A 144,179-nucleotide genomic window follows, 5' to 3' on the forward strand; every position below is an offset into this window, starting at 1 on the left:
ACTCTCTCTCCACACACTCCAGTACGCACTCTCTCTCCACATGCTCCAGTGTGCACTCTTTCTCCACACACTCCAGTACGCACTCTCTCTCACACTCCGTACCACTACCAGTCGCACACCTCACAATGGGCCCTTCTCGAACGCCCGGGTCTCGCCCAACCCCCAAGCTCGCCGAGCACCCGTTCGCACCAAACACATTCCCGCCATTGCAACTCAACTCGGGGCTCTCCTTCCCCCACTTCTCCTCCAGCACCTGCAAACTTTTTATTTGGTTAGCAAGCATGTCATCACGGTGTGAACACGAACTTTGTACATACTACATAACCTCCTCCCTTAATTCACTCCCTGTCTCTCCTTCCGTCTTTTCAATTCCAATCATTTCTTCTTTTTCCAAAGTTACCTCCTCTATTTCCCGGTGCGCCCCTACTATTTCCTGCTGAGCCCCCAAAATTTCCTCTTCTAACTCGACCTTCGTCGGTCTCTCTACCTTCCGCGTCACTACTCCCATAGCCCCAGTCAGTTTGGCCGTACTCCGCTTCAACCCTTTCTCCACGCGCTCCTCGTACCACTTCACCCCATCGCGTACCACTGCTACCTCCTTGCTCATCCTACGCCCAATTTCCTCCCCAATGGTGTCCATCCGATTAGCCATCTTGCTGTTTGTTTCCTCACTCTTCGTATCTATCTGTTCAGCCATCTGTTTCATTTGCACCTCAAAGGATGCATTCATTTGGGTTAAGAACAACTCGATGCTAAACCCGGCTCGCACAGCGGGCTCGGCTTCCGCCGCCACGTGCGAGGCGCCGCCATTTTCTCCTCCTCCTGCCGCACCCTCATCAACTTCCCCTTCTAATAATTGTTCCTGCTGGTCCTGGGTCATTAATTCGTCCATATTTTCTACTCCCACCGGCACCTGGTCGTCTTGGCCAGCCATTGCACGAACTCAAAAAAAAAATTGTTTTTAAACTAAATTTTGTAGGCTCGTAATTTTGAGTATGTGAAGCGCACTCCAGGTCCAAATATCCCACTCCCGGGCACCAATTTTGTTGGTGTCGGGTTAAAATCCCACTCCTGACTACCAATTTTGTTGCGGATCTTGGGTTCGTCGACGTACTGAGGGGGGGGGGGGGGGTGGAGGTTAAGCCCTGCTCCCCCTCAAACTCTGAGTCCACGAGGCCGCCACCCACACTATACTCGTGGTGGACGGATTGCTGGGCAATTCCAGGCGCCGAGCCCGCAGCTACGCGTGGAAGGGTTAACGGTCACGACCCGAGTACCTTCGACACACGCAGCCGTGAGAACGGGGACTGAACCTCGCACGAGTCACGCTGGTACTGAACGCCTGAGCGGTTGTGCGTCGCGTAACTCATGCCGTTAACAATATCGAACCCGATCGAGCGGTTTTAATTCGGGCAATGCTACGCCAATGTTGAAAGGACGATGACGGCCAGGTTGGAAACAAACCACCGGATTTATTACAATGTACAGTTTCACAGAAAAGGGACACAGCGAAGAATCTTAACGGCCTTACCTAGTGCCCAGACAAGGGCCCTCAGATTCGTTCGGGGAAGGGAAGGAAGAGGGGAATGCGCCCAAAGCGCGGCCGCTCGTGCAGTTTGCCTGGACGGGCTCGTTTGGCAGATACCCCCAAGGATCACTCCAACCCCAGGACACTACAGCCGGGATGTTCACGGCAGGGGCGTTGATCACGGATGTGCACGTAGCAGTCGTAGCAGGAATCCGAGGAGCGTATCTCAGGGTCAGCGAGGCAGAGCGCGCGTGGCAGAGAGAGTGTCTATATGCAGGGATTCCAGGCTGAGAGAGAGCGGAGCGCCTGCAAGAGAGAGAGCGGGGGTTCGGCCGGGTTTTATGCCCCCCCCCCCCCGACACCCCACTCAAACGTTACCACGGGCCTCCATTGGCCTGGGGGTCACGTGTCGTGACAGCCCCTTGTTGGTCACCCTCGGCCACTCCCTTCAGCTCCCATTGGCTACAACTTATTGGCCACTCCCTCGAGCTCCCATTGGCCGTTCGCTGCTCACCGGCCACACCCTCCAGGTCCCACCTCGGACCTGCAAGGCCTGGCCTAGGCCCATGACAAGGCACTTCAGGCTGCAATGAGGCCTACCATTACCCTGCCTGCCTCAACGCATACTAACACTGGGAAGGAGACTATACTTCACATTTAATAAGAAATAACTAACTAAGCGAGGCTACATGTTGTGGTGTAACTAACTATGGGGGGTTGCCTTTATTCCCAAAACCGCAACAGTATATTTATGTCGATAATTGCCTTTGGAAAATAACTCATTAGAGGGAATAAGTAGGTAATTGTGCCACCGTGGCAGAAGCCAGAAATGCTAATGGAGAAAAATACGAAGGAAAGCATTTCTTTTCTTTTGTTTAGCTGACGTAAACTGCTTGCTGACTCTGGCTTTTGAACTAATGTTACTGCTCATAATAAAACAAGGTAACGTCATGGGAAGCTCAGCATGGAAAGCTTTCTTTAATTGAACATCCTGGAATACTTTAAATGTTGTAGTTGGGGTGTTTTGTGATCGTTTTAATCTTGCACACTGACTTGAAAACTTAGGAGAAGAATGAAATCTGGAATATTATCTGAATCCACCACAAAAGACTTGACGTGATTTCTCTTTTCTCATGCTGGTGGATTTATAAAGGGGTGTGAGTATCGTCCTGCTTCCTGGTATAGCATTGCCCTCAACTGAATGGTCTAGCATGTGTTTGCACATTAACCTTGAAACAATGTCCAATTACAAACTGTCCTTCCAGCCTTAGCAGTTAGGAGGTTCCAGTAGACAATGTGCTATTTGGTGATAACCATTATTGTCGATGTCCTATTTAACAGCATTGTTTTTATACTTTGGCTAAGGCTCGTAATGGAGCTCACACACACACACCTACACATACACATACACATACACATATACACACACACACACACACACACACACACACACACACACACACACACACACACACACACACACACACACAAATACACATACACATAACACACACACATAACACACACACATAACACACACATAACACACGCACATAACACACGCACATAACACACGCACATAACACACGCACATAACACACGCACATAACACACGCACATAACACACACACATAACACACACACACATAACACACACACATAACAAACACATACATACACACACATACATACACACATAACACTCACACATACACACACTCATACACACGGACATACTGACGAGACAAACACTTAAAACAGCCACTGAGCTTGGGGGAAGTGCCGTCACTTACGTCACTTCCCGGGATACTCTGGGTACCAGCGACGTCATAACAATGGCGCCGCTTTTTTCACCTTATTCAGCGGGGCATTTCCTCAAGAGGAATCTCTTCCTCCCCATGGATGCCAACCGATGGGGATTGTCCGTCTTCTATCCTTTTCAAGAAAGGAAGCAGCACATGTAACTTTTTAAGCCTTTGGTATGTCTTGAACCGGTCCAAACCGGATGGATGTTTTTTAGGAGGTACCTTCTCCTTACTGGATGGCCGTTGGCTCCCTACAGGAGCTCATCTGCCCTTGGCAAGATGTTGTTTTTGGTCCTCGCAGGGTGTCACAGTAACCCTCCGCACTAGCAAAGCCAGCGAGTGGTGTTGGTTTAATCGCCCACAACCGGGCCGGGCGGCAGGTAGCACTGGACTACAGTCATGTGAAAAAGTAAGTACACCCCATGTAAAGTTTTGACTTTTTCAACATACAGATATTTGATCTTCATTTCAACAATATTGATAGATAAAGGTGATATAACATAACTACTATCATGAAACATTTACATTTTGTATCCATTGTATAATTTAAATAAACATAAATGCAAATTTCGCATGTGGAAAAAGTAAGTACACCCCGACATTTATCACAACTTCAAATACCTAAAATTAGAATCAGGTGCACCAGGACAGATGCAAATGATTAGAACATCGTTAGAGAGGATCTTGGAGGAACCTGTCTTATTTAAACCTCAGACATTTAGTTTGGTTTGCTCTTTGTCATTGAAGTGTGCGGCGTCACCATGCCAAGATCAAAAGAGCTCTCTGAGGCGTTCAGAAAGAAGGTTATCGATGCCTACGAGTCTGGGAAGAGATTTAAAAAGATCTCCAAACAATTTGAAATCGATCATTCGACTGTCCGGAAGATCATCTTCAAGTGGAGAAGATTCCAAACAACTGCCAACTTGTTCAGGCCAGGCCGCCCTAGCAAGTTCAGCACGAGAGCAGACCGCAAGATGCTGAAAGAAGTCTAAGAACCCCAGAATGTCATCACGGGACCTACAGGTAGCTCTTGCCACTGTTGATGTCAAAGTGCACGAGTCTACCATTAGAAAGAGGCTGCACAAATTTGATCTACATGGGAGGTGTGCCAGGAGGAAACCTTTGCCGTCCAGAAAGAACATCAGGGCAAGACTAAAGTTTGCCAATGAACACCTAGGCAAAGACCAGCACTTCTGGAACAATGTGCTCTGGACAGATGAGTCAAAGGTAGAGCTATTTGGCCGCAGTACCAGAAGAGATGTTTGGCGAAAACCATAGACAGCATTTGACCACAAGAACCTGATACCAACTGTAAAGCATGGTGGTGGAAATATTATGGTTTGGGGCAGCTTTGCTGCATCAGGGCCTGGGCAGCTCACCATCATAGAATCCACTATGAATTCTTCATTGTACCAGAGGTTGCTTGAGGATAATGTGAGTCGAGTCAACCCTCGACTCTGATTCTGCAACTGGACCCGACGGCATCAGCCCACGAATCCTAAAATCCTGCTCTGCCGCTCTATCTCACCCTCTCTCTGTTCTCTTCACCCTCTCTTTTGCTCAAGGTCAACTGCCATCTGCTTGGAAATCAGCCAACATCACCGCTTTGCACAAAAAAGGTGCAAAAACAGATCCTAGCAACTACAGACCAATCAGCCTGCTCCCAATTATCATCAAAGTCATGGAATCCATCATTGCTTCGGATATGAAATCTTTCCTCTTCTCCAATGGCTTGATCTCTGATCATCAATTTGGTTTCAGACCAGGTCACTCTACTCTGGACATGCTGCTTCTGCTGTCTCAACAATGGATGGAGGTCCTCAATGCCAAAGAGGAAATTAGAGCTGTCTCCCTCGACATATCGCGTGCCTTCGATACGGTCTGGCACCCCGCTCTGCTCACCAAACGCTCCTCCTTTGGTATCCATGGAAATCTCCACGCATGGCTGGCAGACCTCCTCTCTCGTCGTCGTCAACGTGTGGCCCTGAATGGGTTTCTCTCATCTCCTCTTCCTGTTCAGGCTGGAGTTCCCCAAGGCAGTGTTCTGGGCCCTGTGCTTTTTCTGGTCTTCATCAATGATCTCTCTGACTCTCTTGAAAATCCTCTCTATCTCTTTGCTGATGACTCCACTCTCTGCCGCTCCATTCCTCTTCCCTCAGATCGGCAGTCTGCAGCCTCCTCACTCTCTGAAGACTTGGACAAAATCACAGACTGGTCAAACAAGTGGAACATGTCTTTCAATCCTGACAAATCTCACACTCTTACTATGTCTCTCCGAAAAGATCGGCTGGACAACCCTCCCATCTACTTCTTCAACAATCCTCTCCAAGAAGTTCTGTTGCTCAAGCTTTTGGGTCTCACTATCTGCCATGAACTTTCTTGGGAAAACTACATTTCCAAGCTGGCCTCCAAAGCCAGTCGCCGACTGGGCATCCTCCGTCGTGCGAAGTCCTTCCTCGGCACACCTGAGCTCCTCACCACATGCAAGGCTTTCATCCGCAGCTCAATGGAATACTGTTCTCCCCTATGGGCCGGTGCTCCTGCCTCACACCTAGCTCGGCTTCACGCTGTTGAAACCAAAGCTTTCAGAATTGTTGGAATCTCCCGCGATGAAGCTGTCTCTGAGGGCCTTTCACTCACTCACCGCAGGCAGGTAGGTGGTCTTTCTGTCTTCTACCGACTCCTCTCCGGCCTTGCACCCCCCAGCTCTCTCTGTGCTCTGTCCCCCAAATATTCCGACAGGTCGCACAATATCTGCCAGCAACCCTCTGATGGTTAAACTGCCGAAATCTCGGCTCTCTGCTCACCTTCATTCTTTCATTCCTCTTTTCTCCCGCCTCTGGAACAAACTCCCTCACTCCCTTCAATCCCACTCCTCCCTCCAGGTCTTTAAAACAGCTGATCACCACCATCTCTTATCTTTCCCCATCCAAAACCTTGATCTTTTCTACCCCCGCTAATTCACCCCAGATCCACTTTTTTGAAATTCCAACTTCTTTCCTGGAAGTCCTGGCAGTGTCCGTATGTGTTATACCTCTCCCACCCACCCCCCTTCCCATGCCCCCCCCCCAAAGCCCTCGCCCTCTCTCAGATCTCTCGATGTCTCCATGTCTCTCGGTCCCTGCTCTCAAATGTTGTGTTTGTGTCCTTCCCCCTCTCTCCCCATCTTGTCCACCGCTCCCGATGTTATATGTTTTATGTGTCGGTTTGTCTTTCTGTGTGATTAATGTTCCCTCTTTCATGAGCCTCGATCTTGTATACAAAAAAAAGAAAAAAAAGACCATCTGTCAGAAAGTTGAAGCTCTAGCGACAGGGGACCTTGCAACATGACAATGACCCTAAACATACAGGTAAATCCACCAAGGAATGGCTGAAAAGAAAGAAATGGAGGGTTCTGGAATGGCCAAGTCAAAGCCCGGATCTAAATCCCATCGAGATGTTGTGGGGGGATTTGAAACGAGCTGTGCATGCAAGAAACCCCTCAAACATCGCACAGCTGAAAGAATTCTGCATGGAGGAGTGGGCAAAAATTTCTCCCAGTTGATGTCAGAGACTGATAGACAGTTATAAGAAACGCCTACTTGAGGTTGTTTCTGCCAAAGGGGACAATACCACCTATTAGAGCCAAGGGTGTACTTACTTTTTCCACATGCGAAATTTGCATTTATATTTATTAATATTATACAATGGACTACAAAATGTAAATGTTTCATGATATTTGTTATATTAAATCACCTTTATCTATCAATATTGTTGAAATGAAGATCAAATAGCTGTATGTTGAAAAAGTCAAAACTTTACATGGGGTGTACGTACTTACTTTTTCACGTGACTGCACGTGTTACCAATGGCAGTCCCAAAAGACTGACCTGACCTAAAATTTGCAAGGTAATATTAAAGAGGCCACAGTACAAGTAGCAAGGATGTCTTATTGGGGCTGCAACCGCTGGACCATAAACTTCACCTCTTGCCCCCTCTTCCACAGCATTACTTGAGCAAGTTAATATCTACCTTTGAATTTCTTGTTTTTATTTTTCAGGGATGAAACACTCATGCAGAACCTTGTCGGTAAATCACACGCGAGACAATGAAGACATGACGATGTATCAATGTACTTTTTCAAGAATAACAAAGACTTTATTGGACAATGCACAACACATTATAGTAAGGTAAAGGTAATATAAGATGTCGACTGAAGCCGAAGGCAACCCAAGGCTCCGACTTTACTGGCACATACAACTTCACTTCGGTATGGGATGCGCTACTGCTGACCCCAGATTAAATGCTAGTGATATCTTAGCCCCAACAATCTGGTATTTATTATGTCTATCTCAAAAGGATAACAGGCGGAGTTGACCCATTTCGTGTTATTTTGGGTAGCAGAACAGCTTTTCAACTACCGTATTTTCCGGTGTATTAACCGTGACAGTGTATTCACCGCACCACAGTTTTTCACCTAACCCTCAAAATAACAATCATGCTCCCGGTGAAGCTTGATCATGTATGACTGGAAGAGCGTAGTCTTATCAGCTGTGTCACCGGGTACATATTGGGAGATGTGTGTGTGATATTGAACCGACAGATCATGGTGTGCCATGAAACTGTGTAGGCCCACTGTGCAACGTTTTTCAGTTTTTCCAAGATGGCACCTGTACCATGTGACCTATGAAATCATAATTATCATTAAAATATTCTACAGGAGGCAATCCTATGGTGAAAATTTTGTGTCCATCAGACCAACAATTGCAGAGAAAACTAGAACGCCACTCAGTAGAGCGCATACTCCCGCCGTGGTTGGCCGCTGCTGAGCCCTATCTTCCAATGGTAAAAAAATCCTTCAAAAAATTCCTGGATCTGGAATAATATCCTGAGCTTCACCAAAAACGAAACAATTCTTCCTTATCCCAAGGGAAATCATCCCACCAACTTTCATCCAAATCCGTTCAGAACTTTTCCAGATATCTTGTTCATGAACACACGAACATACAAACACACATACGCACACACACACACACACACACGGACGGACACGATCGAATGCATTACTCCCTGGTGGGAGTTATAAAAATATTCATACTGATCAGATGAAGTGTTATACTTGCCTAATTATGACATCATAACGAAGGTACTGGTGACATCGTCATTAACATCTCTTATTCCCCATGGGGAGTACTTGACAATGAGCCATGTTTAAATTTTTTCCATGGAGCAGTTTTAGAGATGTAGAGGTGTGAAGTTTTTCCAAGATGATGCCCATACCATGTGACCGATGACATCATAATTATCACAAATTCTACAGGAGGCGCTCCTTTGGTGAACATTTTGTGTCAATCAGACCAACAATTGCAGAGAAAAAAATTCATACTGATCGGATCAAACTTTGTACCTGTCAAATCAGGACGTCATAATTAAGGTACTGATGACATCATCATTAACATCTTATTCTCTGTGGGGAGTACTTGTAGTATGGCAGATAGGTGCAGGAATTGTGCCTTTGATCATACAAGCATGGCATTTGGCACACAGAGTATGTCCTAAGAAATATTTGACTTTAGGGCCATCGCAGATTTGTCCTTTTTTGAAAAATGGCCGCCATTGTTGTTCCAGGACAAATCTGTGATGCCCCTATAGCCAAATATCTTCCTTCGGGCAAACTCTAACTGTGTGCCAACTCTCATGCTTGTATCATCAAAGTCACAATTCTCCCAAATATTTCACTTATCTGCCATACTACTTGACAACGAACCATGTTTCAATTTTTTCCATGGAGCCGTTTCAGAGATATGGAGGCGCAATGTTTTTAGATTTTTCCAAGATAGCGCCTGTACCACATGAACTATGACATCATAATTATCATTTAAAATCTTACAGGAGGAGGTGCTCCTATGGTTAAAATTTCATGTGCATCAGACTAACAGTTGCAGAAAAAAAAAATTTTTGTCCATTCTGCTCAGATCAAGCATTGCACTTGTCGAATTATGATGTAATAATGAAGGCACCGATGACATCAGCATGAACATATCTTATGCCCCAAGGTGAGTACTTGACAATGAGCTGTGTTTCATTTTTTCCATGGAGCAGTTTCGGAGCTGGAGAGGTATTACGTTTTTCCAAGATGGCCTCCGTACCACATGGCATAGACGTCATAAGTATGAACAACAAAAAAATTCTACAATCGGAGGCGATTGTAAAATATGGTAAAAATTTGTGTCAATCGGACCAATGGTTGCCGAGAAAATGAATTTTAAAAAGGCAGACATGCACACGTTCGCAAACCGATCGCCAACCCTGCTTTTCACTTCATGAGCACAGGGTGACAATGGGATGGGTACCAACTTTTTTTTCGGAAACTTTTTTTCGCTGAAAACTGATAACCATACTGATTTGTTGATATTTGGGTTGAAACTGTTCTCTTGTTTTTTTTAAAAGCAACTTATAGTCCCTATTAACCCCATATATGGGTTAAATAGTGTTACGTGCTCCTCCCCAAACCCCGGTCACGGTGTACCTCCGAGCCCCGAGAGGAGTCACGGCAGAAATATGTGTTATTCTGTATGTCAAAGTTCAATGGTGAAGCCACACCAATTGTTACCAACAAACAAGTATTGTATTATGATCACACAAGAATAACAGTACAACAACAATAGTAATAAATTGTACAGCCAAAATATATTTCCTATGATGGTACCATCAGGTTCGTACAATATAACTCACTGTGCTCCAAGTGAGCGAAAAGAAGAACATTCCCCAATGTCTCTATTCCGGCATCAAGCGAAAGTCGATCCGCTCCAGCGATCGTCTAAACGATGTCCATTCGAGACCAGAATCCCGTTCGGATGACAGTCACAGTCCCGCTGCCAAAGCTGCGCAAAGGTGCCGTCAAGGCGACTGGGAAATCACACCCTCGGGTATGGACGTTCCACGGCTCCAAATCGGCGAACTGCAGATTTCCCACTCAAACGCCACGTTACACACGCACACCAGATTAACGTCTGAATGTGGTGAAAATGGTTGAAGCGAAGTGAAAAACCTTGAGCGATGCGCAAAGCGCGTGAGGCAAAATGGCCGACGGCCCATTCTCGAGGCGTAACGGCACTACGATGATTCTCTTCGGAATCAACCGCAAAACCTGACACGCAGGTTGATCTGTCACAGCGATAACAACTCTGTCGCAGAAATCCCTTTCCTGGGAAACCCAAAGTTCACTCGTGACTCTCGTTCGCCAATCGTTCGCTCCAGACCTCGAAGCAGCTAGGCTTCTTGTCCGACTCACTCGCTCCGCCTTCTCTTCCTCTTCTTCCTCTTCGTCGTCGTCCGATTCCGGTTTCATTTAAAACATTAACTTTTTTACCTTTTGAAAATAGTAATCTGTCTCCCTCAAACGACAACAATAATAGTACATGGAATCAAAAATGTTTACAGTGGATGAAAACCACAACAACGGAAGTGACGAATCCGTAACAATAGGAATAAATAGGATTTTTATGGCTGTCCCTATTCACCCCATTTTATGGGTGAATAGGGACAGTCACTAATACAAAAAAATAATAATCAAGAAACAATCCTGAGTTTCCAACTTATTGCTAAAGTGATAGCTCAGATGGATGCACATAATATGCACCCATAATATAAACCACGGTGCCAATGAAAAAAAATATGGGATAAAAAGTTTCTCCAAACTGTCCCTATTTCTTGATTATTATTTTTTTGTATTAGTGACTGTCCCTATTCACCCGTAAAACGGGGTGAATAGGGACAGCCATAAAAATCCTATTTATTCCTATTTAACCCATATGTGGGGTTAATAGGGACTATAAGTTGCTTTTTAAAAAAACAAGAGAACACTTTCAACCCAAATATCAACAAATCAGTATGGTTATCAATTTTCAACGAAAACAGTTTCCGAACTTTTTTTCAGTTTGTGTCCCTATTCACCTTGCTGTCCCTATTCACCCCACTTCACGGTACATCGAACTTCAGTATCTTCATTTGACAAAGGTATTCAAAACCTATTTGAGTGTCCTCATGGGGATAGGTGTTTCGTCAGAAGACATTTGCACAAAATAGACCAAAGTATACCTGTGGAGTGTCCATGGCAGGTACCAACAAGATTACCTACCTGCGGAGTTGGCTGAAGTACATTGCACACCTAAACCATTTGGTATGAAGTTTTAGTTGTTCTGTCGAGAGGATTAACCATATATTCGACTCAACCCGGAGTTTGACATGGCAGATTAACAAGCTATTGACATTTTCAAGCCCTTTGAATAGGGAAATGCTGACGAGACTGAAGCGACATTATGCAAATACCAGCATTACCTGCGTATAAATGCACCTGGAACTGCCATTCTATGACCTGTGCATGAAGGGGCAGCCAGGACCAGGACACCCTCAAACAGCTAAAGGTGACTATTCTTTGTTATTTATCAATCCTGTGTTACGAAAAAAAAGAGCCTGGAATAAAGGAAAGTGTATTTGTTTGATAAATGTCAACGGGACAGGTGTAAGATGTGGGTAAGATGTAGGACGGAGGCCAAACAGTTCAATCTTGGTTTCATCAGACAACAGGATCTTGTTTCTCACACTGTGAGTCCTTTAGATGCTTTTTTGCAAACTCCAAACGGGCTTTCATGTGTCTTTCACTGAGGAGAGGCTTCCGTCTGGCCACTCTGCCATAAAGCCCAGATCGGTGGAGTGTTGCAGTGATGGTTGTCCTTCTGGAAGTTTCTCCCATCTCCACACAGGATCTCTGGAGCTCAGCCAGAGTGACCATCGGGTTCTTGGTCACTTCTCGTACCAAGGCCCTTCTCCCCTGATTGCTCAGTTTGGCCGGGCGGCCAGCTTTAGGAAGAGTCCTGGTTGTTCCAAACTTCTTCCATTTAAGAATTATGGAGGCCACTGTGCTCTTGGGAACCCTCCATGCAGCAGACATTTTTTTGTAGGCTTCCCCAGATCTGTGTCTCAACACAATCCTGTCTCTGAGCTCTGCAGGCAGTTCCTTCAACCTCATGACTTGGTTTTTGCTCTGATATGCATTGTCAGCTGTGAGACCTTAAATAGACAGGTGTGTGCCTTTCCAAATCATGTCCAATCAATTGAATTTACCACAGGTGGACTCCAATCAAGGTGTAGAAACATCTCAAAGATGATCAAGAGAAATGGGAGGCACCTGAGCTAAATTTCAAGTGTCATAGCAAAGGGTATGAATACTTATGTCAATGTGATGTTTCAGTTTTTTCTTTTTAATAAATTTGCAAAACTTTCTAAAATCCTGTTTTCTCTTTGTCATTTTGGGGTATTGAGTGTAGATTGATGAGGGAAAAATGAATTTTAACGATTTCAGCATAAGGCTGCAACATAACAAAATGTGAAAAAAGTGAAGGGGTCTGAATACTTTCTGAATGCATTGTATGTGCAGAACATAATATATGTATGCATTGTATGTGCAGATCATAATATATGTATGCATTGTATGTGCAGATCATAATATATGTATGCATTGTATGTGCAGATCATAATATATGTATGCATTGTATGTGCAGATCATAATATATGTATGCATTGTATGTGCAGATCATAATATATGAATGCATTGTATGTGCAGATCATAATGTATGTATGCAATGTATGTGCAGAACATAATATTTAGACACACAACAAAACAGAGGCAGTTACAAAAATTGTTCTGAGTGCTGCCCATTCTCATCAACGCATTTATAAATTCTTTTTCACCACAGAGTAGCATAATCTTCCAACATAAATCCACAATCATTTTGTGTGCAAGTATCAACAATTTTCTGTTTAAGTTGCTCAATTGGCTGGGGTTTCTGAGTGTAAATCGCATTCTTTGGAGTGCCCCAGAGGAAAGAATCCGGTGGAGTAAGATCTGGTGATCGGGCAGGTACTCAACTTGTCCATGGCAGGTACTCAACTTGTCCATGGCAGGTACTCAACTTGTCCATGGCAGGTACTTAACCTGTCCATCGCACAGTACTCAACTTGTCCATGGCAGGAACTCAACTTGTCCATGGCAGGTACTCAACTTGTCCATGGCAGGTACTCAACTTGTCCATGGCAGGAACTCAACTTGTCCATGGCAGGTACTCAACTTGTCCATGGCAGGTACTCAACTTGTCCATGGCAGGTACTCAACTTGTCCATGGCAGGTACTTAACCTGTCCATCGCACAGTACTCAACTTGTCCATGGCAGGAACTCAACTTGTCCATGGCAGGTACTCAACTTGTCCATGGCAGGTACTCAACTTGTCCATGGCAGGTACTCAACTTGTCCATGGCAGGTACTTAACCTGTCCATCGCACAGTACTCAACTTGTCCATGGCAGGAACTCAACTTGTCCATGGCAGGTACTCAACTTGTCCATGGCAGGTACTCAACTTGTCCATGGCAGGAACTCAACTTGTCCATGGCAGGTACTCAACTTGTCCATGGCAGGTACTCAACTTGTCCATGGCAGGTACTCAACTTGTCCATGGCAGGTACTTAACCTGTCCATCGCACAGTACTCAACTTGTCCATGGCAGGAACTCAACTTGTCCATGGCAGGTACTCAACTTGTCCATGGCAGGTACTCAACTTGTCCATGGCAGGTACTCAACTTGTCCATGACAGGTACTCAACTTGTCCATGGCAGGTACTCAACTTGTCCATGGCAGGTACTCAACTTGTCCATGGCAGGTACTTAACCTGTGCATCGCACAGTACTCAAATTGTCCATCGCACAGTACTCAACTTGTCCATGGCAGGTACTCAACTTGTCCATGGCAGGTACTCAACTTGTCCATAGCAGGTACTCAACTTGTCTATGGCAGGTACTCAACTTGTCCATGGCAGGTACTCAACTTGTCCATGGCAGGTACTCAACTTGTCCATAGCAGGTACTCAACTTGTCTATGGCAGGTACTCAACTTGTCCATGGCAGGTACACAACTTGTCCATGGCAGGTACTCAACTTGTCCATGGCAGGTACGCAACTTGTCCATGGCAGGTACTCAACTTTTCCATGGCAGGTACTCAACTTGTCCATGGCAGGTACTCAACTTGTCCATGGCAGGTACTCAACTTGTCCATGGCGACCAATCCACCGCTGAGGAAAATATTCACCCAACCAAATGCGCGCAACGATACTGTAAAGGGCTGGTGCCCCATCATGCTGGAACCACATTTCATCAATATTCGGCGAGCAAGCTCCAGCTGTATGAAATTCGTTTTTCAGCATGGCCATATAACTCTCACCTGTCACTGTTTGGTCAAAAAAGAACGGGCCCACGAGACCAGAAGCACACATCCCAACCCAAACGGTGACACCTGGGGTGTTGACATCCTTTTCAATTTCAACGTGCGGATTTTCACTTGCCCAATAAACGTTGTGCCGATTGTTTTTTCAGGAAAGGTGTCTTCCTCTACACATTTTTGTCTAAATTTTTTGCAAAACTGGTTTTAAGTGATCTGGTTTTAAGTTGAGCTGGTGAAGCATCTTTTGAATGGATGTTCGTGAAATGTCAATTTCTTGTTTAGCTCACCTGGTAGACTTTTTTGGACTTAGGCTAAAAGCAGCTTCAACAACATGTTTGTTTTCTTCGGTGCAGATAGACCTTGGTCTTCCAGGTCTTACCAAGTCTTTAACTGAACCAGTGGTTTCAAAGCGCTCGACAAGGTTGGCCACTGTGTCTCGTTTTATTAACCGGTGAAAGTGCTCTTCGAAAATGCGGCACGTCTCACCCTTATTCTCCATTTTGTAAAATGTCTTCACAATAAAGACACACTGTTCACCTGTGTAACGTTGGTAATTACTGTCCTCCATGGTTCAAATCCTCCACTTTTGGGATTCTGAAATCAAAATAATTATCAATTAATAACATCAAACAAAAATCAATTAATAATCAAAATAATAATAATAAATTATAAAATAATAATGAAGTTGTAGTGACTATTGTTCCGGCAACTGCCCTATTACTTCTGGCAACTGCCCTATTACTTCTGGGCAACTTCTTGCAACTGCCCTATTACTTCTGGGCAACTTCTGGCAACTGCCCTATTACTTCTGGGCAACTTCTGGCAACTGCCCTATTACTTCTGGGCAACTTCTGGCAACTGCCCTATTACTTCTGGGCAACTTCTGGCAACTGCCCTATTACTTCTGGGCAACTTCTGGCAACTGCCCTATTACTTCTGGGCAACTTCTGGCAACTGCCCTATTACTTCTGGGCAACTTCTGGCAACTGCCCTCTTACTTCTGGGCCACCGTGCATAATAAATTGTGGTTATGTACCTGGTATCATTCCAATTGCACTGGGCCATGGACGAACACCCAAGCCTAAGGTCTGAGGCCTGCCGATCTGTGCTGCTTCATTTCGGGTGGAGTCATATAAAGCAATGCGGTGGAGTTAGGGCAGCTGTCCAGCCAACGGGTATAAAGCAATGCGGTGGAGTTAGGGCAGCTGTCCAGCCAATGGGTACAAAGCAATGCGGTGGAGTTAGGGCAGCTGAAAACTGACTCATGTATAATATGCGATGATTTGTATGTTCAAAAAGGGCACCCTTTCCTCGGCAGCATCCCTCATTGGTGTCTTTCACCACCACGGCAACGCAAAAATGCAGGAATAACAGAAAATTATTGTTTATTTAGATGTTTTTGGATAATTGTTGTTGTATTTTGTATTCCTTTTGTATTTTGATGATTTTCGTTTGTACCACCTTGTACCTGCGTTCAATTTGCCTTAACAAAGCGATATTTATTTATTTCCAGATTAATGTCCAGATGCAGTATGTGGGTGCTCGTGAAAACAGGGAGATTTTGCATTGACGAAAACATATTCTGAATGTTTGTTATAAGTTATAACCAGGGAGCCTCATAGGTCTGACTACAAATGTAAACCTGCAATACTTCAAATTTGCACTGTAAACAGTTACTGGTGGATACCGTCTATAAACGAAAATGTGTACGAGTTGCAACCACTGCAAATTGTCTGTAAGGCCCCCTTTACACAGCACGGAGATCGTTGGGTGACCATTGAGCGATCATAAATTGGCCCGATCTCTCAACGATCTCCAAAGCCTCGAAAAAGCCGTTTCTGTGTAAATGTTTGGGAGATCCTTGTGCGCTCGTTGTGCGATCAAAAATTCAATTTTCGGCAACTTTCATGGCGATCTATAGAGATCTTTGAGCGACCTTGGCGATCATTGAGCGCCCATTGAAACATCCTTGAGATATCAATGGAGACTAAGCCTCCTGCAGCGACCATTGAGAGTTTGCTGAGCGCTCGTTGTGTGACCAAGAGAGATCACTGAGAGATATACGGAGATCGCTGAGAGATCAGGTGCGACCAAGAGAGATCACTGAGATACCAGGAGAGATCACTGAGGGATCATGGAGAGTTCCTTGGGCGACCAAGGAGGTTGCTGAGCGTTTCTTGGGCGACAGGGAGCCTCTGGGTATATATATATATGAGAGGTCTCCCGTGCTCTTCCATCAGTCTCTGACAAAGTGTTGAAGAAGAAAAATTTCCAGAAGGTCAAGAGTCCAAGATGAACAACGAAGCTTTGATACATGGTGCCATCCTACTCGGTCACCAGCAGCTTCCTCCTCTGGAACTTCGGGACCACCTCGACCACCTTGACCAGCACCTTGACCTTCAGAGGATCTCGGTCTTGGCTTCTTGGTCTTCTTCCTGATGCCTTTCATTCAGTTCTTGTTCAGTTCTTGTTCTTGTTCTTGTGTTCTTCAGCAAGTCTACAGAGAGAATGAAAAATAGGGGGTTTAGCACCCGTATTCATAGCCCCCAATGCCGCACTTCTCATCACCGCGGCAATCTCTCCCCAATCTCTCAACGAACGCTCAACAATCTCTCAAGCGGAAATTGCTCGCCCAATGATCTCTCAGCAATCTCCGCCCCGATCTTTCAATGAACTCTATTGGTCTTTCATCGAACGCTCAGCGATCCCTCAGTGATCACTCAGCCATCTCTACCTTCGGGGTGGAAAAATTTGGCGTTCATTGAAAGATTGCTGAGAGATCATTGGGAGATCGTTGAGCGCTCCTTGAGCGTTCGTTGAGCGTTCGTTGAGAGATCGCTTCCTTTGGCGATCGTTGAGAGATTGTTTTGGACCAAGTCAAAACTTTGAGGAGACCGTGGCGACCGTGGAGATCACTGGAGATCACTGGAAGATCATTGAGAGATCATTGAGAGATCTTGGTGATCGCTGGGCGCTCATTGAGATTTTTTCATCGCTCAACGATCTCTCAACGATCGCCACCCCTGTGTAAAGGGGGTATAAACAACACAAATCCACAGAGACTTCACGAATCATATCACCATAAGACCAAGAAACCACAGCTCCAGTTGGGAGCAATCGTGCCTGTGCAAGATCACGTGATGTCCCATTGTCTTCATTCACGTGACCCATTACAAGGATGAGAGTGAGGCAACATTAGCGACTTTTGATTCTGGATATTTTAATTTGCGGATATTTTCTGCCGGTTTTGTTATTTTTATGCCTCCGCCCCCGAAGGTGGTCAGAGGCATTATGTTTTCGGGTTGTCCGTCCGGGCTAATCCTCGATTTTCTCAGCAACCATATGTCCGATTGAGACAAAATATTCAGGGTAGGAGTGACACCCATGCAGAATGTTTTTTAGCTGTGACGAGAAGCTCTATGAGAGGACCGCGTTGTTGTTGTGGTGCCTTTTTGAATAGCGCTTGCGCATACACTCGGACGTGCGTTGGTATGAGGTAAGAACATCTAGGACTAAAATCGTGATTTGTTTGAAGAAACCAGAATATATTTAGCTGAAAGACAAAAAGACGCTAGTGCATGCATATCATTTAATGACTGGTCGAATTTGGCAGCGCATATTGCAACGGATATCCTCACGGTTCTACACGTCGCAGCTGGTGACCATACTGTGGTCATTTTTCTCTTGTTTCATCATAATTGTGACGTCATAGGTCATGTGGTATGGCAGCCATCTTGGAATAAACGCAAATAATACTAAAATGATTTCTCGGAAACCGCTGAATGGAAAATTTTTAAACTTGGCACATTGTCAAGTATTCCCAATGCGGAACAAAAGCATGATAATGATGACATCGGTGAAATGGAACACAAGCCAAAAATGTTTTAATCAAATTCCTTATCCTAAGAATCTGAAATTGCATGCACATGATCTCTGACCCATTTGTATTGAAATATTAAATTTATGACCGGGCACATGGTTTGGCAGCCATATTGGATTTAACCTAAAACCTTTTAAAAAAACACCTCCCAAACCACCAAATCGATTGACTCAAACCTTTACGTGTGTCATTGACTAGGCATGGTGATTAATAGATGATCACGAAAACATCATTGGTCACATCGTGTGGCAGCCATATTGGATTGAAGGAAAATATTAAATAATTATATCTCTGAAACCGCTTTCCCTATTGATGCAAAATAGTTACAAATATCACCTAACACCATCGTTGTATATAGTTTGAAAATGATGACATCGTAGGTCATGTGGTTTGGCAGCCATCTTGGATACAAAAACTAACCTTATCCAATTAGCACAAAACTTCAGAAGCGTGATCCCCTGCCCATACATATGTAGAGTGTACATTTTTTAAGGTCATATGTCACGTGGTGTGGCAGCCGTATTAGCTGGAAAGCCGATATTTAAATAAATCCCTTCTCTGAAACCGCTTCACCGATTGATGTGAAACCTGTCATGGCTGGTGAAAATGTGATACTTGAAAATATACCGGAGGATAACAGCTGAAGGGATTTAAATCAAACTTGTTTATTTGTAGGACAGTGAATGAGGGCATCTACCCATTGTGGGCCTATGCGGAGGCATATTGGCGACACTGTCGAGCATTGCTCTAGTTTTTCCTGTGATAGTGGCTTTGAGTTACATCAGCATGCGAAATTTCAGCTTTATGGCCACTTAGTGCAGTGCAGCGTATGTACGGTGCAGTCGTTAAGTTGTATACAACCCAGATGTGTGGAACGGGATGATCACAGAACTAAACCTACTTTTCCTTACACCTTGATGTGATGTGATGTGATGAAAGTAGTAAACATTTATTTCAGTGAATTCGTGATTAGAAAGAGCTTTATATATACAGAATGACAATGTGTACACATTACCAACATCAATGATCCCACATTGAATCAACATCATCAAACTGACATTAGATTGCTGGTGGATATCCCAATATTATTTCAAGCCAGCTGCAATGTTGAAACAATGTGAAGCGCCCGCTAGGCATTTTATGCATGTACATACATACATTTTGGTTATGTTTTGGCCATACAAGAGACATTTTGGTTATGTTTCCTTTCCCCCAGACAAAATGATCTACACAATAACAATCAAAACAAGCGATCATGACGATGCAGGCACATATGATTACATGTATGCAACCCTGATTGGTGAGCATGGTGAGAGCGAGAAAACAGAGCTCGACAATTTTGGAAAAGACTTCGAACGTGGATCTGTGAGTTTCACCCTTTTACTGATTATTATTATACTCATCTCCAACATGGCCGGACTTGAATGAAAGATAGTTGTTTAAAAATCCCTTGCTGGATAAGATAAACCTTAGCTTGTGTTAACAGTGTCATATGACACCCCTCCCAATGCAATATGTGATTGAGGTTGATAAAATAAGCCAACCACAGATAAAAGCAATCATTCATTGCATACAGGCTGAGTCGACCAGCCTGGTGTTTATTAAATGGCTCGACAGGGGCTTGAACTCAGGACTCATGGATCTTAAACCAGCCACTTTAACTGTTAAATCAACACCAGGCTTACACAAGGGGTTAGATTGCTGGAACACAAAAATGCTCGTTCAACAATTATTACCAAGCCTGATAATAAGCTGTTGTTCCCCGTTAATCCAACACCAAACAAAATATTTAGTTCTAAGAGAGTAGTATAATAAAGCAAAAATGGTAAACAAACCTCATAAAACTCACATGCTGCAAAAAGACTAGATATGCTAAACCAGAACAGCACTCGGTAGAGCGCATGGTCTCGCCTCGCATGCTCATTTGAAAATATCATCTTTAACAGTGAATATGTGAATATGTTACTATTATAGCTCACATCCATTATGGCTCATATACCCGTATCATCTATACACCTGATGATGTCACATACATTGCCATTATCCATAGCTTTATTAATTATTCATTGATTATTTGGATATTTAACGACCACTTTTGTGCACATTAAGACTAAATTCTGTTGATGAAGATAAATATCCCCAAAAAAATAAATTCAAACTATATTCCCCATGGTTCATCGATCTTATGCATGAAATTTTGCATCAATCTGTTTAGTGGTTCTGGAGAAGAAGATTTTTTTACGTTTTTATTTTCTACCCAATATAGCTGCCAGACCACATGACCGATGAATGAATGAATGAATGATCGTTTTAAGGCAATTTTTCCCCGCTAGGGCGGGGGTTAGCCTTGCGGGCCCCATGACAATCATGGTTCCCTGTTTGAGGCAATGTTTTTATGGCCAGATGCCCTTCCTGACGCCAACCCTTGGTCGCCTCTTACGATGCACCAGGGATACGGTGTACCTATTCTAAATCGGGGTACACACCGTGATAATTCATCCCAGCAAAGCTGGTACTCAATTTGCCTACCTCGGAAGGATGACAGGCTGAGTCAACCCCCCTGGCATTAATTCAGTGATCGACCAGGATTCGAACCCAGGATCCTAGGATCCCAAGCTGGCACCCTAACCACTAAGCCAACACCAGACCACATGACCGATGACGTCATAAATTTAATTCTTCACTCACATCGGGTCGTAGATCAAATATGAAGTTTCAGATTTTTTCAGATAATGATTTTGATTCAACCAATTATGGCTGGAATACCACTTTACCAATGACGTCATTTTTATCACCCTATACACCCATGGGAAGTTGATGACATGCCAATTTTCCTTTTTATTCGTTGGGCGGTTTCGGAAATGTCAATTTTTTTCCTTTAATCCAACATAGCTGCGAAACCATGTGACCCATGACATCAGAGGTATCACTAAAATAGTTTTGCATTGATGACACATGCGGTTGCAGAGAAAAAAATTTTAAGTGAAAATATATGGACGAAGACAGACAGGGATATTGCAATGGTCCGCAACGACTTTGTGGTGAGATTAACAATCAAAATGAAAAATCATTCATAGAGCGACACTTGGCAAATGAGAACAAAGCAGAATGGCACTCAGGAGAGCATCCCTTTGACCTCACAAATAATTGATGGTTGAATTCTCTGACCTGATATGCAAATCGTCTTCAAATTTTAAGTTAATCGGATGAAAATTGACAATTTTAGAAATCTGGCCTATTGACCTTTTGACAGATGTTGATCTCAAAAATAGTTGATGGTTGAATTCAGTTGGCTGGGATGAAAATCCTATTCAAATTTCAATTGTCAATCGGATGAAAATTGAATATTTTAGAAATTTGGAAAAAGTGGTTGACCTTTTGCCTTTGTTGACCTTTTGACCTTTTGACCTCAAATATATAGGATTTTGTCGGACCACAAACTCTACTATTTGGTGAAGTTTCGTGAAGATTGGTTTAAAATTGTGACCTGTAGGCAAGTATAAGTGAGCGGACAGACAAACACACACAAAATCACTCGTAGAGCGACACTTGGCAAAACAGAACAAAGTAGAATGGCACTCAGTGGAGCATCCTCTTGATCTCAAAAATAATTAGTGTTGAATTCAGTGACCTGATGTGCAAATCGTCTTCAAAGTTTAAGTTAATCTGATGAAAATTAACAATTTTAGAAATTCGGCCTATGTTGACCTTTTGGCCGATGTTGATCTCAAAAATAGTTGGTGGTTGGTTTCCGTAAGCTGATATGAAAATCCTATTGAAATTTCAAGTCATTCAGATGAAAATTGAGGATTTTCGAAATTTGAAAAAAAGTGGTTTACCTTTGGCCTATGTTGACCTTTTGACCTCAAATACATATACGATTTTGTTGGACCACGAACTCTACCATTTGGTGAAGTTTCGTGAGTATCGGTTTAAAAATGCGACCTGTAGGCAAGTATAAGTGAGCGGAAAGACAAACACACAAACACACACGCAAACCGGAATGATCAACATACTTGTCAAAAATATAGTTTTTTTGCCAAGTAATAACAGGATTTGAGGAGCACTGGGCGATTTGTCACCAACAAAATCACAACAATTGTGATTCAGAACAGTTGTTCATCTCATGTTGAATGGGATGGTGTTACAGATGTCAGGAATCGTATCGTATGTCAAATATTTTCTTATTTTTGAGCAACATCCAAGGCCTAGTGCCTGATTGCCTTGTAATCTAACTCCTTAGTCTCAAAAAGGAAGGCAGGGCCACCCCCCTGTACACATCTCCGGCATTAAACGGTCTTACTTCCGAGTCTGCTTGCCAAACCTGCTGCATGCAGCATAACAGAGTGCCTTCATACCTGCCTTTGTGATTTCCTCCACTCTGGCAGTCAACTTGCTCCCAATGGCACCAAATCTTATCCTCTCTGTAGTGTGTTGGGCTCACTGAAAGTACTCATCTACATAAAAGACCGATCTTCCAATCCTCTCAAAATGGTCTTGGCCTGGAATTGATTAGAGGTACTGGTCTGACAAATGGAAAATGCCATTATTTCCTAAACTAATGTCACTGTGTCACACTGTTTCCCCACAAAGGAAGTTGTTCACATATCTCACAAAATAAGAATCAGGAAATGATCCCATCTATTTCCATGGTCAGCTACTGGATGATATTCATTCATAAAAACATTTATGGCTCGACATCAGCCATGACTACTGTACTTCTGAGCTAATCGTCGTACTAAAATACGCAATTTGGCGTCTGTCTGATGATTTTTTGACCGCGATACACTCCGGCGTTACTTATCCAATCTCAACCAAACTTGACAGGATGACGAAGGGTTACACAATGAAGGTTGTAGCGTATTCATTTGCCCCCCTCCCCAAGGGGGGGTTTCTCCCCCGAGCGGGTTTTCCCAGCCATTGCCGTCAATGGAATTGCGTGTTGAGGTGTATATCCATTTTAAGTTAGCTTTATCGTGGCGTTTTTCCAAGGCCGCTTCGAATAACAAAACCAACGATATAGCAAAATATGAAGTGTTATTAAGAAAACCCTTGAATCCACATTGGTGTCTCTCAGTCCATCCATGCAAAATAAGCTTCATATCTGATGCCTAACGAAGGTTTATTGACCGCATCAAATTCAGAACTCATTAGGGAAGTTCACGGGGTGGGGGGAGAGGTGCTGACCCCCCAAATAGATATTTGCTCTCTTCACTGAAACTACACACATGATTTGTATGAAACTTGCCCACAACCTTAATCACCAGTGATGTACCAATGATTACTTACGGCATAAAAAATAATCAAGGTCTAAGGTGGTCTGTGCAGAGTTTGAAGAACCACCTTTCGAGGCCATTTTTCCCCGCAGAGTAGGGGTTGGCCTTTTTCGGGCACCATGGTCCCCTTTTTGAAGCAATGTTTTACGGCCGGATGCCCTTTCTGCAGCCAACCCTGTTAGTCGCCTCTTGCGACACGCGGGAAATTACCAGTGAACTGGTACTCAATTCGCCGACCTCGGAAGGATGACGGGCTGAGTCAACCCCCCTGGCGTTAATTCAGCGATCGACCGGGATTCAAACCCAGGATCCTAGTATCCCAAGCCGGCACCCTAACCGCTAAGCCAACACCAGGCTTATTTTGTTAACATCATCAAACATCATCATTATGTTAACATGTCCCAAAAGTGGTTGTGAAGTGTTTTTAATAATGTGGTGGTGGAATTGAATCACGTGGTGGTGATGTATTTTGAATTATGTGGTGGTGAGGTGTTTTTAAATGATGTGGTGGTGAGGTGTTTTTAATTATGTGGTGGTGAGGTGTTTTTAATTATGTGGTGGTGAGGTGTTTTGAAGTATGTGGTGGTGAGGTGTTTTTAAATGATGTGGTGGTGAGGTGTTTCTAAATCACGTGGTGGTGAGGTATTTATAATTACGTGGTGGCGAGGTGTTTTAAATTATGTGGTGGTGAGGTGTTTTGAATTATGTCGTGGTGAGGTGTTTTTAAATGATGTGGTGGTGAGGTGTTTTAAATTACTTGGTGGTGAGGTGTTTTGAATTATGTGGTGGTGAGGTGTTTTTAAATGATGTGTTGGTGAGGTGTTTTTAAATGATGTGTTGGTGAGGTGTTTCTAAATCACGTGGTGGTGAGGTATTTATAATTACGTGGTGGTGAGGTGTTTTAAATTACTGGGTGGTGAGGTGTTTAAATTATGTGTGGTGAGGTGTTTAAATGATGTGTTGGTGAGGTGTTTCTAAATCACGTGGCGGGGAAGGTATTTATAATTACGTGGTGGTGAGGTGTTTTAAATTACTTGGTGGTGAGGTGTTTAAATTATGTGTGGTGAGGTGTAATCGTATTATCATGTTTGTCAATTATCGTATTATCAATCAATATCACAAACACAACAAATACATTTGTGCAAAATAATTGTTTGTATTATGATTGGTGAAAATCATGACAACACAGCAACTCAGGTACAGTCATTATCCTCAGCTAAAATAAGCCCGTGCCTCAGTAACGACGCGTGGTGAGGCGAGCGCAGCGAGCCGAGCCAAGCTAGTATATATATATATACGGAAGGCGGAAGCCAAACAGTCAATCTTGGTTTCATCAGACCACAGGATCTTGTTTCTCACAGTCGGAGAGTCCTTTAGGTGCTTTTTTGCAAACTCCAAGCGGGCTTTCATGTGTCTTTCACCGAGGAGAGGCTTCCGTCTGGCCACTCTGCCATAAAGCCCAGATCGGTGGAGTGTTGCAGTGATGGTTGTCCTTCTGGAAGTTTCTCCCATCTTCACACAGGATCTCTGGAGCTCAGCCAGAGTGACCATCAGGTTCTTGGTCACCTCTCGTACCAAGGCCCTTCTTCCCCGATTGCTCAGTTTGGCCGGGCAGCCAGCTCTAGGAATAGGCCTGGTTGTTCCAAACATCTTCCATTTAAGAATTATGGAGGCCACTGTGCTCTTGGGGAACCTTCAATGCCGCAGAATTTTTTTTGTAGGCTTCCCCAGGTCTGTGCCTCGACACAATCCTGTCTTTGAGCTCTGCAGGCAGTTCCTTCGACCTCATGGCTTGGTTTTTGCTCTGATATGCATTGTCAGCTGTGAGACCTTATATAGACAGGTGTGTGCCTTTCCAAATCATGTCCAATCAATTGAATTTACCACAGGTGGACTCCAATCAAGGTGTAGAAACATCTCAAAGATGATCAAGAGAAATGGGAGGCACCTGAGCTAAATTTCAAGTGTCATAGCAAAGGGTATGAATACTTATGTCAATGTGATGTTTCAGTTTTTTCTTTTTAATAAATTTGCAAAACTTTCTAAAATCCTGTTTTCTCTTTGTCATTTTGGGGTATTGAGTGGAGATTGAGGAGGGAAAAATGAATTTACACGATTTCAGCATAAGGCAGCAACATAACAAAATGTGAAAACAGTGAAGGGGTCTGAATGCACTGTAGATGTGTGTGTGTGTGTGTGTGTGTGTGTGTGTGTGTGTGTGTGTGGTGTGTGGTGTGTGGTGTGTGTGCGCGCGCATCCCATCCACCCCTCATCCCAATCCCCACATACTCAGATTTGCCTGAGCGTAGAACAGGTATCTCATGTATTTTCTCGATATTTATATTCTGATCGATGTGATGTTTTCCTCCCTTTCCTCTGCAGGTGGATGATTACACGGTGGAGAGTGATGATGAACTAGGTGAAATTTTACTGGTGAGATTTGAAAAGGTAAAATTCTTGCGGTTAGATGATTGGCACTGTGAGTTTGTGCAAGTGAAAGATCCTGAGGGGAAGATCACATACTTCCCAGGATTCTCCTGGATTCTGGGGGACAATCCAGTGTTGGAGCTTCGCTCTGCTGCAGGTACACCTTTCACAAGCATTTGATGCTGATATTGAAGCTTTCAACCTCAGTACCTTTCCATTGGGATTGGCACAAGTGTACTGTTCAGAGTAGAATGCCACCCATATCCTGAAGATATTGTGGTACCTTTTACACGTGTAAAGGAAATTCTGCATTTCACTCGTTGTTGCATGTTTTATTATCCTACAATGCAGTGCAGTATTTACTGCATTTAACAACCATGTTCACCCATTCAGCATCATATTAAGGGGCGAGGTATTTATTACGTGTGCACAGAGGGTGGGAGAATAAAGTTGAGGGTAAGGGGTAAATTGAGGAATTTAAAAATGAGAAAGGAAGACAACTTTTATCATGTGCTTATGAAACTACATACTTCTCCGAAACTACACACACAATTTCAATGAAACTTGCCCACAACCTTCATCACCCGTGATGTGCCAATGTTTGTTCGGCATTAAAAACATCGGGGTCTGAGGGGTTTTGTGGGGGGTTTGAGTGACTGTTGGTCCTGATCCAGGTGAGCTTCTGGACCTGTGATCCTATTTTTGCTTGGGTCATCGGGGTGATCTCCAAAAAGATGGACAGAGAAAATTTTTGACTTTGGTCGGAATTCTTGGGGAAAATGTCCGGGGCATATAGAAGGCCCCTTTATATGATATGTGTCATGTGGCCAACTATAGAAAAGAACGGATATTCCATAGCTTATAGAGCATGCCAAACAATATAAAAGAAGGCACATTCAAAAAATCTCGTGTGCATACTGGACCATCGTTGTGTTCATAGGCGGAACCAAGTAATGCTCTATAAAAGTAAATTTCAAGGGGTGCCCCACATCTGGCAAATAAAATACATTTACTTCTTCATGCAGGTGTGTGAATCAAATTGGTGCCCCCTTGCAGCCAAGTCTGACACTTATCGTTATTCACTCACATGCCCCTACCCCACCAGCCTCTCTCCCACAGCATGAACATGACGAGATCCTCAAGTCTCATAGAGAGGAGGAAAAGCAGAGAAGGAAGGAGATGTTCAAGTGAGTTTGGTTGTCACATCGCAGTTTGAGAATGCAAGTTATAATGTTACCATAATCGAGATTTTATTTTCTCTCTCGGTATCTTAAAAGCAACAACAGCATGTGCACAAGTTCATCTTTTCACCTTCATGAGTAATAGTAGCCACATGGACCATTTGTTGTTGAAAAATCAGATATGACATTATCCATATTCCACTGATTTCACACGTTCAGTAACATTCTCTAATGTTGTGGTTGTGTGCTTCCCCTTCTCTCCCCATCTTGTCTTCCGCTCCCTCTTTTTATATACTTTGTTTGTCTGGTTGATTTGTTTGTTTGATAAATGTTAGCTCTTTCACGAGCCTCGATTCAGTATACAAAAAAAAATAAAAAAAATTGCCATTCTCATTGATATGGAATGTGTCATTTTGGTCATATTGTTCATATTGTTACGGACGCGGTTAAAGGATGTTATTTTACCGAGCGGTGGTATTACCGCGACCGAACAGTTATTCCCCGACTAGAACCTGATTCCACCAAAACGTTGGCCGTATCGCACCGCGGCTGCTCAATATGGAAAACTCTAAAGCGACCGCATACAAAGAGGAAGAAGACGTACAGAAGAGTAATTGGATTTATTATTTACACATATAAGCAGGAAGAAAGCAATCACGTTTATTTACAGAAGATATTAGATACACAGTGCAACGCTAGCTTACCTACAGTCTTAATTAACCCAGGGACAGAACAAACAAGGACAGACTCACGCGGGGAATGATGATAGGACTGGCGGGAGATGGATGGCTGGCGGGATAGGGAGGTCCAACTGGTCCTGCAACCGATCGACTCGTTGGGCAGCCGCCGCTCCTTCGCGGCCCTGCTCCAAACTGCCGTCCAGGCCTCACGCTGCTGTGGCTGCAGTTTCGGTGGCTCCAGCTGCAGTAAGTGCAGTTTCGGTGGCTCGAGCTGCAGTAAATGCAGTTTCGATGGCTCGAGCTGCAGTAAATGCAGTTTCGGTGGCTCGAGCTGCAGCTCAACTCTGGACTTCTCTCGGACTCAACTCAAAGCGCCTCTCTTGGACTCAACCGCTTGGACTTCCTCTCGTCTCTCTGTAAAAGCTCATCTCTTGGACCCAACTGCTTGGACTCCCTCTCGTCTCTCTGTAGAAGCTCATCTCCTCGGGAAAAACCCTAGCTGCGGGTTATATAGGCCCCGCCCCTCAACCTTCGCGAACCTCCTCGATGTTTCTCTCCACACCCTCTCCAAGTCCAACCCCTTGTTCGTGGTTGGTTGAGTGGGGCTGACTCACTCCTCCCCTCTATGACGAGGTGGGGACCCGCCTTTCTTCCCCAATCCTGCCTTGTGGTGAATGGCGGCAATTGGAGGGGAGGTTCTTGGCAATGGCACTCGAGGCCTGGCAATGACGAAAGGGGAAATGAAAGTTTTGGGAGTGGGAATGAAGGGAATCTATCTTTCACTGGTGCAATGGAGTATTTCAATTAATGGGAGACACAGCCTTACCCTAAAACACATAATAAGATATAAGCTATCGAACAGGGGTATTCTATGATTGGCTGTGGTGTGGATGCTTTATGGACTAATTATGGGACGCCCTTTGACCTTTACACAGCTCCGGAGGCAGGAGGCGCAGAATAACAATAACAACAATAATAATAATAAAGCACACAATAAAAAAACACAATCCTCATATTCGCAACACTGCACCCTCCTCCTCTTAGGCACGTCCCGGGCATACAACTTTTATTTAGTGTGACACGTAGGTGTAGTTCCCTCTACTTTTAACCTGACCCTGAGTGCGACAGTTTTTAAAACATAAACAAATGTGTCCCGCTGCTCCATTGCACCCTGCCTAACAGACTTACGCCCACAGTTAACCGAATTGCGGAATGGTCTTCAAACTACACACTGACGGTGGGGAGCATTATTTACAATGACTCTGCTTTTATTTACAAGACTAACCCAGGACCTGTAATTGTTCTTTCTGGGGGGAGACAGTCTGCTCTGCATCAATGCACCATGAAAGCACCTATAATGCACCAACACACCCTCAAGCACCAATCGGTGCAGTCACCACAGTTCATCAGTGTTCAATGCATGAAAATAAACTCAACAACCCCTAACCCTGCAGGTGGTCTCTTGCTCTTCGGCTCCCTCTGCTGGCTATTACTATTTCTTCCAGTTGTTGTCTTTCTTTCATTTTCTTACTGGCGGCCTATGTGACTAAAAAACGCACCCAATGTGTCCTTTTTTTTCTCTTTATTTATGGCCCACAGGGCCGACTACGTGTGGTTCACCTGTGGGGCATCGGTGCCCTGTGGCCAAGGTCCGCCAGCAAGATTTTGGGCCCTCATGGCCGGTTCCAGCAGAGGGGCCATGCCCCAACCCATGGGGTCCATTAGTGGTGCTTGGCCACAGGCATGTGGTCCATAATGTGGTGCATCGATGCAGACAGCTGGTTCTGAGAGTTCCGGGCGCACAATGGCCGACTCACGCACGCTCCCCTCGGCGCCCAATGGCGCACAGGTCATGTGGGAGACAAAAGAGACAAATGAGCGAGGGGTAAGGTCACAAGGGTACACATCAATAAGGCAATGCAAGGCGAAATGCGTACGGAGGGCGAAGTGAGAAAGCTCGTCCCTACCGTACGTCACCCACCTGTCACCTACACTACCCTTGCCCTTACCCCATATGTACAAAATCTACACATTACCAATCCGTCGCTACTGTCACGTCTCCCCATATTTCCCCTATACCAAATTCGTCTCCACAATCCCTCTACTTCAAAATTTGCCATCACCCAATTCATCATCAATCCTCATAAGGAGGAAGAGATGGAACATCAAAGCACAATGTCACACCCACGTCATGATGCGTCTCACAATCCAAACATTTGCATCATAAAAAATAATCAAAACATGGCATGGTGTGGAGTACCTGTCACCTCAGGTGAGTGGATGCAGATGGTGCGAGGAGATCCTTCATCCTAACTATCCTCTAAATGACTTTAACACACTTTACACTACCCGGGGTCTTTCCCTGCCAATCCATTGGCCAACTTACACTATGGGTTCTAAAAACCAATTCCCATTGCCCAAACTGTGGTGCTTCTCAATTTGGGGTCTCACTCCCCCGGTTCAACTCCCGGTGCCCTTGCACAATTTCTGGGCTGCGACGTGTAGCTCTCCCAGCAGGTCTACCCACCTGCACACCTCCACCACTGTAGTTGCCACCCGAGCTTACCTAGCTCCTCACCCTAACCTAACTAACTGGGGAAGGCCCCTCCTGGCTCTGTCACCCCACTCGGTGCCCTCTGGCACTGGGCTACCCGGGTCCGTCCTCCGGATCCTCAGGCCCCATCCACAACAACTCTACCGGCTCCCAGAGCCCACCTGCGGCCTCACCTGGCCGACATCCTCACAGTGGTGGAGTGCCCAAACCAACTACACACACTAACAGGCTACACACCCAGCCATTTCCACAACACTAATGCACCCATCCAAACATCATTCTTCCACCCGCACCACAGATGCCAATATCCAACCACAATTTACCTATACCCTCTACCTAACACTTACACTACCCGCCCCGGGTATTCGTGATGGGGGTCCACTCTTCCCCCATTCACACCTTTGCACCCTGCACACCACTCCGTACCACTTACTCCAACTCTCTCCACACCACTCATTCTCTGCTCCATATATTTCACACACCTGTACTTGCACACCTGTGCTCTCATACTTGGTGCCGCCTGCACCCTTCTCTCCCCCAAGCGCATTCGCGCTGATCCACAACACTCACTACTCACCATGACACTCATCCGCAATGCTCTCTCATTCATCACTTGTACACTCACACACACCTCGGAGCATTGCCTCACCGATGCTTCATTTGAAGCTGCTCACCAGCACTTCCATTCATACTGCATCATCTGCTCTGTCTACTCCCTTCTAAAACTCGCGCTCCTCCGTCTTCCCTTTAAACTATTGCGCTCCCTCGTCATTATAATCCACACTAATCTACCTGCGTCCCCACTACAGGTATCCTTGTCACTAACTAATCTTAACGTTGCCTAATGTCATCTTCTAGGGCCCTACACACAATATCCTAACCCACCCGGGCTAGTTTTCACTGCCATACACCCCATAATCTAGTGCTCCTTTGCCCCCCCGCTGTGAGGGATGACAGAGTTGCCATCCCTCCACATCGGGGAGGTCCCACTACCAATTTTGCTCGTCCAAATCCAACAATCAAAAATTTTCTATCCCAAAATTTCGAATCCAAAAACACTATCAGTATCATCATCATCACAGTCCGCTATATCCTAGCCTCGGTGCGTCATGACATCATTAAAACCCGGCTTCGTAAAGCCGAGCAATGAATTCGGGTGGTTTGGTCGCCTGCAGGTTGAATCCGTCCGGCTTTCGGTTCAAGGGAGGTGGTTTGGTTGGGCCGAGGTTCCACGCACCATCTCGGCGCGGCACCTTGCGGTCCCGGGCCCGATGGCTCAATCTCCCCCGGTCGGAACCCCGTCCCCACGAGGGGGCACCGTTCCGCCTCCTCCCACTCGCCCTTGAACCGGACCGGTCGCCTGGCCCGACAAGGCCCGGACTCGACCGTGCGGGGCGGGGCCAAGCCCGAATCGGCAACGACGCTTCGAAGAGAAACGACGCAGCTTGGATCCGCGCCGGGCCCTGCATCCAACAAATCACACCGCGCCCCGAGTGCTCACATCGGCTATCCGTCGCCCTAACCGCTAACCCGGTTACCGTCGATGCTTCACCTGCATGCTCACACGCATACGCTACCCCTTTCACACTCCCAAAACCCGGCGTTCCAACGCCGTCCGTACATTCCACCAACGCTCTCCCTGTTACACTCCACACCTCTCGCGCACACTCTTGCGCACACCTCGGTCCACACCTCTCCTCCGTTACGTCCTCCATAACACTCACCATGGGCGTGCACTCTGGCATCCACCCACTCACGCGCTCAGATGGGCTCTCCCACACTCGCGCCATGACCAACTCAGGTGTGCTTCCTCGCACACCCTCAACCATTCCAAGCGTGCATTCTCGCACCCGCTCCACCACCAACTCACTCTCCGGGTCACTCTCACCCTCGCACGTACACTCCGTACACCCCGACGTGCATTCTCGCTCGCACTCGGTTTCACTCCCACACTTTATAACACACCCACTCGCCGACGCACACTTTTTCCTCCCACGCGTGCCATTTCCACTCACACGGGACCCTTTACCAACGCCCGGGTGCCATATCGATCCCAATCGCGCGACAATTCTTTTGTCGCTAAACATCCTTTTACAAAATCTACCCGCACAATATACAGCACGACTCACCTGGGGGATTCCCTTCTCCACGCGCACCTGCAAACTCTTTATTTGGTTAGTGCGTACATCATCATGATTTGAGCAGGGACTTTGTACATATTCCATTTCTCCCTCCGATTCCTGGGCTACTTCCGTCTCTTCAATTTTAATCGTACCCACTACTGCTTTGTCTTTGTTCCCCTCGACGACCGTTGGCTTTAATAAAATTCCCTCTACCTCATCGGTCGCCGGCTTTTCCAAACCCCGGGTCGCGATTTCTACCCCCGTCATTGTACCCGCGCTTTCCTCCACTTCGCTCAACCAGCGCTTCTCGACCCACGTTACCTCCTCATGCACCCCTGGGACCCTCTCCCCCACCATGCGATCCATGGTCTCCCCACATTTTTACATGCCGTCACCCATTCTGTCCCCAATCTTGCCGATTCGCTCCATATCGGCCCTCATTCCGTTCATTATTGCTTCAATTTGGTTTCCCAATCGCTCACTGTTAGCATCCATTTTGTTTAACAATCGCTCACTGTTCCTGTCCAAAAGGGCCTCCATTTCAGCCATAATTAATTGCATGTCTTCCACCGTTGGTACAAAGGGCGCGGCTCCATTTGGTGCCGCTACACCCACGTGCGCGAGGACGCCATTTTGTGCGTCTGATACTCCCTCAACCACATTGCCAATGTTCTCCTCTACTTCGTCCCTCTGATCCTGGGTTACTCCTAACCCCTCCTCTAGCTCACCCACCGGCATCCGATCGCCTTGACCAGCCATGGCGCGATTTCAAAATTCGGGTTTTTCTTTAAAACACAATTTTTCAGCAGCTCGTAATTTTGAGCGCGTTAAGCGCGCTTCGGGCCTCGTATCCCACTCCTGACACCAATTGTTACGGACACGGTTAAAGGATGTTATTTTACCGAGCGGTGGTATTACCGCGACCAAACAGTTATTCCCCGACTAGAACCCGATTCCACCCAAACGTTGGCCGTATCGCACCGCGGCTGCTCAATATGGAAAATTCTAAAGCGACCGAATACAAAGAGGAAGAAGACGTACAGAAGAGTAATTGGATTTATTATTTACACATATAAGCAGGAAGAAAGCAATCACGTTTATTTACAGAAGATATTAGATACACAGTGCAACGCTAGCTTACCTACAGTCTTAATTAACCCAGGGACAGAACAAACAAGGACAGACTCACGCGGGGAATGATGATAGGACTGGCGGGAGATGGATGGCTGGCGGGATAGGGAGGTCCAACTGGTCCTGCAACCGATCGACTCGTTGGGCAGCCGCCGCTCCTTCGCGGCCCTGCTCCAAACTGCCGTCCAGGCCTCACAGCTGCTGTGGCTGCAGTTTCGGTGGCTCCAGCTGCAGTAAGTGCAGTTTCGGTGGCTCGAGCTGCAGTAAATGCAGTTTCGGTGGCTCGAGCTGCAGTAAATGCAGTTTCGGTGGCTCGAGCTGCAGCTCAACTCTGGACTTCTCTCAGACTCAACTCAAAGCGCCTCTCTTGGACTCAACTGCTTGGACTCCCTCTCGTCTCTCTGTAGAAGCTCATCTCCTCGGGAAACGCCCTAGCTGCGGGTTATATAGGCCCCGCCCCTCAACCTTCGCGAACCTCCTCGATGTTTCTCTCCACACCCTCTCCAAGTCCAACCCCTTGTTCGTGGTTGGTTGAGTGGGGCTGACTCACTCCTCCCCTCTATGACGAGGTGGGGACCCGCCTTTCTTCCCCAACCCTGCCTCGTGGTCAATGGCGGCAATTGGAGGGGAGGTTCTTGGCAATGGCACTCGAGGCCTGGCAATGACGAAAGGGGAAATGAAAGTTTTGGGAGTGGGAATGAAGGGAATCTATCTCTTTCACTGGTGCAATGGAGTATTTCAATTAATGGGAGACACAGCCTTACCCTAAAACACATAATAAGATATAAGCTATCGAACAGGGGTATTCTATGATTGGCTGTGGTGTGGATGCTTTATGGACTAATTATGGGACGCCCTTTGACCTTTACACAGCTCCGGAGGCAGGAGGCGCAGAAGAACAATAACAATAATAACAATAAAGCACACAAAAAAAAAACACAATCCTCATATCCGCAACAATATTATTCATTTTGGTCACTCACATTGTGATCCTGGACTACTTTCCACACACATATTCCATCGGTGGAGTGGGCATTATGTGCTTTTTAATAATCGATTCATTATTGGATTTTGATGATTGATTCTTAGGTGTAATCACAGGTTTTGTTTCCCCACGCACACGTTGCAAAAATCGGTTACAGCAATTGGTTCACTTATGTCTGTCTGTCTGTCCTTCTGCCGACAAACGTTAGTTTATGATCAACGAACAACTTAATTTCAATGGAATGTTATATTTTGAACATGAATCAGAAAACGAATCTGTAGTTTCTGTGCAGAAATCTGTGCAGCCAAACAGTCGATCTTGGTTTCATCAGACCACAGAATCTTGTTTCTCACAGTCTGTGAGTCCTTTAGATGCTTTTTTGCAAACTCCAAGCGGGCTTTCTTGTGTCTTTCACTGAGGAGAGGCTTCCGTCTGGCCACTCTGCCATAAAGCCCAGATCGGTGGAGTGTTGCAGTGATGGTTGTCCTTCTGGAAGTTTCTCCCATCTCCACACAGGATCTCTGGAGCTCAGCCAGAGTGACCATCGGGTTCTTGGTCACCTCTCTTACCAAGGCCCTCCTCCCCCGATTGCTCAGTTTGGCCGGGCGGCCAGCTCTAGGAAGAGTCCTGGTTGTTCCAAACTTCTTCCATTTAAGAATTATGGAGGCCACTGTGCTCTTGGGAACCTTCAATGCAGCAGAGATTTTTTTGTAGGTTTCCCCAGATCTGTGCCCAGACACAATCCTGTCTCTGAGCTCTGCAGGCAGTTCCTTCGACCTCATGGCTTGGTGTTTGCTCTGATGTGCATTGTCAGCTGTGAGGCCTTATATAGACAGGTGTGTGCCTTTCCAAGTCATGTCCAATCAACTGAATTTACCACAGGTGGACTCCAATCAAGGTGCAGAAACATCTCAAAGATGATCAAGAGAAATGGGAGGCTCCTGAGCTAAATTTCAAGTGTCATAGCAAAGGGTATGAATACTTATGTCAATGTGATATTTCAAATTTTTATTTTTAATAAATTTGCAAAACTTTCTAAAATCCTGTTTTCTCTTTGTCATTATGGGGTATTGAGTGCAGATTGATGAGGGAAAAAATGAATTTAAACGATTTCAGCATAAGGTTGCAACATAACAAAATGTGAAAAAAGTGAAGGGGTCTGAATACTTTCTGAATGCACTGCATATTGATAAGGGTGATGGGGATGAGGACCAGAGTCCCAAGCGTCTCTCCCGACTAAGTGTGTTACAGGGTGACTAATGTCAGCGACCCTAGGTCCTATCCCTAGCCCGCCGGGCCGAGACCTACAAGCTGACCGAGCGGTTTTTGGAAGCTTGAACTTTTGGTTTCGTGCAAGGAGTAGAGGCTCTCGAGGCTAGAGCTTGCAACTCGGGGGAGTTTGCAACCCGATCCAAAAAATGTCAATCAAACAAAATGAAATACAATCAATTTACTTCAAAGAATGCAAAACAATACAATAAGCAAATCGTATAAGTATGATGACGGACTTAATTAACGAATAATGACTGACTTAATTAACACAGCCCACTCACATCCAATACGAAAGGCCGACACAACATCACACACACGGACCCTCTATCTAACCCAGGGTAAGGAAAGGGAAGCAAATAGAAAAAACAATATTCGCAAGGAATTCAAATAAAAGGGGATATGAGGGAGGGAATGGAATGGGGTTCAGGCCTGTTTTTAGGGCAGTTTCATCAACGCTTGTCAGCGTGGCTTGGTGGGAACAAGCCTGAATGGACCAGTCACCACGCTCTGCGATTCCTTTCTCCTTTGATCCTTTTCCTTTTGTCAACCTCCTTCATGCAACACAGCAAGTCCTTCAGGAAGTTCATCAAGGTCGACTCCTTCATATAGCAAATGCCGAGACCATTCACAGCATGAAGCACCGATCGTCTCCACAGAGACCAAAAGAAGCGCCTTTTTCCACAGGATACTCTTTTCATTTTTGTCCACCTCCGCCATGCACACTGAACCTTCATATAGTTCACAGAGACCGAGCCTTTCACACCAACACGCTCAAGCCGTTCACGCCATGAGCAAGGATTGTTTTTTTTACCGCACCGCCAAAAGACACTCTTCGTCCTCTTTCTACTCTTTTCCCGCCCTTTCTTGCTTGAAAGAAAATGGTTTGAATTCTTTCTTCAGCTATTTTTGTGCACCACTACCAACAGTCAAAGCCATGTGGCGTAAAGGGAGTGAATATGGGGTAAACCTGAAGAAAAAAGGGGGGAAAAATACGAAAAGGTTCTATTTCTGATCCACAGCTGACCTGGCATTTCTTACGCAATACACCCTAAACGACACGAATCTATGCTTTGTAAACGATTGACATCACCACAAATGTAACAATATACTCCTATATACATGTGTGTGTATGTATATATAACCATTACTTATTCCGTAATACCGCAGCCAAAATAGGTTAAACATGGTCTGTGTGGCAGTTATATCGATCTTTTGATAATGAAAATGAGATATTTATGTCAATCTACAATAATCCTAATCTCCAAAATGTTCAATACAATTTGAATTCGTCAATACTATGAATCAGAGGTTAGACCCCCCCCCCCCCCCCCCCCCCGCTGTAGAAGCCTGAGATCGTTTTACTGACTAATTGCTACTATAAAATCAGGTAAAACTTTACATTTTGGCAATCATTTTATGTTTGTAGAAATGATAGGATACCTGCTAGGACTGTCAGTATTTCTCATCTATTCCATGTGTTAAAGAGCACGTTTTAACACCTTTAAACATTGGAATAGCTTGATTATAAATGAATATGTGGTAAAAACTGTGCAATGACAAATATTACCCAAGGAAGGTAGATGCAGGAGGAGGCCATTCGGCCAAGCATGTCTGCACCAGACCAACACCAGACACATTTTATTCGTCAAAACGATGCAACTTCATTGGGGGAATGATGGGAGGAATGTGGCTGAGACAGTGTGGCACGTCCAGGGATAGCCTAAGGGTGCCAAAATAAAAAGGGGAAATTTACTTATTTTCATTATTGGAATAATAAACGTAAAAAGCAATTTTTTTGTCAGTTCATTCCATTAGCTTATTGGATGATTGAGTGAAGATCGCTGTGTTTCAGGAGTCCAATGGATGATTTAAAGATTGTCCATTACCTACAATAATACACTCAGTTATTTAGCCTTGATCAGTTACTGGCAGTATGGCCTCGACCCCTAGAGGTATGCCCGCTCGCCCCTGAACTGTCTAGCCTGGGTTTGAATCTCTATCCAGCTATAAACTCATTCCGATGTTTTACGGGCAGAGTGAAGCATCTATGTGTGTGCCATCCCTCGGCATTAGTTGGTGGACGTTGAAGATCCCATGGTGTTCTTCACGCAGAGTAGGCGAGCTATCGCCGGCACTGTGAATAAATTACAAATACCTGTCCTAACCTACAGAGGGAATTGCATCAGTGGCACAGCCCTAGCAAATGATGCTTCCTGTAGCCATGTACTGCACTGCACTCCACACGAAGAAGAAGAAGAACTAGAGTTTAATGGCCTTCTGCAGTGAAACAATTTTTGAGCTCTTACATTAACTCTTATACGAACTGAGGATCTATCCATTGAAGATCAACCATTAATTTCTCCCTTGTGTTTATGAACACATGACTAATGTGCCTGTAACAGGTGGGATGCGTGGCAGCCTGATCAACCATTGGTGATCATGGCGAAGGAGGCCAAAGATCTTCCACGTGAGGTCCGCTGCCCGGATGAATACCGAATGGATCAGAACGAAGGACTTCATATACTGTAAGCTACATTTTATTATTTCATGATTTGATTTACAAACTTCAAACTGAACTCTGCATTCATTAATCATTTTCTCGATATTTTCCCAAGCGGCCATTAAATGATTTTTTTCCAGAGAATGATCTTCTGATGTAACTTTTTCTTACAAACCCAGTTGAAAGAGGATGGTGTAGTATGAAATCTAGAAGTGCTTCAAATTTAACCCAATCTTTTGTTTATAAAAGGTAATGCACATTGATTAATTAATTTATGGTGCCATTTGTCCTATAGTGCTGTCCTGCAGTGCTGTCCTGCAGTGCTGTCCTGTAGTGCTGTCCCGTAGTGCTGTCCCGTAGAGCTGTCCCGTAGTGCTGTCCTGCAGTGCTGTCCCGTAGTGCTGTAGTGCTGTCCCGTAGTGCTGTAGTGCTGTCCCGTAGTGCTGTCCTGTAGTGCTGTCCCGTAGTGCTGTCCCGTCGTGCTGTCCTGCAGTGCTGTCCCGTAGTCCCGTAGTGCTGTACTGCAGTGCTGTCCTCCAGTGCTGTCCCGTAGTGCTGTACTGCAGTGCTATCCTGTAGTGCTGTCCTGCAGTGCTGTCCTGCAGTGCTGTCCTGCAGTGCTGTCCCGCAGTGCTGTCCCGCAGTGCTGTCCCGCAGTGCTGTCCCGTAGTGCTGTCCCGTAGTGCTGTCCCGTAGTGCTGTCCCGCAGTGCTGTCCCGTAGTGCTGTCCCGCAGTGCTGTCCCGCAGTGCTGTCCCGCAGTGCTGTCCTGCAGTGCTGTCCTGCAGTGCTGTCCTGTAGTGCTGTCCCGTAGTGCTGTCCCGCAGTGCTGTCCCGCAGTGCTGTCCCGCAGTGCTGTCCCGCAGTGCTGTCCCGTAGTGCTGTCCCGTAGTGCTGTCCCGCAGTGCTGTCCCATAGTGCTGTCCCGCAGTGCTGTCCCGCAGCGCTATCCCGCAGCGCTGTCCTGTAGTGCTGTCCCGCAGTGCTGTCCTGCAGTGCTCTCCTGCAGTGCTGTCCAGTAGTGCTGTCCCGTAGTGCTGTGCCGCAGTGCTGTCATGCAGTGCTGTCCCGCAGTGCTGTCATGCAGTGCTGTCATGCAGTGCTGTCATGCAGTGCTGTCCCGCAGTGCTGTCCCGCAGTGCTGTCCCGTAGTGCTGTCCCGTAGTGCTGTCCCGTAGTGCTGTCCCATAGTGCTGTCCCATAGTGCTGTCCCATAGTGCTGTCCCATAGTGCTGTCCTTTCGTGCTGTAAGGAGATTCCATTTGTCCTCTGTTATGCCAAATGCTTCACATGATTAATCCTATGTTAATTTATCCTGTTGTGTTTATCCTATGTTATCCTATGTTATTTAAATGTTTATCCTATGTTATTTAAATGTTTATGCTATGTTATTTAAATGTTTATCCTATGTTATTTATGTTTATCCTATGTTTATCCCATGTTATTTATGTTTATCCTATGTTTATCCTATGTTTTTTATTTAATTTATCCCCTGTTATGTTTATCCTATGTTATTTAAATGTTTGTCCTATGTTATTTATGTTTATCCTATGTTTGTTATTTAATTTATCCCATGTTATGTTTATCCTATGTTATTTATATGTTTATCCTATGTTATGTCCTATGTTATGCCATTTATCCTATGTTATGCCATTTGTCCTATAGTGCTGTTATGAAATGTATGTGCTGAAAATCAAGATGGCAGCAAGTGAGATTCCAATGAGGGTGCAACAGCAAATAATTTTTTAATTGTTGGTCAATGAAAACATCCATCTTGTTAATATTTAAGGTGCCCAGTCTGGTGATGGTTGGTGCTGTGGAAGTGTAATACATTCCCGAACAGTGCCGACAGGCCTCAAGCGGCGTTACCCAACTTTTTTGTCCACGACGCAAAGTTTGAAACCACATTCAATTCTTAACCCAAATGGTTCCAGTTCCGATGACAAATTTGTCAGAGGAAATGTTTTTTTTTTTTTTTTTCTTTTTTTTTTGTATACTGAATCGAGGCTCGTGAAAGAGCTAACATTTATTTCACAAACAAATCAACCAGACAAACAAAATATACAAAAAGAGGGAGCAGAAGACAAGATGGGGAGAGAAGGGGAAGCACACAACCACAACATTTGAGAGCAGGGAGAAGTGTGGGAGGGAGAGGGCTTGGGGGCAGGAGGCGTGGGAAGGGGGGGGGGGGGGGTAGGAGAAGTATAAAACACAAGGGGACCGAAATTAGCGGGGGTAGAAAAGATCAAGGTTTTGGATGGGGGAGGATAAGAGATGGTGGTGAACAGCTGTTTTAAAGACCTGGAGGGTGGAGTGGGATTGAAGAGAGTGAGGGAGTTTGTTCCAGAGGCGGGGGAAAAGAGGAATGAAGGAGTGAAGGTGAGCAGAAAGTCTTGATTTTGGCAGTTTAACCATAAGAGGGTTGCAGGCAGATCTTGTGCGACCTGTAGGAATATTTGGGGGACAGAGCCCAGAGAGAGCTGGGGGGGCAAGGCCAGAGAGGAGTCGGTAGAAGACGGAAAGACCACCAACCTGCCTGCGGTGAGTGAGTGAAAGGCCCTTGGAGTTAGCTTCATCGCGGGAGATTCCAATGATTCTGAACGCTTTGGTTTCAACAGCGTGAAGACGAGCTAGGTTTGAGGCAGGAGCACCAGACCAGAGGGGAGAGCAGTATTCCATTGAGCTGCGGATGAAAGCCTTGTATGTGGTGAGGAGCTAAGGTGTACCAAGGAAGGACTTTGCACGACGGAGGATGCCCAGTCGGCGACTGGCTTTGGAGGCCAGCTTGGAAATGTGGTTTTCTCAGGAAAGATCATGGCAGATAGTGAGACCCAAAATCTTGAGTGACAGAACTTCTTGGAGAGGATTATTAAGAAAGTGGATGGGAGGGTTGTCCAGTCGGTCTTTTCGGAGAGACTTCGTAAGAGTGTGAGATTTGTCAGGATTGAAAGACATGTTCCACTTGTTTGCCCAGTCTGTGATTTTGTCCAGGTCTGCAGAGAGTGAGGAGGCTGCAGACTGCCGATCTGAGGGATGAGGAATGGAGCGACAGAGAGTAGAGTCATCAGCAAAGAGATAGAGAGGATTTTCAAGAGAGTCAGAGAGATCATTGATGAAGATCAGAAAAAGCCCAGAACACTGTCTTGGGGAATTCCAGCCTGAACAGGAAGAGGAGATGAGAGAAAACCATTCAGGGCCACACATTGACTACGACTAGAGAGGAAGTCCGCCAGCCATGCGTGGAGATTTCCATGGATACCAAAGGAGGAGAGTTTGGTGAGCAGAGCGGGGTTGCAGACCGTATCGAAGGCACGTGATATGTCAAAGGAGACAGCTCTAATTTCCTGTTTGACATTGAGGACCTCCATCCATTGTTGAGAAAGCAGAAGCAGCATGTCCAGAGTAGAGTGACCAGGTCTGAAACCAAATTGATGATCAGAGATCAAGCCATTGGAGAAGAGGAAAGATTTATATCTGAAGCAATGATGGATTCCATGACTTTGCTGATAATTGGGAGAAGGCTGATTGGTCTGTAGTTGCTAGGATCTGTTTTTGCACCTTTTTGTGCAAAGCGGTGATGTTGGCTGATTTCCAAGCAGATGGCAGATGACCTTGAGCAAAAGAGAGGATGAAGAGAACAGAGAGAGGGAGTGAAAGAGCGGAAGAACAGGATTTTAAGACCCATGGGCTGATGCCGTCAGGTCCAGTTGCAGAATCAGAGCCGAGGGTTGACAGAAACTTTTCCACCTTGTCAGGAGGAAAGGACACAGAGTCCAGGAGCAGCTGGGTACGACTGGGTACCGTGGGTACAGAGAGGGATGGGTTTGGGACACAAGATTTAGAGGCAAACACAGAGTTGAGGCATTCAGCTTTTTCAAGTGCGGAGTCAGCCGTGTAGCCGTTTGAATTGAGGGAGGGGATGGAGGGGGATCAAACACCAGAAACAGATTTGACCAGATGCCACCAGGATTTGGAAGAGGGAGACAGATAAGAGAGTTCGGTCTTGAGAACGGAGAGATATTGTTTCCTGGCACTCCTGAGGGTGAACACACACTTGTTTCGGGCTTTGTGAAAGGAAATGAGATTTCCTTCCGTTGGATTTGCTTTCAAGGAGACGAAGGCAAGTTGTTTCTGGGCAACAGCCTCACCACAAGATTCCGTGTACCATGGACGGGAGGAAGGGTATGACAACTGAAGACAAGATGGGATAAATCTGTGCATGAGCGAGAACAATTTACTTTGGAAGAATTCCCAGGATGAGTTGATGTCAGAGGCAGTAGAGATGGGAGACCAGTCCAGATGATTGATGGCTGCTTGAAGACCGTGCCAGTTGGCCTGAGTGAAATGCCAGACTCGTCGACGCTGAGGAGGCTCTCTGAGAATGGTCAGAGAGATGTCCACTTTAACAAGCACATGATCAGATGAGCCGATTGGAGCAGAAGAAGAGCAGCAGACATTTTCAGGGAAGTTAGTCATAACCAAGTCCAGAAGAGAAGATTCTCCATTGACTGAGATCCGGGTCGGGAAGTTGACAGATTGTGTCAGTCCCAGTGAGTCGCAGAAGTCCTTTGCTGAAGAGCCATGGCTGGTGAGAGGGGTACCCACACCCAGCCAACTGGCATGGTGACAATTGAAATCACCACATATGAGGAAGAGAGAGTTGGGATGGGTAGATAGAAGTTGGTCCATATTATCAGACAGCGAGATGTAGATGGAGTCATCACTGTTTGGTGGATGGTACAACACACATATGAACGAAAGGTGGGAGCGAAGGGGAAGCCGTAGCCAAAGGTATTCCTGGGGGTGAGGTGGAGAGAGGGCAGTGCAGGGCGAGTGAGGAAGAGTTTTTTTTATAAAGATAGCAACCCCACCTCCAGGACGAGGCTCAGGTCTATCATACCGGAGGAGGGAGTAACCTGGGAGAGATACCAAGGCATCAGAGACATCATGAAGGAGGAAAGTTTCTGTTAAGCAGATCACATCTGGTTTGTCAGAGGCAACCTGTATGGAGAGATCGGTCAAGTTTGAGCGAAGGCCCCGGATGTTTGAGGTCCATACCGTTAATGAAGAGGAAGGGGGAGCATCGGATACAGAACAGGGTTGGGGGAGGGCTAGGGTAAGATGTGGAAGAGGAGGAAGAGGTAGGGAGAGCTGTTGAAGGTGTGGCAGAGATTTCAGAATAGCTTGGAGAAAGGGAAGAATGGGGTGGACAAAAGGTTTGATGGTGATTGGGTGAGGCACAGTGAGGTGTTATTTCAGGAGGGGGAAGAGCGAGGCAGAAGGTTGGGGGAGATTAAGGTGAAAGTTGGAAGGGGGAAGAAGCGGGGAGGACGCTTTGAGGAGGAGGTGTGAGAGGGGAGTCTAGGAGGGGAGGAGCGAGGGAGAGGGGAGGGGTGTGGGGGGAGTTTAGGAGGGAAGGGGCGAGGGGGGAGATTTGAAAGGGATGGGTGATGGGGAATATTTGGAGGGGAGGGGCAAGGGGGAAGATTTGAAAGAGATGGGTGATGGGGAAGATTTGGAGGGGAGGGGCAAGGGGGTAGATTTGGAGGGGAGGGGTGATGGGGAAGTTTTGGAGGGGAGGGGTGATGGGGAAGTTTTGGAGGGGAGGGGTGATGGGGAAGTTTTGGAGGGGAGGGGTGATGGGGAAGTTTTGGAGGGAAGGGGTGATTGGGAAGATTTGGAGGGGAGGGGGAAGGGGGAAGATTTGAAAGGGATGGGTGATGGGGAAGATTTGGAGGGGAGGGGCAAGGGGGAATATTTGAAAGAGATGGGTGATGGGGAAGATTTGGAGGGGAGAGGCAAGGGGGTAGATTTGGAGGGGAGGGGCAAGGGGGTAGATTTGGAGGGGAGGGGTGATGGGGAAGTTTTGGAGGGGAGGGGTGATGGGGAAGTTTTGGAGGGAAGGGGTGATGGGGAAGATTTGGAGGGGAGGGGTGAGATTGGATTTTGAAAAGTGTACGATTAATGGGAAACGAACATTTATTGCAAAATGAGTTTCTTGAGTCTTTCGAGTCAAAAATACGTTTGAGGAGGAATATGAAATGGAAATTTGACAATATGAAAGGAATAGCACAAAGCAAGGAACCAATTAGAATGAATGATTTAACGGGAAGAAACAGCAGCACATTGACGAATGTCACACACAAAAAGCGAAGAATCTGGCTCGGAAAACTCAGCTTTGGTGAGGTGGAACAGGGAAGCTCAAATTTCACCATGCACACGCAAAGAATCCGAACCAGAATCCAGGCCAAAAGGTTCCCCCAGCCAATCACACAAGAACATGGGAATAATTGTGGCCGCTAAAGAAAGATGCAGAAATTACGTTGAAGAAAGCAGAGAAAAAAAAACTAATACTGATCGGATGAAGCGTTATATTTGTCGAATTATGAAGTCATAACGAAAGCACCAATGACAGCATCATTAACATATCTTATTCCCCATCGGGAATACTTGACAATGAGCCATGTTTCAATTTTTTCCATGGAGCTGTTTCAGAGATATAGACGTGCTAATTTTTTCCAAGAGGGCGCCTGTACCACGTGACCTATGACGTCATAATTACCACTAAAATTCTACAGGCGGAGGCACTCCTATGGTGAAAATTTTGTGTCGATCGGACCAATAATTAGAGAAAAAAATTCATACTGATCGGATCTGGGCTTGTTCTTGTCAAATTATGATGTCATAATTAAGGTACCAATAACATCATCATTGAACCACCTTTAGAGGCCTATCTTATTCCCCAAGGGGAGAACTTGACAACGCACCATGTTTCAATTTTTTCCATGGAGCACTTTCTGAGATATAGCAGTGCAGCCTTTTTTGATTTTTCCAAAATGGCGCTTGTACCACATGACCTATGACGTCACAATTCTCATTAAAAAATTCTACAGGAGGAGGCGCTCCTATGGTCAAAATTTCGTGTCAATCGGACTAACATTTGCAGAGAATCTTTTTCCATACTGATCAGATCAAGCGTTGTACTTGTCAAATTATGACGTCATAATGAAGGCCGAGGTCTTGAAAACCAATTATGACGTCATATGATGATGATAATGACATTATCATCATCATATTTTATTCCCCATGGGGAGTACTTGACAATGAGCCATGTTTCAATTTTTTCCATTGAGTGGTTTCGGAGATAGAGGTGTAACGTTTTTTCCAAGATGGCGTCCGTGCCACGTGACCTATGACGTCATAATTATGAATAATTAAATTCTGCAGGCGGAGGCGCACCTATGGTAAAGTTTCGTGTCAATCACACCAATGGTTGCCAAGAAAATGAATTTTTAAAATGCAGACACGTACGTACCATAGGCAAGCGATCGATTGCCTTACCCTGCTTTTTTCTCTGTTATAATCGATCCTTGTTGGACTCTGTTCCTTTTTCATTGAGACAACCAAGCTGTATATTTTACACAAAGGTCACAACAGCTCTGAGGGGGATTAATATGTCCTTTTTTTTTTCTCTACTTCACAGGATGAGGAATATGCGCCTTTCTCTTTTGTTAGATGAGAAGGTGTCCTGGACAAGTTTTTCCGAAATCAATAAGTTGTACAATCAACATGTCACAGCAATCTCTGGTAAGTGTGCAAACGCCATCACTACCACCAGGCAATCAGTAAGTACACTGATGTATTATTGGCATGGACATCCTTTTGGACTCTGACTTATTGAAACCCCTCGACTTTTGGTCTATAAGACAATAAAGTAACTCAATCCAAAAGGACATTCATGGCGGGATAGACCTTATATTATGGGTGCTGTTGATCCCAAACCAGAGTGAAAGGGTCCCAGCAGTGCTCCTTCCTAATCTGTGGCAAAATTAACCCGCCATTATGGCTTTTTAAAGAAACCCTTGGTGATGATAGCTATCTATCAATGATCAACTATCTCTATGCCCGTCTGTTTGTGGGTCATGGAACCCCTAAACTGCAGGACGCACCCCATTCAGAATTTTACCAAACGAACACCAGATCATCTGCATACAACAACTCCCACGGTAAACCCTCCTTTACGTTCCGAGCCAGCACCTCCATCACAGCTACAAATAGTAGTGGACTTCGTACCGACCCCTGATGCACTCCCACCTTCACCTCAAACTCACCACTGATCCCGTCCTTCGTCCTTACAGCTGTGCGCGCTCTTTTGTACATTGCCATCACTACTCTGATCAACCATTCCTCCACTCCTAACTTCCTCAATGCCCATGTCACTACTTCACGTGGAACCCTATCGAATGCTTTCTACAGATCAACAAACCCAAGAAACAACTTCTTCCTCTTTTCCATGTACTTCTCCTGCAACTGCCTCACAACAAAAAGCGCGTCTGTCGTTCCACTTCCTGGCATAAATCCAAACTGCATTTCGTCAATCTTCACTTTCTTCCTTATCCTCCTCTCCAACCCCCTTTCCAATACCTTCCTTCCATGCTCCAATAACTTTATCGCTCGATACCAGCCACAGTCCAGAGGGTACTTCCACCACTTCTCCTGATCTCCCTGTCATTGTCCCTACATTCCACGTCCCAAACCTCAGAAACCGATCTCCACGTCGGGCATCAGACTTTTCGTCGTCATAAATGGAGTGATTTCCACCCTTGCTTCGATCGGGTTCCCCACCTTGAGTTTTGACAAGAGGGAGTGGGGTCCCCCACGGGGTACTTCGGGCTGTACCCTGCCCATATCTCGTTGTAATTGTCATGGTTCTCTTTTTGAGGCAATGTTTTTATGGCCCGATGCCCTTCCTGACGCCAACCCTTTTAGTCGCCTCTTACGACACGCAGGGATACGGTGTACCTATTCTAAACCGGGGTACACATCCAAAGTATGGATGGACTGAAGGAGAAAATGAACAAGTGGAAGGAATGTATGGGGGCAAAAGGTCTGAAGGTGAATATCGGAAAGACGAAGGTGATGGCAAGTGGTAAAGCATGTGGTGAGGTGGAAAGAACTGGGAAGTGGCCGTGTGCTGTGTGCAGGAAGCGTGTCAGAGTGAATTCCATTCAATGTACAATGTGCGCTGAGTGGGTTCATTGAAAATGAAGTGGTTTGAGAGGGTCATTAACCAGTGTGGCAGCTACATTCAAGTGTAAGGTGTGCACAGAGGGAGCTGCAGATGAAGGAAATGTTGAGTTGGATCTTGGAGATGGCGTGAAGCTGAACTCTGAACATCCAAAGACCCAACACACCCTGAATACCCCCAAAGACCCTGAAAACCCAGAGGACCCAAAATACCCTGAATACTCAAAAGAAAAGTGAAGACCCATAAGACAACAACGACCCTTAAGACAAAATAAATGTTTGTATTATGATTGGTGTAAATCATGACAACAAAGCAGCTCATGTACAGTCATCCTAGGTTAAAACAAGCCTGTGCCTCTGTAGCAACATGTGGTGAGGCAAGCGTAGTGAGCCGATCCACGCCAGTATATCGACACAATAATAATCTCCTCCAGTCGGTCTGTCTGTTCAGGATGGGGCTTCCCCTATTGAGGGAGGTGCTACACCCATTCAGGGAGGGACTTAACCTCTTCAGGGAGGGGCTTCAAAAACAAATCTCCACCATTTTGTTTGTTCTAAAGGCCTCAGAAGCCTCTTTTATTAGGCCCACGCTTCTCACTCCCTCACAGCCTCACAACTCTAATTCACCATCTGATTTCATTTTTCGTAGTCGCTAAGATGGTTTCAGACTCAGTTGCAAAAAACGGGAAGAAAATAGGATGAAAATTAACGTCTTTACAAAAATGCATTTTTAAATGAAATGAAGGCCTGTAACATAGAAGTCCATTGAGACTCCCTCACGGTTTTATCTCGACAAATTCACCATCTGATTTTATTTTTCATAGTCACTAAAGGAATGATGGGTGAAGAGGAGTGAGGGGAGAGGAGAGTGAGGGGTGGTGGGGGACATGGGTGGAGAGGAGAGTGGGGAGGGGGGAGGTGGGTGGAGAGGAGAGTGGGGAGGGGGGGAGGTGAGTGGTGAGGATATGGAGGGAGGGTGGGGGAGGTGAGTGGGGAGGGGGGGAAGGTGGGTGGGGAGGGGGGGAAGGTGGGTGGAGAGGAGGATGAGGGGTTGGTGAGGAGGGTGAGGGGTGGTGAGGAGAGGGAGGGAGGTTGGGGGAGGTGGGTGGAGAGGGGAGGGAGGTGGGTGGAGAGTGGGGAGGGGGCTGTGGGTGAAGAGGGGAGTGGGGAGGAGGTGGGTGGAGAGGAGAGTGGGGAGGGGGGGAGGTGAGTGGTGAGGATATGGAGGGAGGGTGGGGGAGGTGAGTGGGGAGGGGGGGAAGGTGGGTGGGGAGGGGGGGAAGGTGGGTGGAGAGGAGGATGAGGGGTTGGTGAGGAGGGTGAGGGGTGGTGAGGAGAGGGAGGGAGGTTGGGGGAGGTGGGTGGAGAGGGGAGGGAGGTGGGTGGAGAGTGGGGAGGGGGCTGTGGGTGAAGAGGGGAGGGGGGAGGAGGTGGGTGGTGAGGAGAGTGGGGAGGGGCGAGGTGGGTGGGGAGGGGGGGGAAGTGGGTGGAGAGGAGAATGAGGGGTGGGGGGGGGGTGGGCGGAGAGGAGAATGAGGGGTGGTGAGGATGGGGGAGGTGGGTGGAGAGGAGAGTGGGACGGGGGAGGTGGGTGGAGAGGAGAATGATGGGTGGGTGGGGAGGAGAATGAGGGGTGGTGATGATGGGGGAGGTGGGTGGAGAGGAGAGTGGGAAGGGGGAGGTGGGTGGAGAGGAGAGTGAGGTGTGGTGAAGAGAGTGAGGTGGGTGGAGAGGAGAATGAGGGGTGGGGGGGGAGGTGGGTGGGGAGGAGAATGAGGGGTGGTGATGATGGGGGAGGTGGGTGGGGAGGAGAGTGGGAAGGGGGAGGTGGGTGGAGAGGAGAGTGAGGTGTGGTGAAGAGAGTGAGGTGTGGTGAAGAGAGTGAGGTGGGTGGAGAGAGTGAGGTGGGTGGAGAGTAGAGTGAGTAGGAGGTGAGGAGAGGGAGGGTGGGTTGCCTTTGTCCATAATAAATTGTATATGTGGACTAACTGTGGAATACAATAACGTTATTATATTCAATAATAACGTTTAGTTTGAAGCAATTTTAATTGTAAAGCGAAGTGTATTCGATGCTTTCAAGTTTAAAAATGAACAATAGAAGTTCGTTGGTCAAGGCAGGTTATCTCCCCTCCCCCTCTCAAGTCAAGGTAGAAGTGCCCCTCTCTCCCCTGTCCTCCCCCAAGAGGAGGAGTGGGGAACATTTGAGGTCTTTTAGTCACATTTTACATTTCATGTAATGCCACTTTACAAACTGTATTTTCCATGGACATGTATGGATATGTGCATGGACATGTATGGATATGTGCATGGACATGTATGGATATGTGCATGGACATGCATTCACATGTTACGTGGAATAGATAAATTGTGTGGATTACATAATTTCTGGATCTGATGAATTGGCAGTACCCATTCTGGAAAACTGTGTGCAGCATCTAACTCAAGATGTCCAATGTCATACACGTCTATGCCACTGGGTTTCCCATGGGTGCCCCCACTAGTATGTTGTAAAACAGGAGTGTCTGTCCGTCCATTCCAAAACTACCCCTCAGTTTTTGGCAAGCCCCGCCAAACCTTTTGTGGAATGTTTTGGGGTCCCTGTGGAATAGCCTAAGGTCGATGGGAGGTTTCATAAATTCCTCAATACAATTATGACTTTAAAATGCGATCGACACGAACCTGCTCCCGATCCGGTAGTACACACGATGAGGAAGATTTTCTGGTTTGATATCTCTATACAATCGTTATTTGAATTTCCACCCAACCGACGCTGTTTTTATCCATTCTCGGGTGGGTGGGAAGTTTCATAAAATTCTCAATATTTTCTCAATTTCTCAATATATATATATTTTTTGTATACAATAATCGAGGCTCGTGAAAGAGCTAACATCAATCACAAAAAGTCAAACGGACACACAACACATACAATAAAGGGAGTGGGAGACAAGATGGGGAGAAAGAGGGGAAGCACACAAGTACAACAGCTGAGAACAGGGACAAAGGATGATACGTGGGGGGGGGAGGGCTTGGGGGGGAGGAGGCATGGGAAGGCTGGGTGGGGGGGGGGGCGGGGGGAGGTATAAAACACATGGGCTCTGCTATAACTTCCAGGAAAGAAAGAAGTCGGGATTTAAAAAAAAGAAGGTGGATCTAGGATGAATTAACGTGAGTAGAAGAGATCAAGGTTTTGGATGGGGGAAGATAACAGATGGTGGTGAATAGGTAGTTTGTTCCAAGGCGGTAGTAAAGAGGAATGAATGAGTGAAGGTGAGCGGAGAGTCCAGATGTATTATTCCAGATGTATAATTATTCTTTTGATTTTCCATTTCTTCAAAGTTTTTCATATCGGCCGTTTCTTGCGGGCAGATTAGTTTGCATTGGTGTTCACATCAGATTGGAGTCTATTTTTGTGTACATCATGAGTGTTTTTAACATTGTATTTTGTTATAATAAATAATGCTGTATTATTAATTTGTGGCTAGAATGATGCTATGTGGAATGAACATATAGAGATTTAGTTTAAAGGAAATGATGTGATTGTTTCCACCCATGACATTCGTGGATTCACCATTTTCAATTTCGCCATTGACTGGGTATAGAAACATTCAGACTGGGTGCATTTTTAGCGAAAGTCCTTCACGAACTGGCTGTCCATGCCTGACGTTCATGAAGGTAGCACAGGAATGTGGAAGATATTGGTTCATGGTTTTCCATTCGACATCTTCCCCCCCCCCCCCCCCCCCCCCCCCCAAGTCATTCACGGGCCTGCTGTCCAGCCTGATGTTCAATTTAAGGAGCAAAGGTGGAACAGGAATGTGGAATTTATTAGTTCATGCTTTAGTGTTCGTTGTTCCCGCATTGTGTGTTTGAATGCGGCCTTCCACCCATGTGTAGCATAGGTACCTTGTGAGTATATATTATACGTGTGTGTGTGTGTGTGTGTGTGTGTGTGTGTGTGTGTGTGTGTTTGTGTGTGTTTGTGTGTATGTATACACTACATGACCAAAAGTATGTGGACACCCCTTCTAATTAGTGGATTCAACTGTTTCAGCCACACCCATTGCTCACAGGTATATATAATCAAGCACACAGCCATGCAATCTCCACAGACAAACATTGGCAGTAGAACGGGCCGTACTGATGTGCTCAGCGACTTTCAACGTGGCACCATCATAGGATGCCACCTTTGCACAAAGTCAGTTCGTCAAATTTCTGCCCTGCTTGAGCTGCCCCGGCCAACTGTAAGTGCTGTTATTGTGAGGTGGAAACGTCTGGGAGCAACAACAGCTCAGCTGCGAAGTGGTAGGCCACACCGACTCACAGAATTAGCCCACCAAGTGCTGAAGCGCGCAGCGCATAAAAATCGTCTGTCCTCGGTTGCAACACTCACTACCGAGTTCCAAACTGCCTCTGGAAGCAACGTCAGCACAACAACTTTTCTTTGGGAGTTTCATTAAATGGGTTTCCATGGCCGAGCAGCCGGACACAAGCCTAAGATCACCATGCGCAATGCCAAGAGTCGGCTGGAGTGGTGTAAAGCTCGCCGCCATTGGACTCTGGAGCAGTGAAAACTCGTTCTCTGGAGTGATGAATCATGCTTCACCATCTGGCAGTCAGACGGACGAATCTGGGTTTGTCGGATACCAGGAGAAGGCTACCTGCCCGATTGCATAGTGCCAACCGTAAAGTTTGGTGGAGGAGGAATAATGGTCTGGGGCTGTTTTGCATGGTTCGGGCTTGGCCCCTTGTTTGGAATGGAGAATTGAGAATTATTATTTTAAAATGGATAAGATTGTCATGGGGACTGCAAGGCTAACTCCCACTCTCGCAGGCAAAATGGCCTTAAAATGCCTGTTGTTGTTGTTGTTGTTGGGCTAGGCCCCTCAGTTCCAGTGAAGGGAAATCTTAACGCTACAGCAAACGATGACATTCTAGACGATTGTTTGCTTCCAACTTTGTGGCAACAGCTGGGAGAAGGCCCTTTCCTGTTTCAGCATGACAATGCCCCATGCACAAAGCGAAGTCCATACCGAAATGGTTTGTCGAGATTGGTGTGGAAGAAATTGACTGGTCTGCACAGAGCCCTGTCGACCCCATCTTACACCTTTGGGATGAATTGGAACGCCGAGTGCGAGTCAGGCCTAATCGCCCAACATCAGTGCCAGACCGCACTTATGCTCTTGTAGCTGAATGGAAGCAAATCCCCGCAGCAATGTTCCAACATCTAGTGGAAAGCCTTCTCAGAAGAGTGGAGGCTGTTATAGCAGCAAAGGGGGGGACCAACTCCATATTAATGCCCATGATTTTGGAATGAGATGTTTGACGAGCACATACGGGTGTGATGTTCGTGTGTCCACATACTTTTGGCCATGTAGTGTATATACGAGTATATATATATATATATACAGTGCGTATCAAAAAAAAGGTAATCCGAATTCAAGGGGTTAATATGCAAAGGTTATTTATTTTGACAATTTACATGTGGTTTACGAATTAAGAGGAGATCCTCAGCTTTCCATTGATCCCTTCCATGCATCATTGCTGTCACACATGACCGAGTACATGTTCATTGAAAATGACAAGTTCAAATCGCATTTTTACAAGTTTGGCTAATCGATGCAAGTCAGGATAATTGGTGCAAAATGAACGTCAGATGTGAACTTTTCTCAGGAATGATTGGCCTTTATGCACCCACACCTTCAACATGTCCACCTCCCCTTTCACCACAAAGCTCACAGCGGCGGAGCATGCCCTGAACTGCTCGTCTCACCATAGCCGGGTCATTGGGCAAAGCATCCACTTCATGTCGAATACGGCCCTGCAATTCGTCAAGATCACGGGGAGGAGTTACGAACACCTTGTTCTTTAAATGCCCCCAAAGGAAATAATCACATGGTGTGAGGTCAGGTGATCTTTTCGGCCATTCCACTGCATCGTTGAGGGCGATGACCCGGTCTCCAAAGAGTTCCCTCAGTCGATATTGGACAGCGATAAGACGATGTGCTGGGGTGCCGTTTTGGGCCCACCAGAGATATCTGAAGACACCACGAACCTGTCGCTCAAAGTTCTCCTCCAGCTGTGGTAAAACTTCATCATTTATCATCTGCAGATACCTGTTACCATTGACATTCCTTTGAAAGAAAAATGGTCCGATCACCTGACCACTTCCACAAAGTCCCAACCAAACAGTCCACTTTTGTCGATTCATGTTGGTGTTCAAATTAAATTCCGGGGATTGTCCTGTCGGTGCATATTCAAGAACATTATGGGTATTGACCTTGCTATCCTTGGTGGAAGAAGCTTCGTCGCCGATAACGAGATACCGCAGGAAATTGACATCTGCTTCGCAACGTGCTGTCAACCATCTGGCAAGCACCAGCCTCCTGGCAAAATCCCCTGGCGTAAGTTGATGCTGGATGTGAATCCGATGTGGATGTTGGTGGAGGTCCAGTCTTGTGTTTCGGTTGAATGTTGCCAAAGGCAATCCTGTCCCATTTCGTCTTGCGCTGGTATCCCAAGGATGCTCCAAAACTTGCTGCCTTACTGATGCAAAGTTCATTTCCGATCGCCCAGTGCGCCTCCTACCAGAATTCTCCTTGTTGCGGTTGAGGCTCGTGCCATGCCCTTGGTATTTTCTAATATTCGCCCAGATGGTTTTGGCTGCTGGAGGCTCCCGTTCTGGGAAACCTTCCCTGAACGCATCACGAGTTCGCTGCAAACTTCCAGTTTAGTGAAAGGTTATAACCACGAAGGTCCGCTGTTCAGTCGTAAGTTAAACCATCTTTTCAATGACTCAGACTGTCTCTAAACCCATACACTGTAGGCCCATTTTAAACAAAGGATGACGCAACTGACGATTACCAGACCAGCTTAACAATTTTACATAATCAACTTGGCAGTCGACAAGTAATGCGTCCATTTAAAACTGTCTTGCACCGATTAGCCAAACTTGTAAAATTGCGATTTGAACTTGTCATTTTCAATGAACATGTACTCGGTCATGTGTGACAGCAATGATGCATGAAAGGCATCAATGGAAAGCTGAGGATCTCCTCATAATTGGTAAACCACATGTAAATTGTCAAACTAAATAACCTTTGCATATTAACCCCTTGAATTCGGATTCCCTTTTTTTTGATACGCACTGTATATATATATATTTATATATATATATATATATATATATATATATATATATATATATATATATATATATATATATATTGTTACGGACGCGGTTAAAGATGTTATATTTGCCGAGCGGAGGCTCCTCGACCGAACATTTATTCCCCGACTCTAACACCCGATTTACCCCAAACTTTGGCCGGATCGCGCCACCGCTATTCAATCGGGAAAACTCTAAAGCGACCGAACGCAAAGAGGAAAAGGAATAAGACGAGAAAAGGGGTGGAAAATACTACTAAATTTTTTTGCTATTTACAGGCTCAAAATAACCAAGGAAGAAGGAAGGATAAGAAAATAATTTACAGAAGCTTTTTAGAGACACAGAGAAAATACTAGCTGATCTAACAGGCTTAACTTATTCCCAGGGACAAGACAAAAGACAGACTACGAGCACACTTACACGGGGGATGATGATAGGGATGGCAGGTGGATGGCTGGCGGGATAGGGAGGTCCAACTGGTCCTGCAGCACGATCGGCTCGTTGGGCAGCCGCCGTTCCTTCGCGGCCCTGCTCCAAACTGCCGTCCAGGCCTCACGCTGCTGTGGCTGCAGTTTCGGTGGCTCGAGCTGCAGTAAATGCAGTTTCGGTGGCTCGAGCTGCAGTAAGTGCAGTTTCGGTGGCTCGAGCTGCAGCTCAACTCTGGACTTCTCTCGGACTCAACTCAAAGCGCCTCTCTTGGACCCAACTTCTTGGACTCCCTCTCGTCTCTCTGTAAAAGCTCATCTCCTTTGGGAAACGCCCTGCCGTGGGTTATATAGGCCCCGCCCCTCAACCTTTGCGAAACTCCCCGATCGCTCTTCCTCCGCCCTCTCTAGCCAAACCCCTGGCTCATGGTTGGTCGAGTGGGGCTGGCTCACTTCTCCCCTCTATGACGAGGTGGAGACATGCCTTTCTTCTCCGACCCTGCCTCGTGGTCAATGGCGGTTATTGGAGGGGAAGTAATTTCCAATCGACGAAAGGGGGAATGGAGGTTTTGGGAATGGGAATGAAGGGAATCTATCTCTTTCACTGGTGCAATGGAGTATTTCAATTAATGGGAGACACAGCCTTACCCTAAAACACATAATAAGATATAACTATCGAACAGGGGTATTCTATGATTGGCTGACGTGCATGCTTTTGGACTAATTATGGGACGCCCTTTGACCCTTACACAGCTCCGGAGGCAGGAGGCGCAGAATAAACAATAATAATAATACACACAATAAAAAAAATACAGTCCTCATATTCGCAACAATATATATATATATATATATATATATATATATATATATTGTTACGGGTCGCGGACAAGATGTTACTTTGGGCCGAGCGGATGGTCAACCGCGACCGTTACAGGATCCCCGATTAGCCCGACTCCCCCAACGTTGACCAAATCGCGCCACAGATATTCAATATGGAAACCTCTAAAGCGACCGAAAGAGAAGGAAGAGAGAAGAAGACAGAGTTCGGAGGAATAACAGGATTTATTATACACACAAGCAAAAAGAAGGAGCGATCAAAGTTATTTACAAGCAATGGATGGAAGAAGCAGTCACACAGTGAATCGTTAGCTTATCTATGCAGTTTACTTAACCCCAGGACAACGATTAAGACAGACGACGTTCACACTTACACGGGGGAAATTGCAGGCAGGAATGGCGGAGGTGGGTTGCTGGAGAGGGAGGCAGGGTCAGGTCCCTGCAACCGGCAGGGCTGGAGGTAGCAGCTCCCACTCTTCGCGTTTTTGGCAGGAAAACCCTCGGTCGCGTCGACGCTGCTGATGCTGTGGACGTCACGCGCTGGCTCGGTCACACCTGCTCATCTCCTTCTGGTGGAGCCGTCTCCCTCCTCTCAGCGCGTCTCTCCAAAGCTTGTTTCATCTCCAAGTACCTCTCCTTTTTGGAGCATCTCTCATCTCTCATCTCACAGCTCATCTCTCATCTCACAGCTCATCTCTCATCTCATCTCTCATCTCATCTCATCTCTCATCTCATCTGCCGAAGCAGTCCCTTCCAGTCGCTTTTATTACTCGGGTCGGAATCAAGCCGCCGGCTGCGAGGGCACGCCTACCGGGTCGCTCACCGCGGTGCTGGTTGGCTGTTAGGGCTGTCCGATTCCCCCTTTGATCATGACGACGTGCCACGCCTGTGAGTTGGCGGCTCCTACCCCCCCTCTTCTCCGAGATTAGCACATGGGCAATGGCGGCTTGCGGGATTGAACACCACTCGCACCGCTTTTGAAAGGAACTTTGGAGAGTGGAGATGATTGGGGAAATTGAAAGGGGCCTACGCTTATTTCGTTCGATGCAATGCAGAGTCAATCTAGTGGGAAACACATATTTAGCCGACATCGAATAAGGAAATAAGCTATTTAAAAAGATATATCGTGGCCTGTGTGTAAGTTTCATGGAATTAACTAGGGGGACGTCCTTCGACCTTATTTACTCTACGAGGGTCAGTTAAAACACAGCAAACCAGTTCTCACATTCTTTACACTTTCCAAATTCGTTACAATATATATATATATATATATATATATATATATATATATATATATATATATATATATATATATATATATATATATGTATATATATATGTATATATATATATGTATATATATATGTATATATATATGTATATATATATATATATGTATATATATATGTATATATATATGTATATATATATGTATATATATATGTATATATATATGTATATATATATATATATGTATATATATATATGTATATATATATGTATATATATATATATGTATATATATATATGTATATATGTATATATATATGTATATATATATGTATATATATATGTATATATATATATATGTATATATATATGTATATATATATATGTATATATATATATATGTATATATATATATTGTGTATATATATATATATATATATATATATATATATATATATATAAATTTGTTTTTCACTAGGAAGCTGTGGGCTACGATGTGTAATGTACATAAAGGTGGAAAAAGTCTGATTTAATGCTACTTAATTCATGGTGATTGTGAATGGCGTCTTTGACTTTGCATAGCAGTAATCACCAACATTCCGGCTGTGGTGTAGAAATTGTGGGTGGAGTCAGGCGAACTGTCCAACCAATGGGTGGAACGCGGGCGCAGGAACGGACACAAACATGCATGGTTCCTTGTACAGTTTAGATTATCTTGTTAATACCACTCATGAAAGAGGGATGAGCCAAAGAACAGTCCAACACTATCTGTTTTATTTTGACAAAATTAATAATTCACTTGTAACGGACCCTTCTTTTTCCTACTGTTGATATTCCTTCCAATTACCGTATGTCACTTCAACACTTACTTGATCATTACGAGCACATGACCTTATGTAATCCATCGAAAAACATGTCCCACACGATATCACCACATGACAGCTTTTTGGGTAAGCCAACCTGCTTGATGGCATTACACCGACAAATCTTCATGTTCAGATTCCATATCAAACTGAAAGAATTTATATTTCTGTTTGAACCAATTAAAAATGGTGACCCTTAATTTTTTTACCCTAAATCTCCATGGGCAACTTTCGACTTCAAAGCATGAAAACACACTTGTAAATGCTGTAATTAAAAAGTATATAAATACATTTTGCAAGATTGATTTTGTGACATAATTTATGATGTTGCAGCAACGGCGATGAAGCGGTGGAAAGAGGATGCTTTCCTGGGATACCAATACCTTAACGGTGCAAATCCATTTGCCCTGCAACGCTGCAAGGCCCCTCTTGACAAAATGCCGGTCACCGATACCATGGTGGCACCGAGCTTGAAACGCTCGCTTACACTCGAGCAGGAGATGCAGGTGAGGTGCCCATAATCGTCATCAGAGTGCAGGTGAACACCGTTTAAAGGACTACAAAAGGACCCAATGGCAGGAAGAAGTGGTTTCAGTCAAACCTTTAATATTATAGCAAACTAGTGTGTGTGTGTATGTGTGTGATTATGTCACTCCCATACAGTGACACACACGCACACACACACACACACGCGTGATTTTTTTTTTTGCTGTGATTTAACTCACATATGCAATTCTGAGTCCTCAACCACCCCTCCCTTCCACTCACCGAAAGTCCTTCCCCTCTCAAAGCCTCATCCTTACTCTCCAAACTCTGCGCCATCTTTTTTCTCTTCCTTTCCCTCTCCCGCGCAAACCCTAACCCCAACCCTAAGGCATCAGGCCCCTCCTCACTTCAAGCCTTCAATCCCTCCCCCCAACCACCTCTCATCCCTGCTTTCCTTCACCCAATCCTCAACCTCCTCTTTCAAACTCTGTCCTACCTTTACTGTCCCGTCCATTTTCACACTCCTTTCACTCGTAGAATCAAACAGGCGTTCCCACACCGAAACGAGGGAATATGTAACACTTTCTGTTCTCCGCAGAGGCAGATTGTGATTCCTTGGAGCCCTGGGCACAAAAAATATTTCGCCCCAACATCCCCTAAAAATATCAATGCATCAAAATTCATTGATCCTTCCCCTCTCAAATCCTTCCAAACATGGACTCCATCTGGCCCATCTGGAGACCATAATACTGGTTTTCTGACAATGCCATCACGGACATCACAGAACCCCACCACGGTTGTCTATCTAACTCACAATTTCAAGAGAAAATAGTCGGAAATAATAGAAGAACTTGCATAACTCCCATGGGGAAGATTCCCGCGGAATGCCACGTACTTATTTGGGTGGTGTATAAACAGCAGAACACTGCGTCGATCGTTGAGGCCTATGTTCACAAGGCCCGTGACGTTTATCGGCTCAAAATGCTTTTAACTGTCGCTTTGGTCGCTTTGGTCGCTTTACACTGAAGGTAAAACTTGTATGGAGGGCATGTCGATTGTGAACACGGCGTTATTGGCTTCGCATAGCAGAGTAATCACCAACTTGGCGGTTGTAGTATAGATATTGTATGTGGAGTCGGGTAAACTGTGCAACCAATGGCTGGAACACGGAAGCACGGATCGACGCACGCACCGCTCCTTTTACAGTATAGTTTAAAGTCCTTTCACTGCTGTCTGCCGACATTAGTTGGCGGATGTTAAAGATATTGTACCAGATGATGTCCTTCATGAAGAGTTGATGGACTTTCACTGGCACTATGAACAAATTTCAAAAATTACACGTGCAGTGCAGTGCATCAGCAGCACTGCTGCGCCTCCCAGTCCATGATGCAGTTGAGCAGATTTGTTCTGCATCTGATAGCATTAGAAAAAGAAGAAGAAGAAGGATAAGAAAAAGACTTGCCTTGTGAGGACATGCACATTCGAAGCATGAATATTATGCTAAGCCTAAGGGATGGCAGGAGTCCCACCACAAGCCTTGTGCATCATTGACTGTTAGTATGTATACCTTGATTGTGCTTCCATTGTGGACATGCTTGTTACAAGATTTGAACAACTTCGTACAAGTTTTTTTTTTTTCTTTCAGTTTTCCTCTTGCATACAGCTTGATGAATCGTAACTTGTATAGCTTAAGTTAAAGTTTGATAGTTTAAGTGGCACTGAGTGGATTATCCTCAACTAGCAACAGTACCCGCCCTACGGGCGGGGCTTCAATTGGAAGGCCTAAATGAAAACGTAAAATATCAGAAATTGAACGCTTTTTTATTTTTAACGATTCATATAAACATCCGTTGAATCATATCACACGCAAATCATCAAAATCTAAACGGTACATGGCGAAACAGTACATGGACGATCACGTACCACGTACGACTCGCGTCTCGCTGGCTCTCATGTTGTCCCGATAATGATCCTTCCGCAGGTTCACCGATGGAAACCTTGTTACGACTTTTACTTCCTCTAGACAGTCAAGTTCGCTCATCTTTTCGGTGCACCGACACGGGCTGAGAACGGCCCATGCAGGGGCTGATCCGAGGATCTCATCAAACCGTCCGATCGGTAGTAGTGACGGGCGGTGTGTACAAAGGGCAGGGACTTAATCAACGTGAGCTGATGACTCGCGCTTACTGGGAATTCCTCGTTCGTGGGACACTGTCTCAAGCCCCAGTCCCCATCACGGATGGGGCTCAGCGGTTTACCCAAGCCTGACGGCGAAGGGCAAGGTACACGCTGGCCCGTCCAGTGTAGCGCGCGTGCGGCCCCGGACATCGAAGGGCATTAAACGTTCATTAAACATTAAACGTTCATTAAAGGATTACGAAACGAAAAAGATTACGAAACTACGTTCACACCATCACGTCAAACACTACCGTGAACACATACATCGTCACAACATCGTCACAATGAGAACATCGTCACAATGAATGTTATACGAACGCGAATGTCATGCGGGAGTCCAAACCTGAGAATGCTGGAGACCAAAGCTGAAATTGGGAAAACTAAATCGCCTATTTTACTCCCAGGGGTCCAAGGATTACCCACCCAAAATATCTTTGCGATCGGTTCAGCAGTTTTTACGCTACCTTCCAACAGACAGACAGACAGACGGACATTTGGTGAATTATAGTAAGATACCTCTGTTGAATTATCTTTCAATCAACAGCAACCCTCTCCCCCCTCCAACCCCATCATCATCCTCCTCCTCCCACTCCACCTCTGCCTCCTCCTCTGCCTCCACCATTCACATCTTCCAATCAACAGCAACACTCTACCATCTGTTACCCCATCGTCATCCTCCTCCTCCACCATTCGCATCTTCCAATCAACAGCAACCCTCTCCCCCTCCAACCCCCATCAGCATCCTCCTCATCCCACTCCACCTCTGCCTCCTCCTCTGCCTCCACCTTTCACATCTTCCAATCAACAGCAACACTCTCCCATCTGTTACCCCCATCGTCATCCTCCTCCTCCTCCACCATTCGCATCTTCCAATCAACAGCAACACTCTACCATCTGTTATCCCATCGTCATCCTCCTCCTCCTCCACCTTTCACATCTTCCAATCAACAGTAAGCCTCTCCCCTCCAACCCCCATCATCATCCTCCTCATCCCACTCCACTTCTACCCCCTCCTCCCTCTCCACCTTTCACATCTTCCAATCAACAGCAACACTCTCCCATCTGTTACCCCATCGTTACCACGTCTCCGACGTGTTCGGTGATGTCTCACTTCGAATGAGCAATTGTTTGGAGTGTGTCACATCGGTGTGTGTGTGTGTGTGTGTGTGTGTGTGTGTGTGTGTGTGTGTGTGTGTATATATATATATATCTATCTATAATTCCAGTAATCTCTGTGTGTATGTGTGTCTGTGACCGCTGTTTCTCGACAACCACGGGTCCGATATACTTGAAACTTGCCAGATATACTGATGGGGACCTGAGGATGTGCCTTTTCAAGGTTTCATATTAATCGGACAAGTAGTTACCGAGCTATGTCCAAAAAACGATTCGACCAATCAGAGAGCAGCGAGCTACCGAGCTATGGCGATTTAGCCGTTCGCCGTTCGCTTTGGCTTTGCGAATGGACCAAACCATTTCATGTAAATAGAGGGGGGGGATATAATTTTAGATATATATATAGTACGGGCATGCCCTAGTATATCCAATGGGCTGAGATTGGTGCTTGGCGCTGGCCACTCCACAGGCCCTCGGCGTTCTATCCAATGACCAGGGAATTGCCGGTTCAGCCATTCTCTTGCATGGATGCTGTAATTGGCAGGAGTGCCTTCCTGCTGGAACCATGTTGGGAAATCCCCATCTGTGTTTAAGACACTGGGGAATGCTTCCTTGTTGAGCATACGCCAGTAGGCGTCTCCTGTGACTGTGCCATCAAAAAAGAAGGGGCCTATGATGCAGTCTTTCCAGATGCCACACCACACTATCACAAGATCGGCACCTTGTTCCTTTAAAGCAGTAAACCAATGAGTGGATTGAGGGTTGTCTTGGGACCAGTAGCAGGTGTTCTGTCAGTTCACCTCATCATTTGCGTAAAAAGCAGCCTCTCATCACTGAACAGAATTGTGGATGGGAAATCGGAATTTTGAGCACATTGTTCTGCAGCCCATTCACAAAATTCCATCTGTTGGTCTGGATCATCTTCTCTGAATTTCTGCAGGTTGTGAAGTTTGGAAGGATGCCATTTGTGTGCTTGAAGAATGCGGTGGACACTCCTGTCTCAGCGGACAACCACCAAAGAGACCTTTTGGAGCTTTTTGTGAAATGAACGAGGATGGTAGTAGCTGTGTGGTCGTCGATGGATGTCCTCGGAGGTCCACTGCATGGTTTATCTCCCATTGATCCCGTTTCCCTGAACTTTGCTACCAGTTTGCCCACACAACTGTGTGCAATCGGTGCGCGGTCCGGATGCAATCTGTTGAATTCCTCAGCGACCTTCTGATATCTCCGATTTCCTATGAGCAGGATTACCTGGATGCGTTCTTCCTTATTCAGTGACATCATGGACACCTTCCAGAAACGAATAAAAATCATGAAAACATCATTCTTAAATGAAAAAATAATGAATCACTTATTTTGCCCTATGGTCCCAGACTTGTGGGACACCCTGTATCTATGCATGTGTGTGTGTATATATAATAATTATCAATCAATCGATCATGGTTTTATTATCAATTCGTCGCAGCCACAGCTGAATTGTCAATGATTTACAACAGAACATAAAATACGAGATCATGAAATAAATAAGTCAATAATTTGCAATCACTATAACATACAAATAATTAAAATGAACAAGCATTCTGAGTATTGTGCTGCAATACATGTCCCCTACCAAAGTTCAATGTGCCATAACTTTGTCAAAAATGATCGAACATGCAAATTTATGCACGGTTGATGCTGGTTTTCAAACTTGATCTGAGGTATGCTGAGACACGTGTGTCATGCCTCGCCTCGTTGATAAGCCCGCAAGGTCGCTCCGTGGAGCGGCCTGCACGTATTGCATTGTGTGAATTATATAAATTATTACCAACTCACGGTCTGAGGTACTCGCGATTCAAGAGATATCCATTTTTTTTTTTCGTTTAATTAACGATATCTGCCAAACCACGTGCCCTATCGCAAATTCCAAAAGGACATTTTAGTAGACTGACATGCTGAACAGATTTGTGAAGTTTCCCCTCGATTGGATCAAAAATGAGGGAGGGGCTCGGTTTTAAAGGTTCATGCTTAAAAACGTCATATCTCTGAAACCATCAGTAATTTATTATATTTTCCGGTTCACGATCAATGATCGATGTGTATATATATGTTGCTCGGCTTGGCTCCGCCCCTCCCGAAAGCGCGCACTGTGTCGCGCTGTTGACGTTCGCGAGACGAGGCTGAGGACGCGCAGTGCGGCTTGAGGAGAACTCGAGAATAAACAAGAGATATCCATTTTAAAAAATATTTTCGTTTAATTAACGATATCTGCGAAACCACGTGACCTATCGCAAATTCCAAAAGGACATTTTAGTGCTGAACAGATCTGTGAAGTTTCCCCTCGATTGGATCAAAAATGAGGGAGGAGCTCGGTTTTAAAGGTTCATGCTTAAAAACGTCATAACTCTGAAACCATGTGACGCATGACATCATGCTCGCTGACTTTTTTGTTCGCCATGGGTATGCGATTCTGCCTGCAAAGTTTGGCCTCGATCTGTTCAGCCGTTGCAGAGAAAAATGGGTTTTCGTGTTTTCACGAAAAACAATATGGCGACCGAACCACGTGACCTATGACGTCATAATTATCATTAAAATATTCTACGGACTGAGTCCATCATATGGTGAAAATTTGATCCCAATCGGTACTATTATTGCAGAGAAATTGGTTTTTAAAGGAAATTAAAACTTAAATTGGCACTGAGTTAAGGATCATCAGAATTATCAGAATTACCAAAGTTCAAAGTACCATAACTTTGTTAAAAATGATCGAAACGTCGTGAAGTTCGAACTTGACCTGTAACTTATCATGAGGAAACCAGGTGCCAAGTTTGAAATCATTAGCGTTAAGCGTTTAGAAAAAAAGCCCGGAAAACTGTTCTTTGCGTGACGGACTGACGGACTGACGGACTGACGGACTGACGGACTGACGGACTGACGGACTGACGGACTGACGGTCTGACGGACTGACGGTCTGACGGTCTGACAGACGGAGGGACGGTGTGCAAACCTCTAGTCGCCTCCGGTGTACACCAGGAGGGGACTAAACAGCATCGTTTAAGGTACACACATTATTGTGAAATACACCCATTGCCATAAAATACACGTATAAAATACAGCCCCTGCCGAAAATACAGCCTTCCCACAAGCCTGCCCCTGCCGAAATCTCAGCTATCTGCTCACCTTCACTCTTTCATTCCTCTTTTCTCCAGCCTCTGGAACAAACTCCCACACTCCCTTCAATCCCACTCCTTCCTCCACGTCTTTAAAACAGCTGTTCACCACCATCTCTTATCTTACCCCATCCAAAACCTTGATCTTTTCTACCCCCGCTAGTTCACCCCAGATCCACTTTGTTTGAAATTCCAACTTCTTTCCTGGAAGTCCTGGCAGTGTCCATATGTTTTATACCTCTCCCACCCCCCCCCCCCCACCCCCTTCCTATGCCTCCCCCCCCAAAGCCCTCTCCCTCCCACAGATCTCTCGATGTACCTGCTCTCAAATGTTGTGTTTGTGTCCTTCCCCCTCTCTCCCCATCTTGTCTACCGCTCCCCATGTTATATATTTTATGTGTCGGTTTGTCTTTCTGTGTGATTAATGTTAGCTCTTTCACGAGCCTCGATCTTTTATACAAAAAAAACCAAAAAAAAAAACATGTAGAAAATACACACTGTTAAAATACACACGTATAAAATAGCTACAATAATAAGTACCATGTTCCAAGATAAAAAATTTCCTTGAAATATAAAACGGGAAAGAAAAGGTAAATCTGTTATGAATCTCACTTGGAGAATATGTGTTAAGAGATTAATGTTACTTAGAACACATTCATGGTATTCAAAAGTCTAACTATATAAGGCATTGCACTCTTTCTGTGACGTTCAGTCCTGCACCTAATTTCTCTAAGCTTATTGCTGTGATGTAATTGTCCAAGTGACGATTGTTTGTTTGGTAACCAGATATATATATATATATATACACAGACTTGGCATTTCATATGGAATATATTTTTTTTCTTGACTTGGGTTTACTTTCTGAACTCAGTATATCAATCTGGTGAGTTTCTTTTACGCTTCGGTGATGTCTTTGTTAAAAGAACCATGTCACTGATTGTCTGTCGCAGCAAGAAGTCAATAACAGGATTATATCACATGTGGTGTGACAAAATGTACGGACAGGTACATTTGACGATTGGCTTCACAATCGGGTATATAAGGGTTGTTGCGTTCTGTATTAGTGGAAAACAACTGCTGCACGTCTACAAAAGTTATTGCCGCTTCCTCTGGAGATGGTCTGTCAACTCGACAATGCTGTTTGTCATGGAGTGGTGGCTTTACGAAATTACGGCATGAAACAGCGTGCTATTGTTCGGCAGTATGGTATCACTCAAGGTCAGGTGTCAAAGATCCTGAAACGAAATGCTCAGAGGGGTGTCCCTACTCCAATACCGAGGCCAGGACGTCCCCGCAGAACCACAAGGAGGGATGATCGCCAGCTGCACCGGTTAGTCCGCAATGGCCGTACCAAGTCAGCTAATCGGCTTAGGGCTGAGTGGCAGCAACTGACAAATGTGCCTGTATCCAGAAGGTTAGTCAACCAACGACTGGTTCAAGCAGGCTATCGTGCCAAGCGTCCCCTGAGAAAGCCATGCCTGACCAGACAACACCGCCAGCGCCGATTGCAGTGGGCCAGAGAGCACCGCCAATGGCAGCCAGGACACTGGAATCACGTGATCTTCAGTGACGAGTCTATATTTCTGGTCTATCTTCAAGATGGCCGCGTCCGAGTGCGCAGACAAGTGCATGAAGCCTACAATGAAGATTGTATAGTGCCAAGAGTCCAAGCTGGAGGTGGTGGGGTGACCGTTTGGGCTGCTTTTCATGCAGGTGGCAAAACTGACCTGGTTGTTCTGAATGGAAACCTGAACCAGTTCAAGTACAGGGCCATTCTGGAAGAAACATTGCTTCCATTTGCTCGTGCAGCCTTTCGAGGAAACTTTGTCTTCCAAGATGACAATGCACGGCCTCATTGTGCTCGCATGATCCAACACTTTCTTGCTGACCGTGGTGTAGAGCATATGGAGTGGCCTGCCATGTCCCCGGATATGAATCCGATGGAGAACTTGTGGGCAGAATTAACGCGTCAAATCGACAACTTGGACCAGCAGCCCACCTCTGTGCATGAATTGCAGCAGGCAATTGCCGCTGCATGGCAAGCGATTCGTGTCCAAACCTTGGCAAATCTCGTGAACAGCATGCCTCAACATGTACGTGCGCTCCTGAATGCTAGTGGGGGTTACACGAAGTACTGAACTGTAATTTTACTGTCCGTAATCCCAGTCGTAATTTAACTTTTGTTTTTATTTAAAAATTTTTTGGCTAATCTGCAAAATAAAGAGATACTTCTGGGAAACGTGCAGAAGTTTAACACAGTACTGTCCGTGAATTGAGTTCGATATCAGTTTACATCACTTTCAAGGATCAATTTATTTGCTTCGAAATGTCAAATGTGGTTTTTGTTTCTTTTAAAGGTCACATTAACAAAATCTAGAATAATTTCAACATAATTCCAATGAACTTTTGGTTCTAAGTCATCTTGAAAAGTAAGTTCACCCCCACCAAAAAATGGATGACAACACCAAATAATTCAAGAGATCGACTTGTGATGTAGGTGTCCACTGAGTCAAAGCCTGAAGGCTTTAGCATCTATCCTATGAAGATTGTTTGGCTTTGGAGCCCGCTTGAAGTTCTTCACCATCTTTGCCTTTGTCTCATCATCCACCTGGCTATCAAAAAGAGCTAATGCAGCAAGGTGTTCTGACAAATACCAGAGGTGTCTCGTGAATGCTTTGACAGCAGTTTCACGGACAACCATATCTGGGTAAGAATCAACGGTTGAAAGAAGAAGCAAATCATTGAGAGGTGCCTTTGTGGGTAGCGGCACCTCATGCCAGAATCTCGCATACACAAGTGCAACAAAAATAGCAATCTGTGGGATTCCCTTCAATTCACGTGATGTTAGCTTTATTTGGTCTTTGAAGAGAACCATCTTGAGAGCATATATGGCTCATCATCCAGCGGGCATTGTGCATAGCTCCTGGGGCACGGAATTTCACCTCTCTGGCCTCACATCCACCCGGAAATGTATGGCATAGTCTCAGAAGTTCTTCATAGTCATCACATGGGTGTTGTTCTTCGAGCGCAGCTGCATAAAAAAGTGTCATATTCTGACGTTCAACAAGGTTATCGGAAAATATTTTATCTTCTCCTACTTGGAACCTCTTCTTGTCAATTAAAGACCACTGTTTCTGAAACCTCTTGAACAGTCTGATCTCAGGTCCGCTAGTGGGTCCTATGACTTTAGATGTAACATCAGAGAGCATTACTTCAAACACATGATGATGACATGCAATCCAGACAAGCTTCACATCCAAAGCTGCTTCAATGAGGGTACAATTATGGGTACATGCTCTGTTTCTCAGCCCTGTGTTGGATGCAGTGGTGTCAAACACTATGCTTTTCACCAACTGTTTGACATGCCACTCCTCAAGAAGTTGTATGCATGCATTTGCATGTGCTACACCAGTGCCTTGGGGAATTTTTGGGACTCCAAGTAACTTCTCGGTATGCATACCAGTTACAAGTATCGCTTCCCGATCAACAGATTATTTGTGATTGCCAGAATAATCAGGGAGCAGTTCCCCATCCAAGTGTAGTCGGAGTTATTCAGTGGCCATTATTTCTCTTCCACGAATTCGAGCACGACGAATTCCACTGTGTGACAGAGAAACGTCTTCAATGGTATGACCAAGAGATTGTGCAAAAGCACTGGCCACAAACATAGCACGCTGATCTGAGAGATTTACTCTGTCCAGAGTTGCCACTGTTGCTGGAGTGATCACCTTGATGGGAGCCCTTTTCGCCTGTTTGGCAGAAGATGGACTTTGGAGTTTGAATTCATTGTCCCCTGAATCGGAGCTTTCAATCTCAGACTCATCATCATCATCAACCACAGCCGATGTTGATGGAACAGATTGCATTGCTGTTAGAGTCTGAGCAGCATGTTTCTTCTTTCTTTTATCTTCATTCTCAAGCCTGATACGCTTTCTGTTCTCCTTCACTGCCAGAGTGTTGTCCACAGATCCCAAACGTGAACTTGGGGGATCCTCACGCTGCATGATAAGGAATGCTTTGTCTTCTTCATTCGTCATTTTCTCAAGCGCATCATTTGGTGAGATATCGAAGAGGGATTGAAGATCCTCTTTGAACATCTGCTCCTTCACTCTATAGTTTTCGAATGTCTTGGTTCTATTTTTCTTTTCCAGTTTGTAGGAATCATACAACTTCAAAAGTTGGCGCTCACAGGAATCTACTCTCTGCACTGGAATTCTTGCTTTCTCTCAGTATGCACACGCAGCTTGTACACTAAGTTTGGCACTTTCACGAACTGTATGGTGTTCTTGTATGTGATGGTACACCATTTTCTGCAATGTGTGTCCTTTGGTTGGTAGTCCCCCACATATTATTTCCTTTTCAGACGTGCCCAGCAACCAATCTGTGGAAAAGCTGCAAGTTTCTGCCATCTGAAAAAAACAGGATAAATTTAAAATGTTATTTTTTGAGCAACCTCTAAATAAGTTCCAATTGACCTCATATTTGGTTCCTATGATGTTTATAAACATAGGAACAAGGGCAGCCTTGTGGAGCATGGATATTTAATAGAATTAAATATTACATATACAGTCACTTGAAAAAGTAAGTACACCCCATGTAAAGTTTTGACTTTTTCAACATATTTCAACACACAGCTATTTGATCTTCATTTCAACAATATTGAAAGATAAAGGTGATATAATATAACAAATATCATGAAACATTTACATTTTGTAGTCCATTGTATAATTTAAATAAACAAAAATGCAAATTTCGCATGTGGAAAAAGTAAGTACACCCCTACATTTATCACTACTTCAAATACCTAAAATTAGAATCAGGTGCACCAGCTCAGGTGCAAATGATTAGAACATCGTCGGAGAGAATCTTGGAGGAACCTGTCTTATTTAAACCTCAGACATTTAGTTTGGTTTGTTCTTTGTTGTTGAAGCGTGTGGCGTCACCATGCCTAAATCAAAAGAGCTCTCTGAAGCCTTCAGAAAGAAGGTTATCGATGCCGATGAGTCTGGGAAGGGATTTAAAAAGATCTCCAAACAATTTTGAAATCAATCATTCGACTCTCCGGAAGATCATCTACAAGTGGAGAAGATTCCAAACAACTGCCAAATTGTTCAGGCCAGGCCGCCCCAGCAAGTTCAGCCCGAGAGCAGACCGCAAGATGCTGAAAGAAGTCTCGAAGAACCCCAGAATGTCATCACGGGACCTACAGGTAGCTCTTGCCACTGTTGATGTCAAAGTGCACGAGTCTACCATTAGAAAGAGGCTGCCCAAATTTGATCTACATGGGAGGTGTGCCAGGAGGAAACATTTGCTGTCCAGAAAGAACATCAGGGCAAGACTAAAGTTTGCGAATGAACACCTAGGCAAAGACCAGCACTTCTGGAACAATGTGCTCTGGACAGATGAGTCAAAGGTAGAGCAATTTGGCCACAGTACCAGAAGACATGTTTGGTGAAAACCAAAGACAGCATTTGACCACAAGAACCTGATACCAACTGTAAAGCATGGTGGTGGAAATATTATGGTTTGGGGCAGCTTTGCTGCATCAGGGCCTGGGCAGCTCATCATCATAGAATCCACTATGAATTCTTCATTGCACCAGAGGGTGCTTGAGCATAATGTGAGGCCATCTGTCGGAAAGTTGAAGTTGAAGCTCAAGCGACAGGGGACCTTGCAACACGACAATGACCCTAAAGATACAGGTAAATCCACCAAGGAATGGCTGAAAAGAAAGAAATGGAGGGTTCTGGAAAGGCCAAGTCAAAGCCCGGATCTAAATCCCATCGAGATGTTGTGGGGGGATTTGAAACAAGCTGTGCATGCAAGAAAGCCCTCAAACCTCGCGCAGCTGAAAGAATTCTGCATGGAGGAGTGGGCAAAAATGTATCCCAGTCGATGTCAGAGACTGGTAGACAGTTATAAGAAATGCCTACTTGAGTTTGTTTCTGCCAAAGGGGGCAATACCACCTATTAGAGCCAAGGGTGTATTTACTTTTTCCACATGCGAAATTTGCATTTATGTTTAATTAAATTATACAATGGACTACAAAATGTAAATGTTTCATGATATTTGTTATATTAAATCACCTTTATCTATCAATATTGTTGAAATGAAGATCAAATAGCTGTATGTTGAAATATGTTGAAAAAGTCAAAACTTTACATGGGGTGTACTTACTTTTTCACCTGACTGCATCTGTGAACCACCCTAATTATATTTTTATATATATATATATATATATATATATATATATATATATATATATATATATATATATATATATATATATATATATATATATATATATATATATATATATATATATATATATATATATATATATGTATATATATATATATATATATATATATATATATATATATATATATATATATATATACACATATATATATATATATACATACATACATACATACATACATACATTATATATGCTGTGCAATTCTCAATTTTATATATTGAAAAATTCCTGAGGTTTGGCAACAAATAAAATCACAAAAATATCCCATTTGATGATAATGGGGTGAAATTGTTGATGTGGACTTTTTAAGGTCTGAAAAGGTATTGGGGGTCATAAGGGTCTTTGATGGTCTTGGTAGTCTGAAGGTATTGAGTTTCTGAATGGTTTTAGTGTATTAAGTACGCACATCTCCTTTTTCAGTGTCGATGAAAAGATAAACATGTATTGCTTGCTCAAGTGATGAAGAATGAGTGAAATACACATGTAAAAGTTTGCATTTTCGTCATAATTTTACATCTCTAATTCATTGGCATAAACAAGTACGTGGCAATTGATCACATTTCATCGCTATTAAATCCATCTTTTCAGGAAATTATATTATCGCTTGTTGGCCAATAAGCAGAAAATGAGAGGTTGGGGGTAATGGGAGAATGATTTATTTTCATTTTCAACAAAGCATGAAATTTACAGGAAGGAAACATCTACATTGTGGATTTCAAGTATCTTCACGGGATTGAGGCAGATTGCAAGACCCAATCAGAGAATATGACCATTGCAGCCCCCGTCTGTATGCTCTACTGCACACCTGAAGGAGAACTTCTCCCTATTGCCATCCAGGTACTTAATCAAAGTGACAGTGGCCACCTGAAGCTTTGCTTTGTCAATATTGGCCGAAAACAATTGTTTCTTCATGAATTGGTTGATAATTATAATTCCAATCTTATACCATAAGACAGATGTTCGTCTGTCTGTCAGTGTGTTGCCATTTTCTCAGAGATGGCCAAACAGATCTTTGTGAAACTTTCAGAGGTTCATGAACGAGTGATGATGAGTATTTTCAGCAAACATTTTTTTTTGGAGATTTTGAAAGAAAATAAATAGGTACTGAATAAATCGATAATAATTAAGTAATTAATCAATGAATTGATGAATCAAAAAATAAAAAATGCGGTTTTTGCCAAAGCACTTGTTCACTATTTTGCCAAATTTCAGCTTCTCAGCTCAAAGGGTGACTGAGATGACTATTGCCCGGCAAACAAGAAAACAAACAGAGTGAAAACTGAGAACTCCCTTTCGGCACGCGTCATCCAGTGCCTGGAGATGGAATAGGAAAGGAATATGAATCACGAGCCTCGATTCAGTATACAAAATGAATGAATGGTCGTTTTAAGGCCATTTTCCCCGCAAGAGCGGTGGTTAGCCCCATGACGATTGCCCCATGACAATCATGGTTCCCTGTTTGAGGCAATGTTTTTATGGCCGGATGCCCTTCCTGACGCCAACCCTTGGTCACGCTCTTACGATGCGCAGGGATACAGTGTACCTATTCTAAACCGGGGTACACACCAGGATCATTCATCCCAGCAAGCTGGGACTCAATTTGCCGACCTCGGAAGGATGACAGGCTGAGTCATCCCTCCTGGCGTTAATTCAGCGATCGACTGGAATAGGAAATAGCGGAATAGGAAAGGAAAATGTACAAAATAAATGTTTGTATGATGATAACATAGCGTCTCATGTACAGTCATGAATTATAATCGTCAGTTTCAAATAAGCCTGTGCCCCTGTGGCGACGTATGGTGAGGCGAGTGTAGCGAACCGATCCACGCTAGTAATAATAAAATAAAAAGTGCGCGTGTGTGTGTGTGTGTGTAAATAAATAAATAAATATATATATGTAAATATATAATCGGGAGATTGAATAAGATGCAGACGTAGCTTCAGGACGGTCGATCTTTAATTCTCGACAAGCTTTCGACCAACAAAGGTCTTCTTCTTGGTCGACAGAAACAACAGGCATGTATATCAGACAAGTATGTGCAGTGATATTTGTGTAAGATGTGTGATATGTGTAGAAGATGCATACAAAAAGAAGAAGAGCCACGCTAAAGCTGACTCACCGTCCCCAAGTTCAGCGGAAGTGAAGCGCAGCTGACAGTTATCGTTCACGTTAGTTTGTGCACGTGCATATACAAATATATATATACATACATACATAAACACACAAGCATATATTCATATACCATTTATATTCATAGAATGTATTTATATATTTATTTATATATTTATATAAATGACATATAAAGGTAGAATGAGTGAATGAGTGAATGAATGGGTTACGGTTAATGATTTGATTGGGTTGATGCTGAAACATTTTTAATCATCAAAATTTATGCCATGAGAGATTTTTGTCCGAAGTTTATGTATCCAAAAGGGCTCATGTTTCAGAATCGTGGAGTGGGATCGATTTGTAATTGATTCAATGGCAGAGATTTGAATGTCAGTTATAGAGTTATCCGGTTGATTAAAGTGTATCGTGTAAGGTAGAGATTTGCCCTGACTGGTGTGGAGGTTATTGATTTCTGACCGGTGTTATTAAATCGTGTGTAGAGTGTATTCTCAGTTTTTCCAACATATTGTTTGTTGCACTTTTGGCAAGTGATTAGGTATATGACCCATGTAGATTTGCAGTTCATATAGGAGGTGATGGGGAATTTTTGTCCAGTGCTAGAACTACAAAATTTGTTTCCTTCTAGTAAATGCTTGTGAATAATACATTTGTTTGCTGTGCATTTATAGAAGCCAGGGATCCTAGTTTCTTTGTTGTGGGGCTGTGGGTGCTTTGCTTTTACCAAGAGGTCCTTGAGAGGCCGACCACGTCGAAATGATGTTAGTGGAGGTTGAGGAAATGTGGTGCCGAGTGTTTCTGATTGATGGAGGAGAGGAAGGGCCTTATTCAGAATACTTGGCAATTGGGATGAGGTAGGAGAGTAGGTGGTTACCAATGGGACACGGTTAGTTGCAGGTTTGGGTTTGTAAGTCAGAAGGTCTGCTCTCGGTATGCGTTTGGCTCGGTTTATTGCTTCTTTCACAGAGTGAGGGTCATAGTTTCTTGCAATGAAGTGTGTTTCTAATTGACAGAGAGAAGTTTCTTCTGCCATTTTTGTTGAGCAAATGCGTCTTACTCTGATTGCTTGACTGTATGGTATGCTTGCAATTGTATGTTTAGGATGAGATGAAGAAGGGAGAAGGTAAGAGTGAGTGTCTGTTGGTTTGGTGTATTGCTCTGTTTCGAGTCTGTTATTTTGAAGCGTGAGTGATGTGTCTAGAAAGTGAACTTCGGACTGTGAGCTGTCGAATGTAAACTTGATGGTCGGATGAATCAAATTTTATTCATTTTGGAATTGTGTGAGACTATGGAGGGATTTTGACCAGATGAACTGGATGTCATCAATATAACGTACCCAGGATTTTTCAAGATGCCGTGATGAGGTTGTGCATAGATCTTGGCCTCTACCATTCCCATGAAGATGTTGGTGTACGATGGTGCAACAGGGGTACCCATAGCGGTACCTTGAGTTTGAATGTAATGTCGTCTGTTGAATTGGAAATTATTCAGTTTGAGTGTCAGTTGTAATCGGCGCATAAGGTCTTGAGTAGGTGGTATTGGGACTTGTCGTGTATCTAGTGCTTTGTGGCATGCAGACAGGCCTTCTGAATGTGGAATATTAGTGTAGAGGGATGTAACATCTGCTGTGACTAAAATGGTTTGGGAATTGAAAGGTGAGTATATTCTGTTCAATCATTGGATGTGGGTCAGAAAACTGGTGGTGTCCTCAAGGTATGAGGAGAGATTCATCACGAGAGGACGTAAATGACAGTCAACAAATTTGATTCATCCGACCATCAAGTTTACATTCGACAGCTCACAATCCGAAGTTCACTTTCTAGACACATCACTCACGCTTCAAAATAACAGACTCGAAACAGATCTATACACCAAACCAACAGACACTCACTCTTACCTTCTCCCTTCTTCATCTCATCCTAAACATACAATTGCAAGCATACCATACAGTCAAGCAATCAGAGTAAGACGCATTTGCTCAACAAAAATGGCAGAAGAAACTTCTCTCTGTCAATTAGAAACACACTTCATTGCAAGAAACTATGACCCTCACTCTGTGAAAGAAGCAATAAACCGAGCCAAACGCATACCGAGAGCAGACCTTCTGACTTACAAACCCAAACCTGCAACTAACCGTGTCCCACTGGTAACCACTTACTCTCCTACCTCATCCTAATTGCGAAGTATTCTGAATAAGGCCCTTCCTCTCCTCCATCAATCAGAAACACTCGGCACCACATTTCCTCAACCTCCACTAACATCATTTCGACGTGGTCGGCCACTCAGGGACCTCTTGGTAAAAGCAAAGCACCCACAGCCCCACAACAAAGGTACTAGGATCCCTGGCTTCTATAAATGCACAGCAAACAAATGTATTATTCACAAGCATTTACTAGAAGGAAACAAATTTTGTAGTTCTAGCACTGGACAAAAATTCCCCATCACCCCCAATATGAACTGCAAATCTACATGGGTCATATACGTAATCACTTGCCAAAAGTGCAACAAACAATATGTTGGAAAAACTGAGAATACACTCGACACACGATTTAATAACACCCGGTCAGAAATCAATAACTTCCACACGAGTCAGGGCAAATCTCTACCTTACACGATACACTTTAATCAACCGGATCACTCTATAAATGACATTCAAATCTCTGCCATTGAATCAATTATTACAAATCGATCACACTCCACGATTCTGAAACGCGAGTCCTTTTGGATACATAAACTTCGGACAAAAATCCCTCATGGCATAAATTTTGATGATTAAAGAATGTTCCAACATCAACCCAATCAAATCATGAACCGTAACCCATTCATTCACTCATTCACTCATTCATTCATTCTACCTTTATATGTCATTTATATAAATATATAAATAAATATATAAATATATATTATATGAATATAAATGGTATATGAATATATGCTTGTGTGTTTATGTATGTATGTATATATATATATATATATTTGTATATGCACGTGCACAAACTGTAACGTGAACGATAACTGTTAGCTGCGCTTCACTTCTGCTGAACTTGGGGACGGTGAGTAAGCTTTAGCGTGGCTCTTCTTATTTTGGTATTCATCTTCTACACATCACACATCTTACACACATATCACATATTACACACACACACATATACATAGTTGTCTGATATACATGCTAGTTGTTTCTGTAGACTAAGAAGAAGACCTTTGTTGGTCGAAAACTTGTCGAGAATTAAAGATCGACCGTCCTGAAGCTATGTCCGCATCTTATTCAATCTCCCGATTATTTATTTAACACAAATGAGACGCCCTGCTCGTACTGTGGAGTTTCTACTATTTCTCACAGTTATATATATATATATATATGTGTGTGTGTGTGTGTGTGTATATATATGTATGTATGTGTATGTCAATGTGTGTCTCCTCCCGTGTGTGTGCTATCCAACCAATAGGGTGAAGGCAGTCTGTCCTTAGATGAGTTAATAATGATTCGAGCAAAAACGATCAAACCCAATTGATCAGTCAAGCAACCAATTGATGAGTGAATATCACCGACATAGCTTGGTCACTGCTCACATGTTGGTCGTGAGCACAGTAGATTTTGCATTTTTCCTTTTTTTATTCAAATAATGAAAATAAATGTTTTCCCCCTTTTTAATTTGCCATGATTGGGATATCCCTGGGCATGCGACATTGTCTCATGCACGGAGGCGGTTATGTTTTCATCTCTGTACAGTTTAGTTTGTCTGTAAACAGGATATCTCAAAAAGTTATGGACAGATTTGGACGAAACCTGGTAGACATATTGGATGTGTGAGAAGGACTGATTGATTCGATTTTGGTGAACATCTGAGAATTGTTAAAATTGTAAGTAATTCTTCATCATTGAGAGATGGGTCCAAAAACTATATGAATGATCGTTTTAAGGCCATTTTCCCCGCTAGAGCGGTGGTTAGCCTTGCGGGCCCCATGACAATCATGGTTCCCTGTTTGAGGCAATGTTTTTATGGCCGGATGCCCTTCCTGACGCCAACCCTTGGTCATGCTCTTACGATGCGCAGGGATACGGTGTGCCTATTCTAAATCAGGGTACACACCTTGATCATTCATCCCAGCAAGCTGGTACTCAATTTGCCGACCTCGGAAGGATGACAGGCTGAGTCAACCCCCCTGGCGTTAATTCAGCGATCGACCCGGGATTCGAACCCAGGATCCTAGGATCCCAAGCCGGCATCCTAACGGCTAAGCCAACACCAGGCACCAGGCCAACACCAGGCCAGGGGCCAAAAACTATATGGAGCACGATATTTCAAAAAGCTGTGGACGATTTCTGACCAAACTAGGTGGATAAGTTGTGCAGGTGACAAGAACAAGCCAATTCAATTTTGGAGGTCCGGTTGCAGTTCTGGCTTTTCAGTGGGATACAAAACGTAAACTGTTGAGCCTGGCCTAGGTATGCGCTTTACCGAGTGTCGTTCGAGTTAATTCATGCATCTTCCCTATCTATTTAAATGATTCCCTCCCTAGCTGAATCAAGAACCAGGTGAAGACAACCCAATATTTCTTCCCAGTGATTCAGAAACTGATTGGCTCCTCGCCAAGTTGTGGCTGCAGCATGCAAACTTCGTGACACATTGGACAATGATGTACGTCTATATGAGATGTACAACTGAGGTGTTCACTGTGGCATTGATGAGGTGTTTAACCACAGGTCATCCCTTGTATAAGGTATGTATATTTATAATGATAATAAAAGAAATAACGATCAAATATTATTATTATTTTTGTATACTGAATCGAGGCTCGTGAAAGAGCTGACATTTACTTCACAAACAAATCAACCAGACAAACAAAATATCTAAAAAGAGGGAGCGGAAGACAAGATGGGGAGAGAAGGGGAAGCACACAAACACTTGAGAGCACACAACATTTGAGAGCAGGTAGATGTGTGGGAGGGAGAGGGCTTGGGGGGAGGAGGCGTGGGAAGGGGAGGGGTGGGAGAAGTATAAAACACGAGGACACCAAGGACTTCCAGGCCAGAAGTTGGTATTTCAAAAAAGTGGAATTGGGCTGAAATTAGCGGGGGCAGAAAAGATCAAGGTTTTGGATGGGGGAAGATAAGAGATGGTGGTGAACAGCTGTTTTAAAGACCTGGAGGGTGGAGTGGGATTGAAGAGAGTGAGGGAGTTTATTCCAGAGGCGGGAGAAAAGAGGAATGAAGTAGTGAAGGTGAGCAGAGAGTCTTGATTTTGGCAGTTTAACTGGAAGAGGGTTGCAGGCAGATCTTGTGCGACCTGTAGGAATATTTGCGGGACAGAGCCCAGAGAGAGCTGCGGGGCAAGGCCAGAGAGGAGTCGGTAGAAGACGGAAAGACCACCAACCCGCCTGCGGTGAGTGAGTGAGAGGCCCTTGGAGTTAGCTTCATCGCGGGAGATTCCAATGATTCTGAATGCTTTGGTTTCAACAGCGTGAAGACGAGCTAGGTGTGAGGCAGGAGCACCAGCCCAGAGGGGAGAGCAGTATTCCATTGAGCTTTGGATGAAAGCCTTGTATGTGGTGAGGAGCTCAGGTGTGCCAAGGAAGGACTTCGCACGATGGAGGATGCCCAGTCGGTGACTTGCTTTGGAGGCCAGATTTGAAATGTGGTTTTCCCAGGAAAGATCATGGCAGATAGTGAGACCCAAAAGCTTGAGTGACAGAACTTCTTGGAGAGGATTATTCAGAAAGTGGATGGGAGGGTTGTCCAGTCGGTCTTTGCAGAGAGACATCGTAAGAGTGTGAGACTTGTCAGGATTGAAAGACATGTTCCACTTGAAAGACATGTTCTTGTCTTTCCCACCCCTCCCCTTCCCACTTGTTTGCCCAGTCTGTGATTTTGTCTAGGTCTGCCGAGAGTGAGGAGGCTGCAGACTGCCGATCTGAGGGATGAAGAATGGAGAATGGAGCGACAGAGAGTCGAGTCATCAGCAAAGAGATAGAGAGGATTTCCAAGAGAGTCAGAGAGATCATTGATGAAGACCAGAAAAAGCACAGGGCCCAGAACACTGCCTTGGGGAACTCCAGCCTGAACAGGAAGAGGAGATGAGAGAAACCCATTCAGGGCCACACGTTGACTACGACTAGAGAGGAAGTCCGCCAGCCATGCGTGGAGATTTCCATGGATACCAAAAGAGGAGAGTTTGGTGAGCAGAGCGGGGTGCCAGACCGTATCGAAGGCACGTGATATGTCAAGGGAGACAGCTCTAATTTCCTGTTTGGCATTGAGGACCTCCATCCATTGTTGAGAAAGCAGAAGCAGCATGTCCAGAGTAGAGTGACCAGGTCTGAAACCAAATTGATGATCAGAGATCAAGCCATTGGAGAAGAGGAAAGATTTCATATCTGAAGCAATGATGGATTCCATGACTTTGCTGATAATTGGGAGAAGGCTGATTGGTCTACTGTATTTCAAATGTATTTCAAATATTTCAAATGTATTTGAAAATACTGTATTTCAAATGCACTTACCATGAAATATCCTTTTCAGAATGCACACAGAAATCACCTTACATGGTAAAGCGATTTCGTGATTGGTTTTCATCCTGATTATGGATTGGTAGGAAATATGGAAACAAGTAGGAATATTGCAGTGAGCCATCAAAGGATGATGAATAGACATACAAACACCATGACATAGTGATCAGCCATATTAAATAACCGGAGGAAAAATAAATGAAAAATCACTCAGAGCGACATTTGGCAAAAGGGAACAAAGTAGAATGGCACTCAGTAGAGCATCCTTTTGACCTCAAAAATAGTACGTGGTTGAATTCAGTGACCTGATATGAAAATCCTCTTCAAATTTCAAGTGAATCGGATGAAAATTGAGGATGTTAGGAATTTGAAAAGGTTATTGACCTTTTGGATTATGTTGACCTTTTGGCCGATGTTGATCTCAAAAATAGTTGGTGGTTGAATTGAGTTAGCTTATATGTTAATCCTATTCAAATTTCACGTCAATCGGATGGAAATTGAGGATTTTCGAAACCTGAACAAAGTGGTTGACCTTTGGCCTATGTTGACCTTTTGACCTCAAAAATAAATAGGATCATGTCGGACCACCAACTCTACCGTTTGGTGAAGTTTCGTGAAGATCGGTTTAAAATTGTGACCTGTAGGCAAGTATAAGTGAGCGGACAGACAAACACACACACACAAACACACAAACCAGAGTGATCAACATAGTTGTCCAAACAATTTTTTTGCCAAGTAATAACTGGTGGGCAGAAACATGGCTGCTGTGGCGTGTGAGTCTGAGAAAATGGCAGTAGTTGCCATCATTTAATTATCATTTTTGTTTTTGTTTGGTAATTTGAATTTTGTCTGTGCTTGCTTTTTAGCTCTTGAAACCTTATGTGAAGTACACACTGGATGAGGCAATTGCGCTGAGAAGGTTTGTAATGTGTGAAGGTGGTTATATGGACCAGGTGAGTTTCTCTACTTCTTGAGTTCATCTTGCTGACCAATTTATTGTTTGTATTTTTCCTAATTAACCTTACATTCTCAAAAATCAAAAACAGTTACAGTAGGTATTAATAAACATTGTGGAGTTTGATAAATAAAGTCAAAGTAATAATTACGGATGCTCCAGCCCAGATTGTGAGACAATATGTGCAATATGCAATATGATGGGGGTAATTACAGGTGTGGCCGATAATGTTGATGTGCAGACAGACAGAAAATAAAACTATATTGTTATGTTTGTGGGGGTAGGCATGAAATAACTCATAGGAAAGGCAGAATCGCATAAATTAGCATGCTCCAAGTGAGACGCCAAGAAGAAGAAACCCATCTCGATGGACATAAGCAGGTAAATGTTCAGCTAAAGAGTTGTTTGCATGTCACCATAAGGAGGGTGGTTTTGTGCTTATTAATTATAGGGCTTATGGTTAAAATTCCCCTGTATGTGCTTGCCTCCATGTGATTTACCCCCTAATGTTCTTATAAAACTCAGTCGGCCAGGCAATGGACTCATTCGCTCACCACGCCGCCAGATCCGCCAGACGCAGCACGAGGTCGCCCCCCCGACGACTCATAACGAGGTGGCCACGCCCGGCCTTTGTGATTGGTGGAGGCGCGATGAGGTGATTGAGTAGCGCTCGGTGATTGGACAGAGTGTGAAGTCAGTGGTCGAACATTTGAGAGCTGAAGGGAAAAAGACGCTGTCTCGCCATTTTTGTCTCTCGTCTGGTCCTGGCGTTTGTTGGAGGCAGTCGCATTTCGCTTCTTCTGGTCCTGGTGTTTGTTGGAGGCATTCCCATTTCGCTTCTTCTGGTCCTGGCGTTTGTTGGAGGCAGTCGCATTTCGCTTCTTCTTGTCCTGGCGTTTGTTGGAGGCATTCGCATTTCGCTTCTTCTGGTCCTGATATTTGTTGGAGGCAGTGGCATTTCGCTTTTTCTGGTCCTGGCGTTTGTTGGAGGCAGTCGCATTTGGCTTCTTCTGGTCCTGGCGTTTGTTGGAGGCAGTCGCATTTCGCTTCTTCTGGTCCTGGCGTTCGTTGGAGGCGGTCGCATTTTCTCTTTGTTCTGGCTTTGTCGCGGGTGGTGGCGCATCTTTGGCTCATGTGTGTTTGTGGAAAGAGACTGAACAAGAGAGGTCGGGGCAGTCGGCATCGCAAGAAGTACCTCATGTTGGGACATTGGGGAGCGCGACTCCGCACCATTTTGTGCGCTTCCCGCGCGGTGGTTTGGAGGTGACGAAGGTCTGCAAGCCCTTGGATGAACTGCAAAGCTGAGTGTCGGCCGATTACCAAATTATTTTCTTTTCTTTTGTTTCTCCCTGTGTCTGTAATTGAGTTCACTGCAGGGTCCCTCATCTTTGCCTATTATTATTAGGTTTTACCTCAACATTTTTATTGTGCTTGCGTTATTTTCCTTAAATCATTGGTTGTTGAATTTAGATATCATGTCTTATTTTGTTTCTTTGTTTGTGGGTTCGGATTAACCCAGTGTCGGCCGTCCGATCAGGAAAGACTTCAAACATTCCCGCGCATGTGAAAAGACATTCCCGCCAAATTCGAAATACGCCTTGGAGTTAAAGCTCATTTCCGTCATTCGTCCTCTTGGGGTGTCAACCCCAGGGATGCGACTATATATATATATATATATATATATATATATATATATATATATATATATATATATACACACACACACACATACATACATACATACATACACACATACATACATACATACATACATACATACATACATACATATACACACACACACACTTGGCATTTAATATGGGAAAAATTTTTTGTGGGGTTGAACTTACTTTTCAAGATGCCTTAGAACCAAATGTTCATTGGAATTATGTTGAAATTATCCTAGATTTTGTTAATGTGACCTTTAAAAGAAACAAAAACCACATTTGACATTTCGAAGCAAATAAATTGATCCTTGAAAGTGATGTAAACTGATATCCAACTCAAATCACGGACAGTACTGTGATAAACTTCTGTACGTTTTCCAGAAGTATCTCTTTATTTTGCACATTAGCCAAAATCATTTTCAACAAAAACAAATCTAAATTATGAATGGGATTTCGGATAGTAAAATTACAGAACGGTACTTCGTTTAACCCCCACGAGCATTCAGGAGAGCACGTACACGTCGAGGCATGCTGTTCACGAGATTTGCCAAGGTTTGGACAGGAATCGCTTGCCATGCAGTGACAATAGCCTGCTGCAATTCACGCACAGACGTCGGCTGCTGGTCCAAGTGGTCGATTTGACGCGTTAATTCTGCCCACAAGTTCTCTATCGGATTCATATCCGGGGACATGGCAGGCCACTCCATATGCTCTACACCACAATCAGCAAGAAAGTGTTGGATCATGCGAGCATGATGAGGCCATGCATTGTCATCTTGGAAGACAAAGTTTCCTCGAAAGGCTGCACGAGCAAATGGAAGCAATGTTTCTTCCAGAATGACCCTGTACTTGAAGTGGTTCAGGTTTCCATTCAGAACAACCAGGTCAGTTTTGCCCCCTCCATGAAAAGCAGCCCAAACGGTCACCCCACCACCTCCAGCTTGGACTCTTGGCACTATACAATCTTCGTTGTGGGCTTCATGCACTTGTCTGCGCACTCGGACGCGGCCATCGTGACGATAGGCCAGAAATCTAGACTCGTCACTGAAGGTCACGTGATTCCAGTGTCCTGGCTGCCATTGACAGTGCTCTCTGGCCCACTGCAATCGGTGCTGGCTGTGTTGTCTGGTCAGGCGTGGCTTTCACAGGGGACGCCTGGCACGATAGCCTGCTTGAACCAGTCGTTGGTTGACTAGCCTTCTGGATACAGGCACATTTGTCAGTTGCTGCCACTCAGCCCGAAGCCGATTAGCTGACTTGGTACGGCCATTGAAGACTAACCGGTGCAGCTGGCGATCATCTCTCCTTGTGGTTCTGCGTGGACGTCCTGGCCTCGGTATTGGAGTAGGGACACCCCTCTGAGCATTTCGTTTCAGGATCTTTGACACCTGACCTTGAGTGATGCCATACTGCCGAGCAATAGCACGCTGTTTCATGCCAGAATTTCGTAAAGCCACCACTCCATGACAAACAGCATTGTCAAGTTGACGGACCATCTCCAGAGGAAGCGGCAATAACTTTTGTAGATGTGCAGCACTTGTTTTCCACAAATACAGAACGCAACAACCCTTATATACCCGATTGTGAAGCCAATCGTCAAATGTACCTGTCCTTACATTTTGTCACGCCACCTGTGATATAATCCTGTTATTGACTTCTTGCTGTGAAAGACAATCAGTGACATGGTTCTTTCAACAAAGACATCATCGAAGGGTAAAAGAAACTCACCAGATTGATATACTGCTTTCAGAAAATAAACCCGTCAAGGAAAAAAAAATATTCCATATTAAATGCCAAGTCTGTATATATATATATACTTCTTTTTTTTGTTTTTTTTGTATACTGAATCGAGGCTCGTGAAAGAGCTAACATTTACTTCACAAACAAATCAACCAGACAAACAAAATATATAAAAAGAGGGAGTGGAAGACAAGATGGGGAGAGAAGGGGAAGCACACAAACACAACATTTGAGAGCAGGGAGATGTGTGGGAGGGAGAGGGCTTGGGGGGAGAAGGCGTGGGAAGGGGGTGGGGGGGGGGGGGGTGGGAGAAGTATAAAACACAACGGCACCAAGGACTTCCAGGACAGAAGTTGGTATTTCAAAAAAGTGGAATTGGGGTGAAATTAGCGGGGGTAGAAAAGATCAAGGTTTTGGATGGGGGAAGATAAGAGATGGTGGTGAACAGCTGCTTTAAAGACCTGGAGGGTGGAGTGGGATTGAAGAGAGTGAGGGAGTTTGTTCCAGAGGTGGGAGAAAAGAGGAATGAAGGAGTGAAGGTGAGCAGAGAGTCTTGATTTTGGCAGTTTAACCATAAGAGGGTTGCAGGCAGATCTTGTTCGACCTGTAGGAATATTTGCGGGACAAAGCCCAGAGAGAGCTGTGGGGGTTGGGGGGGGCAAGGCCAGAGAGGAGTCGGTAGAAGACGGAAAGACCACCAACCTGCCTGCGGTGAGTGAGTGAGAGGCCCTTGGAGGTAGCTTCATCGTGGGAGATTCCAATGATTCCGAATGCTTTGGTTTCAACAGCGTGAAGACGAGCTAGGTGTGAGGCAGGAGCACCAGCCCAGAGGGGAGAGCAGTATTCCATTGAGCTGTGGATGAAAGCCTTGTATGTGGTGAGGAGCTCAGGTGTGCCAAGGAAGGACTTCGCACGACGGAGGATGCCCAGTCGGCGACTGGCTTTGGAGGCCAGATTTGAAATGTGGTTTTCCCAGGAAAGATCATGGCAGATAGTGAGACCCAAAAGCTTGAGTGACAGAACTTCTTGGAGAGGATTATTCAGAAAGTGGATGGGAGGGTTGTCCAGTCGGTCTTTTCGGAGAGACATCGTAAGAGTGTGGGATTTGTCAGGATTGAAAGACATGTTCCACTTGTTTGCCCAGTCTGTGATTTTGTCCAGGTCTGCAGAGAGTGAGGAGGCTGCAGACTGCCAATCTGAGGGATGAAGAATGGAGCGACAGAGAGTGGAGTCATCAGCAAAGAGATAGAGAGGATTTTCAAGAGAGTCGGAGAGATTATTGATGAAGACCAGAAAAAGCACAGGGCCCAGAACACTGCCTTGGGGAACTCCAGCCTGAACAGGAAGAGGAGATGAGAGAAACCCATTCAGGGCCACACGTTGACTACGACTAGAGAGGAAGTCCGCCAGCCATGCGTGCAGATTTCCATGGATACCAAAAGAGGAGAATTTGGTGAGCAGAGTGGGGTGCCAGACCATATCGAAGGCATGTGATATGTCAAGGGAGACAGCTCTAATTTCCTGTTTGGCATTGAGGACCTCCATCCATTGTTGAGAAAGCAGAAGCAGCATGTCCAGAGTCGAGTGACCAGGTCTGAAACCAAATTGATGATCAGAGATCAAGCCATTGGGGAAGAGGAAAGATTTAATATCTGAAGCAATGATGGATTCCATGACTTTGCTGATAATTGGGAGAAGGCTGATTGGTCTGGAGTTGCTGGGATCTGTTTTTGCACCTTTTTTGTGCAAAGCGGTGATGTTGGCAGATTTCCAAGCAGATGGAAGATGACCTTGAGCGAAAGAGAGGGTGAAGAGAACAGAGAGAGGGAGTGAAAGAGCGGAAGAACAGGATTTTAGGACCCGTGGGCTGATGCCGTCAGGTCCAGTTGCAGAATCAGAGTCGGGGGTTGACAGAAACCTTTCCACCTTGTCAGAAGGAAAGCACACAGAGTCCAGGAGCAGCTGGGTACAGTGGGTACAGAGAGGGATGGGTTTGGGACACAATATTTAGAGGCAAACACAGAGTTGAGGCATTCAGCTTTTTCACGTGCGGAGTCAGCCGTGTAGCCGTTTGAGGTGAGGGAGGGGATGGAGGGGGAACAAACACCAGAAACAGATTTGACCAGACTCCACCAGGATTTGGAAGACGGAGACAGATAAGAGAGTTCGGTCCTGAGAACAGGGAGATATTGTTTCCTGGCTCTCCTGAGGGTCGACACACACTTGTTTCGGGCTTTGTGAAAGGAAATGAGATTTCCTTCCGTTGGATTTGCTTTCCAGGAGACGAAAGCAAGTTGTGTCTGGGCAATAGCCTCACCACAAGATTCCGTGTACCATGGACGGGAGGAAGGGTATGACAACTGAAGACGAGATGGGATAAATCTGTGCATGAGAGCTAGCAATTTACTTTGGAAGAATTCCCAGGATGAGTTGATGACAGAGGCGGTAGAGATGGGAGACCAGTCCAGATGATTGATGGCTGCTTGAAGACCGTGCCAGTTGGCCTGATTGAAATGCCAGACTCGTCGACGCTGAGGAGGCTCTCTGAGAATGGTCAAAGAGATGTCCACTTTAACAAGCACATGATCAGATGAGTCGATTCGAGCAGAAGAAGAGCAGCAGACATTTTCAGGGAAGTTAGTCAAAACCAAATCCAGAAGACAAGATGCTCCGTTGACTGAGATCCGGGGCGGAAAATTGACAGATTGTGTCAGTCCCAGTGAGTCACAGAAGTCCTTTGCTGAAGAGCCATGGCTGGTGAGAGAGGTACCCACTCCCAGCCAACTGGCATGGTGACAATTGAAATCACCACATATGAGGAAGAGAGAGTTGGGATGGGTAGATAGAATTTGGTCCATATTATCAGACAGCGAGATGTAGATGGAGTCCTCACTGTTTGGTGGACGGTGCAACACACATAACACATAACATAACAAGTTTGGTGGACGGGACAACACAACACACATATACAGTGCATTCAGAAAGTATTCAGACCCCTTCAATTTTTTCACATTTTCTTATGTTGCAGCCTCATGCTGAAATCGTTTAAATTCATTTTTCCCTCATCAATCTACACTCAATACCCCAAAATGACAAAGAGAAAACAGGATTTTAGAAAGTTTTGCAAATTTATTTTGAAAAAAAACCCTGAAATATCACATTGACACAGGTATTCATACCCCTTGCTATGACACTTGAAATTTAGCTCAGGTGCCTCCCATTTCTCTTGATCATCTTTGAGATGTTTCTACACCTTGACTGGAGTCCACCTGTGGTAAATTCAATTGATTGGACATGATTTGGAAAGTCACACAGCTGGCAATGCATATCAGAGGAAAAACCAAGTCATGAGGTTGAAGGAACTGCCTGCAGAGCTCAGAGACCGGATTGTGTCGAGGAACAGATCTGGGGAAGCCTACAAAAAAAATTCTGCTGCATTGAAGGTTCCCAAGAGCACAGTGGCCTCCATAATTCTTAAATGGAAGAAGTTTGGAACAACCAGGACTCTTCCTAGAGCTGGCCGCCTGGCCAAACTGAGCAATCGGGGGAGAAGGGCCTTGGTAAGAGAGGTGACCAAGAACCCTATGGTCACTCTGGCTGAGCTCCAGAGATCCTGTGTGGAGATGGGAGAAACTTCCAGAAGGACAACCATCGCTGCAACACTCCACCGATCTGGGCTTAATGGCAGAGTGGCCAGACGGAAGCCTCTCCTCGGTGAAAGACACATGAAAGCCCGCTTGGAGTTTGCAAAAAAAGCACCTAAAGGACTCTCAGACTGTGAGAAACAAGATTCTGTTGTCTGATGAAACCAAGATTGAACTGTTTGGCCTCAATTCTAAGCGTCATGTCTGGAGGAAACCAGGCACCGCTCATCACCTGCCCAATACTATCCCAACGGTGAAGCATGGTGGTGGCAGCATCATGCTGTGGGGGTGTTTTTCAGCAGCAGGGACTGGGGTACTGGTCAGGGTTGAGGGAACAATGAACGGAGAAAAGTACAGAGATATCCTTAATGAAAACCTGAAACAGAGCGCTCAGGACCTCAGACTGGGCCGAAGGTTCACCTTCCAATAGGGCAATGACCCGAAGCACACAGCCAAGCCAATGCAGGAGTGGCTTCGGGACAACGCCGTGAAGGTCCTTGAGTGGCCCAGCCAGAGCCCTGACTTGAACCCAATCGAACATCTCTGGAGAGATCTGAAAATGGCTGTCCACTGACGGTCCCCACCCAACCTGACAGAGCTTGAGAGGATCTGCAGAGAAGAATGGCAGAAAATCCCCAAATCCAGGTGTGCAAAGCTTATCGCGTCATACCCAAGAAGACTCTAGGCTGTAATTGCTGCCAAAGGTGCTTCAACTAAGTACTGAGTTAAGGGTCTGAATACTTCTGTCAATGTGATATTTCAGTTTTTTATTTTCATTAAATTTGCAAAACTTTCTAAAATCCTGTTTTCTCTTTGCCATTATGGGGTATTGAGTGTAGATTGATGAGGGGAAAAATTTGAATTTAAACGATTTCAGCATAAGGCTGAAACATAACAAAATGTGAAAAAAGTGAAGGGGGGCTGAATGCACTGTGTGTATATATATTGTTACGGATCTCTACGTCGGCCTTTTTCCCCTTAGGAAGGGGGGGATTAATCCCCTTGTTTTTGACTGACCGACGTGAGTCCTGAAGTTGCACAAGCTCCCTCCAGAGAGGCAGGTGCGCAACCTCGTTCGCGACCGCGGACAGATGTTAATGGCCGAGCGGTTTAGCAACCACGGCACGAACCATTAGCAGAGACTAAACCTGATCCTGAAACGTTGGCCAAAATCGCCCCACCGGTGTCCAATGGAGAAATCACAAAGACGACCGGACGAGCATGAAGAAGAAGAACGAAGGTAGGAAATACAAATATGATTTATTACTAACTATTATTTACACAATAAAAAGAACCAAGGAGAAGGAAGGATAAGAAAATAAAGACAGAAAGGATGGAAGGACCAGAAGACACAGTGCAACACTAGCTTAAACAGACTTACTTAAACCCCAGGACAACACAGAAGACGGACGACAATCAGACTTACACGGGGCATGAAGGCAGGAACGGCTGGAGGGATGAGCAGGTGGAATCACAGGGCACAGCGTGCAGTTCCACTCCGGGCGGGAAGCGAGGAGCCGGCAGCTCCAAGTATTTGGCTGTACACTGCGCACCGGCAGGTTGGTTCACAGCAGTGCGTCAGGGCTCCGTGCGGTAGGGACTCGGTGGAAGCAGCGTTTTCGGTTGCACCTCACCATGGAACGCTTGGTTCGTGCTCTCTCCCACTCATGTGCTTTTCACGCTTCTCCTTGGTCCACGCATCTCCCGCCTCTCTCGTGATGGCCCCCGGCAATGGGTTATATAGGCCACACCCTCCCAAGCCATACCCCTGAGCCTTGGTTGGTCGTTCGGGGCTCCACCCTTCATGATGAGGTGGGGGCCATGCCTTTATTCTCCGAACCGACCGCGTGCGTAATGGAGTCGCGAATGCAGTTGGCAATCCGAATGGCGATGGTGATGCCAATAACCCCATCCAAAGTTACTGGCATTTTGAAGATGCCATGGGGGCGTCGGAGGGATCCTACCTTATGTCATCTGATGCAATTCAGAGTCAACTAATGGGAAACAGAGCCTTAAACTACATAGAATAAGAAATTACTATTTAAAAGGGTATATGGTGGCCTGCGTGTATATATATGGAGTAACAAAGAGGACGACCTTTGACCTTTACACACAAAACAGAGATATTTACAAGGAATCATTACACTACTTAGAGGGTGGTATTTACAACAATTCTCAAATCCACAACAATATACAGACTTGGCATTTAATATGGAATTTTTTTTTTTTCTTGACTTGGGTTTATTTTCTTAAATCAGTATATCAATCTGGTGAGTTTCTTTTACACTTTGGTGATTTATTTGTTAAAAGAACCATGTCACTGATTGTCTGTCGCAGCAAGAAGTCAACAACAGGATTCTATCACAGGTGGAGTGGGAAAATGTACGGACAGGTGCATTTGATGATTGGCTTCACAGTCGGGTATACAAGGGTTGTTGCGTTCTGTATTAGTGGAAAACAACTGCTGCACGTCTCCAAAAGTTACTGCCGCTTCCTCTGGAGATGGTCCGTCAACTCGACAATGCTGTTAGTCATGGAGTGGTGGCTTTACGAAATTACAGCATGAAACAGCGTGCTATTGCTCGGCAGTATGGCATCACTCAAGGTCAGGTGTCAAAGATCCTGAAACGAAATGCTCAGAGGGGTGTCCCTACTCCAATACTGAGGCCAGGCCGTCCCCGCAGAACCACAAGGAGGGATGACCACCAGCTGCACCGGTTAGTCCACAATGGCCGTACCAATTCAGCTAATCGGCTTAGGGCTGCGTGGCAGCAACTGACAAATGTGCCTGTATCCAGAAGGCTAGTCAACCAACGACTGGTTCAAGCAGGCTATCGTGCCAGGCGTCCCCTGAGAAAGCCACGCCTGACCAGACAACACCGCCAGCGCCGATTGCAGTGGGCCAGAGAGCACCGTCAATGGCAGCCAGGACACTGGAATCACGTGATCTTCAGTGACGAGTCTAGATTTCTGGTCTATCGTCAAGATGGCCGCGTCCGAGTGCGCAGACAAGTGCATGAAGCCTACAACAAAGATTGTATAGTGCCAAGAGTCCAAGCTGGAGGTGGTGGGGTGGCCGTTTGGGCTGCTTTTCATGCAGGGGGCAAAACTGACCTGGTTGTTCTGAATGGAAACCTGAACCAGTTCAAGTACAGGGCCATTCTGGAAGAAACATTGCTTCCATTTGCTCGTGCAGCCTTTTGAGGAAACATTGTCTTCCAAGATGACAATGCACAGCCTCATCGTGCTCGCATGATCCAACACTTTCTTGCTGACCATGGTGTAGAGCATATGGAGTGGCCTGCCATGTCCCCGGATATGAATCCGAGAGAGAACTTGTGGGCAGAATTAACGCGTCAAATCGACCACTTGTACCAGCAGCCGACCTCTGTGTGTGAATTGCAGCAGGCTATTGTCACTGCATGGCAAGCGATTCCTGTCCAAACCTTGGCAAATCTCGTGAACAGCATGCCTCAACGTGTACGTGCTCTCCTTAATGCTCGTGTGGGTTACACGAAGTACTGAACTGTAATTTTACTGTCCGTAATCCCAATCGTAATTTAACTTTTGTTTTTGTTAAAAATAAAATTTGGCTAATGTGCAAAATAAAGAGATACTTCTGGAAAACGTACAGAAGTTTAACACAGTACTGCCCATGAATTGAGTTCGATATCAGTTTACATCACTTTCAAGGATCAATTTATTTGTTTCGAAATGTCAAATGTGGTTTTTGTTTCTTTTAAAGGTCACATTAACAAAATCTAGAATAATTTCAACATAATTCCAATGAATTTTTGGTTCTAAGACATCTTGAAAAGTAAGTTCACCCCCACAAAAAAAAAATTCCATATTAAATGCCAAGTCTGTAGATATATATATATATATATATATATATATATATATATATATATATATATATATATATATATATAACTGTAAGAAATAGTAGAAACTCCAAAGTACGAGCAGGGCGTCTCATTTGTATTGAATATATAATCGTTAGATTAAATAAGACGCGGACGTAGCTTCAGGACGTCGATCTTTAATTGCCGACAAGCTTTCGACCAACAAAGGTCTTCTTCTGAGTCAGCCCCGAGTTCAACGGAAGTGTTGAACTCGGGGCTGACTCAGAAGAAGACCTTTGTTGGTCGAAAGCTTGTCGGCAATTAAAGATCGACGTCCTGAAGCTACGTCCGCGTCTTATTTAATCTAACGATTATATATATATATATATATATATATATATATATATATATATATATATATATTGTTACAGACACGACTTTGATGTTAAAGTGGGCCGAGCGGAATGGCCGTCGTGTCCGCACAAATTACCCGACTATACTCGACGTTGACGAAGTCGCGCGATGCTGGCTCAATAAGAAAAAGAAGACACCCGGCTGGATTACAATAACACAATACGACACCAGGGGTTCAGTTCTCAAGACCTCCGGAGGAGGTTATATTAAGGCGGAAGGTTAGATTACAACTACAAGAGGGACAGCATAGAAAGACAAGCACTTAGACACAATCTTATATTATTCCCAACAGACGACAGATAAACGGGACAAAGCTGACTCACACGGGGATTGATGGAAAGGACAGGCGGGGTAGCGATGGCTCCAGGTGCACCTGGGCTCAAAGGTCAGAATCGACTCGGTCCGGTCCAGAGATGCGGGGAGGTCGCAGCGCTCGGATGGCGTCTTGTCTGCTCAAGCTGGGGGCGCATCTGACTCAGCGCTCGCAGTTGGCTTTCCTTCTCCAAGCTGGGTGCGCATCTGACGTCACATCCGGCGCGGGGCCGCGTATATCCGGCGGGGAGTGACACGCCCTCGGCTCGTTAGCTCCGCCTCGTGGAATCGGCACGTTGCTTCTCATTGGGTGCGTGCGGGGGGTTTACCAGGCTCCGCCCTTGACGAGGAGCTGACAAGGAGCCCCTTCGTGGTAACCCCGTGGAGCGCATGGTCTATGGCGCTAATCGAGCCGGTGTGAGGACGCATCCTCCCCCGCTCCGCCGCCATCTCCTCTGTTGTTGTTGTAATTGTTGGGGAAGAAGATGGAAGGAGGTATGGGAAAGGTCCTAAACTCACTACTGATGCCATATAATCACATTCTGGTGCAACGAAGAGTCATAATTAATGGAGACGAGGCCTTAACTGACATAGAATAAGAATAACTAGGAAGATGTCCGAAAGTTGTCTACGTGTGGTGCGGTGGACCTGGGCACGACATTTAATGGGGGAATAAGGGGAAGGTCGGCTCTACTGATTGTTATTTACATGCAATGGGACTAGGGAATGGGGGATTGGGGAAAGTTGGGGAGTATTGGAGAAAATAGGGGAATATTTACAAGCGGATATGGAGGCCAAATTCCATATTCGCAACAATATATATATATATATATATACATACATACATACACACACACAGTTCATTGTATTTATATATACGCCAAACAGTTCAATCTTGGTTTCATCAGACCACAAAATCTTGTTTCTCACAGTCTGAGAGTCCTTTCGGTGCTTTTTTGTAAACTCCAAGCGGGCTTTCATGTGTCTTTCACTGAGGAGAGGCTTCCGTATGGCCACTCTGCCATAAAGCCCAGATCGGTAGAGTGTTGCAGTGATGGTTGTCCTTCTGGAAGTTTCTCCCATCTCCACACAGGATCTCTGGAGCTCAGCCAGAGTGACCATCGCGTTCTTGGTCACCTCTATTAGCAAGGCCCTTCTCCCCTCTTCTGTGAAGGCTTTCCACTAGATGTTGGAACATTGCTGTGGGGATTTGCGTCCATTCAGCCACAAGAGCATTCGTGAGGACGGCACTGATGTGGGGCGATTAGGCCTGACTCGCAGTCGGCATTCCAATTCATCCCAAAGGTGTTCGATGGGGTTGAGATCAGGGCTCTGTGTTGGCCAGTCAAGTTCTTCCACACTGATCTCAACAAACCATTTCTGAATGGACCTCGATTTGTGCACGGGGGAACTGTCATGCTGAAACAGGAAAGGGCCTTCCACAAACTGTTGCCGCAAAGGTGAAAGCACACAATCGTCTCGAATGTCATTGTATGCTGTCGCATTAATATTTCCCTTCACTGGAACTAAGGGGCCTAGCCCGAACCATGAAAAACAGCCCCAGACCATTATTCCTCCTCCATCTAATTTTACAGTTGGGTCTATGCATTCGGGTAGGTAGCGTTCTCCTGGTATCCGCCAAATGCAGATTTGTCCATCGGTCTGCCAGATGGTGAAGCGTGATTCATCACTCCAGAGAATACGTTTCCACTGCTCCAGAGTCCAATGGCGGCGAGCTTCACACCACTCCAGTCGACGCCTGGCATTGCGCATGGTGATATGAGGCTTGTGTGCGGCTGCTCAGCCATGGAAACCTATTCCATGAAGCTCCCGATGAAGAGTTGTTGTGCTGAAGTTGCTTCCAGACACAGTTTGGAACTCGTCAGTGAGTGTTGCAACCAATAGTCAGGTTTTTTCGTTCAAAATTTTTGGAGATTAGCAAAACTATACATTTTTGGAATATTCAGAGCATGAGTAATCCAAAAATTAATGTTGGCATTTGCGTAGACACCTTTGCGAAAATGCCACTCAGGACAGTGATGAAGATCTGTAAAAGCATATTCCTGAACGGTATAGACCTAATAGATCCTGTGTATCGGACTTATAGTTCAATCTGATACTAACAAGGCTGCTTTCTTGCTTTATAAACCCATACCTATAACTTCAAAGGACTTGCAATATCATGTATTATGTAATACAGTTATATCACAAATACAAAGACAATGGTTTTCAATTACCTTTTTTTGTTGCTTTTCTAGAATCCTGAGCTCTATTTTGAGGACTTTATTGGATTCCTTGACCCAGAAAACATAGGATTAGCATATTTAATTAAGTTTCTAGGTTGACTCGAAGCCGAGATAGCGCAAAATATGTATTTTATGGCAGCCATTTTGAAAATCCAAAATCTGTGTCTGTGCAAATGCCAACATTGATTTTCGGATTCTCCATGCTCTGATGATTCCAAAAATGTACAGGTTTGCTAATCTCCCAAAATTTTGAATGAAATTATATTTGTTAACATGGTGAACCTGACTACAAGGACAGACGATTTTTACGCTCTGCGTGCTTCAGCACTCGGCGATCCCGTTCTGTGACCTTGTGTGGCCTCCCACTTCGTGGCTGAGCTGTTGTTGCCCCAAGACGTTTACACTTCACAATAACAGCACTCACAGTTGACCAGAGCAGCTCTAGCAGGGCAGAAATTTGAGGAACCGACTTTAGAAAGGTGGCATCCTATGACGGTGCCACGTTGAAAGTCACTGAGCTCTTCAGTGTGGCCCATTCTAGTGCCAATGTTTGTCTATGGAGATTGCATGGCTGTGTGCTTGATTATATGTACCAGTCCGACACACACCACTGTGTGTGCTTCGGAATGAGGTGTTTTTACGGCGGCCAGAGTGCAAATCCTGTCACCAACCTCCTTGAGAGAGGACCCAGTACCCTGGTGCTCATTTTGCCGACCTCGGAATGATGACAGGCTGTATCAACCCCACCTGGTATTAATTCAACAGCTGAACGGGATTCAAACTCAGGACCTTAGGATCCCAAGCCCGCCGCTCTAACCATAAGGCCAACACCAGGTATAAAAGGAGTCTTTAAATGTACCCAAACACTCAGTTTTCAGTGTTACACTCCCTTGGAGATCCCGAAGTATGCATGCAACGTTTCGGGCTGCTAGGTGTCATGATTTTGTAGTTATGGATGAATCACCTGATTTTTGATATGTATTATTATACATATTGTCGTGTGACTACCCTTGATGAATACTGTTAGGGAATTCATTTAGCCTTGAATGATTGAGAAGACTCAATAATTAATTGTCCAAACTGTTCAGAAGACAATCGACTGATTTTTAATGAAACGTGGAGGACTTCGCTTTGGTTACAAGGAAGATATACGTCAAAGGAATGCAGAAAACCACTTGGCAAGAATCCAAATCCAAAAAGAACACACACACACACACACAACAATTCCTAAGCAAAATCCTGAGGCATTGGTGCAGCACAGTCTTCTTATACTTTTGTGAAGAACAAGGACAATGGGGTGGGGGCTGAGGGGAGGAGAGAGAGAGGGAGGAACTTAGTTCGGGGGATGGGGGAACGAGATAAGAAAAGTTGCAAGAGATTCAAGAAACTTTTACAAATGAACAATGAAGGCAGCAGCATTTCGTCTGGTCTGCCTTGCAATTCAGTGTAAACAAGTTGTGTGACTTTTAAGATAACAACTGGGTTCGTGATGAAGACAGGATTGTGGCCCACTCCAATCAGCTTGGGAAGGGAATTCGGATCACAGAAAGTACAATTCTCAGTAATTGTGAAGAATACAGTTGTAACATAAAGCAAATGTGTACTGAATTAAATAGGATTGATTCCAGTGTCAAAAAGAAAGAAAGTGTACATTCATTCGATTTCCCTCGGGAACAGCATTCCTTCAGTGTCGTTGCCAAGTGATAATCTACAACCTTGTACAAACTCAACACTTATTAATAATAGCTTAAGAACTACTATTATAGGCTTATACGCTTGTTAATAATTAAATGTTTGTTCTATAGACTAAATCATTTGATATATGAGGAAACGTTTAAGATCCTTTTCAAAGGTAACATGAAATCCTAAACGGTCCTTTGGAGAAAAATAATGTTTTGTAATTTTAATTATCGGCTCACCAGGTGTGGACAAACTTATGGAGGCTGGTCCAACCTTGACCAGTGTTCAGTGATGAGTTTGAGAAGTCCTTTTCTTTCCAAACTTCCAAAACATTTATTAAAACTTGTATTACATTGGAGTCTAAATACATAACTGTTTGCAGATTATCATCATCATATATACTAGGGCATGCCCGTACGTGGGTGCAATGCCCGTACGTGGGTACGTGGGTACGTGGGTGCGAGTACGGTGACAATCCCCCCCCCCCCCTCTATTTACATGAAATGGTTTGGTCCATGAAATGGTTTGGTCCATGAAATGGTTTGGTCCATTCGCAACGCCAAAGCGAACGGCGAACGGCTTGCGAGTACGGTGACAATCCCCCCCCCTCTATTTACATGAAATGGTTTGGTCCATTCGCAACGACCACAGAACCCCCCCCCCCCCCCCCCTCTATTTACATGAAATGGTTTGGTCCATTCGCAACGCCAAAGCGAACGGCGAACGGCTAAATCGCCATAGCTCGGTAACTACTTGTCCGATTAATTTCAAACCTTGAAAAGGCACATCCTCGTGTCCCCAGCAATATACCTGGCAAGTTTCAAGTATATCGGACCCGTGGTTGTCGAGAAACAGCGGTCACAGACAAACACACAAACACACAAGCACACAAACACACAAACACACAAACACACAGAGATTAGCGGAATTATAGATAGATGTTCTATAATATTTTAATTAAAAGAAACTATTCCTTTTAACTGCTTCGAACTTGTCGAGTGGAAACTTAAGCCAAACTCTGGAACTGATCCGAGCAGGCAGGTTGCCCTGAACAACCGTTTGCCTTTAGCCTAATTTATGACCTGTCAGTTCAAAAGCCCTGAGTAAATAGTTGCTCGGCTAGTAAGTTATATAGAACACAATTAAAGCTGATTGCTATATGTATTAATGGAGCTCAAGCAAGCAATTAAAACAATTAAAACTTAAGTGTTTGCAACAACAGGTCGAAGCTCAGGAAAATCCATTCAATTACACGAATTACGTATGCAAATAATTAATTTTTCTTCAACAATACCTTAGGGTAGGACGGAAGGCCGAACGAGCTTTAACTCCGAAGCGTTCAGTTAAAAATTGGGGGGGTGGGGGGGGGGGGGGAGGAGGAGGAGGATGCTGAAGAGCACTTACCTGAAAATATCCCACCGGCAGTCCTCAAACCTGCAAAAAATAAACTCACACGACACGGTTATTAAATGTACAAAAAGAAACAGGTTTATTTAAATAAATGCCGGTAACAAAGAAACGCACGATAAACTAAATTCCTAAACGTGACGTTCCCACAAACAGACTTGAAACACCTACACAGGGAAAGATAACGATATATAAAATAACTAGGTGTGGTTATTTCGTACACTGAGCTCTGATCACTGGTGGGGGGGGGGGGGGGGGTCTCGTCAAGAATCGTCAGTCCCGAGCGCGCAGTCCGGACTCGGCTCTGTTCTTGGCGGGAAGAAGGCCGCAGCCCGCTCGTTTGCGTGCTGCTAGGCATCACCGAGCGTTCCTTCACTCCGGGCCTCGCGCGCAAAGCAAACAGGAGTTGTCGCGCAGCTCGTCGTTCTTGCTTGGGGAAAACCGCAGCTCTCCATCCCGGGATTTTCCGCCTCACGTCCACCAGCCCGATGCCGGAACACGGATGCTCACGATGAATCCTCCCCGTGCACTATCGCTTTTGGAACGAGAGGTGAATGAATGAATGAATGAATGAAAGGTGCAAGAGGGAATGTTCGCTCAACGCCCTGACGCCAGACCAACAGAAGAACGAGGAGGAGATGCTGGCCCACAACGATACTGCCAGACCCAAAACCGAGAAGGGGGAGGAGAGGAGCAATCACGACAATTCACTATGGCATCCAGAACAAGAAGGGCCAAATGTCTGCCGCTTCAACTACTTTACACGCCGCTCTCTGATGTCATCGGTCGTGTTTCACTAATCAGTGAGTTGCTCCATACCAGTCCTTCCCATCAATCAAAACCTTGACCACTCACGGCACCCCTGGGCGTGGCCTCCGCCTGCCCGACCTATGTGTGCCATCCAAGTTGGGGTTGTCAGCGGCAGCGCTCAATGTCCTGACTCCAGTCGGCTTTTTAATTAGTGCCATTAAATGCGCGATTCTAGCTAGTGTCTAATGCGGTGCCATAAGGGACAAAGGGTTAAATTACAGAGGGAACAACACACAAGTAATTAACCAAATCCCTGAGCTAAATAACATGCCCCGCACCCCAGTGATGGGGACAAATATACAAGCTTAATCCGAACAGACGGTCTAAGCAAGTACTTATTACATCAAGGTTTCTACACGACATTCGGAGCACCTACCTATACAAATCTACCTGGACTAAAGTAATCACTGTCTACCCCCTTACGCAAACGTAACAATATCAACAATCAGGCATTTGTTCTGAGTAAAAATATTTATAAAATTGAAGTATATTTGTACATTCTGAGTAAAGTAACCAAATAAATCATAAAACCTCGGGGTTTTTTTCAGCACTTTATTGTTTCTTTTTCTTGAAATTAACACATCAACATAACATTTCTCCATGTCCTACAGTATTCCACATTTGGCAGAGAGGAATATCTCCAACTGAAGACAAATATCTTCAAGGACTTCAACTACGACTTTCTTTGCTTTCCAAAAAATTTGGAAAACCGTGGGGTTGATGACTTACCCAACTTCCACTTCCGTGATGATGGCATGAAGCTCTGGAATGTGATTAAAAGGTGGGTCTTGGTCTTATTCAAAATATCTGGTGAGGTAGAATAGGACTTGTGGAAAACACAATATATGACCCCTTAATTTTATGAAAGGTTATCACATTGCAATAATATGTTCCAAATATAAATATCGCATATGAATAAACGTGCATATTTAAACATCATATGTAAATGAATGTCATATATTACAGGTGTTTTATGAAAAATATTTAGTTTACCTTGAATAAACTGTAACAAAAAGTATCTCTGCTGTTTTATACTCTTGAATATGTCCTCTATCACGTATAAAAGGCTTAGGGGATCCTAGAAGGGCAAACCTGTGAGAATCACTGGAATATGATGTTATTCTTATTTTTCCTCATTTCCACCCAAAAATGTCATTTTACGCATTTCAGACTTCTTTAAACATGTTAAAGCCTATCTAGTCGTTTCAGTGGACTGTTGGCCAATGATTTTTTTTATTGAAACTGTTGGCAAGCAGTTCGGGGTTTGAAGGACAAAGAGGCAGTCCCAGCCGATAGATAAAAATTTTAAAACTAAAAGAATGAAATAACAAGCAATAATAAGATACGTACTGAGATACAGTGCATTCAGAAAGTATTCAGACCCCTTCACTTTTTTCACATTTTGTTATGTTGCAGCCTTATGCTGAAATCGTTTAAATTCATTTTTTCCCTCATCAATCTACACTCAATACCCCATAATGACAAAGAGAAAACAGTATTTTAGAAAGTTTTGCAAATTTATTAAAAAGAAAAAACTGAAATATCACATTGACATAAGTATTCATACCCTTTGCTTTGACACTTGAAATTTAGCTCAGGTGCCTCCCATTTCTCTTGATCATCTGAGATGTTTCTACACCTTGATTGGAGTCCACCTGTGGTAAATTCAATTGATTGGACATGATTTGGAAAGGCACACACCTGTCTATATAAGGTCTCACGGCTGACAATGCATATCAGAGCAAAAACTAAGCCATGAGGTCGAAGGAACTACCTGCAGAGCTCAGAGACAGGATTGTGTCGAGGCACAGATCTGGGGAAGCCTCCAAGAAAAAATTCTGCTGCATTGAAGGTTCCCAAGAGCACAGTGGCCTCCATACTTCTTAAATGGAAGAAGTTTAGAACTGAGCAATCGGGGGAGAAGGGCCTTGGTAACAGAGGTGACCAAGAACCCGATGGTCACTCTGGCTGAGCTCCAGAGATCCTGTGTGGAGATGGGAGAAACTTCCAGAAGGACAACCATCACTGCAACACTCCACCGATCTGGGCTTTATGGCAGCGTGGCCAGACGGAAGCCAAACAGTTCAATCTTGGTTTCATCAGACCACAGAATCTTGTTTCTCACAGTCTGAGTCCTTTAGCTGCTTTTTTGCAAACTCCAAGCGGGCTTTCATGTGTCTTTCAATGAGGAGAGGCTTTCAATGAGGAGAGGCTTTCAATGAGGAGAGGCTTTCAATGAGGAGAGGCTACAAATGTTGAACATCAACTAGCAGGACTATTGATGGTAAAACATCACACCAAATGGCAAGCATAATACTGAGAACCTTCACAATACTGAGAGCTTTTAGAATACAAAAAAGTCTGGAGAGAACCTCAAAGTGAACATGTACATTGTACATATTATGCAAGAGAAGAGAAGATCAGATCTGCACAGAAGATGAGTCGTTGCCATATTGTCAGCATCTCCCAACCATGAGTAACCTGTATCAATGTACAAGATTCATTCAATAGTCAACAATTTCATCATCTTCATCTTCACCAAATGCCAGCTGTGTTGTGTTTGTACAACCAGATCTACTGCAGTTTCCACAAGCAGGAGTGCACTCAATGTCAAACTTCTTGCATGTGCACCTCAAGCGGCTGCAATTGGTCTGGCATTTGCACCTGATGAACCATAGTAGCTCCTCAGGGGCAGGAGCTAGGTCTATCTGGAGAGGGACAAGCTCCCCATCACTCTTCCACCATCCCCACTCTTTTGCAAGGAGTCTATCCCCAGATCCCTTCCACTCTTCAACATGAAAGTACACAAGGTGGCTTTGGTACTTTTCTGCTGCTGATGTAGGTGGCAAGCTCTGTGGATGAATGTGATGTGCTGGAAGCCACATTTTCACAGAACAGCTTGTGCTGCAGAGAGTCTTGCTTTTCACTGGATTTCCCATTGTAGAGGATCACCAAGGCTTTGATGTACAGTCAGCTTCTACCGATGATTTTGGAGCTGCATGAGACAAACACCTCAGTTGGCTCACAGAAGTGACGGCTTGGCTGAATTTATTGAGGGAAGCTCCATTCCCGATCCTGTAGAGGTGAGATGTTGTGTCACATCTAAGGACAGCATGGAGGAAGAGGATGTGTTTGCATATATTCAGACCAAGCTGTTCCTTGACCACCTTGATGTTCCAGATGTGAAGGTTCTTTGTGTTCTTCTGCTCTGGGCAGAGAAATAGGTCATGAGACTCTAAGCTTTTCTGTTAGCACAGTATGACGAGGAAGTCAGTGTCATCATGAACCACCACACTGTTTGTGACCGTAGCAGATTCCACAGCCTTCTGCACAACGAGGAGATCGACACCTGATGGTGTGTGCGTGTGTCTAACAGCATTGTGGATCTGAAAATTCCTTCATATGCATTAGCACAATCCGAAAAATAAAAGAATTACTGATTTCAAGATTTTCCCCTTGCAGGATTTCTTAAGACCTTTTGCTTGTCACAGAGGTCACCTTCCGAGGTATGATGCAAGTGAGATAACTTTTTGTTGCAATTAGTTCAAGGTCACGGAACACAATGCCTGTACCACCATATAATTATCAAATTTATAATAATAAAAGAAAGTGTCCATCCGTCCATCCATCTGTCTTAGCCCAGGAGCATTAGGTTAGGACCTAGAAGAAATTAGCAGAAAGCTGATTTTTTGCACAGAGCTTCAGAATACCATGTGGATGCCCACAATATAAAGTCCCACGAGTCCCACCTTGTGGCATTTTCAAAATTCAAGATGGCCGCCGGTTGGATGGAAAATACATAAATATGGATAACTTCTGCCTAGAACCTCATAAAAGTGTACTTTTCGTGGCTAAATATATGTTTTAGCACATTAGGATTTTAATAGAATATATTTCAGTGACCTCAGATAATGATATGTAGATATAATCCAAGATGGCTGACAAAATTGCCGCTGCTGTAATGCAAAAAAACATCAAAATCATGATAAGTTTAATTTGCTATTATTTTATTTAATGCAAAATGTTTCACATTGTGACCACAAGGCCTGCAAGAGGTAAACAACACATGGGGATTTGACATTTAATTACAATACGACACAAAAGCAGACCAACTCTTTGATCCCAGTCATCCCAACCTGATTCTAGTGTTTTGGACAGTACCGTGTTAACTGAATGTCACTTTTCTTATTCCTGACTTAAACACTGTTATCACCCTCTAAATCAATGTCCTGTGAGTTTTTGCAATTATGGCCATTACAAACAGTACACAAGAAGGTACACTCCAGATCAGACTTGTAGCAAGTGCATCGTTTTCCACACCCCGCGTTGCATCCACAAGATATCATTTTCAGCACTTTCTCAGGGGCGACAGGCCTATCAGTCTCGATTGGAACAAGTAGTCCCTCTCTGTACTGCCACCCCCACTCAGTTGGCAGCAGTTCATTCCCCTGCCACTGCTGAACAGCATGGTATGCTCTGTAGCTGTGGAATTTGGTAGCTGCCGAAGTAGGTGGGAGTGATTCCAGCTTGAAACCAGATGACGTCAAAGATGTTCTATGGATTGATCGGAAGTACATGAGATATCGGTGTTTGTCCAGTGACTTCGATCGAGCTGCTCCATACAGCTTCAGCAGAAACAGCTCTCCTACTCTCGCTATTTCTTGTTGAGTGCTTTTAGATCGAGAGAAAACACCCAGGCAATCCCAGTTGTCACCATTATCCAACACTGCAAGAGCCTTTCCTCTTCCCTTGATTGTAGAGGGCAGAGACGGTATCACATCCTGTTATTGAATGCACAAACATCAGGTGTTGCTTGATGTTCTGGAAGGCTGCCTGAATTGCCCCTCTAGAGTGCAGTTGCAATGGGTTCCATCCAAAGAGCAAAGAACAAGGAGGGTGTTTTGCCGTTCCATCCAATGGTCCATGTCTGTGGTAGCTTGTGCTACCAGCATCACAAGCAAATCGGTATCGGTCCCCACAACAACAACCGGTGCTGTATCTGCTTTGGCAGTGTCCATGGCCGTTGATACAATCAGGCAATCTGCATCTGCAGTGCTCTGCTTGACATTCACACCTTTGGCTGCAAATTTTTCCATCATCTTTTTAATCAGTCGATCCTTGTTCTTGCCTTTACCCAAAAATGCTTTTTTTCTTGTGGTGGTTTTCATTTCCAGCTCAAACAGAATATCAGCTGATGTGTTCTGTTGTGCTCGTCGCTGCTGTTCTGCTACTTTTGTCGATGAGTCACTGCCATACCCATCAAACACGATTATGGTCTGCATCCCATAATGTTCAAGTACGTACAAAACGTAGTGGTCACAGACCTGATCATATGTGGCATTCTCAGGCCAGGGCAAGCTTTGAAGGAGGTGACCCCCATCGAGGATGAAGAGTGCTCCATCAGGAAGGCTGAGGTGGACACTCACTTTAGACTACAGGATACTTGCCAGGCCACTCTTCACATTCTTTCTCATAAGCCCTTTATCGAACAAGGACGGTGGTTGTTTGGCAAATTCATGAAGGAGATATCCCTCCATTTCAGCACTCTCCTTGATCACGCATGTGACCCTTAGGAATAGTAATGTGCTATTCACCTCCACCTCAACACCGCAAACAGTGATCTTGTTTCTGTCACCATTGATACTAGTCACTCGATCGTTTCGTTTTAACTTCACGTCGGCATACGTTTTGCCCGTCATCGCCGAAGCTGCCTTGGTGCCAACCGTAACCGCTTGATCTGCATTTACATTTTTGCCGGCAACCACCCCACTTGCTATATTGACTAGGGAGTCATGTTCTCCATATGAGAACGGAGAGTGCACTTCCAGCCACTGCAAGAAAGTCTCGTAGTCTTTCCTGTCACGAGCTGTGCTGCTGGCGCGCAGGTCCACATGCTGGTCAGACGTGTGACTATGAACCCCAGTGAAATCTTCCAACGCATCACAAATTGGGATACATCGGGGCATGGCATGAACCCATTTGGCTATTGTGCTGTCTGTGATTCCACGACCATGAGCCAGACCGCCAGATGTTTTCAGCAATCGCATCACATTTTGTTCGATTGTCTGGTCGCTGAAATTGCCACTCCAGAACTTTTCTGTCCGTTGAATGGTGAAGAACCCTCTTTCTGTGTAGTTATAGAACTGCACTGAAGACATGGTACTTTCAAGGTCTTTCATCTGGTCAAGGTAGAGGTGGGCAGACTTAGCATATGCAAGGTGACCAGCAGCATGGAACAGGGGGATCATTTCACTGACTGCCTGCAGATGCAAGTCCCAATCCCCAGTGCGCTCTGCTCGGATGAAACGCCTGATCATGGACACTTGCTTCAAATATTCAATCAATAGTTTACCGGTTCTACCTTGCTTTTCTGCCTTTACCATGAGAGCATCCATGATATCACTGAGCTGGTTGACACATTCCTCATCTTCCACACTTGACGTGGGGCATTTCCCATTCAGCAAGGCTTTGTGAATAGCCTTAAGATGGGGGCAGATCCACACCACTGAGACATTCAGATTGGTCAAGTAATTTTGACATTATGGCAACTGAAGACAAAAGATGAGCGCAGAGTGCATGAGCACATGCATGACCTGTCATCATATGAATCACAGTGTTTGGAGCATACACGGTCTCCCACAGATCCTCTAAACCACTACCACCCATTACATATCCAATTGCTCCCATATATGACATGAGTAGATGAAAACCCCCAAGTCTTACAACAATATTCTTCAGACCTGGGTGAGAGGATTTCACAATTTCAGCTGCCTTGATATAGAGGGGTTGGTCAAATGTGACAGGACAAAGACCCAGTCCATACTTTTCAGACAGCTTCTGGGCGAAACACAAAGCAGAATAGATGGTGTCAGGTTGAGATGGATCCTGGTTAATGAATGGCAGAATATGAATCTTACTCATTTCGTGATTTTCTCCCTTCACAGCACATTGCATAAAGCCACTCCATGACGGACATTGTGCCACAGGGATACCCAGAGAGAAGCTTACTAACCAGATATTATCCAAGCATTCAGATAATTTGAGGAGGGGTGGTTTGGATTTGGGAGGTTCATTGGGCCCTATTTTGATGGACGTGAACCCTGGTGCAGTTTTCTTTTTGTACACTTTGATTGGCACTTGTCCAAATTGACCAGTTTGGGCAACATTTTTGTCAACTCCCTCTCTACTGGTAGTGGCCGGTTCCTCACCTGTAGGAGTAACACATGCAATACCATTTTGTCAGCCATCTTGGATTATATCTACATATCATTATCTGAGGTCACTGAAATATATTCTATTAAAATCCTAGTGTGCTAAAAAATATATTTAGACATAAAAAGTATACTTTTATGAGGTTCTAGGCTGAAGTTATCGCAATTTATGCATTTTCCATCTAACCGGCGGCCATCTTGAATTTTGAAAATGCCACAAGGTGGGACTCGTGGGACTTTGTACTGTGGGTATCCACATTACATTCTGGAGCTCTGTGCAGAAAATCAGCTTTGTACTAATTTCTTCTAGGTTTCCCCTTCATTTTTGGCTAATGCTCCTGGGCTATCTCCTCTATAACTCCAAAACCATGAAACCTAGCGGCTCCAAACTTTGCATGCATACACCTGGACCTCCAACAGATTGCAAGGATAAAAACTGGGTGTTTGTGTGTTATAACACCCTTTTTGAAGATCGTTAACGAGGTGCTCATAATGGAAAAAAAACCGAGGTGTTGGCTTACCAATATGGCGGCCCGCCATCTTGGTCAGCCCACTGCACCTCGTTGGGTTCTTAAGCCACCATTTTGTTTCCTCCTACTCAAACGTGCCTTGCCTTGGAAACATGATCGATTATATCATTACATCATTGAAGCATATAATCAAAATCTGGATTTGGATATGAGGATTGGATGCTGTAGACTAAATAATGTCCAAACCTGGAGTGATGTCCAAAATTGTCACTCAATTTTGAGTGACAAAATTTACCATATCTAGCGATTTGTGGACACCATTCAGGCTGCTTTTGCAAGCCATGGCATTACAGTAGACAGAGCCAGCTCCCTTTTTGGTTGAGTCATAAGGCCAGGGAAGTTTGGGTGTGTTTTTGTTGTTGTTGTTGTTGTTGTTGTTGTATACTGGATCGAGGCTCGTGAAAGAGCTAACATTTATCACACAAAAAATCAAACACATACAAAATATAAAATAAGGGGAGCGGTAGACAAGATGGGGAGAGAAGGGGAACAAAACATTTCAGAGCAGGGAGATTGGGATATCTGTGGGAGGGAGAAGGCTTGGGGGGAGGAGGCGTGGGAAGGGGGGGGAGGCGAGGGGTGGGAGAGGTCTCCCTCTTGTTTATCTAAGCCTCCCTCTTTTTCGTCCTTCAACTCTGCTGTTGGTATTCCTTTTATTCTGTTTGTGTCGTCCTGATCCGTTCAGTGTTCTCACTCTTCCACAAGCCTTAGCTTTGCGTATAAAAGATAAATGAATCTTTCTTACGGAGTACTGGAGTTAATTCAGATTTCACTTTGTTTTGTTCATCTCAGCTTTGTTTCAGAAATAATCGACATTTACTACAAGAGTGATGGCGATGTTGTTCATGATGACGAATTACAGGAGTGGATTAAAGAGATATTTGAAGGATTCCTATCGTTGGAGTCCACAGGTAAAGCATCTAGAACGTTATAGACACATTGTGGACTCATTTATCCGGTTGTCCGACCACTGAAGGGAGATTGATTGTCAGGTTAGCCGAGTGAATGTGAGTGTATTTATGCTCTCTTTAGTTTTGGGATTTAATTCAAGGAGGCTTCAAAATACTGTAAATTTAAACTAATATTAGTGTTCAGTGTGCATTGTGGAACCTCCAGTCCTTTCTCTATTCACACTCGTAGGGGTTCCAAGTCGGTTCACCAACGTACTTGCTCTCAAAGACTTCCTCGCTGCTGCCATCTTTACCTTCACTGCCATTCACAGTTCTTTTTATGGAAGTATGGTAAGTATTTTTAAAATTCATTCTCATCGCACTTGTTACGATAAATGGGTTTTTTTAATGGATTTTACTGTCTGGCAGTCAAACAAAGTTGAAAATCATTCCAAACTGGTGACCTCATAGAACGCAATACCCCAAGCAGTGTTTAACCATATACTTAAATTTAAACAAAATAACGATTTTAACGCATTGACTGCCGACACAAGAGTTTTCTCATAATGTGGGGTTTTCCTAGCAATAGATAAGAAATTAACTTACGTTCTGTTTTATGGCGGTCATAAAGAACACAAACAACAGGCACGAATAACTAGTGTTACGTGCTCCTCCCCGACCCCCTGGTCACGGTGTACCTCCGAGCCACGAGAGGAGTCACGGCAGAAAAATGTGTTATTCTGTATGTCAAAGATCAATGGAGAAGCCACCCCAATTGTTACTCACAAACAAATATTGTATTAAGATCACACAATAATAAGAGTACAACAATAATAGTATCAATAGTACAATCAATATGTCCTATGATGGTACCATCAGTTTTGGAATATAGAAATCACTGTGCTCCAAGTGAGTGAAACAAGAACATCCCCAATGTCTCTTATTCCCGGCTTCAAGCCCAAAGTTGATTCACTCGAGTGATCGCCAGAACGATGTCCAATCGAGACCAGAATCCCGTGCGGATAGCAAGTACAGTCACACCGCCGAAGCTGTACAAAGGCGCCCTCAAGGCGACTGGGAAATCCAAAGGCACCCTACAGGCGACTGAGAGATCACACCCTCGGGTATGGACGAATTAACCTTCAAAAAGCCACGTCACACACACGCCCAAGATCGACGTCTGAATGCGGTGAAAATGGTTGAAAAGAGACGAAACCGCGAGTGAAGCACAAGTCCTGTGTGAGTCAAAATGGCCGACGACCCGCTCTTGAGACGTAACGGCCCGGCGATAATTCTCCTCGGAATCCACCGCCAAAAACCTGACACGCAGGTTGATCGGTCACAGCGATGACAACTCTGTCGCAGGAATCTCTTTCCCGGAAACCCGAAAGTTCGCTAGTGACTCTTGCTCACCAACGTTCGCTCCAGACCGCAAGTAGCTCGGCTCCTTCTTATCCGACCCACTCGCTCCCTCTTCTTCCTCTTCATCGTCCGGTTCCCGATCCGATTTCCTGTTTCTTTTAACATTAACTTTTTTACCTTTTGAAAACAGTTCATGGACAATAAACCTTTTGAAAATAATAATAGTACATGGAATCAGAAATATTTACTGTGGATGCAAACCACCACAACGGAAGTGACGAATCCGTAACACTAGCTTGACATGTTAAATAAGGTGGTGTAAAACGTGGTGCATCAACTGTGGTAAACTTCCGAATGTTTTTTTTTTTTACTTTTTTCTGGACAGCTTTTAAAACCTCTATTTTATTTCACAGCTCCGAGTTGGAGGTTAGCTGAGATGCCCTGAGTGCAAAGTAACTGAGATTCAGCATTTAGACAAATATGGTGGGGCCTAGTGCTGTTAGTTTAGTACAAAACGAAAAGCAAGAGTTGAAAAGACCCTTCCCATGTCCGTTTAATCAAGACTGCTTGGAGTAACATAATCGTTTAACTTTCTGGTTTGTTTTTACATTTATCTTTTGGTCGTCTCGCCCAAAGGGGATGTGAGACTATTGCATTGTCCCTGTCTGTGTGTCCATGTCTATATACTTACCTTTTAAAACTGGTTTTCGCTGCAACCGCTTGTCCGATTGATGAGAATCTTTAAATATAGGAGGGACTCCACATGGCGAATATTTTATGAATAACTTTGATGTGATAAGTTACATGTTATGGCAGCCATATTTGATTGAAGGAAATAATTTGGACATCGTTTTCTCCAAAAACCGCTCAACTAAAAAAATTGAAATTTGGCATATGTCATCAACTCCCCATGGGGTATGTATATAGTGTGATAACGATGATGTCATCAGTGATGTAGTATTCCAGCCATAATTGGTTGAAATTGAAATCTTTATCTAAAAAAATCTGAAACTTCATATATCTGATCTCTGACTCGATGTGAGTGAAGATTTAAATTTAGGACGTTCATAACCCATGCCAAAAAACTGTGTGACATAAGAGGATGCATGGATGGTACGGGTATATGAGCCATACTAGCAGTGGATCATAATGGTAGCATGTCCAGTTAATTTCTGTTCAGAATGGACGCTTGAGGTGAGACTATGCGCTCTCCGAGTGCCGTTCTTATTTTTAATCTTTCCAAGTTCTCAAACTCAGATGGTTGTTTTGTGCAGTTTGATTGGTATGCTTGGATATACACCAACCCCTACATAATGCGGCGCCCAGTGCTGACGGCAAAGAACACCACCAACATGGCTGATGTCATGGAAACCATTCCTGATGTGGGAAGCACTTCTTTCTTCCTAGCGTACATGAGCCATACTTCTAAGATTGTAGAAAAGGTAAATGTATATCTTGTTTTCTTAACTACATTTTTTTTAAATAAAAGTGATACATGTGAAATTGTCTCCAATGATATAAACATCGGTTACATGTGTCACAAAATAGGTCACTTATGTGTGTTCATTTTAAAAATCACATTGCATATAGTTTTCATCTATAATAAAACTGTGTGTGTGTGTGTGTGTGTGTGTGTGTGTGTGTGTGTGTGTGTGTGTGTGTGTGTGTGTGTGTGTGTGTGTGTGTGTGTGTGTGTGTGTGTGTGTGTGTGTGTGTGTGTGTGTGTGTGTGTGTGTGTGTGTGTGTGTGTGTGTGTGTGTTAGTTATATAACCAATCCTGTACAATTAATTAAATGCATTTTTAAAATAAGAATTGAAAAAGAGAAATAAGAATTGAAAATCATAAGAGATAGAATTGTGAGAAACAAAAATAGAAAAACAAGGTGTGTGTGTGTGTGTTTGTGTGTGTTCCATAACTCCAAAACCATGAAACGTAGTGGCCCCAAACTTTGCATGCATACATATCGAACTCCAATGGAGCGCTGGAATGAAAACTGGGTGCTTCGATGTGTTTTAACATCCCTTTTGCAGATCATTTAGATCATTTAGTTTCTGACAAAGCTCGACTTTGATTCTGTGACAGTTCCTGATGGCATCATTGCATGTGTCCTAAAAACCTACTCTACTGCTCTTGCTCATCCTCTCTCTTCACTCAATCATTCTCTCTGGGTCACTTGCCCTCTGGCAGGAAGTTAGCAAACATCACTGCAATACACAAACATGGTGCGAAAACGGATCCTCTTAACTACATTTAACTTGCTTTTGATTATAAGCAATGCCATGGAATCTATTATTGCAGTTGACAGTATAATCAACGAGCGAGATACTGCGCACGGGTGGCAGCTCAAAAGTCTAAAAGAGAAAATGCATTTTCAGAAATTTTATGAAAACTCTGGCCCACTTTTGCACACGTGTGTGGGGGAGGGGGGGGGGGACCCCAAAGGCTGCACAGAAAATTGCATATGGTCAATTGTATGGAGATATTACCAAACTAGCGAATGTTTCCATATGCAGTAAATGGCCATTTGCTTTGCTGCATCAATAAAATAAAAACAAGGTCGGACTATATACCCACCTGCTGTTTGCACATTGATTGATTTACGAACCTTGAGTTTTGTGATGAAAGGTGGAGACCTTATAAATTTGATATGGCCTTGTTCCAGGTACCCTTGGGCCATGACACTGAGCAGTACTTTGGTGATAAGGCATCGCTTGCGGCCTACAAGCGCTTTCAGGAAACACTTGAGAAACTGCAAGAACATCTCGACATTGTGGATGAACAGCGCCCTGTTTCCTATCCTTACTTCCAACCAAAAAACATCCAAAATGGGATCGTGAGATAGAGAGTTTCTTTGTTTTGATCTTCTTATCAGCACCTACTGTCCCGTTGTTGTGATCTAATCACCAAATCTTTGTTTTTTGCTTGCCTTAACAAACATTTTTCTCTTTTGCTTTAAAAATTGGAATTTAGCGCTTGAGTTATCACCTTGAAAAATCCCGCTTTTCCCCTTTCTTCATTGTACGTGGTTTTGGGAATTCCTGTGCTATTTTCAACATTGCATTTAATGATTTTATGCCACAAAACTCTGATTATTGATCTGTGAGCCGACAGTATGTACCCACTCAACCATCTTTCCTCCTCATACTTTGATGTGGATTTGGCAAAGTTTTCTGCAGAAAGAAAATTATGACAGGAGGTTGTAATTTATAGAATTTTTCAGTATAATAACTCCAAAGGTATTTAAAATACAGAGTTTACAATGTTTGTCCAAAATGAGGGTTTCTAAAAGTTCCACGACAGTTATTCACAATGCCGTCCAAGATGCCAACGTTTATATTTTTTCCAACTAGCAACGGTACCCGCCCTACGGGCGGGGCTTCAATTGGGAGGCCCAAATGAAAAGGCTCAATATCAGAAATTGAAGGCTTTTTTTATTTTAAACGATTTATATAAACATCCGTTAAATCATATCACACACAAATCATCAAAATCTAAACAGTATTTGTAGAATTTCAATAAAAGTCACATCACTGTTCATATCGGTAAATATTATTCCATCATGTTTGGAAAAAATGGAACATTGGAAAAATTGGAAAATAAATTGGAAAAACGATATAGCCTATTTTACTCCAGGGGGTCCCAGGATTACACACCCAAAATTTCGTTGCGATCGGTTCAGCCGTTTTTGCGGTATCTGGGAACAGACAGACAGACAGACATTTGGTGAATTATAGTAAGATATCCAAGCATGAGTAGTTAGTAAGAATTTTCTTTAATTAATTAAGTATGCTGGCAATCTAGAGCAATAATAAAAACATTGGCGTTTCTTTGGAGATTGCAAAATTTCTCATTTGAAGAACGTGAATGTAAAGGAGACATAGTTATTTTGCTTCTACATTTACATGGGAATGGTGAGGGGAACTTCAATAGCACAGAGTTTCTATCTCAGGGGTGAGCAAGGGCCTTCAGAAGAGATCCATGTATTAGTGGAGGAAGTGAAGAAGCGTCTCAATATTAGAGTGAACCGCTTTAACATGTCGATGGAGTACCAGAAGAAGAATCGCAAAAAGAAAGGATCCAGTGAAAAATTGGGGAACTATACACCTGTTAGCTTGACTTGAGTTGTGGGAAAGGTGTTGGAGACGTTAATTAATGAACGGATCAGGAAGCATTTGAACAATTTCAAACCATTTAAAGGTAATACGTATGGCTTTCGCAAAGAGATCATGTTTATCAAACCTATTGGAGTTCTAGGAAGTAGTTTCTGATTGGGTGAATGAGGGAGGTGTAGTGGATGGAATACATCTCGACTTTCAGGAGGCGTTTAATAAGGTAGGACATTGAGAGATTGCGAGCCAAGATGAGGGCTCTCGGTGGTGCTGGTAGATTCGTTACCTGTTTTGGAAACTGGATTTGTGAAAGTAAGCAAAGATTGGCTGCGAATGGGAGGATGTAAATTGTAGGGTACCTCGTGGATCAGTACTGGAAACATTATTATTCATAATTTACATGAACAATTTGGATAATGGGTTGAGAGTCAGCTTCCTAAATTTGTAGATGACACAAAGCTTTGAGGTCAGGTAGATAGCAGGGAGGGTGAGGGGTGGTGATCAAATTCACGCAGTAAAGTCGTGATGATTTCATCGAATGCATCTGCCAATCTTTTGCCCAGTTTAACAAATTAACGTAATGATTCCCGATGAGTTTAACATCAATAAATGTAAGGTGCTTGGGATGGCTGAGGATAATGAAGATATAGATTATATAACACAAGGGGCAGTCTTTGGAGAGCGTGACTCAAGAGAATGATTTAGGGGTGGTAATTGATACAGGAGCTGGGGTGGGGGGTTGGGAGGGGGGGGGGGGGGTAAATAGAGGTCATGTTAATACCATATAATAATTGAGGCCTAACCTAGAATATTGGGGACAGCTTTGGTCACCACATCTGAGGAGGGATATAGTTGTTATAGAGCAGGGACAGCGCAGACCTACTCTGATTCCAGGGTTAGCTAAACTAAGCTATCAGGTACCGTTGAAGGAGACAGGACTTTATACATTGGAAAAGCGGCGATTACGAGGGGATCTGATTGAGATGTTTAAGATAATGAAGGGTGTGGACGATATAGGCGCAGTGGAGCTTTTTCAGCAGAGTGGACAGACCAGGGCTCTTTGCTTGAGGCTAAAGAAGATGCGACTTAGGACAGTTTTAAGGCAGGGGTCTTTCAGTCAGAGTGGATAATGCATGGAATGGTCTCCTCGGAAAGGTGGTGGCAGTAGAGGGGGTAGATGCGTTTAACTGTGATTTAGTTAGGTACCCGGATGCATTGGAGACAGAGCAGATTGGGGATATTGGCTTGTGTGCATGGTAGGTAGCTTGTGTGTTGACGAGGGATGATACTGGGTCGGGTATGGGGGGCATTTAAGGAATGATTTTGCGCACACATTTGTGGTTTTGCAGCAGAATTGCCATGAATAGCATCATTTGAATTGATTGCTTTCCTTTTCCTGTTACAAGTATTATTATTTTGAAAAAAAATCCTCCTTGTCTCTGCTGCTTGATTCTGAAATAAATTGTCAGACTTGATTGTCTTGTTGTTGAATTAGTAAATGTGGAGATGTTTTGTTCAACAAAAGGGTAATGATGAGCTGCAGGTATAATATAATGTGATGTTGAGGAGAGGATGGAGCTTCGACTGCATATGTGCATTTGCCAAAAAATTCCTTCCACTCGACACCTTCTTGAGGAGAGGAGTGAAGCTTTCCGCACGTTCGTGTTGAAGAAAAGGATGTAACTCTCATCAAGCTTGCAAGAAAACTCGATTATATATACAACTACATGACCAAAAGTATGTGCACACCCAAACATCTCATTCTAAAATCATGGGCATTAATATGGAGTTGGTCCCCCCCCCCCCCCCCCTTTTGCTGTGAAACAGCCTCCAATCTTCTGGGAAGGCTTTCCACTAGATGTTTGAACATTGCTGCGGAGATTTGCTTCCATTCAGCAATGAGCATAACTGAGGTCTGGCACTGATGTTGGGCGGTCGGTGTTCCAATTCATCCCAAAGGTGTTCGATGGGGTTGAGGTCAGGGCTCTGTGCAGGCCAGTCAAGTTCTTCCACACCTATCTCGACAAACCATTTCTGTGTGGACTTTGCTTTGTGGACGGGGGCATTGTCATGCTGAAACAGGAAAGGGCCTTCGCCAACTGTTGACACAAAGTTGGAAGCACACAATCGTCTGGAATGTCATTGTATGCTGTAGCCTTAAGATTTCCCTTCACTGGAATTAAGGGGCCGAGCCCGAACCATGAAAAACAGCCCCAGACCTTTATTCCTCCTCCACCAAACTTTACAGTTGGCACTATGCATTCGGGCAGGTAGCGTTCCCTTGGCATCCGCCAAACCCAGATCCGTCTGTCGGACTGCCAGATGGTGAAGCATGATTCATCCCTCCAGAGAACGCGTTTCCACTGCTCCAGAGTCCAATGGCGGCGAGTACACTACTCCAGCCGACGCTTGGCATTGTGCATGGTGATCTTAGGCTTGTGTGTGGCTGCTCGGCCATGGAAACCCATTACATCAAGCTCCCGACGAACAGTTGTTGTGCTGACGTTGCTTCCAGAGGCAGTTTGGAACTCAATAGGGAGTGTTGCAACCGAGGACAAACGATTTTTACGCACTTCAGCACTCGGCGGTCCCGTTCTGTGAGCTTGTGTGGCCTACCACTTCGCGGCTGAGCTGTTGTTGCTCCTAGACATTTCCACTTCACAATAACAGCACTTACAGTTGACCGGGGCAGCTCTGGCAGGGCAGAAATTTGACAAACTGACCTGTTTGAAAGGTGGCATCATATGACGGTGCCACGTTGAAAGCCACTGAGCTCTTCAGTACGGCCCATTCTACTGCCAATGTTTGTCTATGGAGATGGCATGGATGTGTGTTTGATTATATACACCTATCAACAATGGTTGTGGCTGAAACAGCCAAATCCAATAATTAGAAGGGGTGTCCGCATACTTTTGGTCATGTAGTGTATAAATATACACACACTAGCCAGGTACCTGTGCTACACACGGTGGGAGGCCGAATGCAAACAGACACGTGGAAACGGCTAATGCCAAACCATGACCCAATAAATTCTACGTTCTGGTGCCACCTTCAGTCGAATGCCATGAACAGGTGGTTCGTGAAGGATTTGGGCAAAAAAAAAAAAAAATTACTGCAGCTGAATGTTTCTTTATGCAATCTATGGCGAAAGGCACTGCTCGCCATCCACTGAGCTGTGAATCACTTCCGGTATTTTATAGAAAGTCAAGCTTTCAGCGTGTTTACGGATCACAAGCCACTTACCAGAAGGTTGCACAGGAGTTAAGAATACTTGTCACATCAGACTCCACATATGTCCTTCATCGCAGAGTTTGTGTCGCATATCCGACATATTGGTGGATATGACAATGTGGTGGCGGACGCTCTATTCAGTTGTGGTGTCAATGCAGTTGAGACCATTGACATGCGGCAGAGGGCACTGACAAAACCAAACAACCATATGTTCCAGGCATTGCAGACCGCAAACAACGCCATGCAACTAGAGAATGGTCACCTGCCAGGTAATTAACCACCCTCCTTTTTAACGTTTCCACAGGGGGAATTTGTCCTATTGTGCCCATAGGTTTCCGCTGAACCATTTTTGACATCCTCCACAAACTGTTACACCTGGGGATGCGCGCAACGCAACACCTCATGTCGACACGTTTTGTATGAAGCCACACACACACACAAAGATATCCGGACGTGGACACGTTCCTGTCTTGCTTGTCAAACCTCCACAATACACCGCCATGTGGCAGCTCTTTTCCAAACCTTCGATGAGCAACCAGATCGTTTTGACTACGTCCATGTTGACATTGTAGGCCCACTGCCACCTACACGAAGAAAAGCTCAAAGGGACACAGATAGACACAGGGCCATAGGGTGGATATCTATTTTTTTTTTTGATTTCATGACCTGAACCTAGGGATTTGGCAAGAAGGGTGTGGGATGAAGCCTTATGACCTCCAAAACATCTTGTTTTTTTTTCACAAGCGATATCGTGGTACGTTACCGAGAACCGCTGCCCCAAAACACCAGTATACACCAATTGTATGTTACATTTGAAATACCCATTTACACAGTAAAAAGACAACACAAACTATATGATGTCATGTTCACATTGGTCTTGGCAGCAATATTTATTAATTCAGACCCCCAAAAGTAGTAAAAATGTTGTTTTAACGACTTGGTAAAATAACATGCTGTTGATGCATTTATCAGAAAGTCATGTTTTTGGACCTTAAAACCTGCATAATTTTTAATTTTTGTACAATATTTGTGATTGGTGTTGCTACTACGATCCATGGTGGTTTACCAATGCTATTTTGAAACTGTTAATAGGTCCAATAAGTGTGTAAGGGGTGATATTTTAACCCATCAAAGACAATTACGCGGCGTACAAGCGAACCAGTGCGCATTGACGTCATGATAAACTCGAGATGGGCTGAACTATAGCCACAATTTGTCTCTTCGGCTTGGTCATGTTGAAACTTGTCCAAAACATCATACAAATAGTGCAGTTATTTCATCCTCTTCAGCATCAGAGTCTTCCTCATCTTTAGATCTGGAGTCTTTATCATCATTCTTATCATCAAAGTCAACATGGCCAGTTATGTTTGAGCAGTCGTTCCTGCCGCACTTGCACAAATCTGTGCACGGAATGTTATTGTGTAGGCAAGTGCATGTAGTTTCGTTGCTGCATCGTGTCTTCTTGCAGCTTCCAGTGCAGTTAGCAAGCTCCATCACGCTGTCTGGTGCAGGTGGAAGTGTCATCCAGTCTATGGCAAGTTCCTCTTCCATCATCCATCCATAGCCATCAGGGTCGGGAATGTCAGGGATGGGCTGCAGGCTCCTCTTGTAAATTCCTGAAATATTGAAGTGATCAATAACATTAAGAATGGAGATATACATATTTCCAAAACAACATCAGAGGTATATCATTAACACTAATAACAGTACAATCATATTATTGGGAAATTCTGTGTAGAGAAACATGCGAAATCCAAAACATCCTGCTCTGACTAAGTGTGGAGCAAAAAAATCTCTGGATCATCTACATGTCATGTTATCTTAACCACTCAACTGTACAGATAGTTACTTCAATTACTCTTTCAAATAGACCTGTTAATTTTGAACAGTTACAAAGCATTGTTGTGACATTCAATATTTTGTTTTCAATTCAATAAACTTTCCAAATAATCATCTTCATTAACACATGCTGCACCATATACTAGTACTCCTGTCCAAACATAAATTACAGGTGATGTTCAATATTCAAAGAAACAACCAATTAACTTACCAGCTTGGTAATTGGCTCTCTTGATGTGCTGTCTCAGGGCATCTTGGTTGGGAGGCATTGTGATCTCCGACGTTCTAGCAAGACGAAACATGTTGTACCTGGCCTCATTCACAGTAGTGATATTGTGCTGTCCATATAACTTGCAGACAAATGTCTCCAGTGCTTCCATCATGTCTGGATGTATGTCAAACCGTTCTCCAAGGTCCTTCAAGGCACCGCACAGCTCTGGATTCTTTAGTATGATGTTTAAGGCCTTCTTTTTGCCTTTGCCATAGAAGGCGCTTACACTATCACAGCCAGTAAAACAGTGTAGGCCTATCAAAGCTTGGCTGACATCATCCCCAATGCTATCGTAGATTGCTTTCAAGTCAATTGTCCTAAGGTTGACTCCCTTTCCTGTGTGGAAATATAGATGTGCAGAGATTTGGGGTACTAAGGCTATGCCGATTATGAACACATCTGTATCCGGACTAACGATGATGACGTCATTGCTTGTGTGTGCTGCATGCGCGGCATGGAGGAACATCCGTGTGTCCGCCTCTTCATGCGTCGAATTTAGTGATGGCTCTTCTTTCACTTCAACTACCTGATCTGGAGTGCTGCTTCCTGTGAAGATATGGCATTTGGTTCCATGTGCCAAGAACACTGTAATTCCTCTGAGGTATGCTGTCTTGACCTTACTCCACGTCTCAAACAAGTATTCGATTAGCGACTCCTTGTTGTCACCGTTGGAGAGGAACTTCTTCCATTGTTGAGGAAGGGACTGGCCATATATTCGCATCACTTGAGACCCTCTGGCTGCTCTCTTCTCTCGCTCGGCGTTCTTAATCGATACCTTTCGATAAGTATCGGTTACGAAATGGATCTCACTGGACTTGTTGCCCTCTGCTCCCTTGACAAGGCGCTTCAGTATTTCGTGGGCCAGATTGAGAAATGTCCTTTCCCCGGTGAGTTTGTTGATATTCAATTTCTGTATCATTGCCATACCATCCATTACATACATGCCTCCTACTGGAATATCAACCACAGGTTTCTCTGCCTGACTTTCAAGTGCATGAAGTAGGTTGGCTTTGTTGGTCTTGACGAGGCAGCCTTGCACACTTGCCAAAGGAAGAGGTAGTGGGCCAAGAGAATAGGACATTAACTCTTGAAGATCAATTTTCCGGAACTGCCCGATGACAACAAGCCTTGCTAAGAGATTTCTGTCAGCCTTCAAAGACACATCCTTTCCACGAATTTTCTTTTTCACAGCCTTAGACATGTTGGTGAATGTCTTAAGTTTCAGTTTCTTCATTGAGCCAAACAGGTCGACTGTCTCCGTCTGAAGTCGTTCTTTACATAGGGTGGTGAACTCTGTTTCTCCTCTTTCATATGCTGTGTTTAGATCTTCCTGAACTTCTCTCGTAGCCACCACACCAGATGTAACATGAACCAAGTCCTCTCCATCATATTCAAATGGATTAATCATGCTGTTTGTCATCGCGATTATTTTGTCAACATCAGCTTTGTCACGTAGCATGCGACTTTGTAGTAGATCGGAGCGTGTTGAGCTGTGCTCTTCATATCTGGACTTCCCTGCCATAACCTCGCATTCCCGTGCAATTGACCCCCTCGCGTGGTGTGACCAAATCCATCGGTTAACTGTCCCCTTGCTGGTAGTGAAACCGGTCATGCCCCCCTTGGTCTTGGAATCCCTGTTTGCTGTCTGCTCAATGGTCTGGTCGCAGGCGATTTGGGCAAAAGCTTTGTCGCTTCTCTGGGTAGTGAATTCACCCTCCATAAATTTCTGATGAATGGCGGGATGGGTCTGCTGAACATCTGACATTTCCAGCCAATATACTGGAAGGTATCTGCTATAATTAATGTGATCATAGGCAAATATTCATGGAAGCATACATCGTATGCTGGCGAGGTGAACATCCCAGTTGGCTTCTCGTGTCCCTCTAATGAATAGCAAGAGAAGCTCCACCGTCTCAATGTATGAACTCCAGAAGCGAAATGTTGGTTTGGTGTCACTTGCTTCTAAGAATTTGTCAAAGGAGGTTTTGAAGTCTTTGAACTTGTCACTGTTGAGAATGACATGGTAGTTTGGATGTGGGAAAGCTTCAGCTAAGTTTGACAAAAGTTCCTTCACTCTACCCACCTCATTTTCTGGAATAGATTCAAAATATGCATCCAGAAGCATCTGCTGCATCGCGTCTGACATCAGCTTATGGGCTCGAACTGCCCTGTTGTAATGCTTGCCGCTGAACACTCCATTCACAGACCCCACTGCAACAATCTCTGACTCAACCAGGATGTCTTGGAGACCACCATCTCGAAATCTCTTTCCAATACAGCCAAGAAAGGACATTGCAGTGTGGAATGCCCCAAGTCGAATTACCAGTCTCTTCATGAACTGTGCATTCTTCCATCTAATGAGCTGTGCCTTGCAATAGATGGCTTGGTCAACGACAATGACGACTGCTTCCAACTGTAACTTGTCGGCGATCTGAACACTTCTCTGCAGTATTGTTAGTACCGTATTCATTTCAGTCGGAGTGGCATCAATGACAGGGAGATACCCTATCACGCTCTTTGGTGGAACTTCAACACAAGACAGTAGTTGGTTGAATCCTGTCCAAGATGGCAGAGTCCCGTCAATGCTGTACTTGGTGATGTGGTATGCTAGGTCTATCGTCTTAGGGTGCTGGAGTAATGGGAAGTACGTTGCTCGATCCAATGGAACGCTGGTTGCGAATGGAGCGGGTCCTTCTTTTTTCCCTCCATAATATGTGGCAAGGTTCACTGCAGGTGGCTGCATCGATCTCTCCCGCGTCCTCTTAACTGTAGTGACTGGTGCTGGTTGTACTACTTCATGGGATTGACTTGGTCGCTGTATTATAATCCCATTGGTATTGTGCGTTGTTCCACGCCCAGACAATGGCTCCTCCCCGAAGTCATTATTGTCCCATACGAGTGTGACATGCTTGCCCGCCTGAATGATTGATGGAAGAGCATCCTCTCCACGATGTAGTTCTTGGTTAGCCAGTGCAGTGTCATGATTTAAGACGACAGAGTTTGAGACGCAGTAACCAAACCCGTTCAGTAGGCTGATTAATTGGGCTGAACCTGAGAGATGACGTACTGTCATTGCAAGTGACAAATGTTTGGGCATCTGTTTCCTTCCCTTTGATTGGAGGTATATGATGTCCTGTGCAATTGTGAGAATTATTCTATGTATTGTAGATTCTATCTTTACAAACTCATCAGAATCAGGTTCTTGTGACACCCACCATCCATGCAATAATGTTATAGAGACAGGCAGGTACAATTGCTTCTGCGGCATTTGTTGTCAGGTGCTCAGAGGTTGGGGGCCATGGCATATTTGGCTTGATCTCATCGATTGCATTTCTCAATTGTAGCGCAGTGAAGTAGTGTTCTCTAAGGTTATTCTCAGTATACCCAGGTTGCTTTGGTGGGGTTGGTTCAGAGTCGGATGTTTGTTCTGTCTCTGTTGTGTCATCACCTGAACCATGCATGGTTTCTTGCAACACTTTCTTTTCTTCAACCAGCACTTCAGTGGAGATGTCATTAACATACACAAGGTGTCCTTGGCAGCGCATATACAGGGTTAGAAAGCATAGTTGTGGAAATGTTTTCATCAGTCTTGTCTTGAGAAAGCCACTTTTGTAGTTTGATTCTATTCCGTGTGTTGCTTTGATTTGTTTCATGAACATGTCATAAAGTCGTTTCAGTCTGTAGATTTCCTTGTTGTCTATTATAAGATCCTTGACTGTTGCACAAAATAATGTGTATGCTTCTGAGTAGTTGGAGTCTCCTTGTTGCTCTGCATTAGGTGTTGTTGCTAGCTTGCCTAAATACCGGGTATACTCCTTGTAGCAGCGACCATGGTATTTTACCTCTATCGCAACACAATCGCTGTCTTGAATTTGAAGCCGCAGGTTTGTATTGTTGTTGTCTTTAGCGGCTTGCTGCAGTCTTGGTGCCTCAATTGTTGAGCACCTTGTTAGAGGCTCTTTTCTTCGTCCCCTTTTGCCTGTATTGATTGTTCTCTCTTTCTGACAAAGGATGCATATATTAGGCAACACATATTGGGATCTGGCTGAACATTTGGGCTTGCCTAAGCTGGAGCGTAGAGCACGTTTCTTGACTGGTTGTGGGCCTTTATGCACCTTGTCAATGTTGACGTTGATGTCATTGCATGTTGAAGCTGCAATAAATACACATAAAATAAAACAATTAAAATTATGTGAGTTAAAAATGTCTAGACCTCAAGTCATGGTTAGCCCTACTAGATTCCCTCCACCCCCCCCCCCCCCCCCCACCTTCCTCAGACTTCCTTTTAAAAATTTATTTGTTTCACCTCGGCCCTAACTCCTTGCATAAATATTGGACAGTTCCTTCAATTCAAAATCGTTCGACTACACACAAAATCATTTTACATATACCTCACAAAAAAAAAAATCAAACTAAGTTTTGAAGCATTGTCATGATTTATTATTCAAGTTATTCAACCTACCAGTATTGGCTGCATTTTCTTCTCTCTTTTTCATGTTGCTTTGCACCCTGCTCACTCGTTGTTTATCGGTAATTCGTGAATAACACACTTGATGAAACGCTGCATCATGCGGTATAGCTATAGCAGGTATTGTTACCATACTGTTGCCACGTTCGCCGAATTCGTCAGCGTGGTTCTTCACGAAATTTCTCGCAATTTCAGCTTGATCACCTTCTAAATTCTGCCACGTAAGAAAAAATTGCAAATATCGCGGCCATGTTATATCACTAAAAGGTATTAAACTTGATCTTTTGGCCGGAGAAATGCACATATAACAGCGTTTCTCGCTCCCACCCTCGTCACCGTCGCTGCTACTGGAGGCCGCCATTTTGTTTACTCGCAGCCGGATGCCCAGACATCGTTCGTAGCGCGAATAAGCGCGATCCTCATTGGTCAATACATCGAAATGCGTTCGAGGCTAAACGGAGATTTTGGAAATAAAATTATAAATTTCAACATTATATTACAGACTAACGTACCAGAATCTGACTTGTGAAAAGTCATGAACATTATTTCTTAATTTTTTCTATATTATCATGCCAATTTGATGCCCACCCGATTTTCAGGTCACGAAATGAAATGAAAAATTGGAACACCTGGCAGTCTAAGAGGCGAAAGCTGCCGCGAGGCAAGCACGACCCTCCTTAAAAGGTCTAAAAGGGTCTCCAAGAAGAAAGGGCTCCAAAGGTCTTCATGTTCCAATAGTCCGTAATTAATAGACATACTCATGTGTGTCGACCAAGTCATCACCATGTGAGATCTACCTTGGAGAGTCGAGGCAAAGGGTTCTGCCTCGATGGCTCACGATGTGAGACCTGCCGAGGAGACTCAGGAAATCCTGGAAAATAAGGAACAGTTCTGCCTGGATGGCTCACGATGTGAGACCTACCGAGGAGACTCAGGAAATTCTGGAAAATAAGGACCAGAGTTCTGCTGAGATGGCTCCCAATGTGAGACCTACCGAGGAGGCTCAAGAAATTCTGGAAAATAAGGAACAGAGTTCTGCCTAGATGGCTCCCAATGTGAGACCTACCGAGGAGACTCAGCAAAATTCTGGAAAATAAGGAACAGAGTACTGACTCGATGGCTCACATGTGAGACCTGCCGAGGAGACTCAGGAAATTCTGGAAAATAGGGACCAGAGTTCTGCCTAGATGGCTCACAATGTGAGACCTACCGAGGAGACTCAGGAAATTCTGGAAAATAAGGACCAGAGTTCTGCCTAGATGGCTCACAATGTGAGACATACCGAGGAGACTCAGGAAATTCTGGAAAATAAGGAACAGAGTTCTGCCTAGATGGCTCACAATGTGAGACCTACCGAGGAGACTCAGGAAATTCTGGAAAATAAGGACCAGAGTTCTGCCTAGATGGCTCACGATGTGAGACCGACTGAGAAGACTCAGGAAATTCTGGAAAATAAGGAACAGAGTTCTGCCGAGATGGCTCACAATGTGAGACCTACCGAGGAGACTCAGGAAATTCTGGAAAATAAGGAACAGAGTTCTGCCGAGATGGCTCACAATGTGAGACCTACCGAGGAGACTCAGGAAATTCTGGAAAATAAGGAACAGAGTTCTGCCTAGATGGCTCATGATGTGAGACCTACCGAGGAGACTCAGGAAAATAAGGAACAGAGTTCTGCCTAGATGGCTCACGATGTGAGACATAACGAGGAGACTCAGGAAATTCTGGAAAATAAGGACCAGAGTTCTGCCTAGATGGTTCACAATGTGAGACCTACCAAGGAGATTCTGGAAAATAAGGACCAGAGTTCTGCCGAAATGGCTCACAACGTGAGACATACCGAGGAGACTGGAAATTCTGGAAAATAAGCAACAGAGTTCTGCCTAGATGGCTCACAATGTGAGACCTACCGAGGACACTCAGGAAATTCTGGAAAATAAGGACCAGAGTTCTGCCTAGATGGCTACCAATGTGAGACCTACCGGGGAGACTCAGGAAATTCTGGAAAATAAGGAACAGAGTTCTGCCTAGATGGCTCACGATGTGAGACCGACCGAGTAGATTCAGGAAATTCTGGAAAATAAGGAACAGAGTTCTGCCAAGATGGCTCACAATGTGACACCTACCAAGGAGACTCAGGAAATTCTGGAAAATAAGGACCAGAGTTCTGCCTCGATGGCTCACAATGTGAGACCTACTGAGTAGACTCAGGAAATTCTGGAAAATAAGGACAGGAGTTCTGCCTCTGGCTCACAATGTGAGACCTCCCGAGGAGACTCAGGAAATTCTGGAAAACAAGGACCAGAGTTCTGCCTAGATAGCTCACAATGTGAGACCTCCCGAGGAGACTCAGGAAATGCTGGAAAATAAGGATCAGAGTTCTGCCTAGATGGCTCACAATGTGAGACCTTCCGAGGAGACTTAGGAAATTCTGGAAAATAAGGACCTGAGTTCTGCCAAATGGCTCACAATGTGAGACCTACCGAGGAGACTCAGGAAATTCTGGAAAACAAGGAAAAGAATTCTGCCTGGAGGCTCACAATGTGAGACATACCTTGGTGACTTGAAAAGTGTGTGTGCTTGTGAAAAATTTTGGAGACTTGGTAGTTCGGTTATATTCTGGAGACTTCGAAGGTGGGTTCGAAACCTATCGAGGTCGTTCTTCGTTGGATGTTGCTTGATGAGAGTTGAGTTCAGTTGATTACAAATGAATTCAATGATGTATTATTTCATTCGATATTAGTTAGATAAGTAATGTATTTATTTATTATTTTTCAGCAATATCAAGCAATATATCAGCAATATCAAGAAAGTGCTGGGAAGACCTAAAATCTCTTCTCCTTTCAAATCATATAATTTATGACGGTGTACAAAATATTGTTGTCGAAACGGCCCCAAGGGATTATAAATCTTGTAAATAATTTCAAGTGTTTGTGCGTTTATTTGTTACTCTTTACTCGTGTTTGTGTGTTCTTCGTTTATGTTCTTCATCATTCTTCATCACTCACAATTGCAGCATTTAAGGGTCAGGCATGTTGGCAAGAAGCTCGCTAAACGCTTTTCATAAATTCAGCCCGAAGCGATTAATCGCCATATTCACGTGTCGACCGAAGCTTCATCTTCGACATCTTCATCACCCAACTTGATGTTGGGTGGAGTTTGTACATAAAAGGTCGAATGGCCTGAAAAAGGTCTGAAGGGTCTTAAAGGGTGCGAAAAAGTCTAAAATGTGTCCAAGGCTGAAAGGATGTAAACCTCTTAAAAAAGGTACATTTCAGTAATAGCAAATTAATGAACAGTTTAGATTCCCCTTTGCATCTTGGGATGTGACGCGAATGGTTTCCGAAAAAGGTAATCAAAAACCAATCCTGGTGAGTCTTTTCTCCATTGAAGTTAAGTTGATAAAAACATAGAACGAAGCATGACGTCGCCATCTGGTGAAGTATAACTCCTTACTCCTGGCAATAGCTGAGATTACCTGTGACAAATGTAGAACCTCTGTCTCTTTATATATAGGAATATAAATAGGTAGAAGATAGATGAATACAATAGAATATTGGTAGAAGATAGATAATAGATGAATTGAAGATAAATAAAATCGATAAGATAAACTCCTCCCAAGCTCTCCTAGCCAAAGAAAGCTGCATAAAGCAACCATGAAAAACTACACAAGGTAAGACCTTTGCTGTTTCAAACTCCTCTACAGCTGCAAAAACATTCACAACTAGTACATACCGAAGAATCCCAACACGACACACCCCCTCCGTCGCCAGACCAGTTTCATTGCTCACAAGTAGTACACACATGAGAATCCCAACACTACACGCCCCCTCCATCGCCAGACCAGTTTCATTGCTCACAAGTAGTACACACATGAGAATCCCCACACTACACGCCCCCTCCGTCACCAGACCAGTTTCATCACTCACAAGTAGTACACACATGAGAATCCCCACACTACACGCCCCCTCCATCGCCAGACCAGTTTCATCACTCACAAGTAGTACACACATGAGAATCCCCACACTACACGCCCCCTCCGTCGCCAGACCAGTTTCATCACTCACAAGTAGTACACACATGAGAATCCCAACACTGCACGCCCCCTCCGTCGCCAGACCAGTTTCATTGCTCAGAAGTAGTACACACATGAGAATCCCCACACTACACGCCCCCTCCGTCACCAGACCAGTTTCATCACTCACAAGTAGTACACACATGAGAATCCCCACACTACACGCCCCCTCCATCGCCAGACCAGTTTCATCACTCACAAGTAGTACACACATGAGAATCCCCACACTACTCGCCCCCTCCGTCGCCAGACCAGTTTCATCACTCACAAGTAGTACACACATGAGAATCCCAACACTACACGCCCCCTCTGTCCCCAGACCGGTTTCGTCGTTCACAAGTAGTACACACATGAGAATCCCAACACTACACGCCCCCTCCGTCGCCAGACCGGTTTCGTCGTTCACAAGTAGTACACACATGAGAATCCCAACACTACACGCCCCCTCCGTCGCCAGACCGGTTTCGTCGTTCACAAGTAGTACACACTTGAGAATCCCAACACTACACGCCCCCTCTGTCGCCAGACCGGTTTCGTCGTTCACAAGTAGTACACACATGAGAATCCCAACACTACACGCCCCCTCCGTCGCCAGACGGGTTTCGTCGTTCACAAGTAGTTGTGGAAGTGTAAATTTATGAAGCAAGCAACTTTTATGAGCCTCAACCCTCCATTCCTAGTCTGAAGGTGTTTTTTTATGGTTTCCATGCAAACTTTGCGATCCCCTTGCAGTTGGCAAGTTATCTCCAGGACAGGCCCAGATTCTTAGTGGAGGCAATGGCGGACAACTGATGCCATAATGTCTAACTCGGCAATCGCTGGATCATTAAGGTTGTTTACCAATGTGCTCGGTGTGCAAGCTTTCATTGTGAGTAAGTCTGAAACTAGATTAGTGAAATGCAAAGTACTTGGTAATTATTTCAGAGTCAAACAATGAATGGATAATCCGCTCTGCGCTGACCGTTGTAAAGACAGTCAGCGGACGCTTTTTTCTTTTTTTCTTACTTAGGAGTTTATTTAATAAATAGTTTTTATGAAATTGCCAGCGTTCTCAGGAAAATCTCTCAACAAGAACGATAATTAAACACTGAATCAAAATAGCTTATTAGTATTTAATAAGGGTTAACCTTTTGTGGGATTGCAGTAGGATTTGCAGATTGAAAAAGGATGGGGATTGCCACAGCTATTGATTTTGAAGTTTTAACATGACATCAAAAACCCATGTTGCTCGTGTGTTAATTCGTAATATGGTATAATAATGGAGGCGCTGTAATTATTTGGTTGTGACTAAGGAAATATATTGTTTAAAAATGTGCTTTGTAAGTGGTCTTTGTTCTTGTCATGTAAAAATGAGTAAAAGTATCCACGAAGTATCCACTTCACTGAGAATGACCTTCAGATGTTCTTGAAGGGATTAGAGAGACAGGGCTCCAGGTGTTTTGGAGGAGACAATGGGAAAGCAGAAAGAATTTTGGATGCAAACCTGCTCTCAGCGGGAAGCACCCTCATCTCAAGATTCCTCCGATCCTCGCGCCCTTCCACCCAAACTTTGCCCAACCAATCCTATTGCTCTCCTCCCCTCTCTTCGCTCCTCCCCCCCTCCACTTGTCCCCTCCCACCCAAACTTTGCCCAACCAATCCTACTGCTCTCCTCCCCTCTCTTCGCTCCTCCCCCCTCCACTTGCTCCTCCCACTTGAAATGTTTTAAAAATCAGAACGAATAACCATATAACCAGGATTAGCACTGGGTCTGTAAGATGATGGTTTGCTGTACTTAGGATACTTCACTTGGCTGGTCGATTCTGTATGTTAACTGTATTCTATGCATGCTACTGTATCTCTATGATGTTTCCTTTGATGTACATCTCTACTGTACCAGGAGTTCACTTGGGACCTTCTGTGAATCTTGCAATGTGCTTTTGTGAATTGTAGCGTGCTCTCCTTGGTTTGATAAGGGTTATTGTTTTCTTCCTGTGTATTTCTTTGTAGACAGAAAGTGTTATCCTCCTCGGGAATTAAAATTTGTGACTCTCTTCTGCAAGTTGATGGACATTAAATTTTTGGTTCATCCATGACATACTACTGTAGGAAAAATATCCCTAACATAGTACACATGAGAATCCCAACACTACACACCCCCTCAGTCGCCAGACCAGTTTCATCGCTTATTGGCGAATCATCAGCAACAGCGTAGACAAACGTACACCATCATGTACCACATGCAATATCAAAGCAGTCAACATATTGTTATGGAACCCAACGTCGGCCTATGGTTCCCCTTTGAGTGGGGATTAGTCCCCTTGCTTGTCACTGACCGACATGGTCCCTGAAGCTGCACCGCGACCTCCTGAAAGGCCGGTGAGCAGCTTCGTTCGTGACCGCGGATAAGATGTTAATTTGCCGAGCGGATGGCAGCCGCGGCCCGAACCGTTAACAAAGACTAACCCGATTCTGAACGTTGGCCAAATCGTGCCACAGGTAATCAATTTGGAAAAGACAAAGACGACGGTTGTGAAGAAGAAGAAGAAGACAAGAGGTAGGAAATACGAATATGATTTATTATTACTATTTACAATCAAAAGAAACCAAGGAGAAGGAAGGATAATAAAATAAAGGCAGAAAGAGGGACGGACCAGAAGGACACAGTGAAACTTAACTTACCTATTACAGTCTTACTTAGAAACCCAAGGACAAGACAAAAGACAGACTACGCTCACACTTACACGACTTGGGAATGGAGGCAGGAATAACTGGAAGGAGGAATGGGAAGGTTCAGCTGGGGCAGATGGTTCGGGCTTGATCCCGCACGGGACGTCGGGCTGGACCTCGACGGTCACCGATGCCGCCGATCCTGGTTCCCGTGGGGTAACGGGTCGAAGCTGCCTGGTGGAGCCCATGCTGCCTGGTGGAGTCAATGCTGCTTGTGGAGCCAAAGCTGCTGGTGGAGCCAAAACTGCTGGGGGAGCCAAAACTGCTTCTCTGGCTCACCTCAGGACGCGTCTCCCTTCTCTCTCCGAGGGCTCGTCTCGACTCATCTGCCGTCTCTGGCGCAACTCTCGGTGGGGGCTGATGCAACGGGTTTTATAACCCCGCCCTCTTGAGCCATACCCACTCATTCTTGGTTGGTTGTAGGGGCTTCTTGGCTCCACCTCTTGATGACGATGGGCGGGCCACGCCCTTCTTCTCCGAGTTGGAGCACATGGGCAATGGCGGCGAATGCAGTTGGCAATAGAGGCTTTGGGAATGGGGCTTTGGGAATGAAAATGAAAGGGGATCTACCTTATTTCACTTGATGCAATGGAGAATGTCAACTAGGGGGAATAGAGCCTTAACCTACACAGAATAAGGAAATAACTACCAACAAGGAGGAAATCTATGATTGGTTAACGTGATGGTATATGACCTAACTAAGGGACGCCCTTTGACCTTTATACACAGAATGGAGGCAGGAGGGTGGTCTTTACAATTCATTACACAATAAAAAAACACAATTCTCATATCCACAACACTGCACCCTCCTCCTCTTAGGCACGTCCCGGGCCTATTACCTTTACCTTTAGTGTGGCACGTAGGTGTAGTTCCCTCTACATTTAACCTGACCCTGAGTGTGACAGTTTTAAAACACAAATAAATATGTCCCGCTGCTCCATTGCACCCTGCCTAACAGATTTACGCCCACAGCTAACCGAATTGCGGAATTGTCTTCAAACTATACATTTACGATGGGGGAGTATTATTTACAACGACGCTATCTTTATTTACAATGGCAACCCAGGACCTGTGATTGTTCTTTTGGGGGGGAGGCAGTCTGCTCTGCATCGACGCACCATGAAGCACCCAAAAACGCACCAAAAACACCATCAAGCACCAATCGGTGCACAGTCACCACAGTTCAATAATAAAAATAAAAACAACAAACCCTTGGTGGTGTCTTGCTCTTCGGCTCCCTCTGCTGGCTATTGTTATTCTTCCAGATGTTGTCTTTCTTCATTTTCTTACTGGCGGCCTATTTGGACTAATAAAAGCAAGCACAAAACGTGTCCATTTTTTATTTATGGCCCACAGGGCCGACTATTGTGGTTCACCTGTGGGGCATAGGTGCCCTGTGACCCAGGTCCGCCAGCATGATCTTGGGCCTTCATGGCCGGTTCCAGCAGAGGGGCCATGCCCCAACCCATGGGGTCCACAAGTGGTGCTCAGCCACAGACATGTGGTCCATACGTGGTGCATCGATGCAGATAGCTGTGGTTGCGAGAGTTTCGGGCGCACAATGGCGGACTCCCGCACGCTCCCCTCGGCGCCCAGTGGCGCACAGTCCTCGTGTGGGAGACAAGGGGGGGGGGGGAAGACAGGTGAGTGAGGGGTAAGGTCACAAGGGTACACATCAATAAGGCAATGCAAAACGAGGTGCGTACGGAGAGCGAAGTGAGAAAGCTCGTCCCTACCGTACACCCCCCCACCTGTGACCTACACTACCCTTGCCCTTACCCCATATGTACAAAATCTACACATTACAAATTCGTCACTAATGTCTCGTCTTCCCCATATTTCCCCTATACCAAATTCGTCCCCACAATCCCTCCAACCAAAATTTGCCATCACCAATTCATCATCACTTCTCATAAGGAGGGAGAGATGGAACAACAGCACAATGTCACACCCACGTCATGATGCGTCTCACATTCCAAACATTTGCACAATAAAATAATAAAAACATGGCATGGTGTGGAGTCCTGTCACCCCAGGTGAGTGGATGTAGATGGTGCAAGGAGATTCTTAATCCTAACTACCTTCTAAATGACTTTAACACACTTTACACTACCTGGGGTCTTTCCCTGCCAAACCATTGGCCATCTTACACTCTATGCAGTTTTAAGAACCAAATTCCCATTGACCAAACTGTGGTGCTTCTCAATTTGGGGTCTCACTCCCCTGATTCAACTCCCTGTGCCCTTGCACAATTTCAGGACTGGGTCATGTGGCTCTCCCAGCAGGTCTACCCACCTGCACACCTCCACCACTGTAGTTTCCACCCGAGCTTACCTAGCTCCTCACCCTAACCTATCTAACTGGGGAAGGCCCTCTGGCGCTCTCCCCACTCGGTGCCCTCTCTGGCACTGGGCTACCTGGGTCCGTCCTCCGGATCCTCAGGCCCCATCCACAACAACTCTACCGGCTCCCAGAGCCCACCTGCGGCCTCACCTGGCCGCCATCCTCACAGTGGTGGAGTGCCCAATCAACTACACACACTAACAGGCTACACGCCCAGCCATTTCCATAACACTAATGCACCCATCCAAGCACCATTCTTCCACACGCACCACAGATGCCAATATCCAACCACAATTTACCTGTACCCTCTACCTAACTCTTACACTACCCTCCCCGGGTATTCGTGATGGGGTCCATCCTCCTTTCCCCCATCCACACCTTCGCACCATCCACTCCACTCCACAGTTTCCACCATACTCACTCCACGACCATCCATTCCATACTCCATATATTCCACACTCCATGTATTCCACACAACCATTCTCCATACACCTGTAGTTGCACACCTGTGCAATCACCTGGTGCCACCTGCACCCTCCTTCCTCCCTGGACCATTTGGTCAACACAGCACACATCACCATCACTCACTCATACACTGCTCCATACACCTGTTCAGTTGCACACCTGTGCAATCTTAATTGTTCCTCACTCACTGCTCCATATACTTCCACGCGCAATACAACTCACTATCACCTCACACTTCCCACAATACAGTTCTCAATACACTTTTACACACACACACGGCATCATCTCATCGAACTACTCCCCTCTGAAACTTGCGCTTCCCAGTCGCCCCTTTAAACTATTGCGCTCCCTCGTCATTATCATCCAACTACCCTCTCTATGTCCCCACTACCGGTTCAATGTTGCTACCTAACCTTAACGTTACCTATGGTCATCTCTAGGTCCCTACACACTATATCCTAACCCTCCCGGGCTAGTTTTCACTGCCATAAACCCCATAACTAGTGCTCCTTTACCCCCGCTGTGAGGGATGGCAGAGTTGCCATCCCATCACATCGGGTATCTCTCACTACCAATTTGGCACATCAAATTTCAGCCAATTAAAAAATTGCCAATCACTACCAATCATCCAATTTTGCTTTTCAATTTCGGGTCCAAAACACTATCCTCATCACAGTCTACTCAGTAGAGCCTCTCGGTGCGCCAATTCATCTCTAAAGCCCGGCTTCGCACAGCCGAGCAATGAATGCAGGTTGCTTGGTGCCGGCGGTTGGATCCGTCCGGCATTCGGTGCAGGCAAGGTTTACTCGGGCCGAGATCCAATGCACCATCTCGGCACGGAGCCGTCCAATGGCCCGATCTCGCCCTGCCAGAACGCCTCAACAAAAGGGGGTCGCCATGACGACCCTTCCTACCGGGCCGCCCGTTCCGCCTAGCGGAGCACGGATGCGGCCGTTCAGAGCGAGGCCCGGCGTGGATCCCGCACGGCGGTTCTTTCGAAACCGCTGCGGTCACGATCCCCGCGGGTCCCCGCGGCACACGAAGCTGCCCGGCACGCACCGAAGGCCCGCTTCAGCTATAAGTCGCTCTAACCGCTATCCCGTTTAGCGTCGATGCTCCACTTGCATGCTCACACCCCGCAGCCCGTTCCTTGCTCATACATCCAGCCGTTCCCATGCTCCTCGTCATTGCACCTTCTCTTACACACCCAGGTACACTCATTCCGCTCACAGACTTGGTCACACACCTGACCACCGCACACCTTTGCACACACTCGTCGTTCGCACCCTTCACCAACACTCCTCTTCGCGCTCCCTCCTCGGTCACCTCCTCGGTGACAACCACAGGTGTGCTCTCCTCCGTACACCCAACCACGTGCCTCACTACCAACTCCAGTGTGCATTCCCATACGCGCTCTACCATTCCAGGTGTGCATCCTTCCATTCCAGGTGTACATCCTCTCTCACCTGCCACAACCAACTCACGCTCCGTGTCACTCTTCCTACTCTTACCACCACACTCGGTCGCGCATTCACCCTTACTCTTGGCAGCGCGCTCTGTACCCATACACTCCTCTGTTACACACCTTTCTCGCGCATCCTCTTGCGCACACTCTCCCGTTACACCCTCCGTAACACTCACCACAGGTGTGCATGCTTCCGTCACATCCCTTGTAACACTCCCCATCCCGCGCTTCCATGTGCCCCCCCCTTCCGCACACGCGCTACGACCAACTCACTCTCGACAGCACACTCACTCCTCGGCGCGCACTTTTTCCTCACACACCCCAGAGTCGGACATTCTCGCACACCTCCTCTTTCACACTCCGTACCTGTCGCACACTTCACCAGCGGCCTCTCACGAACACCCGGGTCCAAACCAACCCCCAAGCCGACTGAAGCTCCCCTCACACCATATACATTTCCACGTATATCGCCACTCACCTCGGCACCTCGTCTCCGCACCTCCTTCGCCACCTGCAAACTCTTTATTTGGTTAGCGAGCACACCATCACGATTTGAGCACCGACCTTGTACATATTCCATCACTTCCTCCTTTATCTCCCTCTTAGTTTCCCTCCGTCTCTTCTTAATTTCACTCACCCCCTCTTCCACTTCCTCTAACTTTTGCTTCACCTCTTTTATTTCCCGGTGCGTCTCCTCAATTTCGTCCTCTAAGGCCACCTTGACCGTTTCTATGTTCGTCCTCACCTCCCGGTCCTTTGTCTCCATTGCCTCCGTCACCTCGTCCAACCTCGTTGTCAGTCCCTCACGTACCATCTGACATTCCCTCTTCGTCGCTATCAAGTCATTTTTGATTTCGTTTTGTGTCACTTTCAACCCTCCTAGTACCGCAGTGTTCTTTTCCACCTGCTCCACTAATTCCCTCTGTCCCACCGTCAGCTGTTCCACCTCCTGCGTCAGGTCTTCTATGCCCCCCTTGTAACCTTGCCATGCTATTTCTCACCTCTTTCTCCATACGCTTCTCACATCGCTTTACCTCCTCGCGTACCGCCGAGACCTCCTGCTTAAACCTCGTCTTATTTCCTCTCCCATTTCTCCCATCTCTTTGGTAGATGCCACCCTCATCTGTTCCAACTCATCCCTCTGGGCATCCAATTTGGTTTCTACCCCGATTTTCACCTCCTTTATCTGCTCTCCAATTTGTTTAATTTCCCGGGCCGATTGCTCCCCTATTTCCCGCAATTTGTTTTCCATCTTGTTTTCTAACCCCCCTAACCCATTTTTCACCCCCTCTATCTGATTCTCCTGGGCAGCCATTCTATTTTCCACCCCAGTTAACCCATTCTTTACCTCTTTTATCCCGTTGTCTAACCCCTCAAATGTATTGTCCAACCACTTAAAATTATTGTCTAACCCCTCAAATTTACTGTTCAACCCCTCTCTTAATTGCTCACTGTCAGCCCTCCTTCTGTCTTCCATTTCTTCACCCGACTTAACCATAAAGGCCTTTATTTGTTCCATAAATAGGCCCCAATCCATCGGCGGCGCTGCTACGGTCGCAGGCGCGGCGACATTTGGTGCCGCTGTAACCACGTGCGCGAGGGCGCCATTTTGCGCGCCTGATACCTCCTCAACGACATCCTCATTGCTCTCCTCCATTTCTTCCCTGTGGTCCTGGGTTACCCCTAACCCCTCTTCTAGTTCACCCACCTGCATCCGATCGCCTTGATTGTCCATGGCACGATTTTCAAATTTCAGATTTTATAAAACAAAATTTCGGCCGCTCGTAATTTGAGCGCGCTAAGCGCTTCAGGTCCATATCTCGCTCCTGGCACCAATTGTTACGGAACCCAACGTCGGCCTATGGTTCCCCTTTGAGGGGGGATTAGTCCCCTTGTTTGTTGCTGACCGACATGGTCCCTGAAGCTGCACCGCGACCTCCGGAAAGGCCGGTGAGCAGCTTCGTTCGTGACCGCGGATAAGATGTTAATTTGCCGAGCGGATGGCAGCCGCAGCCCGAACCGTTAACAATGACGAGACCCGATTCCTTAACGTTGGCCAAATCGTGCCACAGGTATTCAATTTGGAAAAGACAAAGACGACGGATGTGAAGAAGAAGAAGACAAGAGGTAGGAAATACGAATATGATTTATTATTACTATTTACAATCAAAAGAAACCAAGGAGAAGGAAGGATAATAAAATAAAGGCAGAAAGAGGGACGGACCAGAAGGACACAGTGAAACTTAGCTTACCTATTACAGTCTTACTTAGAAACCCAAGGACAAGACAAAAGACAGACTACGATCACACTTACACGACTGGGGAATGGAGGCAGGAATGACTGGAAGGAGGAATGGGAAGGTTCAGCTGGGGCAGATGGTTCGGGCTTGATCCCGCACGGGACGTCGGGCTGGACCTCGACGGTCACCGATGCCGCCGATCCTGGTTCCCGTGGGGTAACGGGTCGAAGCTGCCTGGTGGAGCCCATGCTGCCTGGTAGAGTCAACGCTGCTTGTGGAGCCAAAACTGCTGGTGGAGCCAAAACTGCTTCTCTGGCTCATCTCAGGACGCGTCTCCCTTCTCTCTCCGAGGGCTCGTCTCGACTCATCTGCCGTCTCTGGCGCAACTCTCGGTGGGGGCTGATGCAACGGGTTTTATAACCCCGCCCTCTTGAGCCATACCCACTCATTCTTGGTTGGTCGTAGGGGCTTCTTGGCTCCACCTCTTGATGACGATGGGCGGGCCACGCCCTTCTTCTCCGAGTTGGAGCACATGGGCAATGGCGGCGAATGCAGTTGGCAATAGAGGCTTTGGGAATGGGGCTTTGGGAATGAAAATGAAAGGGGATCTACCTTATTTCACTTGGTGCAATGGAGAATGTCAACTAGTGGGAACAGAGCCTTAACCTACACAGAATAAGGAAATAACTACCAACAAGGAGGAAATCTATGATTGGTTAACGTGATGGTATATGACCTAACTAAGGGACGCCCTTTGACCTTTATACACAGAATGGAGGCAGGAAGGTGGTCTTTACAATTCATTACACAATAAAAAAACACAATTCTCATATCCACAACAATAAAAATGAAAAGAAGTCCCAATCACTACTCTCACCAGTAATTGGAGGGAATAACCAATCAGCTCTCACCGAAGCTTACCTTGTGTAGATTGTCAAGGTTGCTTTATGCAGCTTTCTTTGGCTCCAAGAGCATGGGAGGAGTCAATTTATTTATAATCCTAACCACCTGTGTGACCATTTTATAGTGAACTTGTAAAATGGGACAGAATTGACATATGCATTTATATTTTAATCAAAATCGATCATGAGATCGATCATTAGATTTGGGAGATCTCGCGAGATCATGGCGAGGTCACGTCTTTTCGAAGCTGCTCCATGCGCTCACGCTCTCGAAGCTAAGTGATCTATCACAATCGTGTTTTTGTCGAGACTGTATCTATCTTGTGTCGTGTCGTGTTGTATCGAAGATCGAGGCTCGTGAAAGAGCTAACATAATCACACAAAAAGACAAACCGACACACAAAACACAAAAAACAAGGGGAGCAGCAGACAAGATGGGGAGAGAGGGGGAGGGACACAAACACAACATTTGAGAGCAGGGACATCGGGAGGACTTGGGGGGAGGTGGGAGAGGAATAAAACATATGAACACTGCAAGGACTCTGAGGTGAATTACCGAGGGTAGAAAAGATCAAGGTTTTCGATGGGGGAAGATAAGAGATGGTGGTGAACAGCTGTTTTAAAGACCTGGAGGGAGGAGTGGGATTGAAGGGAGTGGGGGAGTTTGTTCCAGAGGCGGGAGAAAAGGGGAATGAAAGAGTGAAGGTGAGCAGAGAGCCTAGACTTTGGCAGTTTAACCATAAGAGGGTTGCAGGCAGATCTTGTGCGACCTGAAGAAATATTGGGGGGACAGAGCACAGAGAGAGCTGGGGGAGCAAGGCCGGAGAGGAGTCGGTAGAAGACAGAAAGACCACCAACCTGCCTGCGGTGAGTGAGTGAAAGGCCCTCGGAGTTGACTACATCGCAGGAGATTCCAATGATTCTGAAAGCTTTGGCCTCAACAGCGTGAAGCCGAGCAAGGTGTGAGGCAGGAGCACCAGCCCAGAGGGGGGAACAGTATTCCATTGAGCTGCGGATGAAAGCCTTGTATGTGGTGAGGAGCTCAGGTGTGCCAAGGAAGGACTTCGCACGACGGAGGATGCCCAGTCGGCGACTGGCTATGGAGGCCAGCTTGGAAATGTGGTTTTCCCAAGAAAGATCATGGCAGAAACAGAAATATCCACCACAGAAAATATAAACAAATATCCACCATTTTATTAACTCGCATAGCTTTGAGGCCTGTTTTGTAGGCCCGTGGTGTCTTCCTCTCTCACACAGTTTTATTTCAAATCAAATTCGATATATCATTTCATTTTTCACAGTCGCTAACATAGTTTTAGACTCGGTTGAAAAAAAACGGGAAGAAAATCCGATGAAAGTTGCCCTTTATAGAACGAAATGAATTCTCAAAGGCCTGTAACTTCAAGTCCATTGAGATCTATTTTTTTTAAACCGCGGCATGGTCAGTCATACACCGCCCGAAATAAGAGAAGGGAAAATGCCGAGATATATATATTTTGTTTAAATCGCGGCATGGTCAGTCATACACCGCCCGAAATAACAGACGGGAAAATGCCGAGATATATAAAAAATTCGTCCATTTGATGACAATCGTCACGATGAAATATTTAATTTATACGTCGTCGCAATAATGTGGAGAGAGGAGCATAGCTTCGTTCACGTGTCGCCACACACGGGAAATTGCCGATATATATATATTTTAAATCGCGGCATGGTCAGTCATACACCGCCTGAAATAACAGATGGGAAAATGCCGAGATATATTAAAAATTCGTCGCCACACACGGGAAATTGCCGAGATATATTTTCACTTTGCACAAAAATAACATCAAGTAATCGAATCAAAAGGAATGTCCTGTGCCTATAACATCGATGTTATAGGCACAGCTGCATCTAGGCATTGTGTAACATCGACGCGGCTTTTGTTTTAATTTAAACTTTTTGTACTTGTTGAATTAAAAGAGTATCTTCTTCTCTCTCCTCCATCAAGCATATTAAAAACTATACTGAAGCGCGGTGTTACGCGTGCTGCTTGTAAGCAAGGAGGAAGCGGACAACGCGGTAAGTTGTAAGAGTCTTTATTCAAGAGCTCCACTGTAACACTGGAGCGTTCCGGGCTGCGCGCCCGGTGTATATCCCGCGGCCACGCCTACCCCTCGGGCGTGGCCGCCGCCCACTTGGTGCGCGGAAAGATGCCCTCGCGCCAGTGAGCTTTCGTATCTGCCACACGCGCCCCCCCAGAATTCCCGCGCACCTGGAGGGCCAGTTTGCGGGGCAAACGGATGACCCGGCCGAAGCGCCCTCTGGCGACTGGCGGCGTCCGGGGTGCAGGGATGCCAGCTGGGATGCCTCCAGCTGCACCCGGGATGGGTGCAGGCTCGGGGGGCGGCGTGCCGGCGGGGCCGGGCGGTGCCGGGGGTCCGCCCGCCGGGGGGAGGCCCCGACACGGGGGCCGGGCCACCGGCGGTGGGTGGTCCACGTCATGGTGGGCCGGCTTGAGGCAGTCTATGGAGACACGGTCAGGAGTGCCGCCGATGTCCAAGGTGAAATGTTTCACCCCGGTCTCCAGCACGCGGTTAGGCCCGTCGTACGGGGGCCGCAGTGGTGTCCGGTGGGCATCGTGCCGGACGAAGACGTACTCCGCGGTGCGAAGCTCCGGGGCGACGTGCGAAGGTGGGTGCCCGTGGTGCGCCGTGGGCACCGGGGCAAACCTCTGGGCGGTCTCCTGCAGCGCAGAGCGCTCCTGCGCCGCGGACCATGGTGCCGTGGAGTCGGGGAGGAACTCGCCTGGCACCCGCAGCGGTTGCCCGAAGACCAACTCCGCGGCAGATGCGCGCAGGTCGTCCTTGGGCACCGTCCGGAGGCCCAGCAGAACCCAGGGGAGCCTGTCGACACAGCCGCCGTCGCGGAGGGGTCGCCCGGAGCGCGGCCTTCAACGAGCGATGGAACCGCTCGCACAGGCCGTTAGCCTGGGGATGGTAGGCCGTGGTGCGGTGCAGCTGGACCCCGAGCCCCCGCGCGACCGCCCCCCAGAGCTCCGAGGTGAACGTGTCCGAGGGGGCGCCGAACCGGGCGACCCAGGTGGCGATGAACGCCTGCGCGACGTCCGCCACCATCGTTGATGCCAAAGGCACGGCCTCCGGCCACCGGGTGGTGCGGTCCATCATGGTCAGGATGTGGGTGAAACCACGCGAGGTCCCACCAGGTCCACGTGAACGTGGTCAAACCGACGTTCCGGCACCGCAAACGGGGACAATGGGGCCTGGGTGTGTCGGTGCACCTTCGCGCGCTGGCACGCGAGGCACGTCCTGGCCCAGCCGCGGACGGCCTTCCGGAGGCCATGCCAGACAAACTTGTCGGCGATCAACCTCTGGGAGGCCCTCGTGCCCGGGTGGGACAGGCCGTGGATGGCATCGAAAATCTGGCGCTGCCAGCCCGCGGGCACAATGGGGCGAGGCCGCCCGAGGGAGACGTCGCACCAGAGGGCCGTGCCCGCGCCGTTGAATGGCACCTCGGTGATGCGGTGGCCCGTAATGGCGGTCCGCCAGGCCTGGACGTCGGGGTCGGCGGCCTGGTCCGCCGCCATCCGGGCATAGTCGATGCCGATGTAGACCGCGTGGGCAACGGACCGGGAAAGGCAATCCGCCACCGGGTTGTCCTTCCCCGCGACGTGCTGGATGTCCGTCATGTATTCGGTCACGGCCGAGAGGTGACGCTGCTGCCGGGCCGACCACGGCTCGGCGACCTTGCCCATCGCGAACACCAGTGGCTTGTGGTCGACGAAGGCCGTGAACGCACGGCCCTTGAGCAGATGGCGGAAGTGCATGACCGCCAGGTGGAGCCCGAGCAACTCGCGGTTGAAGGTACTGTACCGGCGTTCGGGCAGGCGAAGCTGCCGGCTGAAGAACGCCAGCGGTTGCCAAGCTCCACGCACCCATTGCTCGTGCACCACGCCCACCGCGTAGACCGAGGCGTCGGTGGTGAGGGCGATCGGTGCATCGGGCGCTGGGTGCGCGAGCATGGTGGCGTTAGCCAAGGCGAGCTTCGCGCCCACGAACGCCGTGTCCATCTGCTCGGCCCAGGTGACGTCACCTTTGCCCGGCTTCCCTCGGAGGGCCTCGTGCAGGGGGCGCAGGAGCTGGGCGATGCGGGGCAGGAATCGATGGTAAAAGTTTACCATGCCCAGGAACTCCTGGAGCCCCCTGATCGTGCGGGGGTGCGGAAACCCCTTCACCGCCTCCACCTTGGCCGGTAGGGGGACGGCCCCGTACCTGGTGACGCGGTGCCCCAAAAAGTCGATTTCAGCGACACTGAACTGGCACTTGGCGGGGTTCACGATCAGGCCGTGCTGGCCCAGGCGTTCGAAGAACGTGCGGAGATGGTGAAGGTGCTCTTCACGGGACGCGCTTGCGACGAGGATATCATCCAGATAGACGTAGACGAAATCCAAGTCGCGCAAGACGCTGTCCATGAGGCGCTGGAACGCCTGAGCCGCATTCTTCAAACCGAAGGTCATCCGAAGAAATTCGAAAAGACCGAACAGCGTGATGACAGCCGTCTGCGGGATGTCCTCCGGCCTGACGGGGACCTGGTGGTAACCGCATATGAGGTCCACCTTCGAGACGAAGGACATATTCGCCAAGCGGGCGGAAAAGTCCTGAATATGGGGGACGGGGTAGCGGTCGGGGGTGGTGGGGTCGTTGAGACGGCGGTAGTCCCCGCACGGTCGCCATCCCCCGCCGGGCTTGGGCACGATGTGGAGCGGCGACGCCCAAGCACTCTCGGAGTGCCGCACAATGCCGAGCCGCTCCAGCTTAGCAAACTCGGCTTTAGCAACCGCGAGCTTCGTCGGCTCGAGGCGGCGTGCCCGGGCGTAGACCGGTGGCCCGGCGATGGGGATGTGATGTTCCACCCCGTGCTTGACGGTCCCCGCCGAGAAGGTGGGCCTCGTGAGGGCCGGGAAACGGGCGAGGAGGCGTGTGAATTCGTCCTCTGCCGGAAGCGTGCAGATGAACCTGGCCGGAACGGAACCGCTCAGCAAGCCGCTCGGCGAGCCGCTCGATGAGCCGCTCCGTGAGCTGCTCAACGAGGCGGGCAGCGCGCACGCGAGCGAGCTGAACGTCTCAGCCTGGACAAGCCTTCTGTGCTTTACGTCCACCAAGAGGCCATTGGCACAAAGGAAGTCCGTGCCAAGCAGTGCCATAGGCACGTCGGCAGTCACGAACGACCATCGGAAAACCTGCCCTCCGAACCGCAGAGAAAGGCAGCGTTTTCCGTATTTGCGAATTGGCGTACCGTTGGCAGCAAGAAGAGCGGGACCGCGGCCCGCGGTCTGCTTGTCGGACGTACCGGCGGGAACGACACTCACCTGCGCTCCCATGTCGCACAGGTAACGGCGCCCGGATAAGGTGTCCATTATGTACAGGAGGCTGTTTAAACGGCCGGCGCTCAGTGCCACTACCGAGGGCCGGCCCGGGCGTTTCCCGACCTGCCGAATGAGCACGGCGGGCGACATTGCCGGGCTTCATGGCCGAACCTAGCGTGGAAATGGCACCAGGTTTGCGGCGAAGCCGGAGGCCGCGGTTTCCGTGGTGGTGGTGGGCGGGGCGTGGCGGCCGCCACGAGGCGCCCCTCGGAGTAGGGGTGGGCACCCGCAGGCGGTTCAGCGGTGACGCGGTGCGTCGCGTAGTAGGGGTGGGCACCCGCAGCAGTTTCGGGCTCGGGAGCCACTCCGGCCGCACCGAAACTCGCCTGCGTGTCCAAAGCCGCGTAGAACTTGTCGGCCTCGGCCGCGAGTGCTTGGGGTTCCGTTGTCGCAGAACCGGCCAACACGAGGCATACTCGTGCCTGCAGCTGGCGTCGAAATAACGCCCGGAATAGAGCATTCGGGGTTTCGTCGCCCATGAGCGACAGCATGTGGTCCATTCGGGCCGACGGTCGCGTTTCACCGAGCTCGGGGAGGTCCAAGAGGCGATCGGCCCGTGCGTCCACCGTGAGGCCGAACGTGGCGAGGAGGAGATGCTTGATCGCCTCGTACCTGTCGTCGGTCGGTGGGTTCCTCAGGACCGACACGACGCGGTCGGCCGTGCCGGCCCCGAGGGAGGCGACGACGTGGCAGTAGCGTCTCTTGTCCGCAGGAACCAGATCTCCGCCTGAGCTTCCCAGAACTCGGGGAGCTTTATCGCTACCGCGTTGGTTGCCATGGCTGTGGCGGATTCGGGTGGTCAGTGACGGCTGACCAGAACGTCGGAGGTCACCAATGAAGCGCGGTGTTACGCGCGCTGCTTGTAAGCAAAGAGGAAGCGGACAACACGGTAAGTTGTAAGAGTCTTTATTCAAGAGCTCCACTGTAACACTGGAGCGTTCCGGGCTGCGCGCCCGGTGTATATCCCGCGGCCACGCCTATCCCTCGGGCGTGTCCGCCGCCCACTTGGTGCGCGGAATGATGCCATCGCGCCAGTGAGCTTTTGTGTCTGCCACAATACCATACTATAATTATAGTTTATCCCAGCATCACCGATCCACGTTTTTTTTATTTTACCGTCTGCTTTAAATGTGTCTTGCAGGCAAATAAGGAGCAGCTTAATCAGGTGCTTTGTTCAAAACAATGTGGGAGAGTTCAAATGTGTTCCTTATTTTCCAGAATTTCCTGAGTCTCCTCGGTAGGTCTCACATTGTGATGACTTGGTCGACACACATGAGTATGTCTATTAATAACCACAACCTCTTCCCTTAATTCACTCCCTGTCACTCCTTCCGTCTTTTCAATTCCAATCATTTCTTCTTTTTCCAAAGTTACCTCATCTATTTCCCGGTGCGCCCCTACTATTTCCTGCTGCGCCCCCCAAATTTTCTCTTCTAACTCGACATTCGTCGGTCTCTCTACCTTCCACGTCACTACTCCAATAGCCCCAGTCAGTTTGGCCGTACTCTGCGTCAACCCTCTCTCCACGTGCTCCTCGTATCACTTCACCCCTTCGCGTACCACTGCTACCTCCTTGCTCATCCTACGCCCAATTTCCTCCCCCATCGTGTCCATCCGATTAGCCATCTTGCTGTTTGTTTCCTCACTCTTGGTATCTATCCGTTCAGCCATCTGTTTCATTTGCACCTCAAAGGATGCATTCATTTGGGTTAAGAACAACTCGATGTTAAACCCGGCTCGCACAGCGGGCTCGGCTTCCGCCGCCACGTGCGAGGCGCCGCCATTTTCTCCTCCTCCTGCCGCACCCTCATCAACTTCCCCTTCTAATAATTGTTCCTGCTGGTCCTGGGTCATTAATTCGTCCATATTTTCTACTCCCACCGGCACCTGGTCGTCTTGGCCAGCCATTGCACGAACTCAAAAAAAAAGTTGTTTTTAAACTAAATTTTG

General features: G+C 45.6%; 2 protein-coding genes across 2 annotated transcripts; one reads left to right on the plus strand and one right to left on the minus strand.

Annotated features, from left to right (window-relative positions):
* Window positions 1-11,701: 11,701 nt before the first annotated feature.
* LOC137415492 (polyunsaturated fatty acid 5-lipoxygenase-like) lies at window positions 11,702-112,092 on the plus strand. The gene is made up of 15 exons (XM_078782580.1): window positions 11,702-11,738; window positions 19,685-19,833; window positions 26,127-26,328; window positions 27,277-27,358; window positions 38,500-38,622; window positions 46,080-46,183; window positions 58,477-58,649; window positions 72,026-72,172; window positions 77,988-78,188; window positions 80,840-80,926; window positions 99,305-99,474; window positions 107,227-107,345; window positions 107,575-107,675; window positions 109,961-110,128; window positions 111,350-112,092. Exons 2-15 carry the CDS (start codon window positions 19,690-19,692, stop codon window positions 111,527-111,529), a joined length of 2,001 nt encoding a protein of 666 aa, XP_078638706.1. The 5' UTR covers window positions 11,702-11,738; window positions 19,685-19,689; the 3' UTR covers window positions 111,530-112,092.
* A 4,795-nt stretch (window positions 112,093-116,887) lies between these two features.
* Window positions 116,888-119,901, minus strand: LOC144893038 (uncharacterized). The gene is made up of 2 exons (XM_078782581.1): window positions 118,078-119,901; window positions 116,888-117,643 (listed from the first exon to the last, which is right to left on the minus strand). The coding sequence occupies exons 1-2, from the start codon at window positions 119,855-119,857 to the stop codon at window positions 117,282-117,284; spliced, it is 2,142 nt and encodes a 713-aa protein (XP_078638707.1). The 5' UTR covers window positions 119,858-119,901; the 3' UTR covers window positions 116,888-117,281.
* Between the last annotated feature and the right edge of the window lie 24,278 nt (window positions 119,902-144,179).

The sequence above is a fragment of the Myxine glutinosa genome, chromosome 7 (assembly GCF_964187855.1).
Source record: "Myxine glutinosa chromosome 7, kmMyxGlut1.1, whole genome shotgun sequence".
In the NCBI taxonomy this organism is placed as follows: domain Eukaryota; kingdom Metazoa; phylum Chordata; class Myxini; order Myxiniformes; family Myxinidae; genus Myxine; species Myxine glutinosa.

Coding starts and splice junctions, on each gene's coding strand:
- LOC137415492 (XM_078782580.1), top strand. CDS start 19,690: ATGATCTACACAATAACAATCAAAACAAGCGATCATGACGATGCAGGC. Junction 58,650..72,025: donor CACTCGAGCAGGAGATGCAG/GTGAGGTGCCCA, acceptor TGAAATTTACAG/GAAGGAAACATCTACATTGT. Junction 78,189..80,839: donor CAGGTCATCCCTTGTATAAG/GTATGTATATTT, acceptor CTTGCTTTTTAG/CTCTTGAAACCTTATGTGAA.
- LOC144893038 (XM_078782581.1), bottom strand. CDS start 119,857: ATGGAGGGTGAATTCACTACCCAGAGAAGCGACAAAGCTTTTGCCCAA. Junction 117,644..118,077: donor GAGAGCCAATTACCAAGCTG/GTAAGTTAATTG, acceptor TCAATATTTCAG/GAATTTACAAGAGGAGCCTG.